Source organism: Diadema antillarum, unplaced genomic scaffold (assembly GCF_040938485.1).
Source record: "Diadema antillarum isolate AM-2024a unplaced genomic scaffold, OU_Dant_1.0 scf00000061, whole genome shotgun sequence".
Classification (NCBI taxonomy): Eukaryota; Metazoa; Echinodermata; class Echinoidea; order Diadematoida; family Diadematidae; genus Diadema; species Diadema antillarum.
Genome location: NW_027270950.1, coordinates 466,272 through 610,450, shown reverse-complemented (window position 1 = coordinate 610,450; position 144,179 = coordinate 466,272). Strand labels below are relative to the sequence as shown.

Sequence of the window (144,179 nt, the reverse complement as noted above, 5' to 3'; positions counted from 1 at the left end):
GAATGAATGAGGATAACATTCAGCTCCGTATGATGCTAAAATGAAATTTCAGTTATTTGCTTTTACATTTGAAATGATTAACTGTACAGCATTCGGCTGCCGTAAGGTGTTAAAATACTAGTAAATGTTGGATGATTGCTTTTACAAGCAGAAATGAATAACGGTAACTTTCGGCTCTTTACAATGGCAAAACAAAATGTCGAATGTTTACCAATATCTGCAATGCTCCCACTTTATCATTTCAAATGTAAGTTGTGACCACTTAATATAGGCATCAACTTTAATAATAATCTATAAGCCCATTTGCTCAATCTTAGAACTCAGAATAAAGGTAATATGATTGAATTTTTTAATTCATTTATTTCAGATATGCCATGGGTACCTCTATCACTTCAGTAATACTTAATATTTCTTTTTCTATATGTTTAGTAGGACCGATTTAGTTTTTCTTGATTTTTTTTTTCGGTCCACCAGATTTTACTTTCGAGCCACCAAAAAATACAAATTCAATCGATCGGGCCGCCAAAGATAAAAGTTAGTGTGGAGTCCTGCATATGCTATAATTGCATGTTAGTATGAGTTAGTTTCATTCGTATTCTGTGATATATCTGTGGTGTATACCTGTGATGTATTTAATGTTTATTTTGCTGTGATATCCGATGTACAGAGAATTTCCAGAGTGAACAATAATCAATCAATCAATCAAGCAATCAAGCAATCAAATTAACAAGAATGGAGTTAGCGCGCGTTTTGCAATAAAACTCTTAATTATTTTAACGCTTTAGATTTGCTGTTTTGATCGCAAGTTTAAATATTCATATTCTCCATCCTGTAATGCTATTGTTTTATTAAGAAATAGAATTATGTTTCTGAGGATATTTTATACTCTTTTATTTGTTATTGCCATTTTTGTGCTATTTTGTGGCCTGTTTAATGTCTTTTGCTTTGATTTATTCACTGGTTTCGCCGTCCCTGATTCACCCGATACTTCGTCACTTGAATGACACTTTTCTTTAACGTATAGTCGCGTTAAACGATCAGCCTTATGTCAGGGATCATTCTGTATTAAATTGTGATTATTTTTCCCCTCCTTACCTGACCCTTCGTATATTAGGGCACCTAATCTACGAAATGTCGGGTAACGCGACCACCCGACGCGAACGCGAACACCCGAAGGAACGAAGTAAGCCCTCAAACCTCACCTCTTCATTTAAATATTCATACGAATCTTCACACAACACAGAAGGCAAGTATGCAGGTAAATATGCATGTATGCACATGCTATAACAAGACAATATTTGTTTGGTTTTAAAAGATAGGTAAACAAGCTTTACGCGGGCAAAACTCCAAAATAAATAATCGGAGTAACTACATGAAAGATTACATGAACTATTCACTTTACTTACCTGTGAACGTGTACTCAAGTAGATAAGGAAATCACTCACTCACGGGGATTTCGGAACTGAACTCAACAACGACAGACTGATGTGTGCAATAATGGTGCAAACCAAATATCAAGTAATTTGACATTCCGAGTACATTATTACAAACTTACTGAAGTGTGCCAGTGTGAACTTTGGATCTGACATTGTGTACTTAAAGGAATGATATAGTATTTATTTGAGATGAGGCTTCAGGTTTCCAACCTTTCTTGTGAGATAATCAGAAACCACTTCTGAAATAGGAAAGAGCAAACAATGTTTGTTTGAAAATAAGACCCGACAATTTCTGTGTGAAAATTGCAAGCTTTAGTTATCTGTCATTCTGACATAACGTTATATTGCTGACCACGTAACATAATGATTGATATACAATATCCGATTGTGACGTAGGCCCCTTACCAGTAGGATGAGGAGAATGTCTGCTGCATTTGACAATAAATCGTATCACACCAATACCCCTCCCCCACCACCCACCCAATTTTGGTAGAAGCAGTTTCAAAGCAAAATCTTCTCTCGAACAGTAATCGGAAGACGTTGTCACCATGATGATAAATTAATACCGTTCTTCCACCCTGAATTGAGACGACTAAGAGTCTTTTGACTTCCTCTGTGGGCCCTTGTCACAGAACCTCTGTTTGTCCGCCATGTTGTAAAACAAGAAATTTTCGCGTTCATGAAACTTTCTCCAATGTCGCGAGAAACTAAGATTCGCGAAATCAAAATGCATTGGAAAGTTTTTTTGCCTGCATGACAATTTACTAAACTGCAGTGGCAATTCGTGAAAATGTCATGCCGCGAATATTTCTGGTTTATTTGTTTATTTATTTATTCTGTCTTTTTTTCAACAGGGTAGCCCCATCAGTAGGCAGGTACTGTTCTTACTGGGGGCCCTGCACAAACAAACATTACACTTGACAAAACAGTGACATATACATCAAATACAACACACTGTATGTGGACAAGTACAATTCTTCCACCGATTCCCCTACATACAGTCACACAATAACTATACACTGACACTTACACGCTTACTAGTCAAACAAGCAATAATAACATGGTGGGCCTACGTATCTATCATAACCAAACAATTAACCATAATTCATCAAAAATTAAAACTGTCACTGAAAGTGATAAATACCCCCAGTTTTCCAGTAGCCTCCCGTCTACCCATATAATATCAAATCTTGCCAGCCTATATGTTAGTTCATTATAGTGCTACACATTATGCCAGATGCGATTTCCAGTCGCACTAAATTATTTATGTGCGAATGCTTCCTTGATCCCTACTTTTTTTTCTTTAGTTGGGAGAAGAAAATAAAATAAGAGAGAAAATAAAATCGCTTCGTGGGAAACCTTAAAGGCCCTGTTTACCTTTGGAAGCGGTGATTTTAAAAGAATCAAGATATCACATTTGAGGCATTATGTGTTGGTTTGTGAGTATCAAAAAAAAAAAATCTACAATACAAATGTTCGCAATAAAGCCTAGATTACAAGGAGATATCAGTATTTTTCTCAATAGACCATAACTGTAGACGAGTTAGTCTGGAAATATTTTTCACATTCTGTGTATTTGACATACTTTGTTAAGTATATATACTTCGATTGTATGGATTCAAATTTTTACAGTGGTTATTTCTATCTCTAACTGACATTTTAGAACAAAAGAACTAATGCTGGGTTTTTGTTTCATCTGCTAATGGTAAAGTATGCCTTTAAGGATAACAATAGGGAGGGGCGATACCACTGTATTCCACAACGGATGTCCAAAGTCGAGGTGTGTGGGAAGTACAAAGACTTCCCCTCCAAACGCAGACAAACACATATTTTCTATTCTCTTCTTCATGCCATGTTGATGTCTGAAAAGCACTTAATTCTTTTTCATCCGTCAGGCGTGCATTCGGTATTTGCTATAGCAGTCTTGTGCACTGTTCTTCCCTCGTTCGACCTATGTTGTCACTGCCACTGACTTTTGATATTGATATCATGAAATGCAAAGTGGAAGAAACTAAACGACCATCATTATAACTGCATGCATTCCTTGAAGCTATTTGGGCTTTGCTCAGTAAGATGCCAACAGTGTAAAATCGCTGATAAAGCCTGATACATAATTTCTTTTTATTCTCTGATTCGTTCGCTTGTTCGTTTTTGTTGTTGTTTGTGTTTTGGTGTTTTTTTTATTTTGGTTTCTTTGCTTGAAGTCCAATTCAACGAAGTCCAACTCCGAAACCGCGGGATATGTCCTTTGCATCCCATGTGATACACATACACGCATAATGTAACACCACACACGCACATACACACACACACACGTAGACACACATAGTCAAAGCCTCGTGGTATAGTGGCGCTCCCCGGAAAGCAGTAGATGACAGGTTTGAGTCCCACTGGTTCCTTTTTTTTTTCCGACAGGTTTGTTAATTCTAAATACAGATCACCAGGTGCGATCTTCACTGATCTTAACGAATTTAATTTGTAGAGGGAGACAAACTGAAGAAACTCACACCTCAACATTTACCCCTCTGAATAATAATCATTCATTTTTTGTATTTCATTTCCGGCCAAAGCATATAATATGACATTGCATATACACAAAGTCAGTACAAAGTAACTTTTACATGTCCAAATGAAATTTAAATACACGTCATTTGTTTACATGAAACAAAAAACATATCTTGGTAGAAGAAGTACAAGGACAAAATGTGACTGAATCATAACAGAGAAAAGGTCGGAAATGAAGGGGACTGCTAAAAAGCCAAGCTTGTAGAATGCAGTCCCCTCGGAGTCGCAATATAATAGTACATGTAATACACGAGACATTTTAACATAATCCACGGGAACCAGAACACAAAACGAGTACGCACTCAAACGCACACACATACAGTAACAAAGCAGCTCTCTTACATACACGTGGAAAGGATAAAAAGAAGATAGAAAGGGACAGGAAGACAGAGGGAAGGACAAAAGAGGAGAGTATTGGGGGTCGATGCCAGGACACATGTGAGACCTAGGTCTTACTGAGAAGTTGTCTTCATATGAATGATATAACATAATGGTTATGAAATAAAGTAAACAAAATAAAGGCGTTAGCAGCAAGAGAAATCAGTTAGGAGCTTTCAAAATGGAAATCCCCAGTAATATAAGCATTAATAAGCATTTTCTTTAATTTCAAAGTAAGAGTGTTGAAACTTAGAGATTCTTTTATACTGCTGTCAAGGGAATTCCAGAGTTTAGGTCCAGCGAAGCCTTCTTTAATGCCTTGTCCGAATAACAAAGTCGGAAATTCCGAGCTTGGGTATTTGTTCTATGTTCATCATGTCACTACCGGCAACCAAGGACAGCCTGATTGTAGTGTCGCTGCCCGGAAAGCAAAAAGATGACAGGTTCGAGTCCCACTGATTCTTTTTTTCCCCGACATTTTTGTTAATTAACAGATCAGCAGTTTCGGTTTCGATCTTAACAAATTTAGTTTGTAGACGGAGACAAATTGAAAATACTCACACCTGAGATTTTGCATTATCAAAAAGATAAATAAATAAAAAATCATCATCAAGAAAAACTTGGAAACCTGAAGCTCGATCTCAACCGAAACTGTACCATCCCTATAAGATGTATGCCAGAATTGTTAAAGATATCTTTGTTAAATAATTGTCACGTCAGCAAATACCATGCCACAATTATTCTTGACAAGCATTGATATCATACAAACAGAATCTCAAAAAATACATAAAAGCTGTATGCTATGTTTACTGTCTTATAAATAGAACATACGTCATTTCTCGAGAGCTCGAGATTAAACAGAAGCCGAAATTGTTCTCACATCAATGTCAGATTCCTGAGATCCTTTCATGCATGTAATGCGTGTCCCTCTACTACCAAAGGAACGCTATGTGAAAACAGAAAAATAAAAGACTGCCGTGATTAAAACACTTTAATTTACTACGTATTTGTCATGTTTGTTTGTTTTTTATATATTTTTCTACCATAAATTCAAGCCTAACCACATAAGTGGTAACTTTTTCAAGTTTCCCGAAATCATGCAGTGCTGATACTACAGTGAAAATTTCACAAAAAAAAAACCAACAACTAATATAGGCCATTCGAATTCGTAAAACGAGCATTCAAATTGGCACGTGCTCTTCAGTCATTCAAATTCGCCAACACTGGCCGAAAGGGGTATTTCAGTCATTCAATTTCGCGTATGGGCAGTCAAATTCCTAACATGTTCATTCAAATTAACGTCATGTTATTTCTCTTTTGAAAAGGTGATAACATTTAAACGCGTACTTCTATGTGACTTTTTATTTCATCCACGCACTGTTAAGCAGTAAAAGTATCATATTTTTTACCATACATAACTCGGGTTTGTTGTTCTGTAACGCCCCTTTTCTTTCATACATGTCATTTTAGGCCTACATGTACCAATACTAACTTCATCTTCTTACAGTCATGACAGCACAAATTAGATACAGACGTATTTCTCAAGAAGACAGAAAAAGAATTATAGAAACATTTGATGATCATAACCTTGACTTCCTAGAACTGGCCGACACACTCGGAATAAAGCACTCAACGGCCAGATAAGTTGTGGCAACATGGTGCACTAAATCTTCGGACTGGAAGAATCACTAAGCACATTGAAGAAAAAAAAAACCTGTTGCCAAAATCTTTCAAATAAGTACGAAAATATGAAATGTAATGACGCTTGCAAAACAGTAACTGTGTTGACAAAAAAAAAAATAAAGAAAGAACCAAAGCATAAACATGCGTGCTAAATTGACTGCAAAAGATGTTAAATTGGATGCCCAAAAATGAATTTGAATGAACGAGTGCGGCATGTCCGTGATCACGTGACTATATCATTCTAAATTGAATGAACGAATAACGAAATGGTGCTAGTTTTACGAATTTCAATTGAAAAAGTGTTAATTAGAATGACGCTAAAGGTAATTTGAATGCTCCAAAATGAATTTGAATGAAGAGATCATAAAATTGAACTACCGAACATGTCATCTACGCTAAATTTTGCTAAATTGAATGCAGCAATTAGGAATTGGACTGACACAAGTGCGAAATTGGCCGGGAAAACCTATATTAATAAATAAGAAAATCGAAAATAATAGTTGCACCATGTATGAGAATTTATAATTACTGCTGCTGGATTGACAAAAAAAAAAATGTCTCGTCACGGCAGATTTTGTGACACGGAGAGGTTACCTAAAAGCCAAAGCTAATAATCGATAATTAAATAATTTCCTCACATAAAGGAGTAGGCTCTTGACACAATAATCCGAGGTCATTTTTAGCGACACAGTAAGAACAAACAATAATGTCCAGTCAATTTCACTCTGTACAGAACAACATTTTTTGCATCTTTATTTCTTCTCATGGAGTGTTGTCTTCAAAAACATTGAATAGAATTACATTCATTATAAAAATCAAATGTATAGGTATAAAAACAAATTATTTTAGAATTTACACAAGCATCTCCTTCTTACTAACTTGAAATGAAAAAAATCGAAACAGAGGAATGACCTACGGTACATTATGTTCGTACATGATGATAATAAAGATAAGAAATCATTTCTCACATCAGTAGTGAGAAAGTGGTATGCATCGTTGTCTTCATCCACTCTGGTATTTCAGGGACCACTGAACTCTAGGCGGGAACTTAACTGAAATCTAAACTTAAAAAGAATCCATGATTTTTTTTTCCCAAAATACTTGCAGCCGCATAAAAAGGGGGCGTTAAAGGAGAAGGCTAGTAACCGATCAGTGGGAATCAGTGGGAATGCTGAGGGAGGATTGTTCCAATCCTTGTGGGATTCATTTAAGAGTATATTATATATCTACTGTTGTGTGAAAATTATTTGCTTCAGAACGGTCTCATATTCAAGTAATGTGTAGATTAATGCCCCGTCACTGAGCAGGCACGCTAACCTGGAAACATTAAACTGCACATTACTTGAATATGAGACCATTCTTAAGCAAATAATTTTCACACATTATATAATGTACTCTTAAACGAATCCCACAAGGATTGGAACAATCATCCTCCAGCATTCCCACTGATTCCCACTGATTAGTTACTAAAAGTCCCATTTAAGTTCACTGAACTTTGGCAAGCACAAATATTATGTGCGCTAAGATGAGGCCGCCACTTCAACACTAATCTGTATTTCCTACATGCAATCAGGTAGCTGGTAAAGCTTACGAATCACCTCAGAACAGCAAAGCTGTATGGCTCTTTGTTAAGGCTTTTGAGTGTGATGTGATTACAGTGGACTATAATACACGAAACCATTGCTGACATCAAGACTATGTCTGCATGAGACAGAAGCTTAACTTTGACTATACTTATCTGCCCAGGTACAATTCTGTAATCGGCACAATGCTGTAATGCCATACACAACATTTTCATCAACATTCAGCTCTTTCCTCCAGTCTTTGCCCTATTGTAAGTTACCAAGCCCATTCAGGCATACAATGTGTCACAGTACTAACTAAACGGCTATACAAAATAATAGAGATTCCTGATAGCGAGATAATTTCAAAGACAATGAATCTCTAATCCAAGTTTGCCTTGGATAATTTTTTCTAACGCGCAGGATAGACTTCACTGATTTAGAATACAAGTTCTGTTTCATGACAAACACAAATATTGTAATATTTTTACGCTGAACAAAATTTTCATATCCATCATAACCAGACATAAGGAACCTACCAACAACAGGACAGAGCACGAGAATTCTTCTTACAGCATGGACCAACATACAAATTGCCTACGTTATGTTTCCTACCTGGTTGGTCTTACTTTTGGCAAATCTTGATCTTCTGTTGGAAAACATTGGTTATGAAAGTTCGTGTGAATCCCCCTCCCCCCCCCCCCTTCCCGGCAAATTGATAATTATAATAATCATAATCATAATCATAATCATATTAAACATCACAAGTAGTTTGCATGGCCCTGCACAGGTCCATATATGTGCAGTGTTCACATTGGTTTTAGCTTGAAAATACCCTTTTCTGGAAATTTTACACTTCAAACATTTTATATTCTTGCGGAGTAACACATAAAATTATATCTTTTATACACTGACATGTTCAGAAAAGAGCGCTTATGTTAATATGCTTCAATATAAGCGCAGAAGTCCAATTGGTGCTCTTATACTCGGCATAAACATATCAATTTCAAACAGTCTTACATTCATTCATTCTTTCATTTATTCATCAATTTTTCGATTCATTCATTCATTCATTCATTCATTCATTTTCAAGTAGCATACATAATACATACGACATTCGACGACATAATGATCATTATACTACAAAATTTTGATGGACTTATTAAGTTAAGTTGTTAATGAGAAGGTCAAATACGCTGCAAACTATTCTTACAACGAATCAATAACGAAATAGGAATTCAACGAAAGAAATACGCGTATGTGATTGTTCTGAAACATTGAGGCTTCCTCAAAACTAGGTTAAAGGACAAGGTTATCTTCATAGACATATGAATTGAGTAAATGCAGCAATATCAATAAAACACATCAGCAAGAGTTTGAGGAAAATCAGACAATCCGTTACGAAAGTTGTGCATTTTTTATGCTTTTGCTTAGTCACTGCTGGATAAGAAGACTACTACAGCTTGTGATGTCACATGTGTACAACGATATAAAGAAAATGTAAAGATTTTTTCACTTCTCTCGCATAATAAAAGAGCACTTGACTTTCCTCTTTCAGAGGAAAGGATGAATAATATTACCCTTAACATACGTCAGTCACGAGTCGAGGAAATGTGCACTTATTTCACAAAGTGAATTTTGTAAAATTCTCTTCGTAATATACAGTATGCATTTATCCTTGTACTCATACGACATCATGCACTGTAGTAGTCTTCTGATCCAGCAGTGACTACGCAGAAACTTAAAAATTGATAACTTTTGAACGAATTGTCTGATTTCCCCAAACTTTCACTGACGCGTTCTACTAATATTACTGCATTCAATCAATTCACATGTGTATTGTAACGAATGTGGACTTGTCCTTGAAGTCTAAATACCCAATGATCCATAGCCGGACTTAGTCAATTATATAACAAACTGCTCAATTATAACAAACCATGCTGTCAAGCTGGCACAATGCGACCGCTAACTAGCCTGTAGTTGCACGGTATAGTAAAACAAGGATAGTTCAACCAGGAAGCTAGACAATAGATTTCAGTCTCCCTGATCAATGGGATCAACACAACCCGTTCACATTTCACTGCCCACTCCCTCCCGGATAGCAATACCGAGAGATAGAGTAGAGATAGATGAACCTAGTTGATAGTTTGTGCACAACTACCCTATTGCTATGTCTATGATGCGTTTTACTTAACAAACTGGATACATTGCATGACAGACAGCCATTCTTAATGCAGGATATTGTATGACCTTTTCCTGGTTTAGAATAATGGGCTTAGCGTTTAGATAGTCGACTCTTACAAACATGGCAAAGGCAGGAACTGCTTTTCATTATTATTGTACTGAACTTTCGAACAATTCATAATAAGCAGGGAATTATTTTGTAAAGTCAGTAAAGTGTAGGCCTTGTTTTATGTGGATGTAATCATGAAATTTCTTTACCTCTTGCATTGTCCTATTTGCACCCTCTGATTCTTGTGCCCTCCTCTTTGATAGGAATGGTCCTTTTCAAAAACCGTCTTCTACGTCTCAAAGGTATTATACGATTAAATTTCACCACCTCCCCACCCTTTCAGACTACACTCACATGTATTTAACTAGTCTCTCCTGGGAAGTTTTTTCTTCTTCTTCTTCCTCCTCCTCCTCTTCCTCCTTTTTTTTTTTTGGGGGGGGGGGGGAGGTGGTAGTGGATACTGGATCTTACATTTCCATTATTGATTTCTGAAAAATGTAGAGTTTGTCGGGTGTGCAAAAAGCAATGTCCCCTGTAGTTTTGAATTGCTGAAGGTAGCACCATTTTCGCTCAGGGATGTCAATGCGCTGATCATCAAAGAGTGTTTCCTCGTGCTTCAGGTAACAGGTGTATTGGTCGATGCTAAGAAGATTTTCTTTCTCATTTAGCCAGGCTATCAAGATGGAACCATCACTGCAAACTGCTGGGTAGGCACTGTAGCTGTAGCCATCTTTCATTACAGTGCTCTTTAACGCACCGGACTCGTCAATTACGCTCACGCAGTTACCATACCTTTTCATGACAAGCTCCCTATTGGATTTCAACGTGTAGTGTTGTAGAGGTATTTTGCATGGTATGTCGTGTATTGCCTTTCCGCCAGACGCCGTGAAAACTTTGATCAGCTGAGGTTCCCTGTATGTGACATAAATACGATCTTCACTGTCGACCGAAACTTCGCCAAAACCGCCCTCAGTATCTGTCAAAGTGTCAAATTCTACGTCACATTTATCACCGTTTACACCAAAAAGAGATATGTTGTTTGACAGGTCAGCAACGACGCAGCGACCATCTGAGAGATATCCCATGGTTCTGATTTTTATATGCTCATGATATTAGGTCGGTTATAGCTCGCCGTTACGCGTGTAATAATAAACCCAGCCTAGACTAAACTACGGCTATTTGTCCTGTTGGTGTTAGGATCATTTTGTTCATACGACCCTTCTTATACAGCTCTTTCTCAACTACCTTTTTCCACTCTACCCTCTGCAGTTTGCCAAGATGGACCTCATGGCTTGTTGTATTTGACTGAAATCGAATACTTTTTACACTTGCATCGAGAGAACTGGCGTCAGTTAAATCTGGTTTATCTTTCCCAATCGCACACTTTAATTCTTCAAAAAGTGTCTGGTGCATGGCGATTGTGTCGCCCTCTAGCGGTGCCTTTAAACTCTTGTTTGCCAGCTCCGAGGAACCTTTGATTCTTGCAATCTGCTTCTTAGTATCATCCAATATATCTTTAAAATTCTGTTCAGCTTGCGTCTTCTGTTCCTCAAGTTGTCGCATTAGTTTCTCCTTTTTCATTGTGAGTTTCCTCATATGTTCGTCATAAGATTTTTTAATTTCTTTCTTTTTCTTTTCGATATATACGATGGCGTTTGTTCTCTTCTGGTTCACATTCTTGATGAAAGTTTCCAGAACATCTTTACAAATTTTACTTTGTCCATTTAGTTTGTTCATTTCCTGTAATCTTCTTTTGCTGTACTCAGCGTTACTTAACACTTCATGACCCTTCGGCTTATGATCTAGCATTCGACACCTCATACACATGAACTTCAGGCAATCAAGGCAGACATCCGAACAGTACTGCTCTCCTTCGTCCTGGTCATGACTAGGACATAACACTTTCTTCTTGATGTGCGCCCTCCCTTGTTTGATGTCTTCAACGGTGACAATTTGGTGGTTGATATGTGCTGGCCACTCATTGTGCTTCGTGTGACATTCGTCACACATAAACGCCTCGCAGTGTTGGCAGTAGTTCGTAGACTTCGGGCGATCCACCGAGGTACATATCGTGCATGGCTGAATGGCCCCTTCGATCTCGTCTACCAAAGACTGGACCTGAAGATTAGTCTTAAGGTTCGATACATTTCCGTCTTTCACCTCCGTCTTCTGGCGGCAGAGTGGGCAGGAAATATGATTGGGATTCCCGCCTGAAACTTGAAGGAGACAGAGGCACTCCTTGCAGAAAGTGTGACCGCATGATAGAAGTTTCGGCGCTTTCAGGAAATCGATACACAGTGGGCATTGTAGACTTTTCGTCACAGCTAGTTCCAATGAAGACATTGCGACTAATTCTGAGGGGACAAAACAAAAAAGTCCCAAGTATAACATAAAAAAACAATAGTTTGCAGGACTGAGAAGAAACTGTACCTCCATGTCTTTAATTCAGTCTGATCATGCGTTCCGAGATTCTCACCAGGTATTAACATCAATTACTTCTATCCATTCTGGCATTTACCTGTTTTGATTTTATTTGATTTGATTTTATTGTTCCACATTTCAAAACATCAAACATGATACGATCGATTGAACATAAGATTGAACATAGCGTCGTAAATTACAAAAAATACAAGAGAAGACAATTTAACAAACATGAAATGTGGGGACCTACTAAAAAGCAAAGCTTGTAATGTATAGGTCCCTGTATATATGAAAGTGTTGGTCTTCTTAAACAACCTAGAAACGAAAACTATGAAAGGAAGGAAAGGGACGTAAAAGAAAAGAGAGCAAAAAGAGCAAAGGAAAGGAATAAAATATACGAAAGCATAGCGAAATACAAAGTAGCCACCTGTAACGCGTTAACAAGACTCCTTGTCACCCGAGCAACACAGTTACGTAACTGTAAGAATGCGCAAAAACGCACATGATACATAATGATTCATTAATTCAGGAATAGCCTTGACATAAATGACTCAGTAAAAAAAAACCCAAAAGGCAACCATGGAATACATATGATAAACAACGAATCTGATAAAGAAGAGGGAGTTCAAATAAAATTGCATGTTGTATTATTAGATATAAGCCTGCACAAGGGATTTTTTTTAGTTTACGTTTAAAACAGTTCAATGACAACGATTCAATAATGTCGGAGTCAAGGCTATTCCAGAATGTTGGACCTGTATGTACTATTGTTTTAAGAGCAAATGCAGTTCTCACGGGAGAAAAGTGAAATGAATTTTTCCTGTCTTGTAGGGTAGGAATGTATAACTTTATTTTTTACAAACATGGGAGTGAAAGCATAAGGTAATTCGTCTTTAGTTAACTGGTACATAAATATCCCAAGGGAGTAAGAATATATATCAAAAATCTTTAAGAGGTTATTACTTTTGAACAGAGGGCTTGTCGGTGCTAAATAATTGGTACAATTGATAATCCTTACAGCTCGCTTTTGTATTCTAAAGATAGACTCCAGGCGTATTTTGGAACAATTCCCCCAGGCCAGTATGCTATAATGAAGATACGGCAATAACAAAGTCGAATATAAGGTACGTAATATATATGTGGGGAAAACATGCTTAAGCTTCTGTATAACACCCAAATTTCTTGATAATAACTTACATAAATGATTTGTTTGTTCCTGCCAAGATAATTTACAATCAATTAAAAGACCAAGAAATTTAACTGAATTTGTCTGTTGTAAGTTTACTCCTGTGATTGAAATTGAGCCAGTGTTCTTTACACAGCTAGAAATTTAGGTTCCACTTAGCATATTTTGTCACACTGGGAGCACCTTTACCGTTGCAACTTTGCACCTTTCATCCCAGAAAGGTGCAAAGTTGCATCAAAGGTGCTAACCGGTCTGAAGGTGCAAAGTAACATTCTTAAAGGTGCTCTCAGCGTGACACGGGAAGGGGCACACAATTTTTTCTTATTACGTCGAGAAAAAATTAACCACTCTTTAAAACATGCAATTATGGTGTTAATTTCATTATTGCAAACATTATTTTCTTCCATGATAACTGCAAAAGACAAGTAAACGGCATTTGCTAGAGTAGCGATTATGACTTTTTTTTTGTATACAATTTTCTACTATATTTTCATACCTTGAATATGGCATCACTTTCCACATATTTCGGATGTGTAACCCATTGAAGTCGAACAGATTTTGCAATAACACCCGTTTTCTACAGGCATCTGCCAGAATATAATACTTGGTACCAGTCTGTGATGGGTTAATAGACATTATCAGGACAACTTATCTCACCAAACAATGATTTGGGTGCAACATAGTCTTAAATCAATATTGTATAACATTGTGATACTAATCTCTCATCAACAATAGCATTATGCAGTCCTTAAGGTGTCACGCAAAAACGGAAACAAAAAAAGCAACAGAGGAAGGTTGAGACGGAAAAGGGGAAAAAGAAGCTCGAGGGAGAGAGAAAACGCAACACACTTTCATTTCTCTGTATAAAAAATGGCTAGTCAGAATCTATAACAACCTCTTTATTTTACATTGATCCTCAAAAAGCTTTCTAATGCTGAGGCGGAAAGGATAGAAGTAATGGTACAACTGTAGCATTATTGAAAAGTGACTGGGAACGTTCTCAGAAAGAATGCATGGAAAGAAATGTATACAAGTATACACCTGTATACTTTCTTTGGCATATAGTCCAATGGTTGTTAGGGGGGTATTAGAAACCAAACTATCATAATATGCGGGCGAAACTCCAAAGAAGGGTCAGTCGCAACAAGATAAGACATGAATTATTTACTTTACTTTAATACTTCCGAATGTGTATTCCGATAGATAATCTTGACATGTACTAATGTGGGTTTCTGCACTGAACTCAACATCGATGTCTGCAGTATGCATATTGCAAAACCAAATCCGTCGGTTGCTATGAAATACAATACTCAAACATCACGAGTACATTATTGCAGACGGACGTGTTCTAATAGGAACTTTGGACTAGTCTTTGTGTACTTGAAATTCAAGTTTCAAGTTTCAAGTTTATTTAACCAATTCATTAAACATTTGACATTTTACAAAAGGATACAGCATTAAGAATAATGAATGGTTTGGGACCCCAAAAGAAGCAGAGCTTGTAAAAAAAGGGGTCCCGGATAAACATATAAAACAAAGCAAAACATACTAAAGTTTTAAACATATTAACAAGAAGTATAATAGTAACATATTTACATAGGACAGATGCAACACAAGCACACACACACACACGCGCGCACACACACACACATTCAATCACACAAACACGTGTCACAAAAACTCTCATGCACATACATATAATTCACATGAAATTGCAGAAAGATACTTTCTATTTTACTATACTTTTAAATTCAGCTTCCCTGATCAATTGTAGTCCAATAACGTAAAAATATGTTGTTGCTTTTTTTTTTCTCGGCATAATTAACTTCAAGGCATCAACTGTCTGATGAGACACGTTTAATACCAAAGATCGCACGACGCGAAATCGTAAATGTCGTTCGCATTGGAGTATACTCTTGAACACTAACCAATTAAGCCACAGTTACTTTGTTTATAAGGATTGTATGATTGTGTTTAAAGGAAAAGTTCACCCAAATACTGTAGAACACAGCAATGAAATTTTGAGGAAAAAATAATACAATCCGTTCAAAAGTTATTAACTTTAAAGTTCTTGTACAGCCATCGCTTGATGAGAAGACTCATACAGTTTGTGACGTCACGTATGTAGAGATCGATATTAAAAGAAATTATGAAGAAAATTGCTCATTTTTCTAATGAAAAGTACACATTCCCTTGATTTTTTACTGACATATGTTCATGATAACAATGTTTTTCCTCCTATTTGAATGAGGTAAGTTAAGCACTCTTTCAATTTGCTAGAATGTAAAAATATGACTATTTTAACATCTTATTTCTATCGTTGTTACTACGGGGTTATGTTCGTAATTCCAAAGCTTCGTTACCCCTGGATTTTAATTAGTTTCGTCATTCCAGTCAACTCTTTGCATGCCACATTAATTTCTTGACTGTAGGTTTGTGTGTGAAATCTGTCAAGTGTCTATTTTACTCACAGGCACAGAAAGGGTTGAAGGTTTGTTGTTCACAAACACTAAATTGTGTGTAACTAGAGGTTTGTCAATCTCAATATGAAAAAGGGATCGATGATTAAACTTTTTTTTGCGTTATTCAAGAGTTCGTTATTCCTAAAGTTCTTATTTCCGAAAATGAAATGTTTGTTATCACGAAGATTTGTTGATCCGTAAAAAAAAGAAAGTCGGTCTGTAATGTACATCTAGAATGAAAGGAATGTTTGCTGCATTTGTCGGTGAAACGTGGCACTGTTGCAACCCCCCCCCCCCCATAACGACCCCCCCCCCCCCTCAATCCATCTGCAGCAGTTTTAACGTAGTCTTCCCTGAAATACATGCACGTCGTACCATGTATGCAGTAATGTAATGTAAAGGCACTATGATCTTTCCAAGATATAGCTGTGCTATAATCATTATAATCAAAAGCTACAACGTGTTGACATAATATTTGTATTATCTGTCAGATGATTGTGTAAAAGTCTTTTGCGGGGTCAAGTACTCCTCCTATGGTTATCATTTTCCATTGATTTTCTCTTTTATCAACGTTAAAACCACTTCAGCTGATATTGTTACTCTACAGAAATGTCCAAAACATATTTGCAGATAAGACTCAGATCTATGCCAAAATATTAAGGATATCTTCTTCAAATAAATCTATCAAAAGACAAAAAAAAAATAAAAAATAAATGTAAGTCAGCACATACTGCCCGATAGTAGCGAGCTGTAGATCTGTTGCGCTAATGTTTGCAAATCGCCTTCTTCCGACTTGGACAATGGACACAGCTGCCTCGTGCATGTGCAGCACAGTTTTTGCCTATTAGTAGCGTCTTAGCGTTCGCGTCTCAGATCTAAAGCTCTCTATACTGTGAGACGAGGATGTTGACAAATAACTAATGCTGTACATGGATAGGAAATCATCCTCTCATAATTATAAAGGAATAGGCTCTTGACACGTATTCCAGGTCATTGAAAGGACATAAAAGCAAATAGTACCAAAGTCCATTCATTTTCACTCTGTACAGAACAATATTTCTTCCGTCTTTATGTTGTCTTAAAGGCGGCTTTCAAAAACACAAAATATTACATGCATATCAAAAAATCAAATATATACATGAAGGCACAAAATCATATCTTTTTTTTTATTTACACAAGCATCTTCCCGTGACCAACTTGAAGTAATTGAATAAGGAAACTAAGGAATTGACCTACGGTGCATTTTGTCTGTACAAGAGGAAAATTATTTACACTTATCAACCGCATACACTTTGGAAAGTGGTAAGCAAATCGTACGCATATGTACACGGCCACTCTTGTATAGTATATCAAGAAAAAAGAATACAATCATATTTTGGAATTGATGACTTCCAATTTGATTAAACTGTCCAAAAATGCTATTTTAGGGTGAAAAAATAACATCTTAGGTTTATTTTGCAGAAACTCTATTCTAATTTGGTTAGGGTAAGTGGTCACAGAGAAATAATGTGGACCGCTGTGCTGAAGGTAGTATTGAAAGAAAGGGTAATAAAAGAGACCCACACATTATGTAGCTCAGACAATGATTCCATCAATAATATATCAAAGATTGTCGACAACAAATCACATCTGGTGTGTTCGTATTGGAGAAAAGTTTGGAGTTGACCCTCAAGCTACTGAAAGCATGTGAGAAAAAGGAAGAATTTGCCCTCTCTCTATGGGAAGGAATGATTATGAACTTACCTGCCCTAAACATTTTTTTTTTTTTTATATAGTCTGTGCATGCAGATGGTTGGAATGTTATCATGTAGTATAAACACTGGATTTCAGCGAGTTTCTGGACTATCATTTCTGTAGGTTGTTATCTGAGCACCAGATGAGAATGATAATGGTATTCATACTCATTTCTTCCCATCGTTTTTTTCATTATTTGGTAATCTTGATTCTGAGACTAGTCCATCTCAAAACTTGGTTTAAGTGCGATACCAGGGCATTACAAAACACGTCTCACCAAGGTGCCCAATTACAATTCTGGGCAATAGTCTTTTTTTTTTCAACAGGCGACTTTCCATTCAGACTACTTGCCTGACAATGAGTTTTTGTCATCCCACTATGAAATATGAAACATATTTCTTCATTCAAGACTCGTGCTTAATTCATAATCTAGTGTTAGTCATGGGTGTAAAGTTTTATAGCACTTTACAATTATTTTTGGTGGTAAGACACAAACAAAAGCAAAGAAACACAAAGCTCTTACAATTGCCAATGTTTTGAAGTGAAGATACTGATAAAACGGTAAACACACTGTGAAAAGTAAAGAATGCACACATTTTCATGTAGTGTATCATGAATTATACATCTGAATTTATCTGATTGAGTCACATGTGTTTTCCATTGCTGAATACGTTTCACAGTATGTGCTTTCTCTTGAGCCGAAAAGCTCGCAACACTGATCTTGAGGTCATTCAAAATAACATGTCAGGTATTGTGGCTTTTCTAGATTTTTTGTTTAAAGGAAGTCATAACACTAAAAAAAAAAAAAGAACCTTATCTTGACTTCACTAACCAACCAGCAAACTGACAGCACTGCGAGTATCATTAATGAGTAACACAAACAATAATATTTATCTTACACTGACATCATTATCATATGACATATTACGTAGAAAAGAGGCACTTATTTTGATATAGCTACAATATACGTGCATGAGTGCAAGCAGCTCTGTTGTGCTCGACATATTATTATCACATCGTACCAGGGCTATTTATGTACAATAGGGTGGTGCGCTGACAGATGACTGGCCGTAAATGTGATTTGTCGCTCTCTGTCCATTACCCCGAGATAAGGATATTCGCGCAATTAATGCCTATTTTCAGATAAACAAAATGACAGCCTCCACGCAGAGAATTGAATATCTTTTGGTTAAATGAATGAAATCGGACAAATATTTAGGATTTTACAGCAAATTGTGTGATTAGTGTGTATATAAGTACTTCCTGCATTTGATAATAGGCTTGGATTTAAAGGGAAAAAAAGTTTTTTTTTCTTTCTTTTTTTTTCTTATTTTAGCGTAATCTCTGGTAAACCAAAAAAAAAAAGTACGCTTAGGAATCTTTGATAAACGAAGACGTGCTGATGCATTCATTACGTGTTGATGGATGTATCAGTGGAGTTGCCAAACAGCTAAATGGTTTATTACCAACTCTGTAAAACACAAGTATATAGGGTAGAAGTAACAGGAAAGCAGGTAAATCAAGTGCAGTGGCGGATCGAGAGGAGGAGCGCGTCCCCTCGTTATTTGTTGTTAAAACAAAATAAATAAAGAGAAAAACATGAGATGAAACCCGGAAGTAGCACCAGAAATACCCCCCCCCCCCCCCATGGTCCCTTTTAAGGAATTCCTGGATCAGCCCTAGAAGTGGGCTACTTGGAAATGGTGTGTCAGTTCATCCGACATCTGTTCTCCTGTACATCAAGAGCCAGCCACGAAGGGGAAATCATCGCTATTATTGTGTATTTATCATTGTTGCAGTAGAAAATACATCCATTATCTTTCAACGCGCCACCCGCTACTTATAGCCTACATGCACCTACTTAGCCAATAAGTACACACATGCACCCGAAACACATGGGCTTACTCAGATACCCACACAACTGCGTATTAACAAGTTTTCTATTTCACAACGCTGCGTAACATACTGCACACATTCACACGTTCAATATTTCTCTTGAAATATTTACACAAGGGCTGAGGAGGGATAAAAAAAATGCTGACCTCACTTAGCATCCAGTAAACTGCCAGCACTACTAGTATCATTGATGAGTGATACACAAAGTAGCATATACAGTGACATCAATGATAAGTAACAGAAAATGGTATACACTGACATAATTATGACATCTAATATCTACATTTGTCACGGCTCAAATATACGTGCATAAGTGCAAACGGCGTTATTGCGCTCGACATAGAACACATTAGTCTAACACAGTCTTAGCCTACATGTACTGCACCTCCTATATCATTTTGACGAATTGATCACATCAAAGAAATCTTTAACGGATAAAATACATGTATATAACTACCATATTTTATGTTCTATTAAAGTACTATTAAAAAGAAACGGATATGAATGTGGTTCCTCATCATGCTCATTGCAGTTCAAATTCATTGAGTTAGCGCCAAGGTATAGTGCAGCGCAGTTGTTAATACACAAACAAGCCGTGAATATCATATTACATCAGTAAAGTGTATTACCTTTTATAAGCGTAAAATGTCATATATGCCTCCCTCTATAGCCTACATCTCTACAATGTTATATCTTATTTTACATTCTATGAGCAAGACCCTATTGAATCACCTTCTTTCATGGGAATGCTCGTTTTCAAATACATATGAAATGTCTCATGCCATTATTCATCATGCCGTCATCACTTCACCATCCCATACCACTACACTCACATAATAACTTAGGATTTTATGTGTATGTGTGTGTGTGTGTTTATGTGTGTGTGTGTGTGTGTGTGTTATTCAAAACCAACGTCAACGTGACAAATCTATTGTATCTTACAGTTCTGTTACTGATATCTGAAAGGTGTAGAGTTTGTCGGGCGTGCAGAAAGCAAATGTCTCCTGTAGTTTTGAATTGCTGAAGGTAGCCTACATGTACTGCACCTCCTATATCATTTTGACGAATTGATCACATCAAAGAAATCTTCAACGGATAAAATACATGTATATAACTACCATATTTTATGTGCTTCCTGTAGAACACCAAGCCCGTTATACGCGAATTGTTTTCATGTATAACTACTTTAACAACCCTATGATCGAGACGGATATGCCCAATATAACAAACCTCACTACAACCTCACTATTCACCAAACTTCCTTGAAGCTCCGCACAATGTTACGGTTTGATACAGCCTCCTATCCTCTTGGACAGTAAGTCGATTCAACCAGGGATGTCACCCTGACCCATCCGATTTCAGACAAACATTTACCACAGGTTTTGAATTTCCCTGTCAACTCTTTTAGCGTACAGCAGTACATAGGGGACACACATGAGAGAGTTCTAGCAAGATTTCCGTTGATGCTTGAAAATCGTGATATTTGGGCCCGTATAAAAATCAGTATCATTCATGGTTTTGTAGTTGTTGATGTTTGTAATTGTTTGTCTGTCAAAGTGCACAGAGATTGAAATAATGAGAACAGAAGTAGGAAACAGAAAACAGCCAGCATATTACACAATGTTACAACATACACTATATTCAAATGAACCCTCAACATTGTCCTCCAAGGCACAAAACTAAAAATTGCAAAAAATGACATGTTCTCTTTCATTTGCAAATGCCCTTCACGATATCATTGACAACAAAAGACCAGTCTAACACAATGAGACATGAATGAAATAGGATTTTTTTTTCTGTATCTCTTTATAATCTCTAAGAAAAACAAAGTGGGAATTTAAAGGGGAAAATAAGAATTTTCTGTTTAGTTTAACTTCAAGACATAGAAAATAATAAGCATACAGATGATTAAATGAGCAGAATTTCTTCATTTATTTCTTTGATGTGACAATTTCAAGAACCAAACATTATTTACAATATCCTAATTTGAAAAAAAAAGCTCAAATTTCTACCATTTTTGTTAATCATTACTTCTTCTCTTACTTCATTTGAATTTAGATTTGACATAAGATGCTTTATTTTCCTCCATTATTTTAGCCTTCATTGATCTTTTGGGCTTTAAAGATATCATAGATATGAAAAGTTTATTTTTGCAACACAATTCATGTTTCTTTTTGTGTGAAATTTGTTGTTTGTTCTTATTGTTCTATGGAAGAGCACATGCGCATGAATGGCAACTTGTTCAATTTTGCAATTTTTACGTTTATGCCCTGGAAAAGAAAAACATTGGTGTTCACTCATGCGTTTCCCTTTTTGTTGACCTACCAGGTTGATCGCCAATTAAATTACCTTCCATATAGTATATAATACACTAGCTTTCAGCCAAATACTCTGTGAGAAATCTGAACTTGAAATAGCGTTTACTTTCTCTCTTTTTTTGGCTGAGTGTATATATCGACACTGACATAATGATTACGACATGTAATCTCTATATTCGATATGACTCAAATACACGTGCATTATAACAATTGGAGCTGTTGCGCTCGACGTATAGACATGAATTTGATACAGCCGGAGCCTGTTACATGCACTACACCTACTGATTATTACGATGAATTGATCACATGAGTATAAAAGGAGACTTGAACAAAATAATTCATCCACTATGTGTGCTTATACACTTGAACATAACGCCGCTAATAAAGAATGATTTCAATAAAACAAGCTTAACAAACTAATGATTGAGTTGGATTTACCCAAGATTTAAAAAAAAAAAAAACAACAACTTATGCTTCACCAACCTACCAACGCGACCAAGCCCCTGCAAACTCTGCACAATGTGACTGTTTGATGTAGCCTCCAGTTGGAAGGTGGTAAATTGGTGCAACCAGGAGTTAGCATGGTACGTTAGATTGGAGATTTCTGTCTCCCTGATTCGCTGACCAAGATAACGAGTTATCACACAGTTTGCATTTACTGTCGGCTATTACTCTATAGCAGTAGGGAAATGTTATCGTTGAAGACAATTCCAGTATTCATGAAAAGATGTATAAAAATCTTACTTTAAACGGGGCGCTAACAGCTACACTGGAATGTTAATGCACCGCGACTGCAATGTAAAAATGCAAAGTAGTATCAAAAATAAAAATATCTATTGATATGAACGTGGTTGCTTATTGCCGTTCAAATTCATTAAGTTTAATAGCGATAGTGCAATGTAATTGTTAATACACTAAAAAGCCGTTAATATCATTCTACATCACTAAAGTGTATTATTGCCTTTTCTAAGTGTTAAGTGTCTTACAGGCCTCCCCTATAGCCTACATCTCTACGGTAATATCGTATTTTACATTCCCTGATTGTTGAATCCCCTTCTTTCATTGGAATGCTCTTTCTCAAATGCATTCAAAATGTATAATGCCATTATTTATCATCCAATGTCATCACTGCAATATAATCCCAAACCACTACACCCACATAATAACATAGGATTGTGTGTGTGTGTGTGTGTGTGTGTGTGTGTGTGTGTGTGTGTGTGTGTGTGTGTGTGTGTTATTCATAACCATCGTCAACGTGATAAATCTATTGTATCTCACACTTCCATTATTGATTCCTGAAAGATGTAGAGTTTGTCGGGCGTGCAGAGAGCAGTGTCCCCTGTAGTTTTGAATTGCTGAAGGCAGAACCACCTTCGCTTAGGGATGTCAATACGCTGACCGTCAATGAGTGTTTCCTTGTACTTCAGGTCACAGGTGTAATGATCGATGCTAAGGAGATGTTTTTTCCTATTAACCCAGGCTATCAAGATGGAGCCATCGCTGCAGACTGCCGGATAACCGAAATGGATGCCCCCGGCCTCCTTTGTGACATAACTCTTCACTGCCCCGGTCTCATCGATTACTTTCACGGAGTTATAATGGGTTTTCATGACAAGCTCCTTGTTTGATTTCAACGGGTAATGTTGGTAAGGTGTCAAGTCTTTACAGGGTATCTCACGCACTGCCTTCCCACCTGACTTCATGAACACTTGGATCAGCTTAGCTTTCCTGTAGCTGACATAAATGCGATCTTCACCGTCTACCGAAACATCACAATTTCCGCCCTCACTGTATGTCAAAGTGTCAAATTTTACGTCACACTTATCACCGTTAACAGCAAAAAGTGATATGTTGTTTGATGATGCAATAATACAGCGACCATCTGAGAGATACCCCATGGTTCCAATACCCATATCCTTCTGATCACTTATCGGTGATAGCTCACCGCTGCGCGTGTAATAATAAACCCCACCCAAGTAAGATGCCACAGCCATCTGACCGGTCGGTGTTTCAACCATTTTAGCCATACAATTCTTCACAGGAAGCTCTTTCTCTACGACCTTTCTCCATTCTACTCTCTGAAGTTCGCCAAGATTTAGCTCGTTGGTTGTTGTGTTTGACTGAAATCGAATACATTTTACACGTGCTTCGAGAGAACTGGCGTCACTCAGATCTGGTTTATTTTTCCCAAGCGCACACTGCAATTCGTCGAAAAGTGACTGGTGCATAGCAATTGTGCCGCCCTCTAGCGGCGCCTTTAAACTTTTGTTTGCCAACTCCGAGGAACCTTTTATTCTTGCAATCTGCGTCTTAGTATCATCCAATATATCCTTGAATTTTTGTTCTAGCTCCGTCTTCTGTTTCTCAAGTCGTCGAATCAGTTTCTCTTTCCTCATCGTCAATTTCCTCACATATTCGTCGTAAGTCTTATTGATTTCTTTCTTTTTCTCTTCGATATGTGCGATGGTGTTTGTTTTCTTCTGGCTTACATTCTTAATGAAAGTTTCTAAATCATCTTTACAAACTTTAGTTTGTTCATTTAGTCCATTCATTTCTTGTAATCTCTTCTTGCTGTATTCGGCGTTGCTCAAGACTTTGTGATCCTTCGGCTGGTGATCCAGCATTCGACACCTCATACACATGATCTTCAGGCAATCAAGGCAGACATCCGAACAGTACTGTTCTCCGTCGTCCTGGTCATGACTAGAACATAAAACCTTCTTTTTGATGAGCGCCCTCCCCTGTTTGATGTCTTTAACGGTGACGATCTGGTGGGTAGTGTTTGCTGGCCACTCATTGTGCTTCACGTGACATTTATCACACATGTAAGCCTTACAATTTTGACAGTAGGTCTTCGCGTTAGGGCGATCCGCCGAGGTACATATTGTGCATGGCTGAATGGCTTCTGCCATCTCGTCTACCAAAGACTGGACCTGAAGGTTATTCTTAAGGTTTGATACATTGCCGTCTTTCACCTCCGTCTTCGTGCGGCAGAGTGGGCAGGAAATATGATTGGGATTCCCGCCTGAAGCTTGAAGAAGACAGAGGCAATCCTTGCAGAAAGTGTGACCGCATGACAAAAGTTTTGGTGTTTTCAGGAGATCGATACACAGTGGACATTGTAGACTTTTCGTCACAGCTTGCTCCAATGAAAACATTGTGATGTATTCTAAAGCAAAAACAAAATAAAACGAAAAATACATTTTCCTAAGTACGACATAAGTAAATAATCAAGTAAAGAATAAGTAAACCCTTTACCTCTTTCCTTTTTATTCGGTCTAATCTCGAGTTCAGAGATTCTTAGTAGAAGAATTCTGAGAAAAAAAAATCCCTAACTGTGACATTTATTAGGGAAAACTTTCATTCCCAAGCACATACTCCACCTTTTCTCGTAGATCTCGCTTCATTTCTTAGTAGATATTGACAAACATTGGCTTTGTTATGTGATCATAGTTTTGAATTCAGACTTGCAGGACATCGATCGAAACGCAAAAAAAAAAAAATAATAATAATAAAAACCGAAAGCACAGGGGCATGGTATCTGCTTGAGTTGTGAATTCGACTTTACTATACAGAGGGCCTACATTTACACTATTATATTTTTACCTAACATTTGATTATCACTTTCCCCTAAGCAAGCAACAAACAGATTTTAACTGGCATTGCCAAGGTATACTTCCATAACCAAACAATATTTTGTGGCCAACATAATAGTCCGGCAATCATGTATAAGAATATAATTATCCACAATACTTTCCCAATTGAAGTTCGCTAAACAGCAATCAATTCAAGCAGGGCTAAATTGATCAAACAAGAAAATAACAAGAGAGTAAAAAGGGAGAGAGAGAGAGAAGAGAGAGATTAGGGGCAGGAAAAGGAGGAGGAGGAGGAGGAAGAGAGGGAGAGGGGGTGGAGTAGACACGACATAACATCATTACCTTACATTATCCACAAAATTACAACACATAATCATAATATATCTCCTGCCAAGGTATGGAAGAGACGTATAAAAGTTATGGTATCAATGTTGAAAAGGGGCTGGAAAAGCTCTTAAAACAAAGTATAAGGAAGACAGTATACAGGTATACATGCCAGAAAAAATGCAATAATGGTTTCAAAAGTATAGGAACATTTGATATCCGCTGACAAAACCCTACATAGGAGTCAATCTCAACAGAAACTTAAACGAATAATGTAGTGATTTCAAACTGAAGAAGGATGCTGATTTTTCACTTCACTTACCCGTGAATGTGTATTCCGATAGATAATCTTGGCGCGTATTGACATCGTTTCTGTACTTAACTCAAATATAGAAAGATGTCTGCCGTAATATAGTTCAAACCAACCCAGGCGCTACTAACCCTTTTTGGGCCAATAAGGGCAATTTAATGTGCACAAATTTCACACGAATGTCTATGGACAGGAAATAAATGTAGGACCCAAAGTGTTAAATCAGGATACTCAAGCATCCCGAGTACATGATTGTGAACGGATGTGTGCTAATGTGAACTTTGGATTTATAGTCATTGTGTAATTGAAATGGTAGTCTCATAATGTCAAAATGAATTTTGTTCTCCTCATAGTTGAAGGGAAGGGTCGGACTATTTTTATCAGTCTTTCTAGGGGAAAGTATAAAAATAATAGAACACATTGGAATTGTGTTTCAATCTAACAAAACGCCCCATGGAAGTATCTTAATTATTATTATTTTTTTTTGCAAGACTCAGCCTAGTTCTAACCAGATGGCTTCATTGCGCAATTACCCACAAACTGTCGTGAGTGACGTAGCAGCCTCATAATCGATCCTCTCGCAGTACACACACTGCACTATACTTGGTATCTCACTTTACTCACGCTAGCATACGAGAGTTTGTCAATTCCAGCAGGACAGTTTTATTTCAATTGTGTATTTCACCCGTATGTATTATAATGAATTTATGAAGCAAAATAAGTTGTCATACTGTACATGGCCGATGAACGAAAATTGTAGGTATGGCGTGTGGATTGATCATCTTTTTCGTTAATTGTCTTGTAATTCATCATCTTCGCAAATATGTCTTCCTAAAGCATTGTACTTCGAAATGATCTTCTCGACGAACGATTCTTACGATATATCATAATACGTTTTAGGTCGGATCTGTTCGTTCCAATGCTGACTAGCCATCTAGATGTTGGTTGAAGCAGCCCGTCCGCCAATAATTATGTACTAGTAGAAAGAGAAACATGTATGCTACATTCGTACCGTTGACCCCCCCCCCCCCCCTCCCCTATCCTCTTTACTCAATTTTAAAGTAAAATCTTCTTTGAACTGTACTCACGATCATGTCGGACGCTGCAACAAGTAGGCTTACTACTGCCAAAGTCAACATGATGATAAATGACGTTTTCACACCTTAAGCACCTGAGACGAAAATATTTGTTTCATAGATCGCTCAATGGAACAGTCGGCCCGCCGTCGGTCTGCCATAACCTCTCCACTTCCCAACTAACGAATCGTGCCCATCTCATTACTTTCATTACTCTTTGCCGCTTACCTTCGTAAGAGTGGTAGTTTGTTACTATTTTGTTACGCAATATGCAGCATGCCAATGCCAATGCCACAAAATTATTGTATCATGTAACTTTTGTTTTCCTATGGAATATCACAATAACGTGATTTTCATTTGACATGCAATGCGCTGTTCGGTATGATATTTGCTTTACCATAAGTTTCTAGTTTTGTGAAAGTTTGACCAGGAAAAGACAAATATATTATATATCTGCTCTTATGATAATAAATAGCGCCATTATTTATTTGAAAACTTCTTTTTTCAATTGTTCTTAATTTTGCTCTCTCCATTAGCAATTGCTTAGTATGCCGTATAGTAATAAATAAAAAGCCGAGGACATTGGCCTAAAAGTTTTGATATTTTCCTTGACAGATGTCACTAGATCTTGTGTTAGTTTTCTCTTTTCTTCTAAAGTGTTCTCTACCCTTCAAACAATTTGATTGATAATTTTGTTTCAAACTTTCGAAATATCTATGAATAAATGGTTTTATTCGATATTCATTTTTTTTTTTGCATCCAACAACAGCAAAATTTCCAACCTGACAACAAAATTATTCACAACTGCCATGATTGCTGCTCAGCTAACAACCAACAATAATTATTATCTAAAAGTTGTCCACAAAACGTTCTGATTATTGTTCATGCACATACTCTAAGAAAATTGAAAGTTGCAAGGCAGGTTAGTGCACATAGGCCAAGTCATTTTCCTCCCATAATAGTTGTGGTAATTTTTGAGTGAAGACCCATCTTCCTTGAAGCAAGGTTAAAGTGCAATACTAGCCAGGCATTACAACAGATATTTCACCAACGTCCTCTTTTGGGATTCTGGACAAGAGTCCAATATTCTTTTAGAAGGTAACTGTCTATTCAGGCTAATAGCCAAACAACCAGTTTTGTTGCCTCTATACCGAAAACTGTATTCATATTTATCTATTAATGATTATTGTTGATGACTCAATGTCGTTCATTCATTCGTTCGTTCGTTTGTATTTATTTTGCTTCTCAAACCAAATCAAATCAAAATGAATTACATCAGGGTGACAAATTTGAAGAAAACATAACAAAATCACAAAGGAACAACACAAAAGTGCAGTTTATACTACATGCATAACAACAATCGTTGTAAAACATTTATAGTTACATAATGTAATACAGATAAGACAGTATATTTTATTCAATAAGGAAGCAGGAGACCTTCAGCATAAGCAAAGCTTGACTTGGCTGATGGCCTCATTGGAAAAAAAATAACTAAGGTTTGCCTCTCACAAAAAGTACAGTTTTATTTTTTCCCACTAATTGCAATATTATGCTTTAGAGGGAAAATTGCATTTACATTTTGTCAGAGAGTGAAATGATTGACCACTTCCATTACTTACGTAGAAAACAGAAAAACAGCCCACGTGCTACAAAACCTAACAACATGCAACATTTTCAAATGAACCCGGACATGACTGCTGCCTGGTATACCCATACTATAGGCCCTAGTTATGTAATAATGTGACTTGTTCTCTATTTCACAACGTCGTGTGTAATACTGAAATTTAACAATTACTCATAGTTCAATTGTTCTCTTGAAATATTTTCACAAGGGCTGAGGAGGGATGACGGAATTAAAAAAAAAAAAGAATGGTGGCTCACTCACAATCCAGTAAACAACCAGCATTCCCGGTATCACTGATGAGCAACACACATACACTGACATCATGAATGAGTAACAAACAAATAATATTATACACTTACATCATTATAATATGACATCTTAAATCAAAATTCTTTATAGCTCAAATATACGTGCATTAGTGCAAACGGCGCTGTTGGGCTCGACTATCATAAAGACATTGATTTTATACAGTCTTAGCCTAAAGGTACTGTACCTCCTGTATCATTTCGACGAAGTGATCACACCACAGAAGATATCAACAAATCAAATACATATATGATATATATTCAATGTTCTTCGGCTGTAACATCAAGCCGGTTATATAAGAATGGTTTCAATCTAAAGCAACCTTAACAACCTCGTGATCGAGTTTGATTTACCCAATATAACAAACCTCACTATTCACCAAACTTCCTTGAAGCTCTGCACAATATTACGGTTTCATATAGTCTCCAGATGACGGTGGTGAATCGCTTCAACCATGGAGTTAGACTAGAGATTTCTGTCTCCCTGGTGCATCCGATTATAGACAAACATTTACCACAGGGTTTGAATTTCCCTGTCAACTCTATTCTCCTACAGCAGTACAGGGGACACAGAGAGAGTTCTAGCAAGATTTCTGTTGACGCATAAAAACCATAACAGCTGGGCGTAAAAATCTGTATCATTCCTGTGTTGTTTTTTTTTATTGTTTGTCTGTCGAAGTGCACAAGAGATTGAAATAATAAAAACTTACGTTGGAAACAACCCCCCCCCCCAAAAAAAAAAAAAAAAATGAATAAATAAATAAATAAATAAATAAATAAATAAAAAAGATAAAAATAAAACATTTATAACATCAACATAAAATATCACATGTATTGTTTTTTGTTCTTCTGTGACTGTAATTTTGGTTTTGCATTCTCCTATTTAATGTCATTGTATTTTCTAGTCTTTTTGTGTGAATAGCACCAGTGTGCTTTGTAGAAAGGCCAGTATACAGCAAAATACTCTATCATACTCAAATGAACCCATAACATTGCTAAATATAAGGACACCCATCATAGGTATGATATCAATAATATGAAATATTTCACTCTCCATGATCAAATTCAACGCCGTTTAACAGTAATCACATATCATTCAATCTCTCTCTTAGAACATTAACACAAGGGCTGAGGAGGGATTACGGATGAAATTAAAAAAAAAATGATTGTTGACCTCACTTACCATCCACTAAACTGCCAACATTAGTAGCATCTTGATGAGTAATACGCAAAGAAGTATATACAGAGACATCATTGACAAGAAACAAACAAATACATTGGCATCAATATTATGACATCTAATATCTATTTTCGATATGGCTCAACTCTTAGTGCATTAGAACAATCGGCTCTGTTGCGCTCGACATAACATATAGACATTAATTTGATACAGTCTGAGCCTATTCCATGTACTACTGATTATTTCAATGAATAGCTTACATGAGCATAAAAGGAGACTTGAACAAAATAAATACATACACTATGTGTGCTTATGCACTGGAGCATTACGTCGGTTATAAAGAATGATTTAACTCTGTTAAAAACATGCAGCCTTGGCAACCTAATGATCGAGTTGATGTAACTACCAAATAAAAGAAACCCTACAGGTCACCAAACTGCCAAGCTCTTGCAAACTCTGCATAATGTGACTGTTTAATGTAGCCTCCAGTTGATGTTGGTAAATTGGTGCAACCAGTGAGTTAGCATGGTTAGACTGGAGATTTCTGTCTCCCTGATTCGCTGACCAATACAACGAGTTATCACAGAGTTTGCATTTCACTGTCGACTATTACTTTAAAGCAGTAGGGAAATATTATCGATGAAGACAATTCAAGTAACCATTAAAAGATGCATAAAAACCTTACTTTAAACGAGACACTAACAGCTATTGTTAAAGATGTTAATAATTTATACTAAAAATGCGTGAATATCATTCTTAATCAGCAAAGTGTATAGGGTTTTTCTCGAACAGAACAAAAATATATATTTCACTTTCTATGATAACAGAGAATAAGGTGAACAGAACATTGTGAAATGAAAAAGCTGTACAATAATTGAGGACCTTATAGTAATTAGACATTGTAGTAAAAAAAAAAGAAAAAAGTGATCTAAGTAAAGTACATGTATAACCTTGCTTAAAGTGCGAAAAATGGAGGGACCCAATAAAAAAAGAGCTTGTAGAATGTTGGCCCCTATGGACAAGAACATCGATGGAAAGATAAATTGAATCATCAATCCGTATATTACATCCTCTGATCATTGAATCACCTTCTTCATGGGAATGTTCCTTTTTTCAAATACATTCCAAATGTATCATGTCATTATTCATCATCTCTTTAATATCCCACACCACTACACCCACATAACACAGGATTTTTTTGTGTGCTTGTGTGTGTGTTTGTGTGTGTGTGTACCATGATTTGATTTTATTCGACTCTTCCGACCCCATTCCGGGGTATGAGAGTTCAACACATAAATACAAGATATGGTCATTACAATATAAAAAAATACATGTTTGTGATATATTACAATGATGTATATAAAATAGTCTATACCTACTAAACATATATACAGTGATATACAAATTAGTAAGCAAGGTTAACTAATCGTATGAACCATACGACCAAACAATCGTGACATACAACTACAAAATATGTACTAGAGATCGAGTATCACTGGATGCTTAATTTTTCTACCACTACGAGTTACAATATTTTCTTTCTTGACTACAGTACACTCAACTTGTTCAGGCTTCTGCAAACTTGCAAAATATGACATGATCAGCCTCACAAATAATACTAATCTTTTAAGCTGTCCTAAATGCGAGCATGAAAATAATCTGGACATGTGTAATGAGCAAGGACGTTTAACCAAATAATGATTGCTTAAATATAACTGTCTTTCCTTTTCAAAGAAGGGGCAAACGAAAACATAGTGAAATTCATCACCCGTTTCATGTCTATCACAACAAGGGCATTGAACATCCCTTTCATCAAATGACTGTACAAATCTTCTATTATTAACTGGCAACTGATTTGACCTACATCTAAAACGGCTCAATGAAATTCTATCCCTCAATAAGGCTCTCTTACATCCGGTCGTGTGTGCTCCTACGAGTGGTTTGTGTCCCAAAAATGGGCCAAGCATAGTGCGATGCACGCAAGTGAGAAAGTACTTTTTTTGGTGGTCGCAAACACGACGCATAGCACACAGCCTGAAAACTGGCCGGCCAGTTTTTCGCTACGACCTGGCTGCGACAATTAGCACGCGTGGGGCACGCTCGGAGTATGCAAGACAAAAGAACTGAGTAAGTTCGATAGGCGTGCGTGTTACGCATGCAAAACATGCAACAATTTTGTGGAGTATTTTCCCACGAAGGCGTACTTACCACGCCAGAGGCTCTTACTTTCCACTTGCTTGCAATGTACGTGTTAGCAAAATGGGGTGAGCGCACTTCTTCCGTGCGTATTACCTACTTCCAAAATGCGCAGTGAGTACTATAGTCAAGGCGCTAATTCCTGTACGGGCCTTAATTAAGGAGTTCTTCTTCTTCTTCTGATAAAGTCTGCCTCCTTCAATAGACTGAAGATTCTTGCAGACTGGTGCTATTTACATTAAAATACAAATTATTTACAGATATTTACAAGCACATAGACAATTTGACGAAAATACTAGCCACTGTGATCAACCGTTAGACGGTTTCGAAATGATCCCACAGATGGCGCTGAAACAATTTCTGACGACAGGGAATTCCAGTTCCTTACAGTTCTTGGGAAGAACGAATGGCGATGCGATTCAGTTCTCGAATATGGTACCTGATAGGAGTGTGGTTGCGAGGCTGTCGTTAACTGAGTAGCCTGTTTGATGATATAGTCCTGTGCTGAAAGAGGAGTGAGATTATTGTGTATTTTGTACATCATAATTAGCCTGTCATTTTCTCTGCGCTGTTCCAGAGTGGTCCAATTAAGTTCTTGTAGCATTTTGGTGACACTCGAGGTGTTATGGTAGCGATTTAAAGTGAATCGCGCAGCTCTTCTCTGGACCATTTCCACTTGGTGGATTAGGTTCTTGGTAGATGGGTCCCAAACTGTGGAAGCATACTCAACAATTGGTCGAACCAACGTTTTGTAAGCTGTGGCTTTAACATCAGAAGATTTTATGCGAAGATTGCGTTTTAGAAATGCAAGCACGTTATTGGCTTTATTGACAGTATTGTTGATGTGTTGGGTCCACTTCAAATCAGAAGTGATGGTTACACCCAAGTACTTCACGGATTCAACAGATTCAAGAGGGGCGTTATTTAGACGATACACGTGTTGCACCTTACTTCTTTTCCTGGATATTGTCAAAACCTTACACTTATCTGTGTTCAAATCCATCATCCATTTTTTCGCCCAGTCACCAATTTTGTTTAGGTCCTCTTGAAGATTTTGCGTATGATGTTGATTGTCGATGGTCATGTAAGAAATTGCATCATCGGCAAAAAGGCGAACCTTTGACGCGAGACCATCAGGCAAGTCATTGATGTAAAGTAGAAAGAGGCAAGGCCCAAGAACCGACCCCTGAGGCACTCCAGATCCTACCGCTACTGAAGAAGATTTAATACCATCCAAAACAACCCTCTGACGTCTTCCATTGAGAAAACTTTGAATCCATTTCAGATTTTTCCCCCTGATACCGTAGTAGTCCAGTTTACGTAAAAGCCGCTCATGCCCAACCTTGTCAATTAAGCTTTTGAAAAATCCATGACTATAACATCCGTTTGACGTCCTGCATCCAAGTTCATATGTAAATCGCTTGTGAAACCAAGTAATTGTTGTTCACATGACATGTTCTTACGGAAGCCATATTGCAGGGGAAAAATGATGTTATTTTCGTCCCCGTGCTTCATAATTTTGCTGGCTAAAACGTGCTCCATTAGTTTACAGCAAATACATGTCAGCGAAATGGGGCGGTAGTTTACAGGAGTAGATCGATTACCTTTCTTGTAGACTGGTACAACATTTGCTTCACGCCAATCATCTGGTATTTCACTTAATTCATATGACAACCGGAATATATTGCAAAGAATTGGAGCCAGAATTTTTGCCAGCTGCTTCAAGACTCGTGGAGTTATACCATCCGGTCCAGGGGCCTTACATGTCTTCAAACCACAAAGCAACTTCTCTACACCCTTTGATGTAAACAAAATATCCTCCATTTCTTCAAAGTCTGAGGTTTCCGGTAGTAAGTCATTCGGTATGGGAGTTTCCTTGGTGAAAACACTTTTGAACTGTTGGTTCAATGCTTCAGCTTTTGCAATTGGATCAGTGATCGTAATACCATCACTTTTCAGTTCTCTTATTCCTGTATTATCAGTTCTGTTGTGTTTGATGAAGCCCCAAAATCTCTTCATACTCTCAAATTCTGTGGTATCTTCATCGATAGAAAAAAAAAGATTCCACATAATTCCAATAAGCCCTCCTTAGCTCCTGTTGCAGTGATTTTTTAACTGCTTTCAACTCTTCCTCCAATTGAAATGGGACAACCCCGTGGTTTGTCAATTTCATGTTCCGACTTTTTTTGTTCAACCTATCTCTCCTTTTGATCAACCTTTTAATCTTGTTTGAAATCCAAGGTATGTCATTCTTTTTGGATGTCATCTTATGTGGAACAAACTCTGTCATTCCCTTCTCTATTCCATTCTTGAACATAACCCAAGCCTCATTCACTGAGCAAAAGTCAAGCTTATCTTCAATTTCCTTGCCTACACCTTGCATGAAATCAGCAAATTTCTCCCAATCCGCTTTGCTGTAGATGTTAATTTTCCTTCTTACTAGCTTCTGGCGAGTTGGACAACCAGCAATCGTGAGAATTGGGCAATCATGATCTGAAATGCCTGGTACAACTGAGACATCAGTGACTAACGTTGGACTATTTACTAGGAATAGATCAAGGACGTTTTCTTTCCTGGTTGTTTCCGTAACTACCTGCGTTAACCCATGGTCATCAAGCATAGAACCAAAAGCATGATGAAGCGCTGGGTGATGACATGCTTTCACCTGTCTTGTTTCCCAATCCCATCCAGGTAGGTTAAAATCACCTCCTATGACTACCATATGATCGCGATTCAATTTACAAAGGGATCGTTGAAGCTCTGCAAGACTCTCTTCGTCATTTTCATGAGGCCTGTAGTACGCAGCTATATGTAGAGTCTTAGATCCCGCCATATCTAATTTACACCAGAGAATTTCACAATCTGTTTCAAGTTCAATTTCTCTTGTAGCTAGAAGTTCTCTCTTAGTAGCAATAAATACTCCACCATGAGGGTCATTAGGTCTATCTCTTCTCTCAATATGATACTGATCAGTTGGGAATACCTCATTATTATTGACTGATGACGATAACCATGATTCAGTACCAATGACAACTTCTGGATCATGTATTTGCGTCAGGAGATGGAAGGACTGTTTTTTGGCGCGAATACTTTGGCAGTTGACATTGAGGATCTTAATGGATCGGAAGTTAGATTTCCTAGGTCTTACAACTTTTCTACTTGGTGAAGACATATGAAGTGGTGAACCAATATCACTCTGTGTGAATGACGTATTATTGACATCATCTGCATTTTCTTCCTCCTCTTCTGAGCCCGAGTCGAGAGCATCAAAAGTGTTATCGTCAGACGAAAATCCCAAGATATCGCTACCAATCCCTGACGTCATACTCATTCCAATGTTATGCATTCCGCACTTATTGCAAATCCATATAACGGAGCTATTCCCTAAATCTATATATTCATGGTAGTTTAGATTAATGCAATGCGGATGAAACCATAACTGGCAATTTCCCTCACACTGGTTGAGTTCGTTCAACCCACCCCGCAGAAAAGGTTTGACCACACAGAGTGGTAGATGGGACCTCCAGGAACATCCCCAGATAGTATTTGAGTCGAAATTGTGGTATCAATAAAATTTTACAGGCCATTTTAGTTGCGACAAGACCTTATTGTTTGAAAAAGAGTCTGCGCACACCAAGACTACTACACGCACCACTAGCACTGCTACAGGCGCCAGTGCCAGTGGTGCGTGTAGTAGTCTTAGCGCACGCAGACTTCTTCCTCGGCAAACAAGGGTTTTTGCCAGCAAACTCACTAGCTGAGGTCAGTGTAGTTTAGTTTCTAGCCGTTTTTATTTCGTGTATATTTTTTCGAGTTGCAGTAAGCCGAGTGAGGTTGCATACCCAGTGATTGTGACCCCAAACCGTTCGGGCGTCACAATCACTTGGTATGCGCCTTCGCTCGGCTTAGCACAATAAAGTGGGCTTCTACACATGCGCAAGCTGCAACTCGGAGAGATGAAAACGAAATAAAAACGACTAGAAACTAGACTGGGGTCGGTTACGGCTGGCACTGAAAATTACAACATAATCACAGTTTTTTGCAGTTATTTCATGAATAATTCCTCAAAACACCATAAAACCATGTATATATATGTTGCTAGAGATGTCAGCAAAACAATGGGATATATTGTAAGTTAAAATATTGTGCATGGTTACCATGGTAACCAGATGTATACAGGTGATTGATAATCCAAAAAATGCCTCCAACTGCTGCAAACTTTGGTATTTTTTGTTCAGTTTTTTTTTGTAGATAGGTAAATTAAAAACAAACATTTCTATTGATTATTGTTCAAAAAAGTTTTTTTCCTGTTGCCATGGCAACCTGTAATATCCAATCAGGATTCAGCTGTCAATACTTAAGAACTAATGCCCATATTTTCAAAAAGCTCAATAAGCATGTCATTCTGCATAATTGTACCATTTACCGTACTTTTAACACATATTTGACTTCAAATTACAGGCAAATGTTGTTTCCAGCAATGTATGGACACAAAATTCCCTTCAAAATCTATGTTAATACAGAGAGCAAAGCCGACGATATTCTGATATTAGCTTTTTAGAGTATATATTTACAGACAAATGGTTATTCGAAACAACCTTGGAAAAGAGCAGAAGAAAGCAATTGATTGTTCTTGTTCTTAAAGGAAATTTATTCAAGAATGCAGATAAATACCTTTCTAAAGAAGGAATATACACGTACACTGCATTATCCATCAATGGAATTAAAAGCGTACTTTTTCGTTGGTAAGCTAGGGTTAAAAATAAAAAAATAGAATGAAAAGTCATGACATGTAAATTTGTATTAAAACGTGCAGTAATGAATTAATGCTATTAAGGAGAGAATGAGGGAAAATCTTAGGGGTCCTATCCGTTTTCTCCAGGTTAACTTTGTAGTGTTGAGGTGGGTAGTTTAACCCTATAAAGCCCAGGGGGGGGGGGGGGGGCACATTGTGCCCCCTACCATATATTCATTTGCCGCTCCTAAACCCTTTACCCGATTTCAACCAAATTTGATGGCTTTTCCTAAAATCTTATTACAAACATTTTGATATATAATTTAGGTATGTCCGATATTTCTGTTTGCTATGGCAACCGTAAACTGACAACCATGTTAGTCAGATTTTGTATGATTTTCTGTTTCAATTTCAGTTAACAATATAATTATGGATGAAATTGGGGTTTTCTTGGCTATAGTTTGCTAAAGGAAAGAAATGTGAAGTAATTATGGTTGAGAATTACCCTGAAATGGTCTTCCTTTATTTTCTATATAACATAGGCATCAAACAATAGATATGATAGAAATAATCGAAAATACAGCATTTTTCAAAGCTTACCTTTTTATTTTGTGTTATCTTCACGCAAGCTTTGCCTGTAATATCATTTGTTTATCATAATATCAATCTGTAAACTTAAAATTTCAGTATTTTGGAAATATGAAATGTGATACAAATAATGCACCCATTTCAAGCAATACGTAATAGGTTTCATATATTTCTTTTGTATTATTGTAATGAATTACGCCCCCACATGTTGACCTTGAGAAATTTCAACCATAACAAATAGTGAACGTTAACTTGCTCTTCCTTTGTAGTAAATATGAAAATGATTAATATAAAATAACAACATATTTACTGGGGATAAAGAAATAGAAAGAAAGAACATGATTTTAGCATATTTTCTATGTATTTTTTATATTTTGGGAAATAGTGCCCTCAGTGGGTAACCTTGAGAAATGTTGGGTCATGTAGAGCATGAGTTGCTCTACCCATGTGCCAAATATGACGGTCATACATAATATAATAAAGAAGTTATGTAGGGGGCACAATGTGCCGCCCCCCCCCCCCCCCCCCCCCCTTGGGCCTGGAAGGGGTCAAAATAGCTTGGGCTTTATAGGGTTAAGACCCGACCTACAATGGGTGATCATGAGCACGTAAGGCAAAATAAACAAACGTGTCTGGATTCCAGATATTTTTTTTTTTCACTTTATCCTACTTTGTTGTGGCAAACTTATAAATGACTGTGGAAAATAGAAAGTTATCTGAGCCCGAAATGTCCTTAAAATACCCTGATCCACAAATAAAATTGTTGAACAAAAAAGTTACAAAACTTGTACTGTAATGTATAACACAGTACTGAAAGTCAGTCACACTGTGAGCTCTAGTAACAGGCATAACAAGAAATTCATATCTAACAAAGAACTGACGATTCGAACTTGGTTATGAAATATCACCATAAGTTGTCCAAATAATGATACCCTATATCGACAGAATGAATCAAATTTCGTGCACTTACAGTCCACGAAAAGCACACAAAATGTATCTACACTTTAGATATAGCCTATAACAAACAGAATGATTCAAATTTCGTGCACTTACAGTCCACGAAAAGCACGAAAAAGTATTTACACTCGAGATATATATATATTTTTTTTACTTTTATCGCACGCTGGTGTGGTACAAACATAAATGCTGATGGTATATTTGAGACAGAAAGTTGTCTGATTGTCTGAATTGTCTGACCCTGAGACGTCCTTAAAATACCCTGATTCACAAATACCTCGATCCACAAATAAACTTGTTGAAAATAAAGCTAAAATACTTGTATATATATATATATATATATATACATTATGTATAACGAAGTACTGAAAGTCAATCCATCACACTGTGAGCTCTAGTAACAGGCTTAACAAGAAATGAGAAATTGAATTCATATTTAACAAAGAATTGGTGATTCGAACTTGATTATGAAATATCACCACAAGTTGTCCAAATATATATAGCTAACCAACGAAAAGTACGATGGATGGATAATGCACTTTACGTGTATATTCCTTCTTTAGAAAGGAATTTATCTGCATTCTTGAATAAATTTCCTTTAAGAACAAGAACAATCAATTGCTTTCTTCTGCTCTTTTCCAAGGTTGTTTCGAATAACCATTTGTCTGTAAATATATACTCTAAAAAGCTAATATCAGAATATCGTCGGCTTTGCTCTCTATATTAACATAGATTTTGAAGGGAATTTTGTGTCCATACATTGCTGGAAACAACATTTGCCTGTAATTTGAAGTCAAATATGTGTTAAAAGTACGGTAAATGGTACAATTATGCAGAATGACATGCTTATTGAGCTTTTTGAAAATATGGGCATTAGTTCTTAAGTATTGACAGCTGAATCCTGATTGGATATTACTGGTTGCCATGGCAACAGGAAAAAAACTTTTTTGAACAATAATCAATAGAAATGTTTGTTTTTAATTCACCTATCTACAAAAAAAAAAACTGAACAAAAAATACCAAAGTTTGCAGCAGTTGGAGGCATTTTTTGGATTATCAATCACCTGTATACATCTGGTTACCATGGTAACCATGCACAATATTTTAACTTACAATGTATCCCATTGTTTTGCTGACATCTCTAGCAACATATATATATATATATATATGGTTTTACGGTGTTTTGAGGAATTATTCATGAAATAACTGCAAAAAAACTGTGATTATGTTGTAATTTTCAGTGCCAGCCGTAACCGACCCCAGTCTAGTTTCTAGTCGTTTTTATTTCGTTTTCATCTCTCCGAGTTGCAGCTTGCGCATGTGTAGAAGCCCACTTTATTGTACTAAGCCGAGCGAAGGCGCATACCAAGTGATTGCGATGCCCGAACGGTTTGGGGTCACAATCACTGGGTATGCAACCTCACTCGGCTTACTGCAACTCGGAAAAAATATACACGAAATAAAAACGGCTAGAAACTAAACTACACTGACCTCAGCTAGTGAGTTTGCTGGCAAAAACCCTTGTTTGCCGAGGAAGAAGTCTGCGTGCGCTAAGACTACTACACGCACCACTGGCACTGGCGCCTGTAGCAGTGTTAGTGGTGCGTGTAGTAGTCTGGCGTGCGCAGACTCTTTTTCGAACAACAAGGTCTTGTCGCAACTAAAATGGCCTGTAAAATTTTATTGATACCACAATTTCGAATCACATACTACCTACGGGTGTTCCAGAGAGTCCAACCGACCACCCTATGCAGTCAAACCTTTTCTGCGGGGTGGGTTGAACGAAGTCATTTTTTCTGGGTCCCTGCGCCTGGACTACTACTACCGTACTTGTGAAGTACGTCACGCTCAGACGACGAACATGATCAGCACGATAAAAAGTGCGTCAGAAGTACAATGTTGAGACATGCCTAGGTGCATCGTGCTCCTATGTAAAAGCTGATACGGACAGCGTGCTTTCAGTTCCTCGTCGACATTTTCTGCAGTGAGTCCACATGAATGATTAAGAGACTGAGTGCACCCTTTTATATTGTGATTATCTGTGCGTTCTTCCAATATGACGCACGATTGTCTTGCATAACTCTTCCGTGCTTCTTACGTTTCTCTTACGTTTCTCTTACTTCGTAAGTACGATTTCTGAAAACGTACGCTTCACTTGCAATTCACGTACAATTATCCCAGTCATTGTGTGCGACAGAAGTAGAGATCTTACGTGCTCCTTACTTCTTCCTACTTCCAAAAAGGTGTACAGACCACTTGCGGGCCTCACTTTTTGAGCAAGACACACCCACTCATTAAGTACTTACTACATACTTCCCATCCGATTTCATTTTCACCCTGCGACAACTCCACGCCCGACAGGAACTCCGGGTCCGCACGATCTCTAAACACGCACGACGGGATGTAAGAGAGGCTTTACTCAACTGGACTAAATACCGTTCAAAGTGACTATGCGTCTTAATAATCCTATAATTTAAACCTACTCTATTTGTCCAAACATTTGCCATCAAATCCTGTTTAGACATATCACTTAATCTCAGCTTCAAGGTGCTCAATATCCAGTTATTACTAAATCCTTCCCCTTTTCTTAGCCATACAACACCAAGACGAGGGCCCTGTTGCATAAAACCCTTACCGCTGGACTTACCGCTCCTTTCTAGCGGTAAGTCTTCAAATTAGCGGTAAATGTTATAATCCTTGATGCTGATTGGCTGTGACGCCTAATTTTGACGGTAGTTACCATTCAAATTCAACGGTAAGTTTTATGCAACGGGCCTCAGCATTGTTTAAAATTTCCTCAATATGAGATATCCACTTAAATACAAAGGTCGTGTCCTGTTGACTTATTAATCTTTGGAGTGTATAAAACCTGAATGAATATTTAGCAGACGAACCCTTTATGATCCTCAGCCAGAAGCTAACCATACGATATTTAACAGTATTAGCCAGTCGTGTTCTCCCGGTTTCTGCATATACCATACAATCTGGTGTAAATTTATTTACACATAACAACGATTTCAAGAATTTCCTATGAAAAATTTCGATTTGACTCAAATTCTCAAAACCCCAAACTTCACACCCGTACAATAGTATTGGTAACACTAACTGATAAAACAATTCTCGCCATCGCCAATGACGTAAAAAGTACCCGGATGTTGATTTAAGCGTCATTTACGGTGCATTATGGGATAGCCCGGTAGCAAAGTCACTTCCGTTCGTACGCGCGTGATACGTGACTAATGCTATTTACACACACAAGCGACTGTATTCTACGTGTACTTCCGGTTTTCTCGACTTGAATTACAGCTTTAATATGATTTGAAATTTCTCCATTCTTAAGAAATTGCTGTTAATACGACTATTGGTTGTTGCTGCGAAGCTGCCATGTGTTGTTCGCACGACAATAAATGAAAAAAATCTGCAGAAATAGGACCCTTACTGGCATGCGAGACGTGACGTGGCCGCGTGGGTGAAGTTTGCGGGTGACTCCACAGCGCAGTACGTGCACGCGCGACTTTAGTATGTATTATAGTAGCACTAGGTAGTAGGCCTAGTGCCTACGTACATTGTACGTACTTACAGTACTTGGAAGAAATTGCTTCGGAGACAGGATAAGTTCGAGATCACTGTTCGTTCCCGATTGTGTTCGCGACATTTCGACAGAGAACAAATAAAAAAAAAGAGATGGGCATTCCATGACGATTATACTGTATATCCAGGTGGGTGAATATTTTCCAGCATATTTTCAGCGTATGCAGAGATGACTGATCTGTGATAAGCCACATCCGGGTACTTTTTACGTCATTGGCGATAGCGAGAATTCAATGCAAGTGCACGCAGTGCGCACTGCGCGCGCTTTACAGTCGGGTCGTATAGTGTGCGGTGTCCGGTCGTACGACTGGTCTTAAGACCCAGCTTGGCTTAAAGGTAGGGGATACCTTTTACAGACCTCCCAAAATGCAGCAAAACATTAAATATGAACCTCAGGGGACTTGTTTAGGCCACTGCTGAGAAATTTGGAAGTCAACAGTTATCTACAATTTGAATAATGCACAAAACTCAACTACTCAGTAGTTCTGTGTGTCAGCCACACTTTAAAGCCTTTCTGTTGCAGTCTTCTGTATTTTTTATCTATAAACACAAATCTAAAAGTCTAAAAGATCTAAAAGAGCTGATGTAATAACATATAGAGTGTGTGGCAAGAATGTATATAGAAATGTTTGTAAGTTTTGATGAACTTTCTTCACAAAATATACATGATGGACACACATGCAGTGCATGGGTCTGCAAAGGTAGCCTAGTAATGTACTGGAATTTACGGTGAGCCCCGAAAAAAATTCAATTCAAAATCTAACGGTCAATAAAAATGTACTAAATGTTACCTTCCACTTTCAATACTTTATGGGAGTTTCTAAAATGATACTCTCTTCAACATACCACTGTATTTATACAACTCTTCATTTGAGGCATGCAAATGGGATTCCCTACCTTTAAGACTTTAAGACCAGTCTGATCGTGTAGTGTGCGGTGGCCTTAACACTTCCATTTCTGATTTGTGAAAGATGTAAAGTTTGTCGGGCGTGCAGAAAGCGATGTCCCCTGTATTTTTGAATTGCTGAAGGCAGAACCACGTTCGCTCAGGGATGTCAATACGCTAACCATCAACGAGTGTTTCCTTGTACTTTAGGTCACAGGTGTAACGATCGATGCTAAGGAGACTTTCTTTCAGGCTATCAAGATGGAGCCATCGCTGCAAACTGCCGGATAGGCGTGGTAGATGTCGGCATCCTTCCTGACAGTGCTCTTAAAAGTGCCGGTCTCGTCGATTACTGCCACGGAGTTAGTATGAGTTTTCACGACAAGCTCCTTGTTTGATTTCAACGTGTAAAGTTGGTGAGGTTCGTAGTCTTTGAAGGGTATCTCACGCACTGCCTTCCCACCTGACTTCATGAAAACTTTGATCAGCTTAGCTTTCCTGTAGCTGACATAAATGCGATCTTCACCGTCTACCGAAACATCGCACCATCCGCCCTCACTGTGTGATAAAGCGTCAAATTCCTCGTCGCATTTTTCGCCATTTTCAGCAAAAAGTGACATTTTGTTTGACCCGTCAACAATGATGTGGCGACCATCTGAGAGATACCCCAACTTCCCAATGCCTATGTGCTTGTGATCACATATCGGTGATAGCTCTCCGTTGCGCGTGTAATGATAAACCCCACCGAAACGAGATCCTACGGCCATCTGACCAGTCGGTGTTTCAACAATTTTGTTCATACAATCCTTCTTAGGAAGCTCTTTCTTCACGACCTTTTTCCACTCTACTCTCTGAAGTTTGCCAAGATTAAGCTCGTTGCTTGTTGTGTTTGACTGAAATCGAATACATTTTACACGTGCCTCGAGAGAACTGGTGTTAGTTAGATCTGGTTTATCTTTCCCAATCGCACACTTCAATTCGTTGAAAAGTGACTGGTGCATCGCAATTGTGCCGTCCTCTAGAGGCGCCTTTAAACTCTTGTTTGCCAACTCTGAGGAACCTTTGATTCTTGCAATCTGCGTCTTAGTATCATCCAATATATCCTTGAATTTTTGTTCTGCCTCTGTCTTCTGTTCCTCAAGTTGTCGAATCAGTTTCTCTTTCCGCATCGTCAGTTTCCTCACATATTCGTCGTAAGTCTTATTGATTTCTTTCTTTTTCTGTTCGATATGTGCGATGGTGTTTGTTCTCTTCTGGCTTACATTCTTGATGAAAGTTTCCAGAACATCTTTGTAATCTTTTCCTTGTTCATTCAGTCCATTTATTTCTTGCAATCTTTTTTTGTTGTACTCAGCGTTACTCAAGACTTTGTGATTCTTCGGCTGGTGATCCAGCATTCGACACCTCATACACATGATCTTCAGGCAATCAAGGCAGACATCCGAACAGTACTGCTCTCCTTCGTCCTGGTCATGACTAGGACATAAAACCTTCTTCTTGATGTGCGCCCTCCCCTGTTTGATGTCTTCAACGGTGACGATCTGGTGGGTGGTGTTTGCTGGCCACTCATTGTGCTTCACGTGACATTTATCACACATGTAAGCCTTGCAACTTTGGCAATATGTCTTCGCGTTAGGGCGATCCGCCGAGGTACATATCGTGCATGGCTGAATGGCTCCTGCCACCTCGTCTACTAAAGACTGGACCTGAAGGTTAGTCTTCAGGTTTGATACATTCCTGTCTTTTACCTCCGTCTTCTGTCGGCAGAGTGGACAGGAAATATGATTTGGATTCCCGCCTGAAGCTTGAAGGAGACAGAGGCAGTCCTTGCAGAAAGTGTGAGCGCATGACAAAAGTTTCGGTGATTTCAGGAGATCGATGCATAGTGGACATTGGAGACTTTTCGTCACAGCTTGTTCCAGTGAAGACATTGGACTAAAGCAAAAACATAATACAACGAAATATACATTCCCCTAAGTACGACATAAGTAAAGAATCAAGTAAAGAATATGTAAACCCTTTACCTCTTTTCTTTTTATTCAGTCTAATCTCGAGTTCAGAGATTCTTAGTAGAAGAATTCTGAGAAAAAAATCCATAATTATTACATAAGGGAAAACTTTCATTCCCAAGCACAAACTCCACCTTTTTTCCTAGATCTCGCTTTATTTCTTAGCAGATATTGACAAACATTGGCTTTGTTATGTGATTATAGTTTTGAATTCAGACTTGCAGAACATCGATTGAAACGCAAAAAAAAAAAAATGAAATAAAAACCGAAAGCACAGGCATGACAGGGGCACGGTATCTGCTTCAGTTGTGAAGTCGACTTACATGTACTATATAGAGGGCCTACATTTCCACTATGATATATTTATACCTAACATTTGATTAACACTTTCCTCTAAGCGAGCAACAAATAGATTTTAACTGACATTGCCGAGGTATACTTCCATATAACCAAACAATGTTTTGTCGCCAACATAATAGTCCGGCAATCATGTATAAGAATATAATTATCCACAATATTTTCCCAGTTGAAGTTCTCTAAACAGCAATCAATTCATGTAGGGCTAAACTGATCAAACAAGAAAATAATAAGAGAGTAAAAAGGGAGAGAGAGAGAGAAGAGAGAGATTAGGGGCAGGAAAAGGAGGAGGAGGAAGAGAGGGAGAGGAGAGAGAGAGAGAGGGGGGGGGGGAGTAGACCCGACATAACATCATTACCATACATTATCCAATCATATACCTATCTCCTGCTAAGGTATGGAAGAGACATATTATAGAAGTTATGGTATCACTGTTGAAAACGGGATGGAAAAGCTCTCAAAACAAAGCATTAGGAAGACAAGTATACAGATACATGCCAGAAAATAATTTCAATGATGGTTTCAAAAATATAAGAACATTTGACAAAATCATATTTAGGATTCAATCTCAACAAAAACTTAGACGAAAAATGCAGTGATTACAAACTGAAGTAGGATGTTCATTTTCACTTGTCCCTCGGATAGGACATAAAATGGAGGTCCCGTGTATGAGAGAGTCACAGCTCATGCACGTAAAAGATCCCGCTTCATTCATTCATCGCAAAGAGCAGGGTGTTTAACCCGGTGAAGTGGTCCCACCCCACATCCAACTGGACCCCATGGAAGACCAGCTTAGTGTAGCTGAATATGGGCTATCCAGCCATCTTCACAGATGGAAAATGAACAACAACAACAACAACTTCACTTACCCGTGAATGTGTATTCCGATATATAATCTTGGCGTGTACTCACGGCGTTTCTGTACTGAACTCAACTACCGAAAGATGTCTACCGTAATAGTTCAAACTAAATCAGGCGCTACTAACCGTTTCTGTGCCAATAAGGGAATTTAGTGTGCACAAATTTCACCCATATGTTTATGGGCAGGAAATAAATGTTGCATACAAAAGATTAAATCAGGATGCTCTAGCATCCTGAGTACGTGATTGCGAACGGATGTGTGCTAATGTGAGGTTTGGATTAGTAATAGTGTACTTGAAATGGTAGTTTCATAATGTCAGAATGAATTTTGTTCTCCTCATAGTTGAAGGGAAGGATCGGACGATTTATCAGTCTTTCGAGGGGAAAGTATAGAAATAATAGAACACATTGGAATTGTGTTTCAATCTAACAAAACGCGCCATGGAAGTGTTTTAATTATTCTTTTTTTTTTGCCAGACTCGGCCTAGTTCTAGCCAGATGGCGACAATCCATTGGGCAATTACCCACAAACTGTCGTGAGTGACGTAGCAGCCTCACAATCGATCCTCTCGCAGCACACGCACTGCACTATACTTGGTATCTCACTTTACTCACATTCGTATACGAAAGTTTGTCAATTTCAGCAGGACATTTTATTACATTTGTTTGTTCCATTCAAATGTAATATAATGATTTTATGAAACATAATAACTTATCATATTGTGCTTGGCCGATGAACAAAATTGTAGGTATGGTGTCTGGCTTGAGAACCTTTCTCGTCGTCTTGTAATTAATCATTTCTGCTAACATGTCTTCCTTAAAGCATTCTCCTTCGAAATGGTCTTCACGGACGTCGCGATTCTTACAATAATTATAGGATTTTAGGTTATATTCATTCGGTCCAATATTGATTTGCAATCTAGAAGTAGAAGCAGCACGTCCACCTATAATGTACCAGGAGAAAGAGGAGAATGTATGCTACAGTTGATGATAAACTTTACATCCCCCCCTCCTCGATCCTCTTGAAGCAGCCATTTAAAAGCAAGATCTTCTCTGAACTGTCATCACGATCACGTCGGGGCGTTCCAACAAGTTGGCCTACTGCAAAGTCAACATGATATGATAAATGCCGTCTTCACACCTTAAGCACCTGAGACGAAAAGAATTGTTCATTGATCGCTCAATGAAACAGTCAGCCCGCCATCGGTCTGTCATAACCTCTCCACTTTTCAACTAACGAGTCGTACCCATCGTATTACTTTTTGCCGCTTACCTTCGTAAGAGTGGTAGTTTGTTACTATTTTGTTACGCAATATGCCGCATGTGATTGCCAATGCCACAAAATTATTGTATCATGTAATTTTTGTTTTCCTATGGAATATCACAATAACGTGATTTTCATTTGACATGCAATGCGCTGTTGGGTATGATATTTGCTTTACCATAAGTTTCTAGTGGTGTGCCAGTTTGACCAGGAAAAGGCAAATATATTATATATGTTCGCTTATGATAATGAATAGCGCCATTATTTCTTTTTAAAATTCTTTTCTTAGTTATGTTCTTAACTTTGTCTCTCCCTTAGCAATTGATTGGTAGGCCCTATAGCAATAACTAAAAAGCCGAGGATATTGGCCTGTAAGTTTTGATATTTTTCTTCAAAATCCAGATGTGATTAAATCTTGTATTAGTGGTCACTTTTCCCTACACTTCAAAGAGTATTAACTGATAATTTTGTCTCAGACTTTCCAAAATATTTATAAATCAATGATTTTATTCAATTTTTATGGTTTGCATCCAATCGAAACAACAACAGCAAAATTTCCAACCTGACAACAAAATTATTCACAACTGCCATGACTGCTGCTCAGATAGCAACCAACAAAAATTATAATCTAAAAGTTGTATCAAGTTCAGTGTACTACATGACAACATTTCACAAAACTTTCCGATTATTTTTCATGCACAAAATATAAGAAAAAAGAAAGTTGCAAGGCAAGTAAGTGTATATATAGGCCAAGTCATTCCTCCCATTGTATGTACATGTATAGTTGTGGTAATCTTGGACTGAACATTCTTCTTCTTTAAAACGAGGTATAAGTGCAATACCAGGGCATTACAACAGATATTTCACCTGCCTGCTCTATTGTAATTCGGGACAAGAGCCCAATATTCTTTTAGAAGGTAACTAGGCCTACTCATTCAGGTTACGTTACTAGCCAAAGAAAGAGTTTTAGTAGCCCCTACCCGAAAACTGATTCCTGAATCTTGCTGATGACATAATCTCAAGTTGCATTTACATTTTGTCACAGATGGAAATAACTGATATTTACGTAGAAGGCAGAAACCAGCCATCATGCTACAACACCTAAGAACATTCAACATTTTCAAATGAACCCTCGGCACTGCTAACTGGAATACCCACATATAGCTATGTAATAGTGTGACTTGCTCTCTATTTCACAACGTCGCGTAACATACATAATAGATACTGATCAATTTAACGAGTAATTATCGTTCAGTCTTTCTCTTAAAATATTTACACAAGGGCTGAGGAGGGATGACGGAATGAAAAAAAAAATGTTGACTGCACTCACCATCAACTAAACTACCAGCATTAGCGGCAACATTGATGAGCAACACACAGAGAGTACAATACACTGACATTACTGATGAGTAAGACAAAGATAGTATCATACCCTGACATCATTATCATATGACATATAATATCTGCATTCTATATGGCTCAAATATTCGTGTATTGAGTGCAAATAGCGATGTTGCGCTCGACATTATACAGACATTTAATTTGGTTTTATACACTCTCAGCTACACTCAGGGCCGGCGGAGCATTTTCAAAAGTGTGAGGGCCACTTCCGGGTTTCATGAGCTAAAAAGCAAAAAAAAAAAAAAAAAAAAGCAAAAAAAAAAAAAAAAAAGCACTTCACCACTCCACTTCCGGGGTTCGTCAGCTGACAAGGAAAAAACAAAACAAAAAGGTCTTCAGCGCAAAAGCATAACCTTACGGCGCTCACACTTCAAGATCTCTATCTAATATTTTGTAGTGCCCCTTACGCAATTCCGGGGTAAAAAATGGGGGGGGGGGGGGGGGGGGAGTGACACCTTATGAATTCTTTTGTATGGTGCGAAAAAAAAAATGGGGAGGGGGGTCCTCCTCCCCCCCCCCCCCCCCGGTTCCGCCGGCCATGACGCGTACTGCATTTCCTGTATCATTTCGAAGAATTAGTCATATAATAGGAGACTTCAACAGATCAAAAACCTGCATACTAAGGCTACAACATCAAGCCGGCTATAAAAGAATAGGTTATAAATCTAAAACAACTTTAGCAACCTTATGATCGAGTTGGATTTAGCCAATATAACGAATCTCACTTTTCACCAAACTTCCTTCAAACTCTGCAGTGCGATTGTTTGATATAGCCTGCAGTTGACGGTGGTAAATCGCCTCAACTATGGAGTTAGACCGGATGTTTCTATCTCCCTGGTCCTACAGATTTTAGACAAACATTTGTACAGGGTTTGAATTTCCCTATCGACTCTATTCTCGTACAGTAGTACAATAATGAGAGAGTTCTTTCAAGATTTCCATTGATGCATGAAAATCATAATATTTGGGAGTAAAAATCAGTATCATTCATTTTTGGTTATTGTTTGTATGTCAAATAGCACAAGAGATTGGAATAATGAGAACTCACGTAGGAAACAGAAAACAGCCAATACAGTCATTACAAAACGTTACAACATACACTACTTTCAAATGAACCCTTAAAGTTGTTAACTAGGACACCCATAGGCCTAATAAAAATATGTATATGAAATAACACGTTTCCTATTTTACTTTACATAAGATACTGCAGTTAAACAATAATCACTTATCATTCTACCTTTCTCTTAGAATAATTATTTACACAAGGGCTGAGGAAGGATGACGGAATGGAGAAAAAAACAAGTTTGTTGACGTCACTAACTATCCAGTAAACTGGCAACACTACTAGTATCATTGATGAGTAATACACGCAGAAGTATATGCGGTGACATTATCCATAAGTAACAAACAAATAGCAAATATAATACACCGACATCATTATTATGACATCTAATATCTATATTCAAATATACGTGGATCATAACAATCGGAGCTGTTGCACTCGACATGTAGACTTTAATTCGATTCAGTCTTAGCCTGTTAGATGTATTTCACCTACTGATTATTTCAGTGAATTGATCACATAAGCATAAAAGGAGACTTAAACAAAATAAATACATACACTATATGTGCTTATACACTGGAGCATTACGCTGGTTTTAAAGAATAATTTAAATCTAAAACAAACCTAACAAAAATAATGATCGAGTTGGATTCTGTATACCTAAGATAAACTTTAAAGCTCTCCAAACTACCAAGCTCCTGCAAACTCTGCACAATGTGACTGTTTTATATAGCCTCCAGTTGGAAGGTGGTAAATTGGTGCAACCAGTGAGTTAGCATGGTTAGACTGGAGATTTCTGTCTCCCTCATCCACTGACCAAGACAACGAGTTATCACAGGGTTTGCATTTCACTGCCGACTTTATTCTTCTAAAGCAGTAGGGAAAGATTATGGACAAAGACAGTTCAAGTAACTATGAAAAGATGCATAAAAATCCTAGTTTAGATGGGACACTCACACCTATTGTGAATGCAACGCGACTGCAATGAAAAAAATACAAAGTAGTAGAGGTTGATATGAATGGAGTCGCTTATTACGGTTCAAATTCATTGAGTTAGTGTTAAGGCATAATGCAGTGTACTTGTTAATAAACTAACAAGCCGTGAATATTATTCTCAATCAATACTGCGTATGGGCTTTTTCTCGAAGTGGATCTAAGCGTTAAGTGTTTAATAGGCTTCCCTCTATAGGCTACATCGCTACATTGCTATATCGTATTGTGACGGTTTTTGAAAGAAGAATAATGCTGCATACGATTATGTTGTGTACCATTATTCACCTAGAATATTTCGTCATGTACATTTACGAATCCTGTTTGACCCCTTCGATGTGATTGTTAAATGCTGACACCATATTGTTTCGAACTGTTACAGTTTCATCTAATAATGCATCCCTGATCAGATTCTCCATCCATAGAACTAATTCGGCCCGATACCAAATAGCTGGTCCAGTTGCATACTCACTAGATCGGTCCGCCTTGATTCTAAAATCGCCCTCCTTTGACCAAGCTTGAATGTAGACCAGACCGATTTGATCTCAGAAAGATATAGGTCATGACCCAGTTATACATCCACGCGCCTCTGCCTTCTTTGAGAAACTGGATGACCCAGTTACACATCGTTCGCATGGTAACTGGATCGCCCAGCTTTACGGCACGCGACATCCCAGATCGTATATAAACGTCTGTTTTGGCAATTACGGGAGAGGAAAGAATTCCCTTTACGCTCTGCTTTTACGAGACTGGACTCGTAGCGAGTAGTTCGAGACCGCATGATGTGTTAGCCTTTTGATGTCTCGCTGTTACATATGTGATGTTGTATTGACGCTCGTCTTATCAGTACGTGATGTCTTCTTTTAATAAAATACGAATAAAGTGAACTCGATACTTCTCTTGTTATTAATTCAACTCTCCTCTACGGCGAATTGTATGGAATATGCGTGTGCGTGAAATCACAATTTGAACTCTCGCCATCCATGACATGCATCCACAACTATCATCACGAACGCACCCAGAAAATTCGTCGCAATGGTGTCAGGAGTGGGATTCAGCGATCTTTAACACGCTTCTCGATTGTGCTATGTGATGAATTGAATGACGAGCAATAATAAAGTTGTTAATTGAATGGACTGCTCCGCCTCCAAATGGATTCAGCGAATATTTGTTGGCATTGTTTTCCGCGAACTCATACCATTTATGAAGAAGAAGATTGCGACCATAACAATCTGAATTTCGATTTGATTTATTCATTCTACGGAGAACTATTTAGTCGATTAATCTACAATGTCTACCAGACCTAAGAGGAAAGCAGAGCTCCAGCGTGAACTCAGACATTTGCAAGACGAATTGGATGCCGCAAGACGGGAGCTGCATGAACTAAAAGACACTATTCGCCATGACTGCGATGACGAGGAGGTGGTGGTCGCACCGCAGCACGACTACGCGGGAAAGATGGACGTGCAGCTGCCACAACAAGATTCATTCGACGGATCGAGGCCGTGGAGCAGTTTTGTAGCCTCGTTTACTGATTTAGCTGCCGCCTGTGGTTGGGATGACCACGAAAAACGATTCAGACTGTTGGCAGCAGACTACGCCTATCAGCAGCTACCCGACGACGTTGTCAATGACTATGGGAGGTTGACGAACGCATTGGCTGACCGATTTGCGGCGAGAAGGACCCCGGCAACGTTCATCGCGCAGCTCGAGTCGCGACGGTTGGCACCACGGGAGTCGCTCGTCGATTTCGCAGCCGACATAAAGAAACTGACCACGTTTGGATACCCAACCGCCGACGTCGCGACAATAGAGAGCATCGCGACCAGGCACTTCTTACGCGGCCTGGGGGATAACCAAATGACTTTGACAATTGGTATGCAGGAGCCGCAAACGCTACAAGAGGCACGAGACATTACCGAGAGGTACCTCAGCCTCAGGGAGGAAACGGCCAGGAGGCCTATTCGTTTGATCTCCACTTCGAATTCGGCATCAGACGTGGTCACCGAAGATCGCTTTCTTTCGTTTGAAAAGCGGGTGATGGAAACGATTGAGAGGAGGTTGAATGCACTCACGGAAAAGGGGGGGCTCAGGTCGTGATCGCAATGGTGGCCAAAGGAGCAATCGGGATCGTAGTGGCGGTGGACGTTGCTATGAATGTAACAAAGAGGGACACTTCGCAAGGCAGTGCCCGATTAGATACCAGCGGTATGAAAGACAGGCGCAACAACCACGGTCGGAATATCAACACTGAGTGGCTGCCTCCTAATACCTCATTTCAACAGTGGCAGCAACCCCAGCAAGAACAATCCTGGCAACAGCACTGGCAACCACCTCAACAACAACAACAACAATAACAACAACAACAGTGGCACCCACAGCCGCCACCACTACCTCAGCCGTCACAATTATTCTCTGATTATTGAATCACCTTTTTTTCACGAGATTTTTTTTAATGCATTCAAAATGTATCAAGCCGTTATTCATCATCCCACGTCATCACTTCACCATCCAATTCCACTTCAGTCAGACTACACCCACCTAATGACATCAAGGATTTTGTGTGAGTGTGTGTGTGTGTGTGTGTGTGTGTGTTTCAATATTCAAAACTATCGTCAGTGTGACAAATGTTTTGTATCTCATACTTCCATTACTGATTTGTGAAAGATATAAAGTTTGTCTGGAGTGCAAAAAGCAATGTCCCCTGTAGTTTTGAATTGCTGAAGGCAGAACCATTTTCGCTCAGGGACGTCAATACGCTGACCGTCAACGAGTGTTTCCTCGTACTTGAGGTCACTAGTGTAATGATCGATGCTAAGGAGATTTTCTTTCTTATTAACCCAGGCTATCAAGATGGAGCCATCGCTGCAAACTGCCAGACAACCTTCATAGATGCCCCCGGCCTCCTTCGTGATAGTGCTCTTCACTGCCCCGGTCTCGTCGATTACTGCCACGGAGTTATTATGGGTTTTCATGACAAGCTCCTTGTTTGATTTCAACGTGTAGTGTTGTAGAGGTTTGTAGTCTTTGCAGGGTATCTCACGCACTGCTTTCCCACCTGACTTCATGAAAACTTTGATCAGCTGAGCTTTCCTGTAGCTGACATAAATGCGATCTTCACCATCTACCGAAACATCGCAACCTCCGCCCTCATTGTGAGTCAAAGTGTCAAATTCTACTTCACACTTTTCACCGTTAACAGCTAAAAGTGATATGTTGTTTGACTTGTCAACAATGATACATTGACCACCTGAGAGATACGCCAGCTTTCTAATTTTTATGTCCTTATAATCACGTGTCGGTGATAACTCGCCGGTGCGAGTGTAATAATAAACCCCACCTACGATAGATCCTACGGCCATCTGACCGGTCGGTGTTTCAATCATTTTGTTCATACAATCCTTGACAGGAAGCTCTTTCTCTACGACCTTTTTCCATTCTACTCTCTGAAGTTTGCCAAGATTGAGCTCGTTGTTTGTTGTGTTCGACTGAAATCGAAGACTTTTTACACGTGCCTCGAGATGACTGGCGTCAGTTAGATCTGGTTTATCTTTCCCAATCGCACACTTCCATTCGTCGAAAAGTGAATGATGCATCGCAATTGTATCGCCCTCTAGCGGCGCCTTTAAACTCTTGTTTGCCAGCTCCGAGGAACCGTTGATTCTTGCAATCTGCGTCTTAGTATCATCCAATATATCCTTGAATTTTTGTTCTGCCTGCGTCTTCTGTTCCTCAAGTTGTCGAATCAGTTTCTCCTTCCTCATCGTCAGTTTCCTCACATATTCGTCGTAAGTCTTATTGATTTCTTTCTTTTTCTCTTCGATATGTGCGATGGTGTTTGTTCTCTTCTGGCTTACATTCTTGATAAAAGTTTCTAAATCGTCTTTACAAACTTTACTTTGTTCGTTTAGTCCATTCATTTCTTGTAATCTCTGTTTGCTGTACTGGGCGTTGCTTAAGACTTTGTGATCCTTCGGCTGGTGATCCAGCATTCGACACCTCATACACATGATCTTCAGGCAATCAAGGCAGACATCCGAACAGTACTGCTCTCCTTCGTCCTGATCATGACTAGGACATAAAACCTTCTTCTTGATGTGCGCCCTCCCCTGTTTGATGTCTTCAACGGTGACAATCTGGTGGGTAGTGTGTGTTGGCCACTCATTGTGCTTCACGTGACATTTATCACACATGTAAGCCTTACAATTTTGACAGTAGGTCTTTGCGTTGGGGCGATCCGCGGAGGTACATATCGTGCATGGCTGAATGGCTCCTGCCATCTCGTTTACCAAAGACTGGACCTGAAGGTTAGTCTTAAGGTTCGATACATTCCCGTCTTTCACCTCCGTCTTCTGGCGGCAGAATGGGCAGAAAATATGATTGGGATTCCCGCCTGAAGCTTGAATCAGACAGAGGCAGTACTTGCAGAAAGTGTGAGCGCATGACAGAAGTTTGGGTGTTTTCAGGAGATCGATACACAGTGGACATTGTAGACTTTTCGTCACAGCCTGTTCCAGTGAAGACACTGCAAAGAATTCTGAACGAAAAACAAAATATGGCAAAAATATATATATATATCATGTCGTTAGGGAAACTGCAATAGCTTAAAGCCAAAATATCTACACCTGTTTCTTGATTCAGTCTGAATACAAGGCATTACGATGTTACATAGAGATTGACAAAATCAATGTAACTTTAAAGCTACTGTTTACCATTGGGAGCAGTGATTTGAAAAAGAAAATGAGGTATCTTATCATTGATGCATGTTTGTAGGTCAGAAGTATTACAAAACATCCTACAGGATAAAAGAAAATATGCAATGAAGCCTATGCTATAAGAAGATATCACTATCTTTTTCAACAAAGGAAGACCGTTTAGTCTAGAATTGTTTTTATTATAACTGTTGTTCACAATTTGTATATTTAACTATACGTAACATTGATTATACTGATGCAAATGTTTGCGTAGGTTGTTTCTATCCCTGTCTCACATGTTAGAAATAATTTAAAGAACTAAAGCTGGGTTCTGTTTCATTTGCAGATGGTAAATTACGCCTTTAATATATCGGCATAATTTATGCAAAATTGATGTTCTGTGTATGACGTTTTGTAGTTTTATTGGAGAAGAGGCAAACCAGTCGTCACAGTACTTTTTATATAGTTCGGCTTGTTTTGGCCAATGTGGGATATGTTCTTGCTGTGCGTTTTATATACTTAGTATCGGATATTGCTCAACCTATTGATTTAAGTGCAATTATGATATTGTGATTGTGATTGCTCTATTTCGTAACTGTCTGAAATTATTTGTAATGTCATACGCAATTAAGCCCCTGGGCTACGAGATATCAATAAAGAAACTTTTCTAAATATTCTATAAATGAAAAATGCAGTAGGCAGGGACACCGAATCAGCTATGTCGGCTTCCTGTATATATACATCTTTTTACCACATTGTTTCAGAAACTAATGGAACCTACAGTGTCATGAATAATAAGGGTGCTGTTACAGCTCGTTATTCCGAAGGTTCGTTATTCCGAGGGTTCGTTAATCCGAAACACATAAATTTCCTATACCTAGAGGTTCGTTAATCCGAAAATGAAAAAGGGTTCGTTAATCCGAACATTTGTGGCGTTATTCCGAAGGTTTTTATTCCGAAGGTTCGTTAATCTGAAAATGAAATAGGGTTCGCTATTCCGAAGGTTCATTTATCCGAAAATGAAATAGGGTTCGCTATTCTGAAGGTTCGTTAATCCGAAAATGAAGTAGGGTTTGTAATTCCGAAGGTTCGTTAATCCGAAGTGAAATAGGGTCCGTAACGAACCTTGGGAACAACGAGCTTTGTTTCATTTTCGGATTAACGAACCTTCGAAATAACGAACCTTCGGACTAAAGAACCTTCGGAATAACGAACCTTCGGAATAACGAGCTGTAACCGAATAATTATGCATTTGTGCAAAGTGGATGTGGCCTGTTCGGCCCACGTTGGATCGAGGCTGTGGACGATGTCGCTTGAGGCGAGGGGAGGATAAAGTTTTGTTGAACTTACTCAAGTCTGGGTCCTTTTTTATGAAGAGTTAAAATATAGGTTGATTTCTATCATAAGTCTATGACAGCCTGTGTGTTAAAGAAATTAATAATCGGTTTTATCTTTTGATAAAACGGGGCCATGGTATATGGTGGTGGCGATTTTTGTTTTGTTGTTGTTGTCAGAGGTGTGTGACATGCTGCTGCCCCACCAATGTTTCCCTGCCCCCCCCCCCCCCGTTATAACAGTTTCTACTCAATGTGCAAGAAATGACAGTCGATATACGTTACCAGACATACTTCCTCACCGAACGATGTTTTGTGTTAAGCGTAATCTTCCCGCAATGGCGTATGAAATCGTGATACAAGGGCAATATTTCGTAAGTTGTTATTGCCCAATCAGCAACAGATTAACGTAAAGCTATATAGGAATCAGGCAAGATAAGAGAGAAAGGGGATCGAGTGCAAGAAAAAGTGCGTGGTGTGTGTGAGAGAGAGAGAGAGAGAGAGAAAGAGAGAGACAGGCAGGCAGGCAGACAGACAGACAGACAGACATTCAGAAAGACAGAGGGGGAAAGGGAGAGGGGAGAAAAGACAGAACGCCTTTTAAATTCTCCATATTGCATATAGGGCTCACACCCATAAATACAATGGAATGTCCCAGACCCCTTCACAAATTCGTACCAAAGATACCAAAATAAATGAAGAAAAAAATTAATTAAAAATCAATTATGTAGTTTGGCAAAAAACTGAATAGCTGTAGATATTGAGTATGAATTCCTCTACAAATTGCATTTTGGTTGGAAGATGAAAGCTTTTCTGGTGGAATTTGAGGGGACTATATTTCATTGGGTAGGTGTACGGAAAATGGGTGATTTTTTGAGTGACAAGAACTCGTATAGTCTGGCTTTGTGGACCCCTGGACAGAATTTGAACTGAATTATCCACCCTGAGAATTTGATGTATGAAAGGGTATATCTTACTTATCCAGGTTAGTGAAGCTGAAACACCTAATTTCTCCCAGCTGTTTAATTTTTTTTTTTTTGAAATTTGATTTTTAACACACATCCCTATGGGGAAATATTTATGGGTGTGAGCCCTATATATATTTCTGTAGTTTTGTTCGCCGTCTGCTGACACTTTTCTCGATCTTGTGTCTCGCGAGACTTGCGTTACTTGGATGCATGCAAACTCGACGTTGTTTGTATATCTTTTCATTTTACTCATGTTTGTATTCCTTTATACACTATAATCTATAATCTTGTATATCTTTTGTGTCATGTGTAATCTTTTAGTATTGCATTCACTGGTTTGTTATATTGCTACATGTATTTATACTCTCTGTTTGCTACTCTCATACCCCGAGAGGAGGTCGGAAGAGGCAATAAAATTCACAAAATTCACAAATATTTAGGTCTGCAGCGATTGTTGTTAACATTGACCATGTTTATTAAGCCCCACAAAATCAGATTCCAAGAGGGCATTTGGTCTTGGGTAACATGGATGAACTCCTGGGTTAATTTGGGTGTATCCTCCAACTTCACAATGATTCAGAAAGGCGTATGTATAGCAACGGCGTAAATCCGTACTGAGGAGTGGGGGGGGGGGGGGATGATCGGCGATAGCCACCATCACCACGATTACAAGCCCATAACCGGACGGGCGCAGCCCGGGGGGGGGGGGGGGGTGGGGGGGGGGTGGGGGGTGGGGTTGGGGGGGGAAGCTTGCCCCCCCCCCCCCCCACACACACACACATACACACACCCTTTACAGGGATCAAATGTCCCACTCTTTTCCATGCAAAGTGGGAGGGAAGTGGCTGCAAAAATATGAAGACTTTTTGTTCTTGTTTTCATTTGTTTGTTTGTTTGTTTTTTGCTTGTCAGCTGACTTTCGGCTGAAAATCAGACCTTAAAAGTATGAAGACTTTTTTGTTGTTGTTTCTCTTGTCTTTTGATGTTCTTTCTTCTTGACTGACAGGCGATTTAGACACCCCTCTCCCCTCTTTCAAAAACGTAGCGCAGCCCTGAATAATGCCCAAATAAATTCAATTAAATGTTTGTTTGTTTTATTTTATTTAATCACGGTATAAAATGCCCTCGATCAGCCAAATGAGGCTGTTTTTCAGAGAGGCCGTGAGTACAGTGTTAAAGCAACAACAAAAGCAACACAACAATTAACAAATCAATCAAAGTAAATCAACAATTACAAAAAAACATAAAAACAACAAGCATAACATAATGAAATACACTACAATATAGCAGAAACTAGATACCAAGAACAAAAAAAAAGAAGAGGAATATAAACGCAACCACTAAACACAAACGCTACAAAAGAGGGTGACACAAACAAGTTCACGTAAATTCAGACAAATTACCTCAAACATAGTTATGAAATCCACACTATAACACATATTCTAACATTCTTTCAAAAGCCCTCAAATTACTTAGTATTCTTACATTTTCGGGGAGGCTATTGAATATTTTAACACTGGAATAAATGCGTCCAAATTTCATAAAATTTGTTCTGGGTTTTGGAAGTATAATGATATTTCGTGTCATATATATATATATATATATATATATATCAGAACACAGTGTCATTGATATGAGTGAGAGCTGAATAGTGTACAATTTTGTTGGAGGTGGTTAGATGAAAGCATAAATCAGTTTCATGAAATCCATGATTAATTTCACAGTTAGGTTCCAGATTTTGCTCCAGATTTTCAACCCTCTGTACAAAATTTCACTTTGCACAGGGGTCAATGGGTGTGTATGGGACTGTGTGCTTAATACTCTGACAATGGTCCTGAACAGTGGCCAGGGTTTGAATGCTTCATTATTATTTCATGAGAAATTCCACTATCACAACTCGTCTTTATTCAGCCTCTGGCAGTATCTGTGTAAAGTCAACCGCCTGCCGATACTGTCGTTGAGTGGCGACAGTGCTCTCCCTACTGCTGAAAAACGAAATTACAATGAATACCTTCTGTTCTGTCGTAAACATGGTGCCAGGAAGCAAAGAAAATCAATTAGAGTATACACTTGTGTATATGAAGCCTTAAATAAATCTACTGTGAAACAAATCGCCCCCCAAAATGCTGCTACACTCTTTACCAAAACTGATCTCTTTTTATCGAAAAAGCGACAAATTTGTCAGACTAGTAGTAGACAGTTGTATTGACATGAAGAACTTTAGATCGTTTATGTTTATTTATATCCCAGATTTAGTGATATGTGAAGCAAAATTTGAAAATGATTGCCAGCTGGAATGAAATGTGGTGTTTGCAAGCACACGGAAACATGTGCTAACTTTTTCCATGTGCATGCATTTTACACTTTAAGGTGGGATTTCACGGAGCACTCGAACGATTTGCGAAGGACGCGAATGACAAAATCCAGCATTCGTATTTTAGTCTGCAAAAGATCGTCAAACGAACGTCAGGGTTCGGAAGCGTCGTCAATTGTTCGCGAATGTCGTTTTTTCTTCGACGAGAATTTCAAAAAAAGTTTGAAATTTTTTTGCGAACCTTTTCCGCACACTTGGTCGTGATTTGCTCGTGAATTGTTCTCGAAAGTGTCTTTAAAGCCTTGTCATATGCGCAAGCCCTTCGCAAGACACGCGCGATGTTCGCAAAATGTCCGTGAAATCCCAAACAGACTCCGAAACTTTGGAGAATGTCTCGCGTATGTTACGCGAAATCTGCGAAGTTTTTCCGATCATTTTACGACGTAATCGCAAACTGTTCGCGTACCTTTAGAGACATTCTCACGAACGTTTAGTGCATGTTTGGAGGATATATGACCTATACGTTTTCTACAAATAAAAATCGTAGCATATATCTAAACATCAAACAATTATTAACAACTACAGTAACAAAAGAAATTAAAGACTAGAAAAGAGAAAGAAGTGTTTGATATACAAAAAAAATCGCAGAATACACTTAATATTGATCTAAAGTATGCAAAATTTTATTTGAACTATAGAGATTATGTGTTGGAAGAACTGCAAAAAAAAAAATCAAATGCTTTACCAGTGGAGATATAGGTCCTAGGAAAAAATGTAGGCAAGTACACGATAGAAAAATGAGAGAAAGAGAACGGAGAAATAGAGGAACGAAAAAAAAAAATCAACTCAAGACAGCTTCCACCTCTCCTTGGGTACATTTTCTCCCATGATTATTGAAAATATTTCGTTGTTCGCATTTCCGTCGCGTGTTCTTCGTGTACGTAACATGCTGTACTTTAGCAATGATACACACGACATTCGCACATACGTCGTGGAAACTTCGCACAAATTGCGCAAGAATAGTTTGCGGCTTCATTGTCGGAACGCATTCGGAGAAAAACTTTTCCGAATGTTGGATTTTGTCATTCGCGTCCTTCGCAAATCGTTCGCGTGCTCCGTGAAATCTCACTCTTACCGTGCATGAATTCAGATTAGCAGTGCCCAGGGCAATCACATGAATTATTGATTAAGCATTCACGTGCCTGGGAGCGCGAGACTGACGCCTAGGCTTAACGGGTGGTTCATGCATGTCCATTGTTCAGGGCCATTGTCAGCACACACTCACATACACATCATTGGTTTCTGTGCAAAGTTCATTTTTGTACAAAGGGTTAAAATTTGACCAAAATCTGAAACCTTACTTCAAAATCAATCTTAGATTCAATGAAAGTTATTTGTGCTTACACATTCAAATTACCTTCAATAAAGTTGTACACTATTCAGCTATTACTGATATCAATGACAGTTTTCTCGGATGAATAGTTATTGAACTATTAACAATCAAAAGTGGGAAATATTTTTTTGAAACACCTAGTACATGGTGTGTGAGCGTGCGTGCGTAATACTATGCTTTTAATCCTAAAACACATTTATACTATAACAGCTTGACAACTTACCTGATCGTAGATGTGTCTCAGCAATCCGAACTTGCTTGGCTTTACTCAGAGCCTCTCTTAGGTCCGATCGAAGTGAAAACGGGCTCACTCTGTCACTCCACTTCTGGAGCATGCAGAGTGTTCCGTAGCTCGTTACTTCACAGTCATGATTGTTTGTTTTTATGAACTTTTGGATTTCCGGCCAAGTGAATCCCAACTGTTTCCCAAGGTCCGCGATAGCCTCATCGTGTGGGATATCTTTGGCAATGTCATTCAGAAGGGAGTCCACATCACTCCACTGTTCTGTAGCCATTCTGTATTGTCAGGAAAAATGTGTTCACTTTTTGTACTCTTTATTTAAGTTCAAGTTCAAAGTTTATTTCATTTTTGAACAAAAACATATGTTTCACTTCATTTAGTAACAGAGAATAAGGTAAGTAAAACATAGTGAAATAAAAAGACTACGACAATTGAAGACCTATAGTAATCATACATTGTATTTCAAGAAAGAAACAGAAGTGATCAAGTGAAATATACATGTATACCGTTGTTTTAAATGCGAAAAATAGAGGGACCCACTAAAAAGACAGAGCTTGTAGTATGTGGGTCCCTCTGGAGAAAAACATCAACGAAAAGATAAATTGAAGCGTCGTATATACAAAAAAAAATAACAAAGTGAAAGAAGCCTAGAAGCCTACTAGAAATTAGATTAACAAATAAATACATTTACATAGACCCCACCTAACATAAAACAGGACTAGACAGCAAGATAACTACTAAAGAAAAGGTTGTACAGGACAAAACGGGATGGACAAGACTGACGAACTGAAGACAAAATAGCAGACAAGAACGCAAAACAGAGACAGAAACAGTAACAGAACAACAGAAACAACATAAACATAAACAGCAATCTTCGGCAGAAGCATGCCAAGAGAAACAGAAGATAGTTGCTGGGGAAAGTGAAATTTTGACGCCTTAAAGAAAGACAAGAAAATAGAAAATAGAGGGATATATGAACCGAAGTAGCATACGGAAAGTCAACTACTAGACGCTATGGGTAAAAATGGCATAGATGACAACATTGCAAACATCCAGGGGAAAAAAATACCGTTAATTCTTCGAATAGGGGACAAAGTAAACAGGTTAGTATATACAAAAAAAAAAGCCAAAAGGTTAATTCAGTATTGTAGAGTCGTACGATTGCACTAAAAAAGACTTCAGTCTCCTCTTGAAAGAGTAATGGATGGAGCATTTTTTAAGTTATGATTCAAAGAATTCCAATAATTTGGGTCTACATAAATAAGTGTGTTTTTAGCAAAAATCGTTCTACAAAGAGGTAAATGAAATTCACTAGATGGCCTGGTGGGATATTTATTCGATGTGTTGATAGGAATAGTATTGTATTTTTTTAAATACGATTCTTGAACATTAGATCCTTATACAAATTATGATGTACCCGACCTTCTATTGAAAGATGATCCCCAAGGAGCCCTGTGGGATTTTGCTTTCTGACTGCCGTATAACCAGCTCTGGTGTGTTTTCAGTGCTTTCGTTCGATAATTATGCTGAAACGTAACCGATTTGACATTACCATAGAGATAACACAAAATCACCATGTCAAGTAGGTATTCACAATCCAACAGACAGACTCACTCACAACATCATGGGTAAATTCAGATATTAACATTCCCATCTTACACTACAGTGATTGATGGGATATGACTATTGTGTATGTTGATTAATTTAATTGTCATTTCCTTCTTTGCAACTGTTCACGTCTTTTCACAAACATTTCTGTGTTTCTTATACTATGCAGCAAAGTAAGTAATTGCATCATCAACTTAAAAGATTCTTGCGATCAACTGCAAACAAACTGTCTTATCTGTAATGTTTTTGTTTGTTTTTTTCGTTTCCCTTCCATACATTGTTCTCATCTAAAAATGAATCACCCCTGATATGACTTTTATGTGCTATTACAGGTACAGATTTTGATATATTTGAAGGGGTGTTTGGTAATCAAATTTACTTTCTCTTGCCCATGGCAGCCCTGTTTCTTATGTTCTCTAGGCCTGATTTTTCCACTTGTGCTTTGTTGCTTTGTTATACTTCATGTATTCTTTGACTTGCTGAATCAAATTTGTTTGTTTATGTTTGTCTATGTAGACACGTTTTAATTGCCGAATGAATGATGATTATCATTCTGATAGTAATAATATTTATAATAATGAGAGGAATGGTGATAACAATAATAATGGTAATAATAATAATAATAATAATAATAATAATAATAATAATAATAATGACAATTCCAAACTTGAAAACGGGCAATTTTCTTCCCTGCTGGAAAAAAAAAACAGTATCCCACAGTGCGAGAAGGATAGTGAGAACACAATGTGAACACATTCTGAACACAGTGTGAAATCTCTTCAAACTTTTAAATTCAAACTCATTGGGAACCATCAATTCATACGGTAAAAAAAAAAAGAACATAACCATGTGGACACTCTGTGAAAACCAAACTACAGTGTGAAATAATCTCCACACCGTTAAATTCGAGCGTTTTCACATAGTGACCACACTGTGAACTCACTGTGAGACACTGTGTTCTTTCCAATAGGGTCCTCCCCCTCCCCCGCCGGCTGATAATCATGTTTTCAACCCCGTTGCCAATTGTTGTGTATCTTTTTATACGACTTGGTTTTTTTTCAGAGGCAGCTGGCACCTCTATCATACACCTCAATCAGACTGCACATCTTTGCTTTTTTTTTCTTTGCCTCTTAAACTTGACTGGTGAGGCTGGTATACAACGCACAAACACGATATGACCGTTATGAGAGATTTTACTTACGAATATAACCAGCCCGCATGTGAGGGCCTGTATTAGTTTGTAAGAAATAAGTCTCATGCAACAAGTCCCTTTTCAAAACTATCGTTGATCAAGTAAAAAGTGTGGTGGCCAGAGGCTGATTTTATTTTTATTTTTTTAATTTTTTGGTCTGCCCGATATATTTTGCAGAATCCGAATCTGAATAATGCAATTTTTGCAACATCGAGGTTTTAAATGTTTAAGATGGTCGGAAATAATGGGCACAAAAATTTTGAGTATCTAAGAACATTCAAGAATTCATCAAGATTCTGATTTATCAACCTCAAAAAAAAAAACAACAACAACAACAACATCAACAACATCAAATCAATTTTTTTTTAGTATATTTTCATACAATCTTAATGGAAATATCAATAATCAACTTTTTCATTTTTGTTTCTTACAAAAATTTCATATATCTCAAAAACCTTCCGGGATGCAAAAGTTGTCATATCTATTCGGATTCAGCACCCTCGAAATAGGTTGATACAATCCTCTCATTTTTTCGTCAATACCACCTGAAAAGAAATATGGAGGAATTTGACATTAAAGCTGCCACCTTGAATATATCAGAATTCTTATTGATGCAAAAGTTGCACAATCCGGATTTAAACTCAACAACTTCGACATACGGTAAAACTATTTATAAAGGTAATACTCTATGGAGCAGTAATTTCACATTTTGGCGGCCATTTTGAGGGTCACTTTGAATATTTCCAAACCCCTCAAGAATGGAAGCATTTCATCATCCTGATTCGGTTTTAGTGTCCTCGAAATCGAGGAAGACCATCAAGAAAAATTAGGCTAATGGTACAAACAAGATTAGACCAAAATCTGACTTTTGCACCCATGACTTGAAGAGTTTAAGTTTTACAATGAAGCAACTATAAATGTCGCTGTGAACGTTCACTGTTATATCTCCGTCATTATTTCGCATAATTCTCTCAATTAGGTCTGCAGAACATCTTGCCAGTGAGAAACAATGGTTTTTATATGATTGCAAAACCAATCACTATCTGTATGCAGTGTTTTTCATGCCAGCACTTTTACATTTGTGAATAACCATACACCTGAAACATTTTGTTTGTTTTATTTATTTATTTTTTTGTTTTCAAGAGACTCGGTGAACTTTCCTATATCCATTTGAAGGCCATCACCGTTGAGAAAAATAAAGATGTAAGAACGATTTTCCTTTTGAAGATTTTAATGTCTCAAAAAGTTCTGTCTTAATAATGATTATTGTCTCTTCGCTCACCCCAATTTTGTCATTTTAATGATGTAAATGTTGTCTTCATTTGTTGTTTTTTTCACTCGTTTTACGTGTTGTGGCCTCGGCGTGGATGCACAATATGAGGCATTTTTAACGTGAGAAACTGAACGTGTCTAACACTGTTACTTATTCTATTATGGCGTTATATTGTACACCTGCCAGTGGTTCGTGCTTGATTAAAATTAATTCGATTCAATTGAGTTCAATTTATTTTAATGTAATCTAAATCGTCGAGTAATAATAACAAAATACAAAAAAATTCAATCCGAAATTTCTATGTAAATTGTGCTAAAAATGTCGGGAAAACGAAAAAGCACATGATAAAATCCGAACATACAAAGTCAAACTTGAAGAAACAATTGTACAAACATATGAAACTGACTCAATCGGTGTAGAAGAAAAAAATCCAGGAATCTGTCCCTGTTAAAGGTATTAGCCCACATTTGTAAACCTGCAGCAATTGGTGTCATAGTTAGCATGGAGTTTGGGTATGATTGCAGTAACACCTGTGCAAAATTTCGTTCCAATTAGTCCATTACTTTCATAAAAATAAATGAAAATGCACCGTATGCATGCGTATAACGCTCGCTAGCTCCGGTCCACGTACGTACTACATGCATGCGATACATGTATAAGTTACATGTACGTAGCTAGCCCGCGCTCGTAATTCGATTTTGGGTCGGGTTGACCCGGTTTGAAAATTGATTTTAAAACGATGATTTTCTCTCTTTTATCGAATGGTATAGGCAAAGAGCAACAGGTGAGGTATGTTACTGTTATAACTTGTACTTGAAGTCATATTGGACCTGTTTTATGCAGTTTTGATTTTCGTGGGTTTGCAAATGTGGGCTAATACCTTTAAGTACATAACCGATTTTAGTAACAGTCCCCGTACCCCCTCCCCCCCCCCCCGAGCCAAGCCCGCGATAGACTGAAACAACAACAGCAAAACAAAATAGTCTCTCCCTAAAGCAGTGAACCAAAGCGCAAATGCAAGCACCTGTGTAAATAAAAGAAGTAAATGCATTATTGATACAAGTTTTCTCAAGAAGTCCCAAATATTGCACACAATCCTTATAAATAATCCTAGACAATATGATAAATGTAATCATTTAACATCAGATTGAAAAAGATTGATTGTAAATTATAACGGGAAAACGTACTGAAAAGAAGGGGAAGGGGAAAAAAGGAGAAAAGAACACAGGAGGAGGAGTATTGTAGAGCAATGTCTCCTCTATTAACTACAACGTATTTTTGAAAACAAAAGTGCCCCTTGATGTACGGCACGATCGAAGTTTTGAAAACATGTACGTTTTGGAACATATAGTGTATTCGAGTCAATAATATCCAATGTTTTTCTATATTATTGCCATGAGGATGGTGTACTTTGGGGGCACATTCCGCAGGATTGGTATTTAATGTGCATCCTCTCCACTAAATAGATATTTTTGAAGCAACGCTTCTCCTATCATTTTCCACAACATTAATCGATATAAAAATTGTGTAGCTGTATTGCTTGAACTACTTCTAAAACCTTACACGAAAGAACGTCGGTATTTTGCGTTCATAGTATCCGTGTGATGTGATTACGGGTCTTGATCGGCGGTGTAATTTTGGACATTTCCCAAGGGATTGCTTTCGAATGTTCACCCTTTTGACAATGTAGTTAATGATAGAGCATTTTTTCTTTTTGTATTATTATATCATTTCATTTCTTACAAACAAAAGGGCAATTGCTGTACAACCGTAACGATTGGGACCATGTGAAGGCATGGAAAATTGAAGCATATTTGTGCTATATGCTAGTGCCATGTTTCTCATAATATTTCCCTTGGATTAGATGATTTTGAACACATCCCACTCGGTTGCCATTAAATGTGCACCCCTTTGACTACTCGTATATGTGGCCGTGCATCACAAAACAAACAAAAAGTCGCACACACTGATTTTGTGTGAGGACTGGAAATAGGTGAAATGGGTCAACCTAGCCGAACTTGACTTTAGAAAACGATGATAGAGCCGGATACATATTTTCTTTTTATTCTCTGATTTGTTTGCTTGTTCGCTTCGTTGTTCGTTGTTGTTGTTGTTTTTGCTTTTTTGGGATGTATTTCTTTTTCCTTTGCTTGTTTCGTGGAACACAATGAAGTCCAACTCCATGACCGCGGGATATATTCTGTGCATCACATGTGATACACAGACACACGCATAATGCAACACCACACACACGCACACACACACACACACACACACACACACACACACAACAATATATATATATATGCCTTTGAAAGCCGTGTTTGTATCAATTCAACATAGTTACTTGAATTATTCTAAAAGCTCGGGTGCTTTATTTTATTTTCTAATCTCATAAATCGTTTTAAAACGCCTACATATGAAGAGATTTTGTTGTTAAAATGACTGATGCAATGTTTAGAAATTCTGGCCTTTGAACTAAGGATTTAATTTTTTTTTTCAACTTTATGGATCTAGATGAAATAACATGGACAATGTCCGTGAACTTTCAATAGTGCAGGCTGTGGTCGGCAGTAACCGTTGCTCACAAATTAGTCATCGCTGAAAAACTCGACATGGTGGAACGCTGAGAGAAAGCAGGCGTTCATCTGAAGTGTTTTTTGCCCGTGTTGACGTTTGTCTGTGTCAAAGGGTTGTGCTGACCCTTTGCTTAATGGGAAGGCGTTTTTTAAATTCCTATCGACATACATGTAGGAACGTTTTCGTGTTTTGTCATCAGTGATGGTACTTTAATACTGAAACCTCTTACTGATTTTTTTTTTATTTATTCATTTGTTTATTTTACGCGACTGTGCCCTCCCATCCACAAGGTGAATTCAGCTTCTTATGGCTAGCGACGATTCTGGCACACAAAGCCAGCTCAAAGTTACACTGTGCGCATGAGCAGAATATGGTCATTGTACAACCAGCCACGTTGGGTTTCAAATTCATTGAGAGAAGCATCGCAGTGATGTATTGATTATGCGTGTAACTTATAAATGATGCAAGCAAATCATTATTTCTTCACGCTGCTTATAATGTACATGGTAATCTTGATGCGAAAAACCCATCCACCCCTAGGCAAAAAACACAAGGTAAAAGGACATTACAAAAAGATGTCTTACCAATGTGCCCTGTTTGGGGTTCTGGGCACGAGTCCAGGTCTTTACACAGGCAACTATACCATCAAGACTTTTTTGTGACCCTGCATCACAAAACCAACAAGCAGTCGCCAGATATAAATGTTAAGTTGAGGGCAGATTCTTAAAAAGCACACTCTAAGCTTTAAAATGATGTATAACCCAATGCAAATGGACTCCCCCTAACCTATCTACAATGTAAATACTAGAGAGTGGAAAGTGTGAACTGAGAAAAGAGGCTCTGAAGTACAGGGGTCTATTCAAGCGCCCAATCTCTTACCAAGCCGTGCCAGCTGTGCGATGAAAAGGGACAAAACACAAGAAGTAAACCACTTGAGCAACAACAATCAGGGAACTAGATTCGAAAAATTTGTCAAGACTGACAAATTAGGTGATCCGATATATAAATGATTTCTAAGATTCTCATCGAAGAAAAGGGAATCAAACCCGTTCATGCCTACAGATTTAAAATGGTAAGGGAATACGTATTATCATGGTAACAAAGAGACAAAATGAGCCTCATTTTGTCATACAACATGCCGTCTTAGGAAAATGTCATTATCTTGTGAAATTATCTTGACATAAGGTCAATATCTGTGCAATGTATGGGGACAATATTACAATGAGTTTAAGAAGATACAAGACGAAATTTGTTTGATCCTTGACCCTACTTCAGGACAGCTAAGATGGCGTCTGATAGAGAGTTTGTTATTTCACGAAACAATCCGTATGCCATGGGCTAAATGTGTGCAAAATTATGGGAGTGATAGAGAATGCAATTACCAAGATACAGGACAAAGCAGTCTGGCCCTTGAACCTTTTATACCTCGCACAGCCAAGATTGCATCTTGGGGGTGTTTTTTATGCTCAACGAAGGCAGAATCAGCGTTTTGAAACGCTGATACAAAAACGCTGATTCAAAAACGCCATTCACGGGAGCACTATTTATGATACCATATTACACTAACAAGAATACAGAATGAAGTATATTTTTACTTCAATTCATCTACCAATGGTGGTGTCGGAGGAAGTAGGTGTTATTTTATGAAATGATTTTCGTGACATGAACTAAAACATGTGCAAAATATGGGTTGATAGGACTTGCTGTTCTTGATCTATTGCACAAAAAGTGGAAAAAAAAAAGAAATAAAAAATAAAAGAATAGATAAAGGTATAGTATAGAAAATTTGCAGAAGAAAAAATAAAAGGATAAGAAAAAAAATAAAGTTAGCAAGGGGAGAATAAGACTTTACTAAAAGAAATAGAAAAACATTTAAGGGTTAAAAAAAAAACAACAAAAGAATTGGCTGGAGCGAGCCTCGAACACATAACTTTTAGTTTAAAAGGCCCGATACGCTATCCACTGACCTATTTTCATCCCCATAGGGCTCTGTGTATTAAGCAAAATAGTGCTACATAGAAGCCAAGTTGCCATTTTCAACCGAAAAAAAAAAAAACCGAGGGGCCTATTACGATAGCCCAAAGTCTCAGCTCCAGCATATCAAAAATCTGGAAGAAATTCACAAAAGGAGTAAGTGAGCTATTGCTCGATAAAGACAGTCATGTCAATTTTTCATATCCATAAAAAAATGCCCTGCTATAGATATAGCACGCAAAACTGATCAAATTTGACAAGGTTACTTCAATTAATTTTCCGATGTGATGACGTCATCCGATCAAAAATTTTATGATTATAATATAATCGATATATTTATATCGAAAAGGTCATTCAACAAGCTACAAACATACTGAAATCTGGGTGAAAAATCGGCTAGGATAAGTGGGATACTCTCGAGTGAAACTTGAGCTTTGATGATGTCATTTTGAAAATTTACTTCATAAAATTCATTGAGGAATTTGATATCTTTTTAATCATTTTGCGAGCATCAGGCCCTCATGAAAATCATATCAACAGCTCACCAGCTTTCAGAATATGTAATAAAAAAATGGGAGTCACTGTCCATCCTGACGAGTGAAATCGGATTAAAAATTAGCTACTTTTGGCATTTTTTGCATTGTATATCGCCATTGACGCCCGCGCGAAAATTTTAGCTTTGACGGGCCCTTGACTTCGACGTCATATTGTGTCGGATTGACTTGAAACTTGGGTAGAATTATTTCTTGATATCTTAGAAATCTGATCCATGTGGAAAAATGGGAAATTTCCATTGCATACGAGCTGCGTGTGCGTATATGTGCGCGCGCGTATACGTCTGTCGGTCTTTTTTTTATGAAAATGCTGCAAATAACCTGAAACGTGTGCAAAACAATTTTGAGCTCGATTGGAGTATGTTAGATTCTCTACGCCCGCGTATGAAGAAAAGCGTTCGTTTCTATGAACATGACCAATTTTCATGAGATGAATAGATAGAACATGACTTAATGAGATTATAAATGTAAACATGATTTCAGATAATGACGTCATAATGATGTCACGGCTGACTTATCACATTGATATAATCCATTATTAGATCTGTCATTATAGGTATGTGACCCTGCACCACAAAACAAACAAAAAAGGTCGCCAGATATGAATTTTTTAGTTAAAGGACCATATTCTGAAAGAGCAGACTTTAAGCTTTAAAATAATGTAAAAACTCAAATCAAATGGACTCTCCTAACCTATCTAAATATTGGAAAGAAAGCACAAACTCAGAAAAAAGTGTGAACTGAGAAAAGAAGCTCTGAAGTACAGTGTCTATTCAAAACGCTTAATCCTTTACCAAACCATGCTGTTTGTGCGATGAACGGGACAAAAAAACAGGAAGTAAACCCACCCGAGTATCAACAATGAAGGGATTATTAGATTAAACTGAAATTAAACATGCCTCATTAAACACATTCTGTCCATAATTAATGCTAACTTTCAAAGCAGTGGCAATATCCTTTCAAAAGTTATTAGAGTTAAAAGTAAAGAGTGTGTACAAGGTTTTTTCAGAAATGAAAAAGGGACTCTAAAGACACACCTAATCACACTATTTGTGACCCTGCACCACAAAACAAACAAAAAGTCGCCAAGCATGAATTTTTAGTTAAGGACCATATTCTGAAAGAGCAGACTTTTAAGCTTTATAATGATGTATAACTCAAATCAGATGGACTCTCCTAACCTATCTGAATATTGGAAAGAAAGTACAAACTCAGGGAAAAGTGTGAACTGAGAAAAGAGGCTCTGAAAGTACAGTGTCTATTCTTAATCTTTACCAAGCTGTGCAGGCTGTGCGATGAATGGGACAAAAAAAAAACCAGGAAACTAAACCACCAGAATAACAACAATGAAGGGATTATCAGATTAGACTGAAATTAAGCCATGCCTCAATTAACACATTCTCTCCATATTGAATGTCAACTTTCAAAGCAGTAGCATTATCCTTTCAAAAGTTATTAGAGTTGAAAGTGAAAAGTGTGTACAAGGTTTTTCAGAAATAAAAAACGGGACTCTAAACACACACCTAATCACACTATTCTACCAAAAATTTTCGAGATAAACTGCTAAAAAAAAAACACACTTTCCTGGCCCGTTTTATGTTTCCAAAAATTTAGCCTAATGTCCAAAGAAGACTTGCTCTTTCAGAAGATATGAAAAAGTCAAGATCGGCTAGGTTGACCAAATTTCACTTATTTTCATTCCTCACGCAAAATCAGTGTGTGCGACTTTTTGCTCGTTTTGTGATGCACGGTCACATTAAAAAAAAAAAGATGTTTGAAATAAATTGCTAAAAAAAACCGTACTTTCCCGCCCGTTTTATGACCCCCAAATTTTAGCATAATGTAAATAGAGACCTTGCTCTTTCAGAAAGTATGAAAAAGTCAAGATCGGCTGGGTTGACCCATTTCACTTATTTGCAGTTCTCACGCAAAATTAGTGTGTGCGACTTTTTGTTCGTTTTGCGATGCACGGTCTGTGGAGCCGGGAAATGTGCCAACGCCGGGAATTGTGCAAACGTCTCGCGGGGAAATGTGCAAACGCCAGGAAATGTGCAAACGTCTTGCCAGGAAATGTGCAAACGCCGGGAAATGTGCTAACGTCTCGCCGGGAAATGTGCAAATTTCATCAACGGGAAATGTGCAAACATGACGCCGGGAAATGTGCAAAAGTTCAATTTTGCCGGGAAATGTGCACAACGTCGCCGGGAAATGTGCAAATCATTTAATCTAGCGATATTCTGTATAAAGACATATCAAAACTGCCCATGAACTTCCACCATTTAGATTTTCTTAATGAAATCCTTGACAGATTTTCAACAAAATTGGCAGGTAGCACGATTATGGCAATGGAATTTCAATTTGTTATATAGTAGCCCCCCCCCCCCCCGAAAAAGGGGAGGGGGCCTCAAAGCCCCAGAACTACGGTATTATCGAAATTCTTCTTGTATTATATAGCCAAATAAGAACGAGCTAGGTTGGTTCTTTAAAGATATTGATGACAGGAGTTCACGTTTAATGGTAGATCCAGGGATGTAGGGCACGGGGAGGAGTCTTCAAATTGAAGCCTCAGAGTCCCTAAACTAGTGCTATGAAGACATTAATGACTGAAATTGCATGTTTGATTATGACGAATACAGGGGTGCAGTGTCCGGATCGCCGCGGGGGGGGGGGGGGGTGAGGGGAGGAGAGGGATTTTCTATACATTTTCAGTATCTTCTTTAAAAGTCTAGGACAGATTTTCACTAAACTTGTCAGATAGCCTCATTACGGTGATATGATCTTTATGAATTGAAATTAGCCCCCAATCCTCCCCCCCCCCCTCCACCCCCGGCCGAAAAAAAAAGGGGGGGGGGAAGTCCCTAAACTCTGGATTTAAAAAAATATATATTTTTCTGTCGAACAAAAAAAAAAGAAAAGATAGAGCTAAGCTAATGCCTTGAAGACATTAAGGACTGAAAATTCATGTTTGATTATGGCGGATCCAGGGGTGCCCTGATTGGGGGGGGGGAAGGTGGGTGGGGAGGGAAAGTGATGGAGAGGAGGGGGATTGTCCACTTTTACTGCATCTTCTTGATAAATCTCAAGAAGGATTTTCACCAAACTTGCCAGATATACCATCTTTACGGTGATATAGTCTTATATGGTAAAATGAGCCCCACCCCCCTCCCACCACCAAGGGGCGGGGGGGGGGGGAGGGAGTTGAAGTTTCAGGTCCCTAAACTCTGGAATTTGGAATCTTCTTCTGTTGAACCGAAGAATACGGAACTATGTTATATGAAGACACTATAGTTACTAAAATTTCAGGTTTGATTATGACGGGTCCAGGAGTGCCCTGATAAGGGGTGTGAGGGGGAGGAGGGGGATTTTCCACCTGTTCTGCATAGTCTTGTAAAATCTATGACGGATTTTCACCAAACTTGGCAGATAGTATATTTCTGGTGATTCGATCTTAATCTGTTAAATTGAATCCCCCCCCCCCCCCACCCCCGCCGACGGGGGAGGGGGGGGGGGTTTGAACCCGCAGAGTCCCTCTTCTCTTGATTTATTTTTTACTTCTGTCGAACCGAAAAAGTTAGTGCTGTAAAGACATTAATGACCGAAATCTCATGTTTGATTATGGCGGGTCTAGGGGTGCTCTGATCGGGGGTATAGGTGAGGGGGAGGGGGAGGGGGAGGGGGAGGGGGTGCTGTTCGTTATTCCGAAGGTTCGCTATTACGAAGGTTCGTTATTCCGAAGGGTCGTTAATCCGAAACACGCAAAGTCCCTGTACCTAGAGGTTCGTTAATCCGAAAATTTGTGGCGTTATTCCGAAGGTTCGGTATTCCGAAGACTGGTTAATCCGTAAATGAAATTCGGAACAATGAACCCTCGGAATAACGAATCTTATGAATCAAGAGCCTTCGGAATAACAAACCTTCGGAATAACGAGCTGTAACCAGGGGAGGAGGGGGATTTTCAAAATTTTCTCCATCTTCTTGAAAAATCTATGATGAATTTTCACTAAACTTGGCAGATAGCATCTTATGGTGATAGTACTGTAAATACAGTTAATGCATGATGTAGGTTCAAGTTTACTATGACAGATGAAGGGATGCCCAAAAAGGGGAGGGGGGTAGGAAGGAGGCTTAATTTTCACATTTTTTGTCTTTTTCCTGAAAACGAAAGACGCATCCATCGGATAATTAAATTATTTATCAACTTTAAAAAAAAAAACTATACAAAAATGATGGAGCTAATAGAGTGCTGGTGCCTGTTATGGTTAGTTAATTCATGAATTAATGTTAAGTGCGGCGGAGGCGGATTTGTCACATATTCAGCTTCTTCTTAAAACCCTTATATAATAGATATTTGCCAAACTTGAAACGTAGCGTAGCGTATTTATCTGGTGATATGACCTCAATTTGTCTAAATGAGCACTGCCCCAACCCCCTAAGGTGGGAGGAGATGGAGCCCCCCCCCCCCCACCCCATCTCCGCCCCTTGAACTTGAAAGGGACCAAGACGAGGGGGTGGGGTCGTTCGGGTGGAATTCAGAATTTTATTGGAAACCCTATACTATGAAAAAACGGGAATACATACTTTTTAAAGAATAGAACACAATTTTATAACATTTTCAGAAGGTAGATTCTATACTTGATGAAATTTCACGTCTGCTTACTAAATGACGCGGGGGCTACCATGGTCTTATCCCTATCTTTGAATGTTTCTGTGACAGATATATGGCGCCATACAAATGCTGTGGATCATCATCATCATCATCTTTGGGGAAGGGAAACAACTTGGATTTGTTGTCCCTTCGAACAAAGTGGGATTCTATTACCCTAGAGATGCTACCTCCCACGTTCGGTGAAAATCCGTCAAAGATTTCTCAAGAAGATGCAGAATATGTGAAAATCCCCCCTCCTCCCTCACCCCCCCCCCCCACCCCCGATAAGGACACCCCTCGATCCGCCACAATCAAACGTGAAATAAAAATTCATGCATTAATGTCTTCATAGCACTAACTAAGCTCTCTTTTCCGGTTTGACAGAATAAGATGAAAATTGAGTTTAGGGACTCCGAGGCTTCAACCCCCCCCCCTTAAGCGGTGTGTGAGTGTGTGTGTATGTGTGTGTGTGTGTGGGAGGGGGGCTCATTTTTACAAATTAAGTGCATATCACCGTAAAGAGGCAATCTGCCAATTTTGGTGAAAATCCGTCGTAGATTTTTCAAGAAGATGCTGAAAATGTGGAAAATTCCTCTCCTTGCCCTCACCCCCCTCGATCTGGAGACCCCTTGATCCGCGCCATAACCAAACATGAAATTTCATTCATTAACGCTGTGTCTTCATAGCACTAACTTAGCTCTATCTTTATCGGTTTGACAGAAGAAGATTTAAAAAATTCCAGAGTTTAGGGACGCTGAAGCTTCAACTCCCCGCAGCCCAACCCCCCCCCCCCCCTTCGGCGGTGGGGGAAGGGGGGGGTGGGCTCATTTGAACAAATTAACATCATAATTATTACCATTATCTTGCTATCTGTCAAGTTTAGTGAAAATCCCTCATAGATATTTCAAGAAGATGCTAAAAATGTGGAATATCCCCTTCCATCCATCACCCCTCCCCCCCCCCCCCGATCTGAGCACCCCTTGATCCGCCATAGTCAAACATGAAATTTCATTCATTAATCACGTCAATGTCTTCATAACACTAACTTAGCTCTATCTATTTCGGTTTGACAGAAGAAGATTTTAAAAAAAAAATCCAGATTTTGGGGATATTAAAAGTGAAGCTTAACCCCCCCCCCCCCTCATTCGGCGATGGGGGGGGGGCGCATTTTAACAAATCAAGATTATATTAACATAAATATGACTGTATCTCACAAGTTGGGTGAAAATCCGTCCTAGATTTTTCGAGAATGTGCTGAAAATGTGGAAAATCCCCCTCCTCCCCCTCACCCCCGATCAGGGCACCCCTGGGTCCGCCATGAAACATGAAATTTTAGTCATTAATGTCTTCATAGCATTAACTTAGCTCTTTCTTTTTCGGCTTACTTCGTTTCATCGGGTGATCGCGTTCGGGTCGGGTGGTCGCGATACACGATCTTTCGTAAATTATATGCCCTAATCTACGAAGGGTCGGGTGGAGCATTTGAGAATTAGACCCCTATTTTTTACGAAGTATCGGGTACAGCTTACCCGAATCTTAGAGAAAAAGCCAGTGCAAATTTACGAACGATCGCGTGTTTTATCTCCGAATACGCGATTGTATTCTTACGTTTTTACTCTGAAAAAAAATTATCACGAGCGTTTGTATACAAGGCTAGCAGCACATAATGCTCGCCGTGCATAACTATGGCAAAGCGGTACGCTCGCGTGCGATAGTATACGAATAATTTATGAGTTGTGAGTGCATAGGGCACGAATATCGCACGAGGCGCGAGATGAGCCACTGGTCTATTCAACAAGGCGCGTAGCGCCGCGTTGAATAGACCAGTGGAGAATCTCGCGCCGAGTGCGGTATTACGTGCCCAAATGCACGAACAAAATCATAAATTATTCGTTTTATACAACACCTTGTCCACAATCACAATACAAAATTAGTGACCGCCAATCAGGAAGGCCCAAAAATAAATGTAACAATTAGGCAGAGAATTGTAAACCACCCTGTGTACTGCTTTCAAACACTCGTCATGATTCGACCACACAGTCACAGGAATCACGAACTCCGCAGGGTCTATACCCATTCTACGCTAACGTTAGATCGAGTTAGGCCTGACTGTTAGGTCGATCTGAGATGTCGGTAGATCTAGTAGTAGGTCTAGATTTTGTCTATTTCCGAAAATGATTCAAAAATGAAAAACAGTAACATTCGGTTTCGTGCGATGCTAAAATAATCGTCAGATGATTCAATTCACTTTCGGAAGTAGACAGCAATAACATTCGGCTCCGTACGATAATAAAACAAATGTTGGATGTTTGCTCTTAAATCTGGAAATTACGGTAATGTTCTGCTCCGGACGATGCTAAAATAAATAACAAAATATTGCTTTTACATTTGGAAATAATCAATGATATCAATCGACTCAGATGCTAAAATAAAAAGTGGATAGGCCCTATTTGTTTTCACGTTCGGGAATGAATGAGGATAACATTCAGCTCCGTATGATGCTAAAATGAAATTTCAGTTATTTGCTTTTACATTTGAAATGATTAACTGTACAGCATTCGGCTGCCGTAAGGTGTTAAAATACTAGTAAATGTTGGATGATTGCTTTTACAAGCAGAAATGAATAACGGTAACTTTCGGCTCTTTACAATGGCAAAACAAAATGTCGAATGTTTACCAATATCTGCAATGCTCCCACTTTATCATTTCAAATGTAAGTTTTGACCACTTAATATAGGCATCAACTTTAATAATAATCTATAAGCCCATTTGCTCAATCTTAGAACTCAGAATAAAGGTAATATGATTGAATTTTTTAATTCATTTATTTCAGATATGCCATGGGTACCTCTATCACTTCAGTAATACTTAATATTTCTTTTTCTATATGTTTAGTAGGACCGATTTAGTTTTTCTTGATTTTTTTTCGGTCCACCAGATTTTACTTTCGAGCCACCAAAAAAATACAAATTCAATCGATCGGGCCGCCAAAGATAAAAGTTAGTGTGGAGTCCTGCATATGCTATAATTGCATGTTAGTATGAGTTAGTTTCATTCGTATTCTGTGATATATCTGTGGTGTATACCTGTGATGTATTTAATGTTTATTTTGCTGTGATATCCGATGTACAGAGAATTTCCAGAGTGAACAATAATCAATCAATCAATCAAGCAATCAAGCAATCAAATTAACAAGAATGGAGTTAGCGCGCGTTTTGCAATAAAACTCTTAATTATTTTAACGCTTTAGATTTGCTGTTTTGATCGCAAGTTTAAATATTCATATTCTCCATCCTGTACTGCTATTGTTTTATTAAGAAATAGAATTATGTTTCTGAGGATATTTTATACTCTTTTATTTGTTATTGCCATTTTTGTGCTATTTTGTGGCCTGTTTAATGTCTTTTGCTTTGATTTATTCACTGGTTTCGCCGTCCCTGATTCACCCGATACTTCGTCACTTGAATGACACTTTTCTTTAACGTATAGTCGCGTTAAACGATCAGCCTTATGTCAGGGATCATTCTGTATTAAATTGTGATTATTTTTCCCCTCCTTACCTGACCCTTCGTATATTAGGGCACCTAATCTACGAAATGTCGGGTAACGCGACCACCCGACGCGAACGCGAACACCCGAAGGAACGAAGTAAGCCCTCAAACCTCACCTCTTCATTTAAATATTCATACGAATCTTCACACAACACAGAAGGCAAGTATGCAGGTAAATATGCATGTATGCACATGCTATAACAAGACAATATTTGTTTGGTTTTAAAAGATAGGTAAACAAGCTTTACGCGGGCAAAACTCCAAAATAAATAATCGGAGTAACTACATGAAAGATTACATGAACTGACACTTTACTTACCTGTGAACGTGTACTCAAGTAGGTAAGGAAATCACTCACTCACGGGGATTTCGGAACTGAACTCAACAACGACAGACTGATGTGTGCAATAATGGTGCAAACCAAATATCAAGTAATTTGACATTCCGAGTACATTATTACAAACTTACTGAAGTGTGCCAGTGTGAACTTTGGATCTGACATTGTGTACTTAGACCAGGCGTCCACTAGGGAGCGGACAAGACGCGGACAAGCCCCGGAATGCAAATTTGGTATTCCGCACTCCTTCGGGAACCTGTCCGCACGTTCCTGAACGTGTCCGCTCACTGTCCTAAACATGTCCGGGCGTTTCCGCACCTTCGGGAGAGAGAAAAATTTCCGCGTCCAAATTTTGATCGAGGCCAAAATTTGGACGCGGAAATGAACTTCCTGACACCTTCGGCGACTTGTCCTGACGATGTCCTGAGGATGTCCCGCTTGTCCGGAACCCTTCCGCTCCTTCCGCACACGCTCCGGAAAGAATCCCGCGGTGTGGGGAAGCTTCGCGAATGAAAGCGGAAGACACCAGGAATGGTTTAGGACAGCGCGGAGCCGATGCGGATCTATATATGCAAGTGTCCGGAGCCGATGCGGAAATTTTGTGATCCAGACACGAAAATGTCGACACTTTCCGCGAGCGTCATGCCAATGAAACAAAAAATGAGCAAGAAGGGAGGCGAGGCCCCCATGCAAATATCCCCATCACAGTCACACCTTTCGTCTAGTGATGAAGAACAGTTAAATCTAAGGAATTTCCGGTCCCAGAAGGCAAAGAAGAAGGTAGTATAGAGACTGTGCCAAAATCAACCAGAAAGAAGTGAAATCAGTCTCCTAACTTCCTAGTAAGTTTGTGTTGATTTGATCTTTTCAGAAAGTATTTTTCATCTGAATGACTTTCCTGGTTCCTATTACTTACTATGGTACATTTTCCTTTACGTTGTTTTCGTATTTTATTTGCAAACAAACTAGGTTGTCCCATGTGACAGCCCAGCTGAAAAATCACAAAAGTAGGTGGAAGTACACTCAGAAAAAAAAAGCATAGAATTTTTGGCTAAATGTTAATGTATTACGTAAACACGAACAAGTTGTTATTCATACGTAAATGCTTTCAAATGATACAACATATTAGAACAAAAGACAAATTCATCACACTAAAAAGCATGAATTCAATTGCAAAAATATACCTGTGGTCTCATTACAATGTAATATCTTTGAAGCCCAAAATAACAATGAAAGCTAAAGATGATGGAGGACAATGAAGAATTTTCTGTCACTTCAAAATTCAAGTGACATGAGAGAAAAAGCAATAAATCATGAACTCGAAAAAGTGTTAAATTTCTGTCTTATTTTTGTTTTGTTTTGTTTTGGTTTGGTTTTTTTTTTTTGCGGAGTGTATATATTTAAGTACGTACACATAAAGCATCACAAATCATTTCAGAAATATTCTTTACCTGAATGATTTTCGTAGTTGTTATTACCTAATAATTTTTTCTTCTCTTTTTGTTTTAGTTGCAAATAAACTCGATTGTCCAATCTGACAGCCCAGCTGACCCCCTTCCCCCCCCCCCCCCAAAAAAAAAGGAAATTAAAGCAGGTTAAAAATATCTCCCAATTTTTACACTTCATTGACAATAGGATAGTAAGCTCTAAGCATGAAAAAAAAAAAGTCTCGGACTTGAAAATGTTCAAAAGTGATCAAAATAAGAGAGGGTTAGAGATGCACAAGGGTAAAAATGAGAGAAAGAAAAACAAATTTAATGATTAGGATCATTTTGGCATGCTCTACAGAAGTATCAGACAAAACATGTATATACTTCACGATGGATAAAGCACAGGTCTAAAAAAGGGGAATAAAGAATATATATGTGTGTGTATAATATATATGTATAAGTACCAAAACTGCAACAAAGTTCATGCTGTATTCACCAACGTTTTATTTCTTGTGAAGAAATAAACCGTTGGTGAATACAGCATGAACTTTGTTGCAGTTTTGTTACTTATCTTTTTGTCTTGCCAACACGTGGACTACCTTATCAACATGATAAATTATAATATATATATATATATATATATATGTATATACATTTACATTTTTATGTATATTATATATATATATATATATATATATGGTTCAAAAAGTTGCGAATATCATCCATGTGACTGTAGGCAGAGAAAAAATTGTTCTCCCAGATGAGACAAATTAAAAAGAAAAAAAAATGAGTCGTCAGCCGCCATGCAGACAATCCTATTCTTCGACTTTTGGTGGTCACATTTATCAAATGATATTGACCAATCATATCAATATAATATCAGCAGCTACTGCGGAAGCACAACAAGGAGCATCAATGACGGCTAAAAGTCAAATGAGGAAAAGTCAAAGTCAGCGCCAAATTTATACCTTTCCATTTTCCTGGTATTGTCCGCAGTTTGTCCGCATGCCTAACTTGTGTTGTCCGGAAGGCATCCTGATTGTCCGCGTTCATTCCTGGTGTAATCCTAGATGTTTCCGCGCTGGCCGGCTACGATTAGCATATTTCGAGGTATTTCGCGCTCTTACGGAGTGATTCCTAGGAATGTCCGCAGTCAGTCCGCGGACTGTCCGCGGACAGTCCGCGGACAGTCCGCGGACAGTCCTAGGAATGTCCCAGGACAAGCCGATTCACAAAGTTATTCCGCGTCTGTCGCGGACAGGATGCCGAAATAACCAAATCTGCTTCCGCAACCCTTCCGGGGCTTGTCCGCGCCCAAGTGGACGTCCGCCCTTAAGGAATGATATAGTATTTATTTGAGATGAGGCTTCAGGTTTCCAACCTTTCTTGTGAGATAATCAGAAACCACTTCTGAAATAGGAAAGAGCAAACAATGTTTGTTTGAAAATAAGACCCGACAATTTCTGTGTGAAAATTGCAAGCTTTAGTTATCTGTCATTCTGACATAACGTTATATTGCTGACCACGTAACATGATGATTGATATACAATATCCGATTGTGACGTAGGCCCCTTACCAGTAGGATGAGGAGAATATCTGCTGCATTTGACAATAAATCGTATCACACCAATACCCCTCCCCCACCACCCACCCAATTTTGGTAGAAGCAGTTTCAAAGCAAAATCTTCTCTCGAACGGTAATCGGAAGACGTTGTCACCATGATGATAAATTAATACCGTTCTTCCACCCTGAATTGAGACGACTAAGAGTCTTTTGACTTCCTCTGTGGGCCCTTGTCACAGAACTTCTGTTTGTCCGCCATGTTGTAAAACAAGAAATTTTCTCGTTCATGAAACTTTCTCCAAAGTCGCGAGAAACTAAGATTCGCGAAATCAAAATGCATTGGAAAGTTTTTTTGCCTGCATGACAATTTACTAAACTGCAGTGGCAATTCGTGAAAATGTCATGCCGCGAATATTTCTGGTTTATTTGTTTATTTATTTCTTCTGTCTTTTTTTCAACAGGGTAGCCCCATCAGTAGGCAGGTACTGTTCTTACTGGGGGCCCTGCACAAACAAACATTACACTTGACAAAACAGTGACATATACATCAAATACAACACACTGTATGTGGACAAGTACAATTCTTCCACCGATTCCCCTACATACAGTCACACAATAACTATACACTGACACTTACACGCTTACTAGTCAAACAAGCAATAATAACATGGTGGGCCTACGTATCTATCATAACCAAACAATTAACCATAAATTTCATCAAAAATTAAAACTGTCACTGAAAGTGATAAATACCCCCAGTTTTCCAGTAGCCTCCCGTCTACCCATATAATATCAAATCTTGCCAGCCTATAGTTCATTATAGTGCTACACATTATGCCAGATGCGATTTCCAGTCGCACTAAATTATTTATGTGCGAATGCTTCCTTGATCCCTACTTTTTTTTCTTTAGTTGGGAGAAGAAAATAAAATAAGAGAGAAAATAAAATCGCTTCGTGGGAAACCTTAAAGGCCCTGTTTACCTTTGGAAGCGGTGATTTTAAAAGAATCAAGATATCACATTTGAGGCATTATGTGTTGGTTTGTGAGTATCAAAAAAAAAATCTACATTACAAATGTTCGCAACAAAGCCTAGATTACAAGGAGATATCAGTATTTTTCTCAATAGACCATAACTGTAGACGAGTTAGTCTGGAAATATTTTTCACATTCTGTGTATTTGACATACTTTGTTAAGTATATATACTTCGATTATATGGATTCAAATTTTTACAGTGGTTATTTCTATCTCTAACTGACATTTTAGAACAAAAGAACTAATGCTGGGTTTTTGTTTCATCTGCTAATGGTAAAGTATGCCTTTAAGGATAACAATAGGGAGGGGCGATACCACTGTATTCCACAACGGATGTCCAAAGTCGAGGTGTGTGGGAAGTACAAAGACTTCCCCTCCAAACGCAGACAAACACATATTTTCTATTCTCTTCTTCATGCCATGTTGATGTCTGAAAAGCACTTAATTCTTTTTCATCCGTCAGGCGTGCATTCGGTATTTGCTATAGCAGTCTTTTACACTGTTCTTCCCTCGTTCGACCTATGTTGTCACTGCCACTGACTTTTGATATTGATATCATGAAATGCAAAGTGGAAGAAACTAAACGACCATCATTATAACTGCATGCATTCCTCTTGAAGCTATTTGGGCTTTGCTCAGTAAGATGCCAACAGTGTAAAATCGCTGATAAAGCCTGATACATAATTTCTTTTTATTCTCTGATTCGTTCGCTTGTTCGTTTTTGTTGTTGTTTGTGTTTTGGTGTTTTTTTATTTTGGTTTCTTTGCTTGAAGTCCAATTCAACGAAGTCCAACTCCGAAACCGCGGGATATGTCCTTTGCATCCCATGTGATACACATACACGCATAATGTAACACCACACACACACATACACACACACACACACGTAGACACACATAGTCAAAGCCTCGTGGTATAGTGGCGCTCCCCGGAAAGCAGTAGATGACAGGTTTGAATCCCACTGGTTCCTTTTTTTTCCCGACAGGTTTGTTAATTCTAAATACAGATCACCAGGTGCGATCTTCACTGATCTTAACGAATTTAATTTGTAGAGGGAGACAAACTGAAGAAACTCACACCTCAACATTTACCCCTCTGAATAATAATCATTCATTTTTTGTATTTCATTTCCGGCCAAAGCATATAATATGACATTGCATATACACAAAGTCAGTACAAAGTAACTTTTACATGTCTAAATGAAATTTAAATACACGTCATTTGTTTACATGAAACAAAAAACATATCTTGGTAGAAGAAGTACAAGGACAAAATGTGACTGAATCATAACAGAGAAAAGGTCGGAAATGAAGGGGACTGCTAAAAAGCCAAGCTTGTAGAATGCAGTCCCCTCGTAGTCGCAATATAATAGTACATGTAATACACGAGACATTTTAACATAATCCACGGGAACCAGAACACAAAACGAGTACGCACTCAAACGCACACACATACAGTAACAAAGCAGCTCTCTTACATACACTTGGAAAGGATAAAAAGGAGATAGAAAGGGACAGGAAGACAGAGGGAAGGACAAAAGAGGAGAGTATTGGGGGTCGATGCCAGGACACATGTGAGACCTTGGTCTTACTGAGAAGTTGTCTTCATATGAATGATATAACATAATGGTTATGAAATAAAGTAAACAAAATAAAGGCGTTAGCAGCAAGAGAAATCAGTTAGGAGCTTTCAAAATGGAAATCCCCAGTAATATGAGCATTAATAAGCATTTTCTTTAATTTCAAAGTAAGAGTGTTGAAACTTAGAGATTCTTTTATACTGCTGTCAAGGGAATTCCAGAGTTTAGGTCCAGCGAAGCCTTCTTTAATGCCTTGTCCGAATAACAAAGTCGGAAATTCCGAGCTTGGGTATTTGTTCTATGTTCATCATGTCACTACCGGCAACCAAGGACAGCCTGATTGTAGTGTCGCTGCCCGGAAAGCAAAAAGATGACAGGTTCGAGTCGCACTGATTCTTTTTTTCCCCGACATTTTTGTTAATTAACAGATCAGCAGTTTCGGTTTCGATCTTAACAAATTTAGTTTGTAGACGGAGATAAATTGAAAATACTCACACCTGAGATTTTGCATTATCAAAAAGATAAATAAATAAAAAATCATCATTAAGAAAAACTTGGAAACCTGAAGCTCGATCTCAACCGAAACTGTACCATCCCTATAAGATGTATGCCAGAATTGTTAAAGATATCTTTGTTAAATAATTGTCACGTCAGCAAATACCATGCCACAATTATTCTTGACAAGCATTGATATCATACAAACAGAATCTCAAAAAATACATAAAAGCTGTATGCTATGTTTACTGTCTTATAAATAGAACATACGTCATTTCTCGAGAGCTCGAAATTAAACAGAAGCCGAAATTGTTCTCACATCAACGTCAGATTCCTGAGATCCTTTCATGCATGTAATGCGTGTCCCTCTACTACCAAAGGAACGCTATGTGAAAACAGAAAAATAAAAGACTGCCGTGATTAAAACACTTTAATTTACTACGAACTGACGAAGCACAGGTATTTGTCATGTTTGTTTGTTTGTTTTTATATATTTTTCTGCCATAAATTCAAGCTTAACCACGTAAGTGGTAAATATTTCAAGTTTCCCGAAATCATGCATTGCTGATACTAAAGTGAAAATTTCAAAAAAAAAAAAAACAAAAACAAAACTAATATTAATAAATAAGAAAATCGAAAAGAACAGTTGCACCATGTATGAGAATTTATAATTACTGCTGCTGGATTGACAAAAAAAAAATGTCTCGTCACGGCAGATTTTGTGACACGGAGAGGTTACCTAAAAGCCAATGCTAATAATAGATAATTAAATAATTTCCTCACATAAAGGAGTAGGCTCTTGACACATAATCCGAGGTCATTTTTAGCGACACAGTAAGAACAAACAATAATGTCCAGTCAATTTCACTCTGTACAGAACAACATTTTTTGCATCTTCATTTCTTCTCATGGAGTTTTGTCTTCAAAAACATTGAATAGAATTACATTCATTATAAAAATCAAATGTATAGGTATTAAAAAAAAAAATCATTTTAGAATTTACCTAAGTATCTCCCTCTGACTAACTTGAAATGAAAAAATCGAAACAGAGGAATGACCTACGGTGCATGATGATAATAAAGATTAGAAATCATTTCTCACATCAGTAGTGAGAAAGTGGTATGCATCGTCGTATTCATCCGCTCTTGTATTTCAGGGACCACTGAACTCTAGGCGGGAATTTAACTCAAATATAAACTCAAAAAGAATCCTGATTTTTTTTTTTTTCAAAATACTTGCAGCCGCATAAAAATGGGGGCGTTAAAGGGGAAGGCTTGTAACCGATCAGTGGGAATCAGTGGGAATGCTGAGGGATGATTGTTCCAATCCTTGTGGGATTCATTTAAGAGTACATTCCCTGTTGTGTGAAAATTATTTGCTTCAGAACGGTCTCATATTCAAGTAATGTGCAGATTAATGCCCCGTCACTGAGCAGGCACGCTAACCTGGAAACACTAAACTGCACATTACTTGAATATTAGACCATTCTGAAGCAAATAATTTTCACACAACAATAGATAATGTACTCTAAAATGAATCCCACAAAGATTGGAACAATCATCGTCCAGCATTCCCACTGATTCCTACTGATCAGTTACTAGCCATCCCATTTAAGTTCACTGAACTTTGGCAAGCACAAATGTGACCCTGCACCTCAAAACAAACAAAAAGTCGCCAGACATAAATTTTAGTTAAGACCATATTCTCAAAAAGCAGACTTTAAGCTTTAAAATGATGTATAACTCAATTCAAATGGATTCTCCTAACCTATCTGAATATTGGAAAGAAAGCACAAACTCAGGAAAAGTGTGAACTGAGAAAAGAGGCTCTGAAGTACAGTGTCTATTCAAGCGCTTAATCTTTACCAAACCGTGCTGGCTGTGCAATGAATGGGACAAAAAAAAACAGGAAGTAAACCACCCGAGTAACAACAATGAAGGGATTATCAAATTAAACTGAAATTAAGCATGCCCCATTAACACATTCTGTTCATAATTAATGTCAACTTTCAAAGCAGTAGCACTGTCTTTTCAAAAGTTATTAGAGTTGAAAGTGGAGAGTGTGGACAAGGTTTTTCAGAAATGAAAAAGGGATTCTAAAGACACACCTAATCACACTATTCTACCAAAAATGTTCGAGATAAACTGCTAAAAAAACAGACTCTCCTGCCCGTTTTATGATACCAAATTTTAGCATAATGTAAAAGAAGACCCGCTATTTCAGAGACCGCCACTTCAATACTAATCTGTATTTCCTACATGCTATCAAATAGCTGGTAAAACTTATGATTCACCTTAGAACAGCAAAGCTATATTGCTTTTTGTTCATTATTATGCAGAATCCATTCTTTTAAAAGGCTTTTGAGTGTGATGTGATTACAGTGGACTATAATACACCAAACCATTGCTGACATCAAGATTATATCTGCATGAGACATAAGCTTAACTTTGACTATACTTATCTGCCCAGGTACAATTCTGTAATCGGCACATTGGTGTAATGCCCTACATTTTCATCAACATTCAGCTCTTACCTCCGATCTTTACCCAATTGTAAGTTACCAAGCCCATTCAGGCATACAATGTGTCACAGTACTAACAAAACGGCTTTACAAAATAATAGAGATTCCTGATAGCGAGATAATTTCAAAGACAATGAATCTCAAATCCAAGTTTGCCTTGGATAATTTTTTTTAACGCACAGGATAGACTTCACTGATTTAGAATACAAGTTCTGTTTCATGACAAAAACACACATTGTAATAATTTTACGAGGAACAGAATTTTCATATCCATCATAACCAGCCATGAGGAACCATACCGACAAAGCACGAGAATTTTCTTACATCATGGACAAAAGTCTTGATCTTTTTTTGGAAAACTTTGGTTATGAGAGTTCGTGTGAATCCCCTCCCCCCCCCCCCCCCCCCCCCCCCCCCCCCGCAAATGAAAAATATAAATCATAATCATAATCATATCAAAACTCACAAGTAGCTTGCATGGCCCTTCACAGGACTGGTCAATATAGGTGCTGTTGCGACACGGATTGTCGCCCCTACAGGGATTGTCGCCTCCTGCTCGGGGCTACAATCCGTGACGGGCACTGGCGGCACGGATTGTCGCCCCCGTCACGGATTGTCGCCTGGCGACAATCCGTGACGCTTGTGCAGTTCCCAGTTTTTGACCTCGAAGGCGACAATCCGTGTTGGCAAAAAAATTTGTTGCGACACGGATTGTCGCCCCGTCACGGATTTTCGCCCCGGGCTCGGGGTGGTTCCTCCGGTGTTAAAAGGGACCTCCGGATGATTTTCAGATTTTTACACTTGAACAACTATAAATTAGTTAAACTGAGTACAGAGTTTCAGAATTTATAGTGATTGGGATGAGGAATGAGAATGTTTTCAAAATCTATAACGAATTGCAATGAACAAGGATGATGACATCGCAGCCTCACCATAAGAATGTGTGAGTTGGGGCTCAAGAGCAGAACAAAAGAAGAAGGCATGCATAGATTCTTCACAGGTGAACTTGTTGAGCAAGCGGTATTGTAATGGAATTACAATTCTACATTTCTGAAATATATGAGGCTCTGATGTCATCAACACTGTTCAGTGTAATTTGTTTAAGATTTTCAATTTATTGGTTTCTCTGCTCAAGGACCACAATAAATTCCACGAATCTATACATGGAGCTGTCGATTTATGTACTACATAATGTGAAATTATGAAAATCGTCCGGAATGCCCCTTTAAGCTTTGGTGGGATGGGTATGACTGGTAAGTTATGCGTATGTGTGTGTGTGTGTGTGTGTATTTCGTGTGTGTGTGTGTGCATTGTGAGCTGCATGATATGTGTTGTGTATGATTTGTTGTGTGTGTGTGTGTATGTGTGTGTGTTTGGAGTATAATAATACAATATGTAGAAACTGTGCATATGTGGTGGTTGTATAGTGGTAGTGGTTTGTTTGTCTGTGTGTATACGAGTGCCTGTATGCTTACGTGTGTATGTGGAATATAGTGGCGCTACTTTGGCAATACAAACGCCTTCAGAGTGTATGAGCACGTGTTTAAAGAATTCACACCAGCGTTGATCTAAAAATAGTATGGGTGTGTCAACCAATATCAGCGGTGAGGCGGGCTAGGCGAGAGAGAGACCGAGAGAAAATACATACGAGGGAGGTACCCTCCCCAAATGTTATTTGTCTTTGTTCATTTTTCACTGCAGTCATTTTCTTCCATCAGTCTTATAAACTAGAACGTCCATACCACTATTCTTTGTCCCAGAATAGGTTTGGCATGCTTTATGCATGAGCGAATAATTTCCACACGCCGTAAAAAATTTGTCAATCGTTAAAAAAGTTGATTTTAGCACAAACGAACTGCCATTGCACACCGCTAATGCATACGTAATACAAACAAACACCAACAAACACTCAAACAAATCCTCATAATGCAAATAAACCAACTCAACACTTGATATTTATTGATTTCATTCAAATCATTCATAAATCGACCCATTCTGGGTGTAACATGAACAAAAAAAAGTTACAAATGGCAATTCGAAACACAAACAAATCCATTTGTCAATTTATACCACAAATAATCTCACTTCAACATAGATAACTCGATTATAGACCAACCCTACTAATAATTTCTTCACGAGAAAGTTTTGACATGTAGGGCCTTACCAAACCTATATTCCTTGAATATATTGCTTTGGATCATGTGACACCTTCTTACTTACAAGGGCATATACATAAAAAAACACAAATACATTACACAAACCTAGAATGAAATCAGAAAAAAAACCCGACCACCCCCTCCCCTCACCAACCGAAACAAATCTAGGGCATACATCTATCCTAAATATTAAATCCTACCAACATCTGTCATACCATTTATAACTATCCTTCTTCAAATCCAATCCCCAACCCACCAACCCCTGATTAAACAAAACCTAAATCATCCCACACCCACATTCACCAACCCAAATACATACACACACACACGCGCGCGCGCGCGCGCGCGCGAAGGTTCGTTATTCCTAAGTTTCGTTTTCCGAGGCTTCATTTATCCGAAACACACAATTCCCTATACCTAGAGATTCGTTGATCCAAAAATGAAATTCGGAATAACGAACCTTCGGAATAATGAGCCTTCGGACGAATGAGCCTTCAGACGAATGAGCCTTCAGAATAACAAACTTTTGCAATAACGAAATGTAACCCCCTTCCCACATACCGACGCACACCCGAACCGATACCACATTCCTTCCTGATAAAACGATTTCCCAATGTTGATAAATAAGACATAATGGACCGTATGCAGAAAAGCAGCATCCGCCCGCACGCAAGCTCCACTCCGAATTCATAAACAAATCCGCCAAGCAAACTCATCAAATTCAAAGCTGCTGATAAAATCAATCTCAACGTTTATGCCAGCAACAGCTTACTGGTATCCCTCCCCACGCGCAGCTAAAAAACACATACGCAAAAAAAACTGACATAATAAACACATTCTTCCATCACACACACACACACACACACACACACACACACACACGCACGCACAAACGGACACTAAATTATCATGTGCACGCGCACATACACGCTTCCTTGAAACCTCACCATGACTTTTTACATGGCATGTTTGCATGGATGTATGTAGCCATGTAAGTTATGTGTTAGTATTTCAATGATTATGTCCAGAACGATATTGCCCAGCAAAATGTGCTTCGAGGGCGGGCGACAATCCATGCCGCCAACGCCCGTCACGGATTGTCGCCCCGAGCAGGAGGCGACAATCCGTGTAGGGGCGACAATCCGTGTCGCAACAGGTGCAGTGTTCACATTTGTCTTAGCTTGAGAATACCCTTTTCTGGAAATTTTACACTTCAAACATTTGTATTCTTTCTGACTAACACATAAAATGATATCTTTTATACACTGACATGTTCAGAAAAGAATTATGTTAATATGCTTCAATATAAGCGCATAAGTCCAATCGGTGTTCTTATACTCGGCATAAACATATCAATTTTAAACAGCCTTACATTCATTCATTCTTACATTCATTCATTCATTTTTTTCCATTCATTCATTCATTCATTCATTTTCAAGTAGAATACATATACATACGACATTCGATGATATCATGATCATTCATACTAAATAACTTTAATGGACTTATCAAGTGAAGTTGTTAATGAGAAGGTCACGGCGTTGTAAACTATTCTTACAACGAATCAATAACGAAATAAGAATTCAACGAAAGAAATACTTGTATGTGATAACTCTGAAACATTGAGGGTTCCTCAAAAATGGGTTAAAGGACGAGTTCATCTTCACAGACATATGAATTGAGTAAATGCAGCAATATTAATAAAACACATTAGCAAGAGTTTGAGAAAAATCAGACAATCCGTTACGAAAGTTACGCATTTTTTATGCTTTTGCTTAGTCACTGCTGGATAAGAAGACTACCACAGCTTGTGATGACACATGTGTATATAATGATATATATAAAATGTAAAGAAAAATCAAGTTATTTTCACTTTTCTCGCATAATAAAAGAACAATTGACGTCCCTCTTTCAGAGGCAAGGATGAATAATATTACCCATAACATACGACAGTGATTAGTTGAGGAAATGTGCACTTTTTGTTCAAAAAGTTAAATTTTGTGAAATTCTCTTCATAATATACATATATCGTTGTACTCATGTGACACCATACATTGTAGTAGTCTTCTCATCCAGCAGTGACTGCGCAGAAACTTAAAAATTCATAAATTTTGAACGGATTGTCTGATTTCCCCAAACTTTCACTGACGTGTTCTACTAATATTATTGCATTCACTCAATTCACATGTGTATGAAAGTGGACTTGTCCTTGAAGTCTAAAAACTAAATGATCCATAAACGGACTTAGTCAATTATAACAACCTGCTCAATTATAACAAACCATGCTGCCAAGCTCTTGCAGGCTTGGCGCAATGCGACTGCTAACTAGCCAGGATAGTTCAACCAGGAAGCTAGACAATAGATTTCAGTTTGCATGTGATGTGTGCGTATGCGCTGGCCGTAGTAATCAGTGTAGGTAACCCCGTCGCGGGGCGCTGTAACACAGTAACAGCGCCCCGAAGCAACCCATGCAATTTTAGGAAGCACTCAAATGCACTGCAACACGTAAACAACTCACCGCTCAAAAGGACACTTGGATTCGCAACGAAAAGCCACATGATATAAAACCATTATTGTTGAACAATAGAAACGACTATGTATTTCTCACCATTACCTCCGAAAACAAGATAAATAGTCATCTTTGAGACCGTCTAGTCGAGATACTGTCCGTTCGCCGTTTTGAACGTATCACGCGAATATACTGATCTGCGCATGCGCAAATGAATATTCATATTTCACGTCATCTGCCATATGTACAATGTTGCTCGTATTTGGTTCTCGGTCTCATTTAATAAAGGACACTTGTTCGTACCAATACGATAGGTATCATGGAGTTCAAAGATGCTCTAAGTGAAGTAGAGGAGGATGCAAAAAGAATTAAGTTCAAAGTGGAGCAAATAGAAATTATCAAGAACGCAGCGAAACAGAATGACACCTTCCTAATGTTGCCAACTGAGTTTGGCAAGAGTGCTTGCTTTGGTTTCATCACCAAATCTTGGAAGTTGGATAAAGCAGGGCTGCACACTAACCCATTTTTTTTTTTCTGCCGGTCCAACCTGTCTCTGTCGGATCAGTAAATATCCATTTTTCCTCCCCATTTTTGTACTGGTCGGAACAGAAAATTTACTGGTCAACAACAACCTGAAAAAGCATTAACTGGCTTGCAAATTTATTTTCATGTTTTTGTCGACAATAATATTACCTCCCCCCCCCCCCCCCCAAAAAAAAAAAAAAACATTTTGCAAATAAACATTTTGTAAACTCAAGTGCCTTGTTTACGGATCATTTTCTTGAGAAGGAACAAAAAGGAATCATTTGTGAATTGATTTGTTGATACGAAAAGGAAGTAAAAAAAAAGAAAAAAAGAAGGGACTGAAATGCGGTTTTTAACTTTCCTCCGAAAATTTCTTCCCGTATCTTGGCGTTCTTGAAAGTACACTGCAGGGTCGAATTTGTAATGCTTTGTACTCCTATCTCTTCTTCGTGTATAGAACCATTTTAAAAGAATTAAATGTTTGTGAATCAAAGTGTTAAATGATTATGAACAAAATCAGATTGTATCAAATGCGTTTGTGACTTTTTGTCAACATCGGCGCACGTAGAGTAACACGCGTTACTTAAGTTCTGCGCTTTTCACATTTTTGGTGCTCAGCTGGATTGTAATGATTATATGAATTATTTTTGCTGTATAGTATTTTCTGATGCACGTGCCAGAAGGGGTTCTTTATTTTTCTCCCGATAATCTTTTCGCATTTGTGCATGCGCTCTTGAAAGGTATATACGGCAGCATACGGCATCAGGGTCAAATTCACGATTCTTTTTGCGCTTATTTCTAACTCAAATATCAGCGGGATTGTGACGATTTCATGAACTTTACTTCGGATCACTGTTCGGATGTAATCTGTTGTGATGAACACACCAGAATTGTTGACAATGCACCCTTTATTTTGCTCCGGTAATCTTTTCGCATTTCGTAAATGCGTCCTCTCGGATTAGAAGAAATGATACGGCCGAATTCATGATTCTTTTTGCACCTCTTGTTCTCCTCAAACTTCAACGGGATTGTGATGATTTCATGAATCATTTCGGCTGTAATTTTTATAATGCACGCGCCAAAAGAGGTTTAAAATGTGTCTTATTTTTCTCCCGAATTTGTGCATGCGGTATGCGTTTTTGAAAGATACACAGCATGCAGGGCCAAATTCACGATCCTTTTTGCGCCTATTGTTTCCTCAAATTTCAACGGGATTGCCATGATTTCATGGATTATTATTCGGCTATAATATTAATGATTCACGTGCCAAGAGGGGTTGAAAATGTGTTCTTTATTTTTCCCCGATAAAATCTTCGAATTTCGTAAATGCGTTCTTGAAAGATCATAACACGGCCGAATTCATGATCCTGTTTGCGCCTATCAATTTAATATCAGCGGGATTGTGACGATTTCATGAATTCCTACGGCTGTAATCTTTTACTTTGCACACACCAAAAGGGGTTGAAAATGTGTCCTTTTATACTTTTTACCGATATTCTCTCCCACATTTCGTAAATGCGCGTCCTCTCGGATTAGAAGGTATTCACGGCCGAATTTATGATTCGTTTTGCGCCTATATTGTCTCCTCAAACTTTAACGGCATCGCGGTGATTTTATGAATTATTTCGGCTCTAATCTTTTGTGATGCACACACCAGAAGGGTTGAAAAAACATTCTTTATTTTTCTCCCGAAAATCTCTTCGGAATTATTCATGCGTTTTTTGAAAGACAGTATTCAGGGCCGAATTCGATATCCTTCTTGCGCCTATCGTTTCCTCAAATTTCAACGGGATTGCCATGATTTGATATTCGGCTGTAATCTTTATGATGCACCACCAGAAGGGGTTGAAAATGTGTCTTTTATTTTTCCCCCAATAATCTCTTCGCACTATTCGAATATCACGATTTTTTGCGCCTATTTCTATACCTCAGCTATCAGCAGGATTGCGATGATTTCGTGAATTCTTTCGGCTGTAATCTGTTGTGATGCACGCACAAGAAGGATTGAAAGTACATAGTTTTTTTTCCCGATAATTTCTTCGCATTTGTGCATGCGTTTTTGATAACCAACATGGCATGCAGGACCGAATTCAAGATCCTTTTCGCGCCTACTGTTTCCGCAAATTTCAACGGGACTGCGATGATTTTATGATTTTTTTTTTAATTTTTTTTCTCGTCACATTTTGTGCATGCGTTCTTGAAAGGTAAACAACAGGACAAATTTCGTTATCCCTTTTGTGCCTATCTTCATTATGAGACCATTCTGAAGGAATGAAATGAAAACAAACGCAATCAGATCTTTATACTGCTGTAATTTTTTCAATTTTTCTAAAAATCTGCACAAGTAAACTCGTTCTATCATGTCATCTGCCACGCTGCTGCAAAGCCGGGATCGGATCATGGGTTAAAAAAAGGCATGAGTGAAATGACCACAGAAATGCGTGCGCCTCTACGAATACATACTCCTTGTCTGATGGCATGACCGCCGATCGCAAGCAAACGAACGATGTAAACGCGTTGGGGAATACCGGCATGCATTTCAGCAGTATTGTACATACACGTATGTATAAGGCTTAAAAGGGTATTGATCAAGCAAGACAACATTAAAAAAAAAGCCATGGGGAGCAATGGAATACAATCCCAATGACCATGTGGATGGATCTGAAAGGGTTAATTTCTAGTTTTTCATTAACCAATCCATTATGCCTTTAAGATGAAAGCCAATCTAAAATTTTATCAATTTCACGACAATGATAAAAAAAAAATCCAGCAGAACAGTGCAAGAATGATAAAAATCGGATAAAAAATAAGGAAGTTATGACATTTGAAATTTCAAAAATTTTCAGAAGACACTTCTTGTCCCATTGCTATGAATGAATGAATGAATGAATGAATGAAAATGAATGAATACTCAAGAGTCAATTTTATTTATCTGTATGTCACAGTACATAGAAATTTAGCTTCCAATTCTTCCAACTTGTTACACACAATAATTATGAAACACACACGCACGCGGACACACACACACACATACACACAATCAAACAGAAAGTGACAAGCCTGACAGAAAAAGAAAGACAGGAAGGATCTCCTCTCATGCGATAGAAGTCTTGGGGGGGGGGGAAGGTCTCTCAATAAATAATCAAACAATTCTCAACTATTGGAAATAAACAAAACATGTATGTAACAGAAGTGTATTCAATTCAAATCACAGTAGAAAATGAACATGAAGCAAAAATGAATATGAGTCCCCAAGAAGCAGAGCTTGTGAGTGGAGCCCACTGTGAATGTACAACATTTAATAAAACTATAATGTACAGTGTGAAAGGAAACTTGATCTACATAGATGAGACATCTGGGGCACTTCCTCTGCAGACTGGGGAAAAAAATAAAAAACAAAACAAAACATACCCTCTATCATGAAAATCACCTATTATTTTCTTAATCCTTCACATCTCCAGATGTTCATTATGTGTGCACTTCCTTTATTGCAAATAAATAATGAACCACACATTCGAAATGCGCTTTAAAAACGAAATAAATAAGTGCCGGTAGGCCCGATAGTAAATCATCGCCCAGCATGCATTCTATTTGTTACGTCTCATGAATATTCATTTCAGTTCTCAGCGAGCCGTCCGGTTTTTTTTCCACACGCATACATTGCGTATTACAGTATGTGCTACGTTTTATCCATATTAGCGCATGCGCTGTGTAAGTCATACTACAATACGAAATGCGGTAGGACTATAAAAACCTCGGATAAACTCTTTCACAGGGCTCTCAAAACAGATCATATTGTAAATCGACTTCGCCTGCCGTGATTGTAAGTATCTTATCTAAGAGTAAGGCCACTAATTTCGGTATAAAACCCTCTATTTTGGTCTCTGGTCACGTAAATGCTTAGCCATATCAGGTGCTTCCGTGACAGGATAGGTTTGCTGTGCGACCCCTTTACGGTACGTATTTGTCCGTATGGGGTCGCTGCTGCGGTTACAGTGTAGGTAGCTCTCCCAAGGTCCTCTCGACCGAGTCACATTCAGTCATCAATTCGAACAGAAAGGGACTATTGGCAGAACCAAACGTTGCCCGAAGCCTGTTTTCAATACTTCAACTTAATTGGTAAGTCTTCAAATTGAAGAATTTTTTGGATTTTAAGTTGATATGATATTACCCGCGATACTAAATCTGTCATGATCCTGAATGCCACAATGCGAAGCCCCATTACCCTATGCGTATGGGGCTGCTGGTCGCAGTTAATTGCATGATTACCAAGACATGAGAGCACTATGGGGCGAGTAAATCTCACAGTGTTAGTTATATGAAAGGTACTTCAACCTGAAACACGGAAATTCAGGGAAACTTTTGAGGTACCAAAACTTTTTATTTTCTTTAACCTCTCCACTTCCCAACTAGCGAATCGAGCCCATCTTATTACTTTTTCCCGCGTACCTTCGTAAGAGTGGTAGTGTGTTACTATTTTGTTACGCAATATGCAGCTTGCAATTGTCAATGCCACAAATTATTGTATTATGTAACTTTTTTTGTTCCTATGGAATACCACGATAACGTGATTTTGATATGACATACAATGCGCTGTTGGGTATGACGGTTGCTTTACCATACGCTTCTAGTGGTGTGCCGGTTTGACCACGAAAAGACACACACACACACACACACACACACACATATATATATATATATATATATATATATATATATATATATGTGTGTGTGTGTGTGTGTGTGTGTGTTCGCTTATGATAATGAAATGCTCCATTATTTCCTTGAATTTTTTTTACAGCTATTCTTAATTTTGTCTCTTCCTTAGCAATTGTTTAGTAGGCCCTTTAGCAACAACTAAAAAGCCGAGGACATTGCCTATAACTTTTGATATTTTCCTTCACTATACAGATTTCATTAAATCTTGTGTTAGTTTCCCTTTTTTCTAAAGTGTTCTCTACACTTCGAACAATTTAAATGATAATTGTGTTTCAAACTTTCAAAATGTATATAAATAAATGGTTTTCTTCGATATTCGTGTTTTGCATCCAACAACAGCAAAATTTCCAACCTGACAATAAAATTATTTACAACTGCCATGACTGCTGCTCAGATAACAACCAACAATAATTATTATTTAAAAGTTATCTCAAGTTCATTGTGCTACAATATAACAGTCCACAAAACTTTCTGATTATTTTTCATGCGTATACTCTAATAAAAGGGCAAGTTGGACGGCAGGTAAGTGCACATAGGCCAAGTCATTTCCTCCCATAATAATTGTGGTAATTTTTTAGTGAAGACCCATCTTCCTTGAAGCTAGGTAAAAGTGCAATACTAGACAGGCATTACAACAGATATAGCGGGTATTGGCAAACACTAGCTTTGTGATGTGATTATAGTTTTGAATTCAGACTGGCAAAATATCGTTTGAAACGAAAAAACGAAAACACAGGGGCGTTGTATCTGCTTGAGCCATGAAGTCAACTTACTATGAGGGCCTACGTTTCGACTATGATATTTTTATACCTAACAGATGATTTTCACTTTCCACTAAGCGAGCAACAAATCGATTTTGATTGACATTGCCAAGGTATACTTCCATACCCAAACAACGTTTTGAGGCCAACATAATATTCCTGCAATCATGTAACATCTGCAATATTTTCCCAGTTGTAGTTCTCAAAACAGCAATAGATTCACGCAGGACTGAAGGAATCAAACCAGAAAAAAAAAAACAAATAAAGGGAAAAGCGACAGAGAGGGGGAGACGTGAAGAGAGGTGAGGAAGAGAGTGGGAGGAGAGAGAGAGAGAGAGAGAAGGAGGAGGAGACACGACATTACATCATTACCTTACATTATCCATAAAATTATCCATTACATCATTACCTTACATTATCCATAAAATTATCCATTACATCATTACCTTACATTATCCATAAAAAGCAATATAATCATATATCTCCTCCTTATACCTAGAAGATACCTGTAAAAGTAATGGTATCACAAGCAATGTTATCGAAAAGTGGCTGGAAAAGATTCGACATAATGCAAAAAGAAGATAAGAAAACAGGTTTAAATGAAGGCAAAGAATTTAGTGGTGTTTTTTCGGGATATAAGAAAATCTATATACGCAGACGAAACTCTTAGGAGTCAATCTGAACAGAAATTTAGACGAATAATGCAGTAATTACAAACTGAAGTAGGATGTCAATTTTGGCTTCACTTACCCGTGAATGTGTATACCGGTAGATAATCTTTGTGTGTACTCACAGAGTTTCTGTACTGAACTGAAATATCGAAAGATGTCTGCCGTAATGGTGTAAAGCAAATCAGGCTCTGCTAACCGATTCTGTGCCAATTAGTCAATTGAATGTGCACATACTTATTTTCATATACATGTCTATGGACATGAATAAACATGGCACACTAAGGGTTAAATCCGGATGCTCAAACACGTAGAGTATAATGTTACAAACGGATGTGAGCTGCTGTGATCTTTGAACTCGTCCCTGTGTACTTGAAATCGTAGTCTCATAATTTTTGTTCTCATATAAAGGGAAGGGATCGGATGACTTATCGGCCTTTCCGAGTGAAAGTGTATGCATTGAAAATATGTCTCAATCTTACAAAACGTGACAGTGAAGCTTTTAATTCCCGGAAGACCCAGCCTAGTTCAACCTATAGGATAGTGAAAATCCATCGCGCAATTACCCACAACCGATCCTCTCGCAGCAAACACACTGCACTGGCACTGAACTAACTTAGAACCACACTGTGCATGACCGATGACCGAAAATTGTGGAAATCACATGTAGCTTGATTATCTTTTTCGTTGTCTTGTAATTCATCATCTTCGCAAACATGTCTTCCTTCAGGAATTCTGCTTCAAATTTGTCTTTTCGACGAGACAATCTTACGATATATCATTATACGTTTTAGGTCGCATCTGTTCGTTTCAATGTTGACTAGCCATCTAGATGTTGAAGCAGCCCGTCCGCCAATTATGTACAATCAGTAGAAAGAGAAACAATGATATACTGCATTCGTACCGTTGACCCCCCCCCCCCCCCCCAATCCTCTTCACGATTTTAAAGCAAAATCTTCTTTGAACTGTACTCACGATCACGTCGGGCGCTGCAACAAGTAAGCCTACTGCTGCCAAAGTCAGATGATAATAAATGACGTTTTCACACCTTAGAATCTGAGACAAAAATAATTCAGGTTTGAGTTTCTTCAGTTTGTCTCCCTCTATAAATGAAAATTTGTTAAGATCGCAACTGCTGATCTGTAAATCAACAAACATGTTGGAAAAAAAGGAACCAGTGCGACTCGAACCTGTCATCTACTGCTTTCCGGGCAGCGACACTACCACTCGGCTGTCCCGGCTGTGACGCGATGAACATGGAACACACACCAAAGCTCCGAAATTCCGACATTGTTATGTCAAGTAGTCCAAGGCGAAAAGATTTGTTTCATAGATCGCTCAATGAAACAGTCGGCCCGCCGTCGGTCTGCCATAACCTCCCCCTTCCCACCTAAGAATCGTGCCAATTCATTATTTATTTATTCATATTTATTTATTTATTTATTTATTTATATGTTTTATTTTCACAGGGTGGCTCCATCAGTGGGTTAAACACTGTTGTTCTTGGAGGCCCTGCATGAACACAAATACAAATAAACACATAATAATCATAAAATACCAACATCAAAATCAAATTTGCAGTATCAAATCTGTATATATCTTAATATACTGTATACTGATATATGTTAAACTCAAAATTTAACAAATATTATGTAACGCATTACATCCTCAATTCCTTAAATTTCCCCTACCTCAAAAAGAGAAAAAAAAAAACAGAAAAAAAACCCAGCAGAACTATACTTGGGCACAGTGGAGTGCCCTCCAAAATTGGGCTGAGAACAAATGTTTTAGATGGGGCTTGCCTTAAGTTTTATTTGGTAGACTGTTCCATTCGAGTGCTCCGGTGTATGAAAAAGACTGTTTCCCAGCATTAGTTTGAGCTCTAGTTACTATTAGCCCATCAGAGACTGCTGATCTAGTCTGGTTGTTGTGTGTATTACAAACTTTCTGAAACAAGAGTGACAGGTACTCTGGAGCATCCCCATTTAGTGCCCTATAAACCAGTTTGCACCTTTGAAGCTTCCACCTATCCTCTATCGTGGTCCAGTTTAGTTGACTTAATACGTAGTCAGCAGATGTACGTGTGTCTACCCCTAATACTATTCTGGCCATTCGTTTATGTTGTCTCACAATAATATCTTTCGTAGTAGAGGGACATTTTGACCAGGCGATGCTGCAGTAGTCAAACACTGGGAAAGAGTTTGCAAGAAGTTTTAGTGAATTCAGAGGTTGGGATTTTTTCAGACGACTCATCAAACTTAATCTGGAACTTATTTTCTTATTACTTTTTGCCGCTTACCTTCTTAAAAGTGGTATTTTGTTATTATTTTGTAAAGCAATATTCCGCGTGCGATTGCCAATGCAACAAAATTATTATTATCATGTAACTTTTTTTCCCCCTGGATTATCAGAATAACGTGATTTTGATATGACATACAATGCGCCGTGAGGTATAATGTTTGCCTTACCATAAGCTTCTCATAGTTTGCCGGGTGGACTAGAAATAAAAACATAATTATGCTCTTTTGTAATAATGAATAGAGCCGTTATTGCGTTGAAATTCTTTTTTTCTATTTGTACTTTATCTTGTAACACTCTTTTGTAGAAGAGAATAATATATCATATTTTACCTATTTTAGTCATTTAATGTTGTCATGATTGTGTTCGCTTTCGGTTGGTGGCACTGGTGAAATTGACGACAAAAAAAGAGAGAATAATAAATAAAACGTATGCATGGAAAGCATATTTATTGACAGAAGATCCTTGTAATTAAAGCCATCAAGCATTAGGTCAATGATTTCTGTCCAGTTTTCAAGTATTTGTCCTTGTAATGATAAATAGGGCAAAAGGGTGTATCTTTAGGTATGCCCTTCAGCCAAATTTGCAACACTCTCTCCGTGTAAATTCGGGTGTTTCTAAAAATTATCATCTCCTTTCGCCAAATAAAGCCAAATGAATTCATACAAGGTAAGAATACCCTCAATTATATCGAGAAAAAAAATCCAATGAATTATGAGCAATGGTCATATCAGATTTGTGGTCTTGAAAACTGGCCAAATTTTAATATCTTGAATATTGAATATTGAAGTTTCGTCACCTTTATTCTCAATTAACGCTTTGACGATAAAGAAGAGAGTTAATACCTGACTATCATATACCGTATGTACCCCCCCCCCCAAAAAAAAAGGAGATACAACGGGACCCTGCGCGACAATATGTCTAAAATAGTGAAGCGATCAAAATACAATTTCAGGATATGAAACTATAACTTATTACGCACACCTTATGGAAACCCATCCCATTTGCTTCCTTGGTCAAAGAGCATGTCAGGAATCCCATCCCTCCAAGTTCTGCCCATTGTGTTCACACATAAATATGCAGTTCCAAGAGCATCATAGTGCTAAACGTGGAAGAAACGGACTCACGACATGCTTTACAACGACCCACATTTCTCTGTGACCACTTAACCAAGTTGAATGGGGTTTTCTGCACAATATAGGTAAGATGTTATTATTCTTATACCCTGAAATAGAATTCAAACAATGTAATCATTTTCAAAATTATCAATGCGGAAATCGGATCGTGATTTTCTTTCTTTTTTCTTTTTTTTTTGGGGGGGGGGGGTGGGGGGTGGGGGTGGGAGTCATACTGTATTGGCCAGAAGTGATACCACCGCAGACTATCTTCTAAGGTCATTTTATTTTTCTTTGGAAAGAAGCTTAATTTGCAAGACTAGCGAGAGCACACGGGAATTTTTTCAGGAAGCTGATTTCATATCTTATATTGACCAATATCCGGGATCACCTATAGTGAATATCTGGTGTATGTCGCGTTATTACAAAATAGAGACGAAGAAAACAAAAATGATTCGATCGACAAAATAGGCTTTGATCAGTTAACCACGTACATCACGGAGCATTTGTTTTTGGCTGGAGGTCGGTTTCTTCCTTCTTGGTTTCAGCAATGAATTAAAGCGCAACCACGGGACAACTACTAAATACACTCACTCATACATCAAGTATTTCAGTTTGCCGGAATCGTACAGCAGTATTGATACAATGCACATTTCACCAAATGAATTGCTACACTACCCAGGAGTCGTCAATATAACTCTTGAAGCTAAATTAACAAAAAATAAGTTTCGTAGTGGCAGATATTGTGATACTTGGAGGTCACCAAAAAGCCAATACGGTGATTGATATGAAATCATGTAGAGGAGTTAGGCTCGTGACACATACATATAGATCACTGCAAGCACACAGTAAGAACAAACATTACTGAAGGCAAGGCATTTGTCACTCTGTAGAGAACAACATTTTCTGTATTCGTCCCCTTGTGTGCGGTTTTTTAAAAGCACAAATACACAAAACAAAACCCACATGTCGGTACACACAAAAAAGAAACATTTTTCATCTTACTGAAGCATCTCCCCATGACTAACTTTAATTGATTTTGAAGAATAAAGCAGAACACAGGAATGGCATATTGCGTTTTACGTTTGTACAGAAAGAGGAAAAAAAATTACGTTAGAATAATTATCGCAGCTGCTTATCAACCGTACACATTATTCAGTGGTAAGCAAACACATCTTTGTATACTGCCACTCTTATATCTAGGAAGGGGATAGGGGCCACTCAACTTTAGACATACATTGTATCAAAGGAATTCATGTAGAATAAAACTAATAGGACATAATGTTATGCAGTGCATTGAAGCATGTGCACTAAACAGAAACTCCTAAGACTTTTCTAGTCAAATACACGTAGTATTCAACGAACAAGTAACTGGTAATAATGGGACCCGTACACTGAAGGTCATCAGGCAATGATTCTATTAATAAAACATTGTTGACAACACACGTTACACATCACATCTCGTGTGTTCCCATTTAAGAAAAGTCAAAGTTTAGCCTCAGTTGAAGGAATATGAGGACAAAGAACATTGATTTTATATAATTGAGCCACACACATATTGTCCAGTTGATGACCCTATTATTCCATTTGCAAACAGTATCTCCACAAACTGCACTTATAACAACAGCAAAAATGATTAAGATTTGCCCCTGTTTAGTCTGATAAAAGACAGTTCATAGTATAGGTTTTCACGGTCAATTTCATACTTTTGTCATTCCAATCTATGTATGTGCTTTCAAATTCACACAGCGCGTCCACGCGAAAATATTCGTGCATTCCAATTCAGAATCCGAGCGATCAATTTCATTATTGCAGCTCTATTTCGTCAAATCAAATTCACGCATGGACGTTCAATTTCCAAATGCCAGCATTGCATTTCCTATTCGTGAATTCAAATTCAAGCGATATTCCCATTGAGCCTGAAAATGTCATTTTCAGGTAATCAATTTCGTTCTTTTTTATAATCAATTTAATGAAGAAAATGGAATAGATTTATTACGAAGGGGTAATGGGGTGAAGATGGGGGAAGAGAAAGGGGCAAACGTTTCTTTTAAAACAAGCACCCACGTATACACAACCCAGAAAGGCTTGCATGTCATTATGATTGTTTAAAGTGTTTATATAATTCTATTTTCATGTATTATTGGTTTTTCATGTCAAGAACTTTATTGTAAGGTCCAATCAGCAGTGCGTCCAAGCAAAACAACAACATCTAAACATACTCCTTGATGAATCTGCACATGCACTAAAAAGGACATCGCCCCAACGCTAACCTCACAATGCAGTAATTTAAAGACAAACTGACGCACAATGATCTCACATATTCCCGCATAGAGAAAAACAATAAGATATCAATAAACAACAAACAAGACGTATGCAATGCTCATGTTATCAGTTTTTAATAATAATTAAAAAGTCGATTTCTTCGAAGGTGTGAATGAAAGTTCCCTATTATGCTTATTTGTATACAGTGCTTAATGTGCTTGTGGTATATGCCGCCCGTTCCCCCTGGTCATTCTCTTGAAGTACAAATTTTCGAATGAGTAGATGGACCTATACGGCAATATAAATAATCGTCATCATTAAGCCGAATCTATTCAGAGTTAAGTCACAATCAAAGACACACATACACCACACGGCCCCAAGCTAACTAGATTCAAGACTTCCGTTAAATTGGTTGCACTTATTTGGAACATGGTCGCCTTTTGACGAATTTAAATGAACGACGAGATTATGTTGCCGGTTTGAAATGAATTTGAATGTTCATTGCTGAAATGCATGCACCTGTCTTAAATTTGAATGACGAAAATGAACAATTGATTTCTCCACTAGTGAATTTGAATGACCGCACTTGAACTTGATTGATGATTCAGTGCTGAGCGTGTGGAATACGTGAAATTGAATGCTCGGAATAGGAACTTCAACGACAAAATTATGAAATTGACCGGGAAAACCAACACTAACATAATTCTATCGGCAGAAATGAAATTTGAACAATCGGCATACATAAAAAAGGTAATCACAACGCCTGAGGGCCATAGACATGACTAGGTATTACTAGTATATACATCAGTGAGAACATAAGTGTTCTCCCAATCAGGTACTTGCAACATTGAAATCAACCATGTAATAAATAGAGTAAGTATCCTTAGAAGTATTACTAGATGTATAGCAATTTTGTTTCTGACTTTAACATAATGATATAACATTTATTTGTATCTCTGTTAATAATTTACCTATGCCATTAGTACATGGTAATATGTTCATCACATTGTTGTTCCGATTTCGTGACATTATCTCTATGAACGAACATTTCATTGTATTCCTAATTATTTTGTTGGAAATTAAAAATAAATCAACTTGAACTTGAACTTGAAATGTACCTATACCCTTTCCATCATGTCTCCCAAACAGAAAGGTGTCCCAACAATTTAGTACTTTACATGTTGAATATGTGAAAAAAATACTTGCAGCGTGAAAGCTTTAGTTGGGAATTCGACCCTAGATTGAACTAGAGAGGAATTGGTGACAATATTTTTTGTTAAAAAGTGAAGTTCACCCAACTTGGTTAGGCACGAAACATAATTTAATCGTGCGTATAGGTGTTCACTTCCACAATAGTCCGTACAAGTATCACATAGCTGGTAGAAGGGTCTTTTTTAACTCTTTATGTGCCACGTTCGCACGTCCGACTCAGTCGACGGCATACCAACTTCGCATATTCTGCTCAACAAACAAAGCCGCCAAAACCGATCGATAAATCGCTAATCCCGCGGTACAATCAAAAGGTTTCTCGGGCTTTTGTTCCTCTCACATACGACTTGCATTCTATGTGGTGATTGACCATCAAGCGGTGTTCCCAACTAGATCTGCGTGTACATTCTAAGTTTCTGTCACTATTTTATGTGCAAAAGTCATGCCGTTACAGTAATGTACCAACAGGCAATTCAAAAGAAAAATTTAAAATAGAATTGTTATACATTGTATATGGAAGCAAGTTTGGCATTCCTCTTTAACTTTGCCCACTATTATGTCCAGCTTTAACAGAAATTTGTAGAAGTTACACAGATTGGAAAAAACATGATTCTTTCCAAAAGCATGACTACCTTCGTGTCTGAAAATAACGTGGCACAAAGGGGGTTTCCACCATGGCACATAAAGAGTTAACAGCTTTTATTTACGATGCACCTTCAAAAAGCAGATCATTATTGCTTTTTTTGTTTGTATGCAAATCTAAACCATGGCTGACTTCAAGGCTGAGCCTGCAAGAGACAGGAGCTTAACTTTAACTGGAATTCCCAGCCCAGTTATCCTGCCGTAATCATTATACTTTTTTTCATAAACATTTAGATAAATCCTCCAATCTTAATCTGTTGCGAGATCTGATCCATGTAATACACAAATCTATATGAACACAAGATTTTGACACTCAACATAACTGTCCATTTGGTACTTACTGGTAAAGCACAAATATTCCTCTGGTAGGATGGATTAAAATAGAAACTACATGCATTTTGTTTTCTGCCGGGATGGTCTTCCTTCTTGCAAGTTTTAATCTTGTGTCGCAAAACCTCTGTAGTGAGAAGTTCGTTGTGAACTTAAAAAAATGCGATACTCAAGTGGTTTATTTTATCCTGCGCAGGTTCATATTAATGTAGCTTACACGTAACCGTTATTTTGAAAACATTCTTCACAAACTGTGTAATATCCGATACCTGCAAAAAAGAAAACTGTGCAAATAATAAACAGTTACTTGATTTCGTCCTTGTTAACTTCTGTGTGCACTTCTGGTGTGGAGAGTCAGTAATTGTATATTAAAACTTATGACATTAGATACAGGACTTACCACGACCAAAGATCTCTGAGAAGAAAAATGGACGAATATTTCTAATCACTCCTAATTCTAATTGTCTTCTCCTTGGACACCTGTTGGAGACCGTTTTCATCCAACCGAGACAACAACAACAACAACAACAACAACAAAATCCAATGTCTAACCTGCGGATCAAATCATTTACAACTGCTGCTCAGATTACAACCAACAGAAATTATAAAACAAAAGTTGTCTCAAGTTCAGCATACAACAAGATAACATTCCATAGATTTCCTGATTATTCTACATGCACAAACTGCGGTAAGAAAAGAGAAAGTTACAAGGCAGGTTAGTGTATAAAAGGCCAAGTCATTTCCTCCCATTGTATATGTCTATAGTAGTTGTGGTAATCTTGGAGGGAAAATCCTTCTTCCTCAAAGCGAGGTTTGAATGCTATAACAGGACATTACGACAGATATTTCACCAGCCTTCTCTAGTGTGATTCTGGACAAGAGCCCAATATTCTTTTAGAAGGTAACTAGGCCTACTCATTCAGGTTACTAGCCAAAAAGAAAGAAAGAAGAGTTTTAGTAGCCCCTTCCCGAAAATTGATTCCTGTGTCTCTATTCATAATTCTTGCTGATGACATGATCTCAAGTTGCATTCACATTTTGTCACAGATTGAAATAACTGACATTTACGTAGAAGGCAGAAACCAGCCAACAACTACCTGGGATACCCACATAGCTATATATGCAATAATGTGACTTGTTCTCTATTTCACAACGTCGCGTAACAAACATATATAATACTGAATAATTTATCAATTACTCATCGTTCAGTCTTTCTCTTCAAATATTTACACAAGGGCTGAGGAGGTATACCGGAATCACTCACCATCAAGTAAACTACCAGCGTTGTCGGTATCATTGCTGAGCAACACACATACAGTATGAAACACTGGCATTATTGATGAGTAACACAAAGATAGTAACATACCATGACATCATTATCATATGACATATAATATCTGCATTCTATATGGCTCAAATATTTGTGCATTGAGTGCAAACGGCGATGTTGCACTCGACATAATATATAGACATTGATTCTATAACGTCTTAGTGTCATGTACTGCACGTCCTGTATCATTTCGACGAATTCATGAAAGAACAGACTTCAAACGATAAAATACATGTATATTCTATATTTATATGTGCTTTCTGAATATTTTGAGAATGGTTTAAATCTTAACAAGAACATTAAAAACCTTATAATCGAGTTGGATTTACCCAATATAAAAACCTCACTATTCACCAAACTTCCTGGAAGCTCTATATACAATGTGACTGTCTCATACAACCCTCCTTTTGGACAGTGGTAAATCACTTAAATGAGGGATGTCTTCCTGTTCTATCCGATCAGATAAACATTTTACCACAGGTTTTTCTGTCAACTTCATTCTCGTACAGCAGTAGAGAGGGGACACAAATGAGAGAGTTCTAGCCAGATTTCCGCTGATGCATAAAAATCATAATATTTTGCCTTACTCATCAGTATCGTTCATATTGTTGTTATTACTTGTCTGTCTGTCGAAGAAGTGGACAAGAGGTTGAAATAATGAAAAGTCACGTAGGTAACAGAAAACAGCCAGCACATTACAAAATGTTACAACATTAACTATATTCAAATGAACAATTAACATTGTTAACTAGGACACGCACAATAGATATATTCTATATAATTATATTTCACTCTACATAAAATACAGCGCAGTTTAACAATAATCACTTATCACTCAATCTTTCTCTTTGATTATTAGCTTACACGAGGGCAGAGGAGAGATGACGGAATAAAAAAAAAATGACCTTACTAAACCATCCTGCAAATGCTCCTGCCGATATTACTATATAGTATCATTGATTAGTAATACACATAGAATATATAGTATCATTGATTAGTAATACACATAGAAGTATATACAGTGACATCATTGATAAGTAACAAACAAATATGTTATATCATACACCGACATCATTATTATGACATCTAATATCTGTATTCGATATGGATCAAATACACGTTTATTGTAACAATCAGCGCTCTTGAGCTTGACATTGATAGCCATTAATTCGATACAGTCTAAACCTATTACATGTACTACATCTACTGATTATTTCAATGATTTGATTACATGAGCATAAAGGAGACTTGAACAAAATAGATACATTAGCACCACATGTTCTTATACACTGGAGCATTACGCCTCTTATATAAAGAATGATTTAAATCTAAAACAACCTGAAACAAACTAATGATCGAGTGGATTCACCTATCAAATAAAAGAAACCGTACATCACCAAACAACCAAGCTCCTGTAAGCTCTGCATAATGTGACCGTTTGATGTAGCCTACATGTGATTCTGGTAAATTGGTGCAACCAGGGAGTTAGCATGGTTACACGGGAGATTTCTGTCTCCCTAATCCACTGACCGAGACAACGAGCTATCACGGAGTTTGCATTTCACTGTCGACTATTACTTTAAAGCAGTAGGGAAATATTATCGATGAAGACAATTCAAGTATGCATAAAAATCTTACTTTACTGGACACTAACAGCTACACTGTACTGTTAATGCACCGCGACTGCAATGTGATACAAAGTAGTATTAAAGAGAAATATCTTTTGATATGAAAGAGGTCCCTTATTGTGGTTCAAATTCATTGACTTTAATAGCGTTAAGGTATAGTGCAGTGTAGTTGTTGATACACTAACAATTCGTGACGAGACATGAAAACTCGTCACATTGAGGACGAGTTAGGTGATACGCTTGTGGTCACCAGATGACAGTCATCTGTGATCGACAAAGAAAAGAATGTGATATAGGCACCTTGAAGTTATATTGAGCGTGCATGCGAAACCGTTTCTGTAACCACTCGGCCACGGGTCATCCACGGAAATGGTAAGACAAAAAAAAAAACAATGTATAGATATAACAGGGGGAAGTCAATGCCCACTCAACTAACGTGGCCGTGTGAACATCTATTGCATTGCTAGACGGAAAAGCGGCCTTGTAACGACTGAGGTCGCTGTGCCATTTCTGGCAACTTGGGAAAAATACGTCCCGCAACATAAAAAGTATAATCGGCTGGTTTTGATACCTTGCCTTTAATCACAATTTTCAGTGTAATGACGTCATCAAATTACAAAACAATGACATCGTCTTGAAGGACAATTGTTCAAAGTACAACACCTCAGTCGTCGTCATTACATACTATGATCGGTTTGACAAAGTCAACCTGCAAAATGTTGCTGCAGTCGAAGCAATGTGGTCTCCAACACACAAAAAAGAGGGATATGGCGTGTGTGTGTGTCTGTGTGTGTGTATAGGTGCGTTTATATACGAACGTGATTTCTACATGGACGAATATATAATACAAATTGAAGAAAAAAAAGTAAAATAAAAAAAATTGTTTCGTGATCTTGTGGGGTTCGAACCCGCAACCTCACGTCTCTGAGACGGCGCCTTTAACCACTCGGCCATACGTCTCGACGAGAAAATATGGGGGAACGTAAACTTATGTATGTGAAAGATACATGAGGAATCGTTTTGTCCACATTCCATTTTCATTTTCAGTTTTAAACTGCAAAATTGTCAATCTGATGAGGAGATTTCAAAGAATAAAATGCATGATTACTGCAGCTTATTGTCTCAGTTACAACATACTAAGGTTTCAAAGGAAATAAAGTAAAATCAGCTGAGATAAAGGTGCTTAAACGTTGTTAAGTCAATGCATGCTTTTAAAAAAATCACCTCCCATAGACATAACACGTAAACTTGTCCGATTTTGCATCTTTACTTTTAATCACAATTTAAAGTATGATGACGTCATCAAATTTCAAAACCATGACATGGACTTGAAAGGCAAATGTTTAAAGGACATCATATGTGAATTTGGGATAATATTGAGCTTAAACAACAGAGATACGAGCAAATGAATGTCAGAAACAGTACCTCAAAAAAATCAATTCCACTTGTTTTATTCAAAATGACGATATGATCACTTCATCGCGTTTTCCTGGCAATATTGATACTAGGAATGTTATTTACAATTCATATGCTTTTGTAATATGCAATAGAAATATCGGGTCAACGGACGATTTAAAGAGCTATGGCGAAATAAACAAAGACATGTTTTGTCACTATATTTGCAGAAAGACGCGCGCGCGGAATTTCAACTTTGACGCCAGTGCATTCCTTTGTTATAGGTCAACATCGATCGGAAATCAGTGGATATTGTTACTCAAAGTATCAGGAATCCAAATCAGTCAAAAAAAATGCATTTTCATGTTGGTTACGCCCTCTGCGCGCGAAATTGCGCGGACGGACGCGCACGCGAGAAAATGTTTGAAACGCTTAAAATTGTCTGAAACTTCGAGATTTCCCATTGGGAAGTCGTTTTGAGCCTTTTAAAATTTTGACGCGCGCGTAGGCGCGCGTAATGAAGACCTGGGTAACTAGCGTTAAAAAGTAAGATAGAGCGTGACCTGAACTTTATGTCCACCGAAAATGATGCAGAAATGACATCTAGTTATGAAGTTATGATCGATCATGTGACAAGGTCCGAAAATCACAAAATGGCGCCTAGATGACGTCATAGATATGTTACTGTCATGAAAACCTTATTGTGGCTAGATATTGTTATGAGACATGTTGACTGAAAATTTCATGTCATTCCGTGATGTCATTGTTGAGATATTGACGACACAAAATTGTCCAGAAAGAAAGAAGAATAAAAAAAAAATAAAGAGAGATTTTGACAATCACAATAGGTGATACGCTGATAGCGTATCACCTAAATATCATTCTACATTACTATAGTGTATTATTGACTTTTCTAAGCCTTAAATGTCTTATATGTCTCCCTCTATAGTCTACATCTCTACATTGTTATATCGTATAATACCTCCCATGATTGTTGAATCACCTTCTTTCAGTGGAATGCTCTATCTCAAATACATTCAAAATGTATAATGCCATTAATTATCATCCAGTGTCATCACTGCACTATAATCCCATACCACTACCCCCACATTATAACATAGGATTGTGTGTGTGTGTGTATGTGTGTGTGTCTGTGTTATTCAAGACCAACGTCAGCGTGACACATGTATTGTATCTCACACTTCCATGATTGATTTGTGAAAGATGTACAGTTTGTCGGCAGTGCAGAATGCAATGTCCCCCGTCGTTTTGAATTGCTGAAGGTAGCACCACTTTCGCTCAGGGATGTCAATACGCTGACCGTCAATGAGTGTTTCCTTGTACTTCAGGTCAGTTGTGTATTGGTCGATGCTAAGGAGATTTTCTTTCGCATTAAGCCAGGCTATCAAAATGGAGCCATCGCAGCAAACTGCTGGAAAGGCAAAATAGATATCGCCATCCTTTGTGATAGTGCTCTGAAACGTGCCGGACTCGTCGATTACTGCCACGGAGTTAGAATGGGTTTGCATGACAAGCTCCTTGTTTGATTTCAACGGGTAGTGTTGCTGAGGTTCGTAGTCTTTGCAGGGTATCTCACGCACTGCCTTCCCACCTGACTTCATGAAAACTTTGATCAGCTTAGCTTTCCTGTAGCTGACATAAATGCGATCTTCACCGTCTACCGAAACTTCGCAAATTCCGCCCTCACTGTGTGTCAAAGTGTCAAATTCTACGTCACATTTTTCACCGTTTAGGCCTACAGCAAAAAGTGACATGTTGTTTGACTTGTCAACAACGATGTAGCGACCATCTGAGAGATATCCCATGGTTCTAATATATATGTCCTCATGATCAGTTGTCGGTGATAGCTCGCCATTGTGCATGTAATAATAAACCCCACCGTCAGAGGATCCTACGGTCATCTGACCGGTCGGTGTTTCAATCATTTTGTTCATACAGTCCTTCGCAGGAAGCTCTTTCTCCACAGCCTTTTTCCACTCTGCTGGCTGAAGTTCACCAAGATTATGCTCGTTGTTTGCTGTGTTTGACTGAAATCGAATACATTTTACACGTTCCTCGAGATGACTGGCGTCAGTTAGATCTGGTTTATCTTTGCCAATCGCACACTTCAATTCGTCGAAAAGTGACTGGTGCATAGCAATTGTGCCGCCCTCTAGCGGCGCCTTTAAACTCTTGTTTGCCAGCTCCGAGGAACCGTTGATTCTTGCAATCTGCGTCTTAGTATCATCCAATATATCCTTGAATTTTTGTTCTGCCTGCGTCTTCTGTTCCTCAAGTTGTCGAATCAGTTTCTCCTTCCTCATCGTCAGTTTCCTCACATATTCGTCGTAAGTCTTATTGATTTCTTTCTTTTTCTCTTCGATATGTGCGATGGTGTTTGTTCTCTTCTGGCTTACATTCTTGATAAAAGTTTCTAAATCGTCTTTACAAACTTTACTTTGTTCGTTTAGTCCATTCATTTCTTGTAATCTCTGTTTGCTGTACTGGGCGTTGCTTAAGACTTTGTGATCCTTCGGCTGGTGATCCAGCATTCGACACCTCATACACATGATCTTCAGGCAATCAAGGCAGACATCCGAACAGTACTGCTCTCCTTCGTCCTGATCATGACTAGGACATAAAACCTTCTTCTTGATGTGCGCCCTCCCCTGTTTGATGTCTTCAACGGTGACAATCTGGTGGGTAGTGTGTGTTGGCCACTCATTGTGCTTCACGTGACATTTATCACACATGTAAGCCTTACAATTTTGACAGTAGGTCTTTGCGTCAGGGCGATCCGCCGAGGTACATATCGTACATGGCTGAATGGCTCCTGCTATATCGTCTACCAAAGACTGGACCTGAAGGTTAGTCTTAAGGTTTGATACATTGCCGTCTTTCACCTCCGTCTTCGTGCGGCAGAGTGGGCAGGAAATATGATTGGGATTCCCGCCTGAAGCTTGAAGAAGACAGAGGCAATCCTTGCAGAAAGTGTGACCGCATGACAAAAGTTTTGGTGTTTTCAGGAGATCGATACACAGTGGACATTGTAGACTTTTCGTCACAGCTTGCTCCAATGAAAACATTGTGATGTATTCTAAAGCAAAAACAAAATAAAACGAAAAATACATTTTCCTAAGTACGACATAAGTAAATAATCAAGTAAAGAATAAGTAAACCCTTTACCTCTTTCCTTTTTGTTCGGTCTAATCTCGAGTTCAGAGATTCTTAGTAGAAGAATTCTGAGAAAAAAAAAATCCCTAACTGTGACATTTATTAGGGAAAACTTTCATTCCCAAGCACATACTCCACCTTTTCTCCTAGATCTCGCTTCATTTCTTAGTAGATATTGACAAACATTGGCTTTGTTATGTGATCATAGTTTTGAATTCAGACTTGCAGGACATCGATCGAAACGCAAAAAAAAAAAATAATAATAATAATAAAAACCGAAAGCACAGGGGCATGGTATCTGCTTGAGTTGTGAATTCGACTTTACTATACAGAGGGCCTACATTTCCACTATTATATTTTTACCTAACATTTGATTATCACTTTCCCCTAAGCAAGCAACAAACAGATTTTAACTGGCATTGCCAAGGTATACTTCCATAACCAAACAATATTTTGTGGCCAACATAATAGTCCGGCAATCATGTCAAAGAATATAATTATCCACAATACTTTCCCAATTGAAGTTCGCTAAACAGCAATCAATTCAAGCAGGGCTAAATTGATCAAACAAGAAAATAACAAGAGAGTAAAAAGGGAGAGAGAGAGAGAAGAGAGAGATTAGGGGCAGGAAAAGGAGGAGGAGGAGGAGGAAGAGAGGGAGAGGGGGTGGAGTAGACACGACATAACATCATTACCTTACATTATCCACAAAATTACAACACATAATCATAATATATCTCCTGCCAAGGTATGGAAGAGACGTATAAAAGTTATGGTATCAATGTTGAAAAGGGGCTGGAAAAGCTCTTAAAACAAAGTATAAGGAAGACAGTATACAGGTATACATGCCAGAAAAAATGCAATAATGGTTTCAAAAGTATAGGAACATTTGTGACCGTGCACCTCAAAACGAACATAAAGTCGCACACACTGATTTTGCGTGAGGACTGAAAATAAGTGAAATGGGTCAACCTAGCCGAACTTCACTTTTTCATATTTTCTGAAAGAGCGGGTCTTCTTTTACATTATGCTAAAATTTGGTATCATAAAACGGGCAGGAAAGTGTGTTTTTTAGCAGTTTATCTCGAACATTTTTGGTAGAATAGTGCGATTAGGTATGTCTTTAGAATCCCTTTTTCATTTCTGAAAAACCTTGTCCATACTCTTCACTTTCAACTCTAATAACTTTTGAAAAGATAGTGCTACTGCTTTGAAAGTTGGCATTAATTATGGACAGAATGTGTTAAAGAGGTATGCTTAATTTCAGTTTAATCTGATAATCCCTTCATTGTTGATACTCTGGTGGTTAACTTCCTGTTTTTTGTCCCATTCATCGCACAGCCAGCACGGTTTGGTAAAGATTAAGCGCTTGAATAGACACTGTACTTCAGAGCCTCTTTTCTCAGTTCACACTTTTCCTGACTTTGTGCTTTCTTTCCAATATTTAGATAGGTTAGGAGAGCCCATTTGATTTGAGTTATACATCATTTTAAAGCTTAAAGTCTGCTCTTTCAGAATATGGTCCTAACTAAAAATTCATGTCTGGCGACTTTTTGTTTGTTTTGAGGTGCAGAGTCACAGTTGATATCCGCTGACAAAACCCTACATAGGAGTCAATCTCAACAGAAACTTAAACGAATAATGTAGTGATTTCAAACTGAAGAAGGATGCTGATTTTTCACTTCACTTACCCGTGAATGTGTATTCCGATAGATAATCTTGGCGCGTATTGACATCGTTTCTGTACTTAACTCAAATATAGAAAGATGTCTGCCGTAATATAGTTCAAACCAACCCAGGCGCTACTAACCCTTTTTGGGCCAATAAGGGCAATTTAATGTGCACAAATTTCACACGAATGTCTATGGACAGGAAATAAATGTAGGACCCAAAGTGTTAAATCAGGATACTCAAGCATCCCGAGTACATGATTGTGAACGGATGTGTGCTAATGTGAACTTTGGATTTATAGTCATTGTGTAATTGAAATGGTAGTCTCATAATGTCAAAATGAATTTTGTTCTCCTCATAGTTGAAGGGAAGGGTCGGACTATTTTTATCAGTCTTTCTAGGGGAAAGTATAAAAATAATAGAACACATTGGAATTGTGTTTCAATCTAACAAAACGCTCCATGGAAGTATCTTAATTATTATTATTTTTTTTGCAAGACTCAGCCTAGTTCTAACCAGATGGCTTCATTGCGCAATTACCCACAAACTGTCGTGAGTGACGTAGCAGCCTCATAATCGATCCTCTCGCAGTACACACACTGCACTATACTTGCTATCTCATTTTACTCACGCTAGCATACGAGAGTTTGCCAATTCCAGCAGGACGGTTTTATTTCAGTTGTGTATTTCACCCGTATGTATTATAATGATTTTATAAAGCAAAATAAGTTATCATACTGTACATGGCCGACGAACGAAAATTGTAGGTATGGCGTGTGGCTTGATCATCTTTTTCGTTGATTGTCTTGTAATTCATCATCTTCGCAAATATGTCTTCCTAAAGCATTGTACTTCGAAATGATCTTCTCGACGAACGATTCTTACGATATATCATAATACGTTTTAGGTCGCATCTGTTCGTTCCAATGCTGACTAGCCATCTAGATGTTGGTTGAAGCAGCCCGTCCGCCAATAATTATGTACTAGTAGAAAGAGAAACATGTATGCTACATTCGTACCGTTGACCCCCCCCCCCCCCCTCCCCTATCCTCTTTACTCAATTTTAAAGTAAAATCTTCTTTGAACTGTACTCACGATCATGTCGGACGCTGCAACAAGTAGGCTTACTACTGCCAAAGTCAACATGATGATAAATGACGTTTTCACACCTTAAGCACCCGAGACGAAAATATTTGTTTCATAGATCGCTCAATGGAACAGTCGGCCCGCCGTCGGTCTGCCATAACCTCTCCACTTCCCAACTAACGAATCGTGCCCATCTCATTACTTTCATTACTCTTTGCCGCTTACCTTCGTAAGAGTGGTAGTTTGTTACTATTTTGTTACGCAATATGCAGCATGCCAATGCCAATGCCACAAAATTATTGTATCATGTAACTTTTGTTTTCCTATGGAATATCACAATAACGTGATTTTCATTTGACATGCAATGCGCTGTTCGGTATGATATTTGCTTTACCATAAGTTTCTAGTTTTGTGAAAGTTTGACCAGGAAAAGACAAATATATTATATATCTGCTCTTATGATAATAAATAGCGCCATTATTTATTTGAAAACTTCTTTTTTCAATTGTTCTTAATTTTGCTCTCTCCATTAGCAATTGCTTAGTATGCCGTATAGTAATAAATAAAAAGCCGAGGACATTGGCCTAAAAGTTTTGATATTTTCCTTGACAGATGTCACTAGATCTTGTGTTAGTTTTCTCTTTTCTTCTAAAGTGTTCTCTACCCTTCAAACAATTTGATTGATAATTTTGTTTCAAACTTTCGAAATATCTATGAATAAATGGTTTTATTCGATATTCATTTTTTTTTTTGCATCCAACAACAGCAAAATTTCCAACCTGACAACAAAATTATTCACAACTGCCATGATTGCTGCTCAGCTAACAACCAACAATAATTATTATCTAAAAGTTGTCCACAAAACGTTCTGATTATTGTTCATGCACATACTCTAAGAAAATTGAAAGTTGCAAGGCAGGTTAGTGCACATAGGCCAAGTCATTTTCCTCCCATAATAGTTGTGGTAATTTTTGAGTGAAGACCCATCTTCCTTGAAGCAAGGTTAAAGTGCAATACTAGCCAGGCATTACAACAGATATTTCACCAACGTCCTCTTTTGGGATTCTGGACAAGAGTCCAATATTCTTTTAGAAGGTAACTGTCTATTCAGGCTAATAGCCAAACAACCAGTTTTGTTGCCTCTATACCGAAAACTGTATTCATATTTATCTATTAATGATTATTGTTGATGACTCAATGTCGTTCATTCATTCGTTCGTTCGTTTGTATTTATTTTGCTTCTCAAACCAAATCAAATCAAAATGAATTACATCAGGGTGACAAATTTGAAGAAAACATAACAAAATAACAAAGGAACAACACAAAAGTGCAGTTTATACTACATGCATAACAACAATCGTTGTAAAACATTTATAGTTACATAATGTAATACAGATAAGACAGTATATTTTATTCAATAAGGAAGCAGGAGACCTTCAGCATAAGCAAAGCTTGACTTGGCTGATGGCCTCATTGGAAAAAAAATAACTAAGGTTTGCCTCTCACAAAAAGTACAGTTTTATTTTTTCCCACTAATTGCAATATTATGCTTTAGAGGGAAAATTGCATTTACATTTTGTCAGAGAGTGAAATGATTGACCACTTCCATTACTTACGTAGAAAACAGAAAAACAGCCCACGTGCTACAAAACCTAACAACATGCAACATTTTCAAATGAACCCGGACATGACTGCTGCCTGGTATACCCATACTATAGTTATGTAATAATGTGACTTGTTCTCTATTTCACAACGTCGTGTGTAATACTGAAATTTAACAATTACTCATAGTTCAATTGTTCTCTTGAAATATTTTCACAAGGGCTGAGGAGGGATGACGGAATTAAAAAAAAAAAAGAATGGTGGCTCACTCACAATCCAGTAAACAACCAGCATTCCCGGTATCACTGATGAGCAACACACATACACTGACATCATGAATGAGTAACAAACAAATAATATTATACACTTACATCATTATAATATGACATCTTAAATCAAAATTCTTTATAGCTCAAATATACGTGCATTAGTGCAAACGGCGCTGTTGGGCTCGACTATCATAAAGACATTGATTTTATACAGTCTTAGCCTAAAGGTACTGTACCTCCTGTATCATTTCGACGAAGTGATCACACCACAGAAGATATCAACAAATCAAATACATATATGATATATATTCAATGTTCTTCGGCTGTAACATCAAGCCGGTTATATAAGAATAGTTTCAATCTAAAGCAACCTTAACAACCTCGTGATCGAGTTTGATTTACCCAATATAACAAACCTCACTATTCACCAAACTTCCTTGAAGCTCTGCACAATATTACGGTTTCATATAGTCTCCAGATGACGGTGGTGAATCGCTTCAACCATGGAGTTAGACTAGAGATTTCTGTCTCCCTGGTGCATCCGATTATAGACAAACATTTACCACAGGGTTTGAATTTCCCTGTCAACTCTATTCTCCTACAGCAGTACAGGGGACACAGAGAGAGTTCTAGCAAGATTTCTGTTGACGCATAAAAACCATAACAGCTGGGCGTAAAAATCTGTATCATTCCTGTGTTGTTTTTTTTTATTGTTTGTCTGTCGAAGTGCACAAGAGATTGAAATAATAAAAACTTACGTTGGAAACAACCCCCCCCCCCCAAAAAAAAAAAAAAAAATGAATAAATAAATAAATAAATAAATAAATAAATAAAAAAGATAAAAATAAAACATTTATAACATCAACATAAAATATCACATGTATTGTTTTTTGTTCTTCTGTGACTGTAATTTTGGTTTTGCATTGTCCTATTTAATGTCATTGTATTTTCTAGTCTTTTTGTGTGAATAGCACCAGTGTGCTTTGTAGAAAGGCCAGTATACAGCAAAATACTCTATCATACTCAAATGAACCCATAACATTGCTAAATATAAGGACACCCATCATAGGTATGATATCAATAATATGAAATATTTCACTCTCCATGATCAAATTCAACGCCGTTTAACAGTAATCACATATCATTCAATCTCTCTCTTAGAACATTAACACAAGGGCTGAGGAGGGATTACGGAATGAAATTAAAAAAAAAATGATTGTTGACCTCACTTACCATCCACTAAACTGCCAACATTAGTAGCATCTTGATGAGTAATACGCAAAGAAGTATATACAGAGACATCATTGACAAGAAACAAACAAATACATTGGCATCAATATTATGACATCTAATATCTATTTTCGATATGGCTCAACTCTTAGTGCATTAGAACAATCGGCTCTGTTGCGCTCGACATAACATATAGACATTAATTTGATACAGTCTGAGCCTATTCCATGTACTACTGATTATTTCAATGAATAGCTTACATGAGCATAAAAGGAGACTTGAACAAAATAAATACATACACTATGTGTGCTTATGCACTGGAGCATTACGTCGGTTATAAAGAATGATTTAACTCTGTTAAAAACATGCAGCCTTGGCAACCTAATGATCGAGTTGTTGTTGTTGTTGTCCATTTTCCATCTGTGAAGATGGCTGGATAGCCCATATTCAGCTACAGTAAGCTGGTCTTCCATGGGGTCCAGTTGGATGTGGGGTGGGACCACTTCACCGGGTTAGACACCCTGCTCTTTGCGATGAATGAATGAAGCGGGATCTTTTACGTGCATGAGCTGTGACTCTCTCATACACGGGACCTCCATTTTATGTCCATTTTATGTCCTATCCGAGTTGATGTAACTACCAAATAAAAGAAACCCTACAGGTCACCAAACTGCCAAGCTCTTGCAAACTCTGCATAATGTGACTGTTTAATGTAGCCTCCAGTTGATGTTGGTAAATTGGTGCAACCAGTGAGTTAGCATGGTTAGACTGGAGATTTCTGTCTCCCTGATTCGCTGACCAATACAACGAGTTATCACAGAGTTTGCATTTCACTGTCGACTATTACTTTAAAGCAGTAGGGAAATATTATCGATGAAGACAATTCAAGTAACCATTAAAAGATGCATAAAAACCTTACTTTAAACGAGACACTAACAGCTATTGTTAAAGATGTTAATAATTTATACTAAAAATGCGTGAATATCATTCTTAATCAGCAAAGTGTATAGGGTTTTTCTCGAACAGAACAAAAATATATATTTCACTTTCTATGATAACAGAGAATAAGGTGAACAGAACATTGTGAAATGAAAAAGCTGTACAATAATTGAGGACCTTATAGTAATTAGACATTGTAGTAAAAAAAAAAGAAAAAAGTGATCTAAGTAAAGTACATGTATAACCTTGCTTAAAGTGCGAAAAATGGAGGGACCCAATAAAAAAAGAGCTTGTAGAATGTTGGCCCCTATGGACAAGAACATCGATGGAAAGATAAATTGAATCATCAATCCGTATATTACATCCTCTGATCATTGAATCACCTTCTTCATGGGAATGTTCCTTTTTTCAAATACATTCCAAATGTATCATGTCATTATTCATCATCTCTTTAATATCCCACACCACTACACCCACATAACACAGGATTTTTTTGTGTGCTTGTGTGTGTGTTTGTGTGTGTGTGTACCATGATTTGATTTTATTCGACTCTTCCGACCCCATTCCGGGGTATGAGAGTTCAACACATAAATACAAGATATGGTCATTACAATATAAAAAAATACATGTTTGTGATATATTACAATGATGTATATAAAATAGTCTATACCTACTAAACATATATACAGTGATATACAAATTAGTAAGCAAGGTTAACTAATCGTATGAACCATACGACCAAACAATCGTGACATACAACTACAAAATATGTACTAGAGATCGAGTATCACTGGATGCTTAATTTTTCTACCACTACGAGTTACAATATTTTCTTTCTTGACTACAGTACACTCAACTTGTTCAGGCTTCTGCAAACTTGCAAAATATGACATGATCAGCCTCACAAATAATACTAATCTTTTAAGCTGTCCTAAATGCGAGCATGAAAATAATCTGGACATGTGTAATGAGCAAGGACGTTTAACCAAATAATGATTGCTTAAATATAACTGTCTTTCCTTTTCAAAGAAGGGGCAAACGAAAACATAGTGAAATTCATCACCCGTTTCATGTCTATCACAACAAGGGCATTGAACATCCCTTTCATCAAATGACTGTACAAATCTTCTATTATTAACTGGCAACTGATTTGACCTACATCTAAAACGGCTCAATGAAATTCTATCCCTCAATAAGGCTCTCTTACATCCGGTCGTGTGTGCTCCTACGAGTGGTTTGTGTCCCAAAAATGGGCCAAGCATAGTGCGATGCACGCAAGTGAGAAAGTACTTTTTTTGGTGGTCGCAAACACGACGCATAGCACACAGCCTGAAAACTGGCCGGCCAGTTTTTCGCTACGACCTGGCTGCGACAATTAGCACGCGTGGGGCACGCTCGGAGTATGCAAGACAAAAGAACTGAGTAAGTTCGATAGGCGTGCGTGTTACGCATGCAAAACATGCAACAATTTTGTGGAGTATTTTCCCACGAAGGCGTACTTACCACGCCAGAGGCTCTTACTTTCCACTTGCTTGCAATGTACGTGTTAGCAAAATGGGGTGAGCGCACTTCTTCCGTGCGTATTACCTACTTCCAAAATGCGCAGTGAGTACTATAGTCAAGGCGCTAATTCCTGTACGGGCCTTAATTAAGGAGTTCTTCTTCTTCTTCTGATAAAGTCTGCCTCCTTCAATAGACTGAAGATTCTTGCAGACTGGTGCTATTTACATTATAATACAAATTATTTACAGATATTTACAAGCACATAGACAATTTGACGAAAATACTAGCCACTGTGATCAACCGTTAGACGGTTTCGAAATGATCCCACAGATGGCGCTGAAACAATTTCTGACGACAGGGAATTCCAGTTCCTTACAGTTCTTGGGAAGAACGAATGGCGATGCGATTCAGTTCTCGAATATGGTACCTGATAGGAGTGTGGTTGCGAGGCTGTCGTTAACTGAGTAGCCTGTTTGATGATATAGTCCTGTGCTGAAAGAGGAGTGAGATTATTGTGTATTTTGTACATCATAATTAGCCTGTCATTTTCTCTGCGCTGTTCCAGAGTGGTCCAATTAAGTTCTTGTAGCATTTTGGTGACACTCGAGGTGTTATGGTAGCGATTTAAAGTGAATCGCGCAGCTCTTCTCTGGACCATTTCCACTTGGTGGATTACAGTCGCAGCGGACGACTATAATTAACTCCCCCAAAACCCACGAAACGTTTTGAATTTTCAACCGTCACCGAGGCAGTGCGAATCGGGCGTTCTCATTTTCACCAAAATTTCACCTTCTCATATCTCCGCTATACATTGACCAAAATCGCTCAAACTTTCAGTATCAATGCAAAATTATGATTTCTATCCACATACGAAAAATCACGAGAAACGATCAAGGATTTTTAAAGTTATTCAATATTTCATGTTTCTCTGTCTCGGAAAACTACCGTCCGATTATTTCCAGACACATCTGGACGCACCACTTAATATTCATGAAACTTGACATACATATTCATAAGACATGTGCGGACGTAAATGTAGCCCTGTTCGCTTTGCCGAAGACCTATTTTTGAAGTTACAAGCGAAAATAAATGAGGTATCTTGTCAGAAATCTTGGAGCAGCAAACCAGAATAATGACGTCATATTCTAAGAAAAACTGATTTGCGCTTGCGCAATGAATGAACTTTCCCATGCTGCTTCGATCCAGCGAGCTGATTGGTCGATGCATTGCAGCGTACTGTTACTGTGCGATGCGAGGTGGCTGCTGCGGATGCCTAATAAACTGCACATGCATGCTATGAGAGTGGGACGCGGTGTGTCGATAATGTACAGCAGTGTGCTGGGGACCTCGCTATACCTCAAAGACAAGCACTAATACGTTATCAGAACTGTCCTATTAAAAAGAATATAGCAAAAATTTGAATATATATTCGGCTATGATACCATTTATGCAGTTGCAAATTCTTGACATTGGATTATTCGGACTTAACGCAGATTTTACTGCACTATAGTAAGTAACATTACAACTACGAATTCCCGGTACGAGTTACGATCAGAGTACAGCAGTGCCGTACGGCACTGAAGTACAGGTGACGTTAGAGCGACAAAGATGTGGGTACGTGGGACTGTACCCTGTCTTCCCGTAGGCGAATGACTATGAAATTTCGTGCTCGGAACGAAGGTAGAAAGTGCACCACTTTCGATTATTTCCAGACATATCCGGACGCATGACTTCTCGAATGTGATATTTTAGAATTCCGGAAAGAAATACATACTTAGTAACATACTTGAAAGTTTTTTGTTGTTCACGAAGTCAAAATGTGAAATTTTAGCAACGATTTCTGACAATTATTTTCCGTTTTGAAAGTGAAGTTATGCCCCATTTTGGATTATTTTCTCGTCGTTATTTAAAAAAGTTAACATAATGGTAGGTTAAAATGAGGTTTTTACTTTTCATAACCGTTTGAATTATCAAAAAATATGAATAAATAGTAAAGTTACGGCAGTTTTGCTGCGACACTTTCCTAGCGGTTTTCGTGCGAAACGTGTTCATTCAAGAGGAAAGCGAGGTCAGGTCAAAATGAAAACAGTGAGTTAATTGCACCCGTCCGCTGTGACTGATTAGGTTCTTGGTAGATGGGTCCCAAACTGTGGAAGCGTACTCAACAATTGGTCGAACCAACGTTTTGTAAGCTGTGGCTTTAACATCAGAAGATTTTATGCGAAGATTGCGTTTTAGAAATGCAAGCACGTTATTGGCTTTATTGACAGTATTGTTGATGTGTTGGGTCCACTTCAAATCAGAAGTGATGGTTACACCCAAGTACTTCACGGATTCAACAGATTCAAGAGGGGCGTTATTTAGACGATACACGTGTTGTACCTTACTTCTTTTCCTGGATATTGTCAAAACCTTACACTTATCTGTGTTCAAATCCATCATCCATTTTTTCGCCCAGTCACCAATTTTGTTTAGGTCCTCTTGAAGATTTTGCGTATGATGTTGATTGTCGATGGTCATGTAAGAAATTGCATCATCGGCAAAAAGGCGAACCTTTGACGCGAGACCATCAGGCAAGTCATTGATGTAAAGTAGAAAGAGGCAAGGCCCAAGAACCGACCCCTGAGGCACTCCAGATCCTACCGCTACTGAAGAAGATTTAATACCATCCAAAACAACCCTCTGACGTCTTCCATTGAGAAAACTTTGAATCCATTTCAGATTTTTCCCCCTGATACCGTAGTAGTCCAGTTTACGTAAAAGCCGCTCATGCCCAACCTTGTCAATTAAGCTTTTGAAAAATCCATGACTATAACATCCGTTTGACGTCCTGCATCCAAGTTCATATGTAAATCGCTTGTGAAACCAAGTAATTGTTGTTCACATGACATGTTCTTACGGAAGCCATATTGCAGGGGAAAAATGATGTTATTTTCGTCCCCGTGCTTCATAATTTTGCTGGCTAAAACGTGCTCCATTAGTTTACAGCAAATACATGTCAGCGAAATGGGGCGGTAGTTTACAGGAGTAGATCGATTACCTTTCTTGTAGACTGGTACAACATTTGCTTCACGCCAATCATCTGGTATTTCACTTAATTCATATGACAACCGGAATATATTGCAAAGAATTGGAGCCAGAATTTTTGCCAGCTGCTTCAAGACTCGTGGAGTTATACCATCCGGTCCAGGGGCCTTACATGTCTTCAAACCACAAAGCAACTTCTCTACACCCTTTGATGTAAACAAAATATCCTCCATTTCTTCAAAGTCTGAGGTTTCCGGTAGTAAGTCATTCGGTATGGGAGTTTCCTTGGTGAAAACACTTTTGAACTGTTGGTTCAATGCTTCAGCTTTTGCAATTGGATCAGTGATCGTAATACCATCACTTTTCAGTTCTCTTATTCCTGTATTATCAGTTCTGTTGTGTTTGATGAAGCCCCAAAATCTCTTCATACTCTCAAATTCTGTGGTATCTTCATCGATAGAAAAAAAAAAGATTCCACATAATTCCAATAAGCCCTCCTTAGCTCCTGTTGCAGTGATTTTTTAACTGCTTTCAACTCTTCCTCCAATTGAAATGGGACAACCCCGTGGTTTGTCAATTTCATGTTCCGACTTTTTTTGTTCAACCTATCTCTCCTTTTGATCAACCTTTTAATCTTGTTTGAAATCCAAGGTATGTCATTCTTTTTGGATGTCATCTTATGTGGAACAAACTCTGTCATTCCCTTCTCTATTCCATTCTTGAACATAACCCAAGCCTCATTCACTGAGCAAAAGTCAAGCTTATCTTCAATTTCCTTGCCTACACCTTGCATGAAATCAGCAAATTTCTCCCAATCCGCTTTGCTGTAGATGTTAATTTTCCTTCTTACTAGCTTCTGGCGAGTTGGACAACCAGCAATCGTGAGAATTGGGCAATCATGATCTGAAATGCCTGGTACAACTGAGACATCAGTGACTAACGTTGGACTATTTACTAGGAATAGATCAAGGACGTTTTCTTTCCTGGTTGTTTCCGTAACTACCTGCGTTAACCCATGGTCATCAAGCATAGAACCAAAAGCATGATGAAGCGCTGGGTGATGACATGCTTTCACCTGTCTTGTTTCCCAATCCCATCCAGGTAGGTTAAAATCACCTCCTATGACTACCATATGATCGCGATTCAATTTACAAAGGGATCGTTGAAGCTCTGCAAGACTCTCTTCGTCATTTTCATGAGGCCTGTAGTACGCAGCTATATGTAGAGTCTTAGATCCCGCCATATCTAATTTACACCAGAGAATTTCACAATCTGTTTCAAGTTCAATTTCTCTTGTAGCTAGAAGTTCTCTCTTAGTAGCAATAAATACTCCACCATGAGGGTCATTAGGTCTATCTCTTCTCTCAATATGATACTGATCAGTTGGGAATACCTCATTATTATTGACTGATGACGATAACCATGATTCAGTACCAATGACAACTTCTGGATCATGTATTTGCGTCAGGAGATGGAAGGACTGTTTTTTGGCGCGAATACTTTGGCAGTTGACATTGAGGATCTTAATGGATCGGAAGTTAGATTTCCTAGGTCTTACAACTTTTCTACTTGGTGAAGACATATGAAGTGGTGAACCAATATCACTCTGTGTGAATGACGTATTATTGACATCATCTGCATTTTCTTCCTCCTCTTCTGAGCCCGAGTCGAGAGCATCAAAAGTGTTATCGTCAGACGAAAATCCCAAGATATCGCTACCAATCCCTGACGTCATACTCATTCCAATGTTATGCATTCCGCACTTATTGCAAATCCATATAACGGAGCTATTCCCTAAATCTATATATTCATGGTAGTTTAGATTAATGCAATGCGGATGAAACCATAACTGGCAATTTCCCTCACACTGGTTGAGTTCGTTCAACCCACCCCGCAGAAAAGGTTTGACCACACAGAGTGGTAGATGGGACCTCCAGGAACATCCCCAGATAGTATTTGAGTCGAAATTGTGGTATCAATAAAATTTTACAGGCCATTTTAGTTGCGACAAGACCTTATTGTTTGAAAAAGAGTCTGCGCACACCAAGACTACTACACGCACCACTAGCACTGCTACAGGCGCCAGTGCCAGTGGTGCGTGTAGTAGTCTTAGCGCACGCAGACTTCTTCCTCGGCAAACAAGGGTTTTTGCCAGCAAACTCACTAGCTGAGGTCAGTGTAGTTTAGTTTCTAGCCGTTTTTATTTCGTGTATATTTTTTCGAGTTGCAGTAAGCCGAGTGAGGTTGCATACCCAGTGATTGTGACCCCAAACCGTTCGGGCGTCACAATCACTTGGTATGCGCCTTCGCTCGGCTTAGCACAATAAAGTGGGCTTCTACACATGCGCAAGCTGCAACTCGGAGAGATGAAAACGAAATAAAAACGACTAGAAACTAGACTGGGGTCGGTTACGGCTGGCACTGAAAATTACAACATAATCACAGTTTTTTGCAGTTATTTCATGAATAATTCCTCAAAACACCATAAAACCATGTATATATATGTTGCTAGAGATGTCAGCAAAACAATGGGATACATTGTAAGTTAAAATATTGTGCATGGTTACCATGGTAACCAGATGTATACAGGTGATTGATAATCCAAAAAATGCCTCCAACTGCTGCAAACTTTGGTATTTTTTGTTCAGTTTTTTTTTTGTAGATAGGTGAATTAAAAACAAACATTTCTATTGATTATTGTTCAAAAAAGTTTTTTTCCTGTTGCCATGGCAACCAGTAATATCCAATCAGGATTCAGCTGTCAATACTTAAGAACTAATGCCCATATTTTCAAAAAGCTCAATAAGCATGTCATTCTGCATAATTGTACCATTTACCGTACTTTTAACACATATTTGACTTCAAATTACAGGCAAATGTTGTTTCCAGCAATGTATGGACACAAAATTCCCTTCAAAATCTATGTTAATACAGAGAGCAAAGCCGACGATATTCTGATATTAGCTTTTTAGAGTATATATTTACAGACAAATGGTTATTCGAAACAACCTTGGAAAAGAGCAGAAGAAAGCAATTGATTGTTCTTGTTCTTAAAGGAAATTTATTCAAGAATGCAGATAAATACCTTTCTAAAGAAGGAATATACACGTACACTGCATTATCCATCAATGGAATTAAAAGCGTACTTTTTCGTTGGTAAGCTAGGGTTAAAAATAAAAAAAATAGAATGAAAAGTCATGACATGTAAATTTGTATTAAAACGTGCAGTAATGAATTAATGCTATTAAGGAGAGAATGAGGGAAAATCTTAGGGGTCCTATCCGTTTTCTCCAGGTTAACTTTGTAGTGTTGAGGTGGGTAGTTTAACCCTATAAAGCCCAGGGGGGGGGGGGGGGCACATTGTGCCCCCTACCATATATTCATTTGCCGCTCCTAAACCCTTTACCCGATTTCAACCAAATTTGATGGCTTTTCCTAAAATCTTATTACAAACATTTTGATATATAATTTAGGTATGTCCGATATTTCTGTTTGCTATGGCAACCGTAAACTGACAACCATGTTAGTCAGATTTTGTATGATTTTCTGTTTCAATTTCAGTTAACAATATAATTATGGATGAAATTGGGGTTTTCTTGGCTATAGTTTGCTAAAGGAAAGAAATGTGAAGTAATTATGGTTGAGAATTACCCTGAAATGGTCTTCCTTTATTTTCTATATAACATAGGCATCAAACAATAGATATGATAGAAATAATCGAAAATACAGCATTTTTCAAAGCTTACCTTTTTATTTTGTGTTATCTTCACGCAAGCTTTGCCTGTAATATCATTTGTTTATCATAATATCAATCTGTAAACTTAAAATTTCAGTATTTTGGAAATATGAAATGTGATACAAATAATGCACCCATTTCAAGCAATACGTAATAGGTTTCATATATTTCTTTTGTATTATTGTAATGAATTACGCCCCCACATGTTGACCTTGAGAAATTTCAACCATAACAAATAGTGAACGTTAACTTGCTCTTCCTTTGTAGTAAATATGAAAATGATTAATATAAAATAACAACATATTTACTGGGGATAAAGAAATAGAAAGAAAGAACATGATTTTAGCATATTTTCTATGTATTTTTTATATTTTGGGAAATAGTGCCCTCAGTGGGTAACCTTGAGAAATGTTGGGTCATGTAGAGCATGAGTTGCTCTACCCATGTGCCAAATATGACGGTCATACATAATATAATAAAGAAGTTATGTAGGGGGCACAATGTGCCGCCCCCCCCCCCCCCCCCCCCCCCCTTGGGCCTGGAAGGGGTCAAAATAGCTTGGGCTTTATAGGGTTAAGACCCGACCTACAATGGGTGATCATGAGCACGTAAGGCAAAATAAACAAACGTGTCTGGATTCCAGATATTTTTTTTTTTCACTTTATCCTACTTTGTTGTGGCAAACTTATAAATGACTGTGGAAAATAGAAAGTTATCTGAGCCCGAAATGTCCTTAAAATACCCTGATCCACAAATAAAATTGTTGAACAAAAAAGTTACAAAACTTGTACTGTAATGTATAACACAGTACTGAAAGTCAGTCACACTGTGAGCTCTAGTAACAGGCATAACAAGAAATTCATATCTAACAAAGAACTGACGATTCGAACTTGGTTATGAAATATCACCATAAGTTGTCCAAATAATGATACCCTATATCGACAGAATGAATCAAATTTCGTGCACTTACAGTCCACGAAAAGCACACAAAATGTATCTACACTTTAGATATAGCCTATAACAAACAGAATGATTCAAATTTCGTGCACTTACAGTCCACGAAAAGCACGAAAAAGTATTTACACTCGAGATATATATATATTTTTTTTACTTTTATCGCACGCTGGTGTGGTACAAACATAAATGCTGATGGTATATTTGAGACAGAAAGTTGTCTGATTGTCTGAATTGTCTGACCCTGAGACGTCCTTAAAATACCCTGATTCACAAATACCTCGATCCACAAATAAACTTGTTGAAAATAAAGCTAAAATACTTGTATATATATATATATATATATATATACATTATGCATAACGAAGTACTGAAAGTCAATCCATCACACTGTGAGCTCTAGTAACAGGCTTAACAAGAAATGAGAAATTGAATTCATATTTAACAAAGAATTGGTGATTCGAACTTGATTATGAAATATCACCACAAGTTGTCCAAATATATATAGCTAACCAACGAAAAGTACGATGGATGGATAATGCACTTTACGTGTATATTCCTTCTTTAGAAAGGAATTTATCTGCATTCTTGAATAAATTTCCTTTAAGAACAAGAACAATCAATTGCTTTCTTCTGCTCTTTTCCAAGGTTGTTTCGAATAACCATTTGTCTGTAAATACATACTCTAAAAAGCTAATATCAGAATATCGTCGGCTTTGCTCTCTATATTAACATAGATTTTGAAGGGAATTTTGTGTCCATACATTGCTGGAAACAACATTTGCCTGTAATTTGAAGTCAAATATGTGTTAAAAGTACGGTAAATGGTACAATTATGCAGAATGACATGCTTATTGAGCTTTTTGAAAATATGGGCATTAGTTCTTAAGTATTGACAGCTGAATCCTGATTGGATATTACTGGTTGCCATGGCAACAGGAAAAAAACTTTTTTAAACAATAATCAATAGAAATGTTTGTTTTTAATTCACCTATCTACAAAAAAAAAAACTGAACAAAAAATACCAAAGTTTGCAGCAGTTGGAGGCATTTTTTGGATTATCAATCACCTGTATACATCTGGTTACCATGGTAACCATGCACAATATTTTAACTTACAATGTATCCCATTGTTTTGCTGACATCTCTAGCAACATATATATATATATATATGGTTTTACGGTGTTTTGAGGAATTATTCATGAAATAACTGCAAAAAAACTGTGATTATGTTGTAATTTTCAGTGCCAGCCGTAACCGACCCCAGTCTAGTTTCTAGTCGTTTTTATTTCGTTTTCATCTCTCCGAGTTGCAGCTTGCGCATGTGTAGAAGCCCACTTTATTGTACTAAGCCGAGCGAAGGCGCATACCAAGTGATTGCGATGCCCGAACGGTTTGGGGTCACAATCACTGGGGATGGAACCTCACTCGGCTTACTGCAACTCGGAAAAAATATACACGAAATAAAAACGGCTAGAAACTAAACTACACTGACCTCAGCTAGTGAGTTTGCTGGCAAAAACCCTTGTTTGCCGAGGAAGAAGTCTGCGTGCGCTAAGACTACTACACGCACCACTGGCACTGGCGCCTGTAGCAGTGTTAGTGGTGCGTGTAGTAGTCTGGCGTGCGCAGACTCTTTTTCGAACAACAAGGTCTTGTCGCAACTAAAATGGCCTGTAAAATTTTATTGATACCACAATTTCGAATCACATACTACCTAGGGGTGTTCCAGAGAGTCCAACCGACCACCCTATGCAGTCAAACCTTTTCTGCGGGGTGGGTTGAACGAAGTCATTTTTTCTGGGTCCCTGCGCCTGGACTACTACTACCGTACTTGTGAAGTACGTCACGCTCAGACGACGAACATGATCAGCACGATAAAAAGTGCGTCAGAAGTACAATGTTGAGACATGCCTAGGTGCATCGTGCTCCTATGTAAAAGCTGATACGGACAGCGTGCTTTCAGTTCCTCGTCGACATTTTCTGCAGTGAGTCCACATGAATGATTAAGAGACTGAGTGCACCCTTTTATATTGTGATTATCTGTGCGTTCTTCCAATATGACGCACGATTGTCTTGCATAACTCTTCCGTGCTTCTTACGTTTCTCTTACGTTTCTCTTACTTCGTAAGTACGATTTCTGAAAACGTACGCTTCACTTGCAATTCACGTACAATTATCCCAGTCATTGTGTGCGACAGAAGTAGAGATCTTACGTGCTCCTTACTTCTTCCTACTTCCAAAAAGGTGTACAGACCACTTGCGGGCCTCACTTTTTGAGCAAGACACACCCACTCATTAAGTACTTACTACATACTTCCCATCCGATTTCATTTTCACCCTGCGACAACTCCACGCCCGACAGGAACTCCGGGTCCGCACGATCTCTAAACACGCACGACGGGATGTAAGAGAGGCTTTACTCAACTGGACTAAATACCGTTCAAAGTGACTATGCGTCTTAATAATCCTATAATTTAAACCTACTCTATTTGTCCAAACATTTGCCATCAAATCCTGTTTAGACATATCACTTAATCTCAGCTTCAAGGTGCTCAATATCCAGTTATTACTAAATCCTTCCCCTTTTCTTAGCCATACAACACCAAGACCAGGGCCCTGTTGCATAAAACCCTTACCGCTGGACTTACCGCTCCTTTCTAGCGGTAAGTCTTCAAATTAGCGGTAAATGTTATAATCCTTGATGCTGATTGGCTGTGACGCCTAATTTTGACGGTAGTTACCATTCAAATTCAACGGTAAGTTTTATGCAACGGGCCTCAGCATTGTTTAAAATTTCCTCAATATGAGATATCCACTTAAATACAAAGGTCGTGTCCTGTTGACTTATTAATCTTTGGAGTGTATAAAACCTGAATGAATATTTAGCAGACGAACCCTTTATGATCCTCAGCCAGAAGCTAACCATACGATATTTAACAGTATTAGCCAGTCGTGTTCTCCCGGTTTCTGCATATACCATACAATCTGGTGTAAATTTATTTACACATAACAACGATTTCAAGAATTTCCTATGAAAAATTTCGATTTGACTCAAATTCTCAAAACCCCAAACTTCACACCCGTACAATAGTATTGGTAACACTAACTGATAAAACAATTCAATGCAAGTGCACGCAGTGCGCACTGCGCGCGCTTTACAGTCGGGTCGTATAGTGTGCGGTGTCCGGTCGTACGACTGGTCTTAAGACCCAGCTTGGCTTAAGACTTTAAGACCAGTCTGATCGTGTAGTGTGCGGTGGCCTTAACACTTCCATTTCTGATTTGTGAAAGATGTAAAGTTTGTCGGGCGTGCAGAAAGCGATGTCCCCTGTATTTTTGAATTGCTGAAGGCAGAACCACGTTCGCTCAGGGATGTCAATACGCTGGCCATCAACGAGTGTTTCCTTGTACTTTAGGTCACAGGTGTAACGATCGATGCTAAGGAGACTTTCTTTCATATTAAGCCAGGCTATCAAGATGGAGCCATCGCTGCAAACTGCCGGATAGGGGTGGTAGATGTCGGCATCCTTCCTGACAGTGCTCTTAAAAGTGCCGGACTCGTCGATTACTGCCACGGAGTTAGTATGAGTTTGCACGACAAGCTCCTTGTTTGATTTCAACGTGATAGTGTTGGTCCAGGTTCGTAGTCTTTGCAGGGTATCTCACGCACTGCCTTCCCACCTGACTTCATGAAAACTTTGATCAGCTTAGCTTTCCTGTAGCTGACATAAATGCGATCTTCACCGTCTACCGAAACATCGCACCATCCGCCCTCACTGTGTGATAAAGCGTCAAATTTCTCGTCGCATTTTTCGCCATTTTCAGCAAAAAGTGACATTTTGTTTGACCCGTCAACAATGATGTGGCGACCATCTGAGAGATACCCCAACTTCCCAATGCCTATGTGCTTGTGATCACATATCGGTGATAGCTCTCCGTTGCGCGTGTAATGATAAACCCCACCGAAACGAGATCCTACGGCCATCTGACCAGTCGGTGTTTCAACAATTTTGTTCATACAATCCTTCTTAGGAAGCTCTTTCTTCACCACCTTTTTCCACTCTACTCTCTGAAGTTTGCCAAGATTAAGCTCGTTGCTTGTTGTGTTTGACTGAAATCGAATACATTTTACACGTGCCTCGAGAGAACTGGTGTTAGTTAGATCTGGTTTATCTTTCCCAATCGCACACTTCAATTCGTTGAAAAGTGACTGGTGCATCGCAATTGTGCCGTCCTCTAGCGGCGCCTTTAAACTCTTGTTTGCCAACTCTGAGGAACCTTTGATTCTTGCAATCTGCGTCTTAGTATCATCCAATATATCCTTGAATTTTTGTTCTGCCTCTGTCTTCTGTTCCTCAAGTTGTCGAATCAGTTTCTCTTTCCGCATCGTCAGTTTCCTCACATATTCGTCGTAAGTCTTATTGATTTCTTTCTTTTTCTGTTCGATATGTGCGATGGTGTTTGTTCTCTTCTGGCTTACATTCTTGATGAAAGTTTCTAGAACATCTTTGTAATCTTTTCCTTGTTCATTCAGTCCATTTATTTCTTGCAATCTTTTTTTGTTGTACTCAGCGTTACTCAAGACTTTGTGATTCTTCGACTGGTGATCCAGCATTCGACACCTCATACACATGATCTTCAGGCAATCAAGGCAGACATCCGAACAGTACTGCTCTCCTTCGTCCTGGTCATGACTAGGACATAAAACCTTCTTCTTGATGTGCGCCCTCCCCTGTTTGATGTCTTCAACGGTGACGATCTGGTGGGTGGTGTTTGCTGGCCACTCATTGTGCTTCACGTGACATTTATCACACATGTAAGCCTTGCAACTTTGGCAATATGTCTTCGCGTTAGGGCGATCCGCCGAGGTACATATCGTGCATGGCTGAATGGCTCCTGCCACCTCGTCTACTAAAGACTGGACCTGAAGGTTAGTCTTCAGGTTTGATACATTCCTGTCTTTTACCTCCGTCTTCTGTCGGCAGAGTGGACAGGAAATATGATTTGGATTCCCGCCTGAAGCTTGAAGGAGACAGAGGCAGTCCTTGCAGAAAGTGTGAGCGCATGACAAAAGTTTCGGTGATTTCAGGAGATCGATGCATAGTGGACATTGGAGACTTTTCGTCACAGCTTGTTCCAGTGAAGACATTGGACTAAAGCAAAAACATAATACAACGAAATATACATTCCCCTAAGTACGACATAAGTAAAGAATCAAGTAAAGAATAAGTAAACCCTTTACCTCTTTTCTTTTTATTCAGTCTAATCTCGAGTTCAGAGATTCTTAGTAGAAGAATTCTGAGAAAAAAATCCATAACTATTACATAAGGGAAAACTTTCATTCCCAAGCACAAACTCCACCTTTTTTCCTAGATCTCGCTTTATTTCTTAGCAGATATTGACAAACATTGGCTTTGTTATGTGATTATAGTTTTGAATTCAGACTTGCAGAACATCGATTGAAACGCAAAAAAAAAAAAAATGAAATAAAAACCGAAAGCACAGGCATGACAGGGGCACGGTATCTGCTTCAGTTGTGAAGTCGACTTACATGTACTATATAGAGGGCCTACATTTCCACTATGATATATTCATACCTAACATTTGATTATCACTTTCCTCTAAGCGAGCAACAAATAGATTTTAACTGACATTGCCGAGGTATACTTCCATATAACCAAACAATGTTTTGTCGCCAACATAATAGTCCGGCAATCATGTATAAGAATATAATTATCCACAATATTTTCCCAGTTGAAGTTCTCTAAACAGCAATCAATTCATGTAGGGCTAAACTGATCAAACAAGAAAATAATAAGAGAGTAAAAAGGGAGAGAGAGAGAGAAGAGAGAGATTAGGGGCAGGAAAAGGAGGAGGAGGAAGAGAGGGAGAGGAGAGAGAGAGAGAGGGGGGGGGGGGAGTAGACCCGACATAACATCATTACCATACATTATCCAATCATATACCTATCTCCTGCTAAGGTATGGAAGAGACATATTATAGAAGTTATGGTATCACTGTTGAAAACGGGATGGAAAAGCTCTCAAAACAAAGCATTAGGAAGACAAGTATACAGATACATGCCAGAAAATAATTTCAATGATGGTTTCAAAAATATAAGAACATTTGACAAAATCATATTTAGGATTCAATCTCAACAAAAACTTAGACGAAAAATGCAGTGATTACAAACTGAAGTAGGATGTTCATTTTCACTTGTCCCTCGGATAGGACATAAAATGGAGGTCCCGTGTATGAGAGAGTCACAGCTCATGCACGTAAAAGATCCCGCTTCATTCATTCATCGCAAAGAGCAGGGTGTTTAACCCGGTGAAGTGGTCCCACCCCACATCCAACTGGACCCCATGGAAGACCAGCTTAGTGTAGCTGAATATGGGCTATCCAGCCATCTTCTCAGATGAAAAATGAACAACAACAACAACAACTTCACTTACCCGTGAATGTGTATTCCGATATATAATCTTGGCGTGTACTCACGGCGTTTCTGTACTGAACTCAACTACCGAAAGATGTCTACCGTAATAGTTCAAACTAAATCAGGCGCTACTAACCGTTTCTGTGCCAATAAGGGAATTTAGTGTGCACAAATTTCACCCATATGTTTATGGGCAGGAAATAAATGTTGCATACAAAAGATTAAATCAGGATGCTCTAGCATCCTGAGTACGTGATTGCGAACGGATGTGTGCTAATGTGAGGTTTGGATTAGTAATAGTGTACTTGAAATGGTAGTTTCATAATGTCAGAATGAATTTTGTTCTCCTCATAGTTGAAGGGAAGGATCGGACGATTTATCAGTCTTTCGAGGGGAAGTGTGAAATAATGGAACACATTGGAATTGTGTTTCAATCTAACAAAACGCGCTATGGAAGTATTTTGATTTTTTATTTTTATTTTGCAAGACTCAGCCTAGTTCTAGCCAGATCGCGACAATCCATTGCGCAATTACCCACAAACTGTCGTGAGTGACGTAGCAGCCTCACAATCGATCCTCTCGCAGCACACACACTGCGCTAGACTTGCTATCTCACTTTACTCACATTCGTATACGAAAGTTCGCCAATTTCAGTTTTATTACATTATTGTTTATTCCATTCAAATGTAATATAATGATTTTACGAAACAAAATAACTTATCATATTGTGCTTGGCCGATGAACAAAATTGTAGGTATGGTGTCTGGCTTGAGAACCTTTCTCGTCGTCTTGTAATTCATCATTTCTGCTAACATGTCTTCCTTAAAGCATTCTGCTTCGAAATGGTTTTCACGGACGACGCGATTCTTACAATAGTTATAGGATTTTACGTTATATTCGTTCGGTCCAATATTGATTGGCCATCTAGATGTAAAAGCAGCACGTCCACCTATAATTTACCAGGAGAAAGAGGAGAATGTATGCTACAGTTGATGATAAACTGTACACCCCCTCCCTCGATCCTCATGAAGCAGCTATTTAAAAGCAAGATCTCCTCTGAACTGTTATCACGATCACGTCGGGGCGTTCCAACAAGTTGGCCTACTGCAAAGTCAACATGATATGATAAATGCCGTCTTCACACCTTAAGCACCTGAGACGAAAAGAATTGTTCATTGATCGCTCAATGAAACAGTCAGCCCGCCATCGGTCTGTCATAACCTCTCCACTTCTCAACTAACGAGTCGTACCCATCGTATTACTTTTTGCCGCTTACCTTCGTAAGAGTGGTAGTTTGTACTATTTTGTTACGCAATATGCCGCATGTGATTGCCAATGCCACAAAATTATTGTATCATGTAACTTTTGTTTTCCTATGGAATATCACAATAACGTGATTTTCATATGACATGCAATGCGCTGTAGGGTATGATATTTGCTTTACCATAAGTTTCTAGTGGTGTGCCAGTTTGACCAGGAAAAGGCAAGTATATTATATATGTTCGCTTATGATAATGAATAGCGCCATTATTTCTTTTAAAAATTCTTTTCTTAGTTATGTTCTTAACTTTGTCTCTCCCTTAGCAATTGATTGGTAGGCCCTATAGCAATAACTAAAAAGCCGAGGATATTGGCCTGTAAGTTTTGATATTTTTCTTCAAAATCCAGATGTGATTAAATCTTGTATTAGTGGTCACTTTTCCCTACACTTCAAAGAGTATTAACTGATAATTTTGTCTCAGACTTTCCAAAATATTTATAAATCAATGATTTTATTCAATTTTTATGGTTTGCATCCAATCGAAACAACAACAGCAAAATTTCCAACCTGACAACAAAATTATTCACAACTGCCTTGACTGCTGCTCAGATAGCAACCAACAAAAATTATAATCTAAAAGTTGTATCAAGTTCAGTGTACTACATGACAACATTTCACAAAACTTTCCGATTAGTTTCCATGCACAAAATATAAGAAAAAAGAAAGTTGCAAGGCAAGTAAGTGTATATAGAGGCCAAGTCATTTCTCCCATTGTATGTACATGTATAGTTGTGGTAATCTTGGACTGAACATTCTTCTTCTTTAACCCTATAAAGCCCAAGGGGGGGGGGCACATTGTGCCCCCCCCCCCCCTACCAGATTTCCATTTGCCACTCCTTCGCCCTTTATCTGATTTCAACCAAATTTGGTGACTTTTCCTAAAATCTTATTGCGAACATTTTGATATATAATTTAGCTATATTTGATGTTGCTGGTTGCCATGGTAACCATAAACTGACAACCATGTCAGTCAGATTTTGCATCTTTTTTCTGTTCCCATTTTATTTAACAGCATTACAGTGGATGAAATGGGTGTTTCTTGGCTGAAATTTGTTGAAGGAGCAAAATTTGAAGTAATTATGGTCCTGGAAAGTTTTTCTTATTATTTCCTTTGTTTTGATGAGACACAGGCATAAAACAATAGATATAATAGAGATAATTGAAAAAAATAATATTTTCTAAAGATTGCCCTTCTATTTTGTGTTATTTTGATTCCCTCACCCAAGTTATGCCTCTAATATCATTAGTTTATCATATCATCAATTTGCAATCTTGAAATTCCACTATTATGCAAATATGAAGTGTCATAATTATACATGTACCCATCCGAAATATTTCATCTCAGGTTTCATAATGTATTCTTATGTTGACATGAATAGCGCCCCCATGTGGTGACCTTGAGAAATTTCAACCGTAACAAATAATAACATTCCACTTGCTTATCATTTGTGACAAATATGAAAATGATTGGTCTTTAATAAGACATATATAATGGGGATAAAGAAATTATACAGAAAAATCATGTTTTTGGCATATTTCCTATGTATTTCTTTATATTTTGGAAAATAGCGCCCTCCATGGGTGACGTTGAGAAAATTCAAATGTGCGGTCATGTAGAGTATGAGTTACTCTACCCATGTGCCAAATATGACGATGATACATCAAATAATAAAAAAGTTATATAGGGGGGGGGGGCACAATGTGCCCCCCCCCCCCCCCCCCTTGGGCCTGCGAGGGGTCAAAATAGCTTGGGCTTAATAGGGTTAAAACGAGGTATAAGTGCAATACCAGGGCATTACAACAGATATTTCACCAGCCTGCTCTATTGTAATTCTGGACAAGAGTCCAATATTATTTTAGAAGGTAACTACATAGGCCTACTCATTCAGGTTACGTTACTAGCCAAAGAAAGAGTTTTAGTAGCCCCTACCCGAAAATTGATTCCTGAATCTTGCTGATGACATAATCTCAAGTTGCATTTACATTTTGTCACAGATGGAAATAACTGATATTTACGTAGAAGACAGAAACAAGCCATCATGCTACAACACCTAACAACATTCAACATTTTGAAATGAACCCCTGACACTGCTAACTGGGATACCCACATAGCTATGTAAATGTGACTTGTTCTCTATTTCACAACGTCGCGTAACATACTTATATATACTGAATAATTTAACAATTACTCATCGTTCAGTCTTTAAAATATTTACACAAGGGCTGAGGAGGTAAACCGGAATGAAAAAAAAAAAATGACTTCACTCACCATCAAGTAAACTGCCAGCATTAGCGGTATCATTGATGAGCAACACACATACAGTATGAAACACTGGCATTATTGATGAGTAACACAAAGATAGTAACATACCATGACATCATTATCACACGATATCTAAGTTTTACATTCGATATGGCTCAAATATACGTGCATTGAGTGCAAACGGCGATGTTGTGCTCGACATATAGACATTGATTCTATAACGTCTTAGCCTCTAGTACTGCACGTCCTATATCATTTCGACGAATTCATGAAAGAACAGACTTCAAACGATAAAATACATGTATATTCTATATTTATATGTGCTTTCTGAATGTTTTGAGAATGGTTTAAATCTTAACAAGAACCTTAAAAACCTTATAATCGAGTTGGATTTACCCAATATAAAAAAAACACCTCACTATTCACCAAACTTCCTAGAAGCTCTATATACAATGTGACTGTTTCATACAACCCTCCTTTTGGACAGTGGTAAATCACTTAAATGAGGGATGTCTTCCTGTTCTATCCGATCAGATGAACATTTTACCACAGGTTTTTCTGTCAACTTCATTCTCGTACAGCAGTAGAGAGGGGACACAAATGAGAGAGTTCTAGCCAGATTTCCGCTGATGCATAAAAATCATAATATTTTGCCTTACTCATCAGTATCGTTCATATTGTTGTTATTACTTGTCTGTCTGTCGAAGAAGTGGACAAGAGGTTGAAATAATGAAAAGTCACGTAGGTAACAGAAAACAGCCAGCACATTACAAAATGTTACAACATTCACTATATTCAAATGAACAATTAACATTGTTAACTAGGACACGCACAATAGATAATTTATATTCTATATAATTATATTTCACTCTACATAAAATACAGCGCAGTTTAACAATAATCACTTATCACTCAATCTTTCTCTTTGATTATTAGCTTACACAAGGGCAGAGGAGAGATGACGGAATAAAAAAAATTGACCTTACTAAACCATCCTGTAAATGCTCCTGCCGATATTACTATATAGTATCATTGATTAGTAATACACATAGAAGTATATACAGTGACATCATTGATAAGTAACAAGCAGATATTTTATATCATACACTGACATCATTACTATGACATCTAATATCTGTATTCGATATGGATCAAATACACGTTTATTGTAACAATCAGCGCTCTTGAGCTTGACGTTGATAGACATCAATTCGATACAGCCTAAACCTATTAAATGTACTACATCTACTGATTATTTCAATGATTTGATTACATGAGCATAAAGGAGACTTGAACAAAATAGATACATTAGCACCACATGTTCTTATACACTGGAGCATTACGCCTCTTATATAAAGAATGATTTAAATCTAAAACAACCTGAAACAAACTAATGATCGAGTGGATTCACCTATCAAATAAAAGAAACCGTACATCACCAAACAACCAAGCTCCTGTAAGCTCTGCATAATGTGACCGTTTGATGTAGCCTACATGTGATTCTGGTAAATTGGTGCAACCAGGGAGTTAGCATGGTTACACGGGAGATTTCTGTCTCCCTAATCCACTGACCGAGACAACGAGCTATCACGGAGTTTGCATTTCACTGTCGACTATTACTTTAAAGCAGTAGGGAAATATTATCGATGAAGACAATTCAAGTATGCATAAAAATCTTACTTTACTGGACACTAACAGCTACACTGTACTGTTAATGCACCGCGACTGCAATGTGATACAAAGTAGTATTAAAGAGAAATATCTTTTGATATGAAAGAGGTCCCTTATTGCGGTTCAAATTCATTGACTTTAATAGCGTTAAGGTATAGTGCAGTGTAGTTGTTGATACACTAACAATTCGTGAATATCATTCTACATTACTATAGTGTATTATTGACTTTTCTAAGCCTTAAATGTCTTATATGTCTCCCTCTATAGTCTACATCTCTACATTGTTATATCGTATAATACCTCCCATGATTGTTGAATCACCTTCTTTCAGTGGAATGCTCTATCTCAAATACATTCAAAATGTATAATGCCATTAATTATCATCCAGTGTCATCACTGCACTATAATCCCATACCACTACCCCCACATTATAACATAGGATTGTGTGTGTGTGTGTATGTGTGTGTGTCTGTGTTATTCAAGACCAACGTCAGCGTGACACATGTATTGTATCTCACACTTCCATGATTGATTTGTGAAAGATGTACAGTTTGTCGGCAGTGCAGAATGCAATGTCCCCCGTCGTTTTGAATTGCTGAAGGTAGCACCACTTTCGCTCAGGGATGTCAATACGCTGACCGTCAATGAGTGTTTCCTTGTACTTCAGGTCAGTTGTGTATTGGTCGATGCTAAGGAGATTTTCTTTCGCATTAAGCCAGGCTATCAAAATGGAGCCATCGCAGCAAACTGCTGGAAAGGCAAAATAGATATCGCCATCCTTTGTGATAGTGCTCTGAAACGTGCCGGACTCGTCGATTACTGCCACGGAGTTAGAATGGGTTTGCATGACAAGCTCCTTGTTTGATTTCAACGGGTAGTGTTGCTGAGGTTCGTAGTCTTTGCAGGGTATCTCACGCACTGCCTTCCCACCTGACTTCATGAAAACTTTGATCAGCTTAGCTTTCCTGTAGCTGACATAAATGCGATCTTCACCGTCTACCGAAACTTCGCAAATTCCGCCCTCACTGTGTGTCAAAGTGTCAAATTCTACGTCACATTTTTCACCGTTTAGGCCTACAGCAAAAAGTGACATGTTGTTTGACTTGTCAACAACGATGTAGCGACCATCTGAGAGATATCCCATGGTTCTAATATATATGTCCTCATGATCAGTTGTCGGTGATAGCTCGCCATTGTGCATGTAATAATAAACCCCACCGTCAGAGGATCCTACGGTCATCTGACCGGTCGGTGTTTCAATCATTTTGTTCATACAG

At 38.1% G+C, this 144,179-nt stretch overlaps 1 protein-coding gene across 1 annotated transcript; it reads right to left on the bottom strand.

Moving 5' to 3' along the window:
• Positions 1–11,021: 11,021 nt before the first annotated feature.
• Positions 11,022–12,200, bottom strand: LOC139716117 (E3 ubiquitin-protein ligase TRIM56-like). Its single transcript, XM_071627672.1, has one exon. It carries the CDS (start codon positions 12,198–12,200, stop codon positions 11,022–11,024), a length of 1,179 nt encoding a protein of 392 aa, XP_071483773.1.
• Positions 12,201–144,179: the final 131,979 nt, after the last annotated feature.

Coding starts and splice junctions, on each gene's coding strand:
- LOC139716117 (XM_071627672.1), bottom strand. CDS start 12,200: ATGTCTTCATTGGAACTAGCTGTGACGAAAAGTCTACAATGCCCACTG.